General features: G+C 59.8%; 5 protein-coding genes across 8 annotated transcripts in view; 4 read left to right on the forward strand and 1 right to left on the reverse strand.

Moving 5' to 3' along the window:
- Positions 1-18994: 18994 nt before the first annotated feature.
- On the forward strand, positions 18995-45646 carry GPC1 (glypican 1). Its single transcript, XM_061122640.1, has 9 exons — positions 18995-19355; positions 38668-38826; positions 40657-41048; positions 41605-41770; positions 42462-42592; positions 42679-42798; positions 42884-43017; positions 43345-43520; positions 43955-45646. Exons 1-9 carry the CDS (start codon positions 19190-19192, stop codon positions 44188-44190), a joined length of 1680 nt encoding a protein of 559 aa, XP_060978623.1. The 5' UTR covers positions 18995-19189; the 3' UTR covers positions 44191-45646.
- Positions 45647-46221: 575 nt separating this feature from the next.
- Positions 46222-100121, reverse strand: ANKMY1 (ankyrin repeat and MYND domain containing 1). Its single transcript, XM_061122641.1, has 18 exons — positions 100038-100121; positions 99387-99537; positions 97877-98063; positions 95041-95184; positions 90738-91210; positions 88967-89183; positions 88501-88683; positions 86706-87127; positions 85202-85373; positions 84392-84532; positions 83036-83176; positions 81061-81168; positions 78824-78955; positions 76480-76593; positions 75985-76150; positions 69697-69775; positions 68767-68927; positions 46222-46721 (listed from the first exon to the last, which is right to left on the reverse strand). The coding sequence occupies exons 2-18, from the start codon at positions 99518-99520 to the stop codon at positions 46588-46590; spliced, it is 3108 nt and encodes a 1035-aa protein (XP_060978624.1). The 5' UTR covers positions 99521-99537; positions 100038-100121; the 3' UTR covers positions 46222-46587.
- Positions 100122-107234: 7113 nt separating this feature from the next.
- DUSP28 (dual specificity phosphatase 28) lies at positions 107235-110705 on the forward strand. Its single transcript, XM_061122643.1, has 2 exons — positions 107235-108034; positions 108228-110705. The coding sequence occupies exons 1-2, from the start codon at positions 107480-107482 to the stop codon at positions 108354-108356; spliced, it is 684 nt and encodes a 227-aa protein (XP_060978626.1). The 5' UTR covers positions 107235-107479; the 3' UTR covers positions 108357-110705.
- Positions 110706-113137: 2432 nt separating this feature from the next.
- RNPEPL1 (arginyl aminopeptidase like 1) lies at positions 113138-121243 on the forward strand. The gene is made up of 11 exons (XM_061122644.1): positions 113138-113689; positions 115790-115930; positions 116418-116569; positions 116910-117026; positions 117150-117385; positions 117551-117664; positions 118021-118133; positions 118442-118550; positions 119596-119826; positions 119897-120039; positions 120388-121243. Exons 1-11 carry the CDS (start codon positions 113153-113155, stop codon positions 120646-120648), a joined length of 2154 nt encoding a protein of 717 aa, XP_060978627.1. The 5' UTR covers positions 113138-113152; the 3' UTR covers positions 120649-121243.
- A 6272-nt stretch (positions 121244-127515) lies between these two features.
- The window catches only part of CAPN10 (calpain 10), a 10615-nt gene continuing 305 nt past the window's right edge, over positions 127516-137825 (forward strand). Inside the window, exons 1-11 of one of the 4 annotated variants that reach the window (XM_061122646.1) lie at positions 127516-127774; positions 129916-130047; positions 131369-131565; positions 132265-132482; positions 133363-133504; positions 133846-134012; positions 134244-134464; positions 134961-135163; positions 135246-135501; positions 136915-137114; positions 137598-137643. In XM_061122646.1, the coding sequence (XP_060978629.1) occupies positions 127649-127774; positions 129916-130047; positions 131369-131565; positions 132265-132482; positions 133363-133504; positions 133846-134012; positions 134244-134464; positions 134961-135163; positions 135246-135501; positions 136915-137114; positions 137598-137643 (1908 nt within the window). In that variant the 5' untranslated portion in view covers positions 127516-127648. Of the gene's footprint in view, positions 127775-128128; positions 128376-129052; positions 129168-129200; positions 129357-129915; positions 130048-131368; positions 131566-132264; positions 132483-133362; positions 133505-133845; positions 134013-134243; positions 134465-134960; positions 135164-135245; positions 135502-136914; positions 137115-137597; positions 137644-137825 lie in introns of those variants that run through there. The other 3 variants (XM_061122648.1, XM_061122647.1, XM_061122645.1) reach the window with 3 other exon arrangements.

Consider the following 137825-nt stretch of genomic DNA (forward strand, 5'->3'; position numbering starts at 1 on the left):
CCTGGTGGGGTGCCTTTGTTCACCTGGAGACCTTGGGCCATGCCAGATAGTGCCAACATGGTTTGGGGTGCTGCCTTGGGCTCACGTGGTATCAGTTGACCTCACAAAGGCCTGGACCCTGAGGTCAGCCACTTGGACAGTCAATCAATGAATGCCCACATAAGGGCCCCAGGAAAACCTCTGGACTCAGGCTGAGTTGACAGTCCTCCCCCACCACGTCCAGGACTCCCGGGACGGTAGGACAAGTCTTCCGCAGCAGCTCTGGGAGGTGGGCTCCAGGATTTTACCTGGCACGGGCTGGCGGAACCATCCCTGAGAGACCACTTCTGACATGAGTGGCAAGTTTGTTTTGGGAGTTGGGGGCAGTGGCTCAGTTGCTTGGGGCGAGGTCAGATTCTCTGGGTCAGTGGTAAAGAATCCACCCGAAATGCAGGAGATGCGGGCTCAATCCCTGGGTCGGGAAGATCCCCTGGAGGAAGAAACGGCGACCCACTCCAGTATTCTTGCCTGGGGAATGTCAGGGACAGAAGGGCCTGGGTGCCGGGAGGCGCACCATCCCAACTCCAGGAGAGGACCGTGGAGGCTTCCTGTCCGGTGTTTTCCTGGACTCTGACCCCAGCGTCTCCCCAGGCTGCCTTTAATCTCTGTCCTTTCCTGGGAGAAACCACAACCCTGAATGCAACAGCTTTGGTGAGTTCGGAGTCCTTCTAGTGAACCACAGTACTCCAGGGGGGCCCCAGGGACACAAACTTGCCACTCGTGTCAGAAGCAGCATCACGTGGATGGTTCCTTCAACTTGTGCCGGGTAAACCCTAGATCCCTGGGCTTCCCTGATGGCTCAGTTGGTAAAGAATCCCACCTGCAATGCAGGAGACCCCCTGCAACACAGGAGATGTGGGTTCGATCCCTGGGTCAGGCAGATCCCCTGGAGAAGGAAATGGCAGCCCAGTCCAGTATTCTTGCCTGGAGAATCCCATGGACAGAGGAGCCTGGTGGGATACAGTCCACGGGGTCACAAGAGTCAGACACGACTGAGCAACTAAACCACCACCGCCTCCCAGAGCTGCTGTGGGAGACTTGTCCTGCTGTCCCGGGGGTCCTGAACGTGGCGGGGGAGGCACTGGAGATCACCCACTTGCTCCCCTGAACACAGGCGCCTGTGTGGTGGGTGGGGTGAAGGTGGAGAGGGGTCTGTAAACACCTGAACGAGCTGGCACTGCCCCTCTGGGACTCAGGGTGTTGAGCTGGAGGATGGCATGGGGGTTGGGGGCGGGGGTCCACCCACCTAGGCCACCCCCCAGGACACTGCGGTCATACTGGGGGGCCCGGCCAAGGCTCCACCTCCGCCCCGCGGGCCATCTGCACAGACCTCAAATTTCAAACAGAATCAAAGTCGTCTTAGAGTTTGGGCAAGAAATCTTGTGATTTTTTTTTTTTTTTCAAATAGTTTGGGCTTGGCAAGTCCTGAACTAGACTTTGCCAAGAGCTCCTACCTCCTGTAATTTAAAGAAGAAAAAAAAAAAAGAAACGAAACCACTGTGCATTTCAAGGGAAACGTGGTCTGCGGGCCGGTTCTGCCACGTCATCAAAATCACGGTTTGGAGACTCGGCATTGGGTCCAAGCATGTCTCAGAGGCCTTCCCCAACTTTGGTCCTTTACTATTTTATTTTATTTTTAATCCATCACTGAGGCGTTGTCTCTGCAGGGCATTAGGAGCTGGCCAGGCTGCAGGGAGCCAAGATCCCCTCCCCGGGGTGGCCAGGCCTAAGGGCTGTTCCCCGGGAGTCAGCGGGCAGGGTCAGCGAGTCCCCCACCCTGGGCGGGGTGGGCACAGCCGGAGGCGGGGTCCTGGGTTGTGAGCAGCCGCCCCCGGTCGGCCTGTCCACTTCAGAGGTCAGAGACCCAACACACACTTTGCAGAGCCCCTCCACCTACCAGGCCAGACACACCCTGGCCGCCGCCACCCACCATGCCCACAGGGCCCCCGGGGGCTCTGCTCAACGCTCCGGGGCCGCAGGGAGGGGCCTTGCGGTCACGGCTGTGCTTCACCTGCATCTTGTCCTCTGAGGCAAACAAAGGCTAGAAGGACGGCCTCCTGGGTAAGCAGGCGCCAGGCAGAGGGGACCCCGGGGGGCTGGGACCCCGGGGTGCTGGGATGCCAGGGGCCTGGGACCCCGGAGGGCTGGGACCCTGGGGGCTGGGACCCTGGGATGCTGGGATGCCAGGGGGCTGGGACCTTGGGGGCTGGGATCCTGGAGGGCTGGGATGCCAGGGTGCTGGGACCCCTGGAGGGCTGGGACCCCGGGAGGCTGGGATCCTGGGGTGCTGGGACCCCAGAGAGCTGGGACCCCTGGTTGAACTTTATTTCAGGACGGGCAGGCAGTGTCCCAAAGATGCCTTCGCTGCCTGGGTTACCCACCCTGCACTGTGTATCCTTCACTGGCAGGTTTTCTGTGGCCCTCGGGGGAGGCGGGGTCCAGCAGGCCCCCCAATAGCTGTCAATGGGCAGGCGGGTGCCAGGCCCCAGGGAGACGCCGAGCCACACGCGCACGGGTAATGACAGGGCACCAGCCCGCTCACGGGTCCAGAGGCCAAGGGTCCCCATCTCTGAGCTGTGGTCTCTGCTCGGATAAGGGTTGCACGGTTTCATTTTCACCGTGTGGCCCGTTCTGTGGATCTGCCCAGGGCGCTGGCCTGCTGGGCACAGCAGGCCCACGAAGCCAGGCGCAGGCCGGACCCAGACCTCCTGAGGGGAGGCCTCCGCCCTCCAGCCCCTGGGCAGCACTCAGCTGGGCACTCCAGGTCCAGTATTGCAGAGAACCAACTCTAGGAAGACATGGCAGGGGAGACCGCAGGCCCCTGGGTCTCAGAGGCTGGGCACGGGAAGGTGGCGGGGGAGACTCTGCCCGCTTGGGATGCACAAGGCACTGGACCTGCAGGCTGTCCGGCGGGCTTCTGCTCAGAGACTTGCTCGTTCAGGAGCCCCCCTCCCAAGCAGGCGGGGGGCCACAGAGTCCCTCCTGCAGGCCCGCACCCATTCCCAGGCAATCCCTAGGAAGGCCACGCCAGACTTCCCGACTCAGGACGGTCCACTGTGCGCACAGGCGGTGCTGACCAGGTGCTGACCAGGGATACTGAGTGGGCCACGGGAGCCCAGGGCAGGCCGGGGGGGCCAGGGCTCTACAGGGCGCTTTCCAGACTGGGGGACACTCAGGGCCGGAAGCTGGCTGAGGCAGGCCAGGCCCGACAGACAGCATCCCTCACACCTCGGCCAAACAGCAGCCAGAGGGACACCGGGGACAGAGCCACTGATGCCCACCAGCCCCTCCCACCCCACTAGTCCCGGCAGAGTGGCCACTTACCCTCAGCCCAGCGAGGAGGGAGAATTCACCCAGACCATCAGAACTGGGAGCTTCGGGGCTGACTGCAGCAAGCCACAGTCAGGATGGGGTTGAAAACGCTTGCATATGCGTAGGGCTCAGTCCTGGGGTGGAAGGATGCTCAGTATCAGTAAATCTATAAATATAACCCACGTCGCTCAGTGAGGAGAAAAAAACGACACGATCATCTTGAAGGTTTTGAAAACATTCCAGATCCTTTCCTACTAAAAACTCTGAAAAGAGCTCTCTTAGCAAAAAAAGAATGAAGCAAACTTCCCTACCTTGATAAAGATTTCTTCTAGAAACCTTCAGCCAAAGTTGTGATTAACAGTAAAACTTTAAAAGCACCCCCCTTATAGTCGGGGGGAGGGGGCGCTTCCCTAGTGGCTCAGATGGTAAAGAATCCACCTGCAATGCAGGAGACTCGGGTTCAATCACCAGGTCAGGAAGATCCCTGGAGAAGGGAACAGGAACCCACTCCAGTATTCTTGTCTGGAGAATCCCACGGACAGAGGAGCCTGGTGGGCTACAGTCCATGGGGCCGCAAAGAGTCAGACACGACTGAACGAGTAACACTTTACAGTCAGGAGAACAGATGAAGATCTTTGCCATTTACAGTACTTTTGATAACATTTACCTTTTACCAGTATTATACTAGAGATCATAGTCAAGGCATTAACAAATATACATTTTTTAAAGAACTGAAAGGCTAAAACATTTGAAAATGAAAAGATCAAGCCATGACTAATTGAGAAATCAGAAGTGGACCAACTGAAAAGCTGTTAGAATTAATTACATAATTTATTCAAGTTGTGAGATCAAAAAGCAACATTCAATAGTCATTAACTTTCCTGTACAAGCAATGACCAATGAAAATACATATTCAAAACTACTGCTTACCAGAGTCCTCAAAAATCTAAAAAAAAAAAAAAAAAAAAAAAAAAATACATCTTCAAAAATACTGCTTACCAGAGTTCCCAAAAATCTAAAAATTAAAAAAAAAAAAATGTAAAAGGCTTAGATAGTAAAAATTATAAAACTTCACTGAAAAGCAATTTTGAAAAAACTGAATAAAGTGAGAAATTTGCAATACATAGGATTCTCAATTTTGATTTAAAAAAAAACGTTCTCTCAAGACTAACCTACAAATTCAGGGCAAGTGATGAGACTTAACAGGTTGAGCCCTAAGTTCTTACAGAGGAGAACATCTGAAAGAAGAGCCAAGAAATTTTGAATTTTGAGAAATGTGTGTCCACATTACCCCAGTGGTCAAGTGGATAAGACTCCATGCTCCCGAGGCAGGGGGCCCAGGTTCAGACCCTGCTTGAGGTACTAAGGTCTCACAGGTCGAAACGAAGACTGTATGTCACAACAAAGACCCAGCACAGCCAAAATAAATGCTAAAATACAAAAAAGATAAGTTAAAAAAAAGAAATGTGTGTCCCATGAAACTGTGATAAGGTCTTGGTCCAGATGAAAATCTGCAGAGATGGGAGGATGGGCATCTGGGAAGGCAACTGTGTGGGTCAGAAATCGTAGGGACTAATTCACACGGGGCGAGGGGTGGTAACTGTCTCCAGGACTCCAAGTGAGAGACTGGGCTTTGATCCATGGAGAGCTCCTCAAAAATCAACACAGGAAAACAGTCTGGCACCTTCTTAAACACATATACTTACAGCTCAAATTCCACTTCTAAGTGTTTACCAAGGAAAAGCAAAAAACATGATCACCAAAAGCCTCTTGCATGTTCACGGCAGCTTAATGGGCAAATGATGTAAGTGGCATCAGTAGATGAATGGGTAAACTGTGGTATGTCCACAAAGGAATACTCAGTTCAGTTCAGTTCAGTCGCTCAGTCGTGTCCGACTCTTTGCGACCCCATGAATCGCAGCACGCCAGGCCTCCCTGTCCATCACCAACTCCCGGAGTTTACTCAAACTCATGCCCATCGAGTCGGTGATGCCATCCAGCCATCTCATCCTCTGTCGTCCCCTTCTCCTCCTGCCCCCAGTCCCTCCCAGCACCAGGGTCTTTTCCAATGAGTCAGCTCTTCGCATGAGGTGGCCAAAGTGTTAGAACTTCAGCTTCAGCATCAGTCCTTCCAATGAACACCCAGGACTGATTTCCTTCAGGATGGACTGGTTGGATCTCCTTGCAGTCCAAGGGACTCTCAAGAGTCTTCTCGAACACCACAGTACAAAATCATCAATTCTTCTGTGCTCAGCTTTCTTTATAGTCCAGCTCTCACATCCATACATGACTACTGGAAAAACCATAGCCTTGACTAGATGGACCTTTGTTGGCAAAGTAATGTCTCTGCTTTTTAATATGCTATCTACCTTGGTCATAACTTTTCTTCCAAGGAGTAAGCATCTTTTAATTTCATGACTGCAGTCACCATCTGCAGTGATTTTGGAGCCCAAAAAAGTAAAGTCTAACACTGCTTCCACTGTTTCCCCATCTATTTCCCATGAAGTGATGGGACCAAATGCACTGATCTTAGTTTTCTGAATGTTGAGTTTTAAGCCAACTTTTTCACTCTCCTCTTTCACTTTCATCAACAGCCTCTTTAGTTCTTCACTTTCTGCCATAAGGGTGGTGTCATCTGCATATCTGAGGTTATTGATATTTCGCCTGGCAATCTTGACTCCAACTTGTGCTTCTTCCAGCCCAGCATTTCTCATGTTGTACTCTGCATAGAAGTTAAATAAGCAGGGTGACAATATACAGGCTTGACGTACTCCTTTTCCTATTTGGAACCAGTCTGTTGTTCCATGTCCAGTTCTAACTGTTGCTTCCTGACCTGCATATAGGTTTCTCAAGAGATGGGTCAGGTGGTCTGGTATTCCCATCTCTTTAAGAATTTTCCACAGTTTATTGTGATCCACACAGTCAAAAGCTTTGGCATAGTCAATAAAGCAGAAATAGATGTTTTTCTGAAACTCTCTTGCTTTTTTGATGATCCAGTGGATGTTGGCAATTGGATCTCTGGTTCCTCTGCCTTTTCTAAGACCAGCTTGAACATCCGGAAGTTCTCGGTTCACGTATTGCTGAAGCCTGGCTTGGAGAATTTTGAGCATCACTTTACTAGCGTGTGAGATGAGAGCAATTGTACAGTAGTTTGAGCATTCTTTCGCATTGCCTTTCTTTGGGATTGGAGTGAAAACTGACCTTTTTCCAGTCCTGTGGCCACTGCTGAGTTTTCCAAATTTTCTGGCATATTGAGTGCAGCACTTTCACAGCATCATCTTTGAGGATTTGAAATAGCTCAACTGGAATTCCATCACATCCACTAGATTTGTTCATAGTGATGCTTTCTAAGGCCCACCTGACTTCACATTCCAGGATGCCTGACTCTAGGTGAGTGATCACACCACTGTGATTATCTGGGTCGTGAAGATCTTTTTTGTACAGTTCTTCTGTGTATTCTTGCCACCTCTTCTTAATATCTCTGCTTCTGTTAGGTCCATACCATTTCTGTCCTTTATTGAACCCATCTTTGCATGAAATGTTCCCTTGGTATCTCTAATTTACTTGAAGAGATCTCTAGTCTTTCCCATTCTATTGTTTTCCTCTATTTCTTTGCATTGATCACTGAGGAAGGCTTTCTTATCTCTCCTTGCTATTCTTTGGAACTCTGCATTCAAATGGGAATATCTTCCCTTTTCTCCTTTGCTTTTCACTTCTCTTCTTTTCACAGCTATTTGTAAGGTCTCCTCAGACAACCATTTTGCCTTTTTGCATTTCTTTTCCATGGGGATGGTCTTGATTCCTGTCTCCTGTACAATGTCACGAACCTCCGTCCATAGTTATTCAGGCACTCTATCAGTTCTAGTCCCTTAAAGCTATTTCTCACTTCCACTGTATAGTCATAAGGGATTTGATTTAGGTCATACCTGAATGGTCTAGTGGTTTTCCCTACTTTCTTCAATTTAAGTCTGAATTTGGCAATAAAGGAGTTCATGATCTGAGCCACAATCAGCTCCTGGTCTTGTTCTTGCTGACTGTATAGAGTTTCTCCATCTTTGGCTGCGAAGAATATAATCAATCTGATTTCGGTGTTGACCATCTGGTGATGTCCATGTGTAGAGTCTTCTCTCGTGTTGTTGGAAGAGGGTGTTTGCTATGACCAGTGTGTTCTCTTGGCAAAACTCTATTAGCCTTTGCCCTGCTTCATTCTGTACTCCAAGGCCAAATTTGCCTGTTACTCCAGGTGTTTCTTGACTTCCTACTTTTGCATTCCAGACTCCTATAAAGAAAAGGACATCTTTTTTGGGTGTTAGTTCTAAAAGGTCTCATAGGTCTTCATAGAACCATTCAACTTCAGCTTCTTCAGCGTTACTGGTTGGGGCGTAGACTTGGATTACCGTGATATTGAATGGTTTGCCTTGGAAATGAACAGAGATCATTCTGTCATTTTTGAGATTGCATCCAAGTACTGCATTTTGGACTCTTTTGTTGACTATGATGGCTACTCCATTTCTTCTAAGGAATTCCTGCCCACAGTAGTAGATATAATGGTCATCTGAGTTAAATTCACCCACTCCAGTCCATCTTAGTCCACTGATTCCTAGAATGTCAACATTCACTCTTGCCATCTCCTGTTTGACCACTTCCAATTTGCCTTGATTCATGGACCTAACATTCCAGGCTCCTATGCAATATTGCTCTTTACAGCATCAGACCTTGCTTCTATCACCACTCACATCCACAACTGGGTATTGTTTTTGCTTTGGCTCCATCCCTTCATTCTTTCTGGAGTTATTTCTCCACTGATCTCCGGTAGCATATTGGGCACCTACCAACCTGGGGAGTTCATCTTTCAGTGTCCTATCTTTTTGCCTTTTCATACTGTTCATGGGGTTCTCAAGGCAAGAATACTGAAGTGGTTTGCCACTCCCTTCTCCAGTGGACCACATTCTGTCAGACCTCTCCACCATGACCCGTCCATCTTGGGTGGCCCCACACGGCATGGCTTACTTTCAGTGAGTTAGACACGACTGTGGTCCTGTGATCAGATTGGCTAGTTGTCTGTGATTATGGTTTCAGTCTGTCTGCCCTCTGATGCCCTCTCGCAACACCTACCGTCTTACTTGGGTTTCTCTTACCTTGGACGTGGGGTGTCTCTTCACGGCTGCTCCAGCAAAGTGCAGCCGCTGCTCCTTACCTTGGATGAGGGGTATCTCCTCACGGCCGCCCTCCTGACCTTGAACGTGGAGTAGCTCCTCTTGGCCCTCCTGCTACTCAGCAATAAAAATGAAATATTTGCCAACACATGTAATATATTGACAGACACGTTGAGGGACAGAAGCCAGACACAAAAGAATACCTGGTCAGAGATTTTACTTAATACATGCAGAAGGAAGACTAATCTATGGTGTCAGAAATTAGATCAGTGTCTGCCTGGGTTAAGTCAGGTTCGGGCAGGAGATCTGCTACAAAGAGAGAAGTCTCTGGCATGATGGGAGTTTTCTGTATCATGATCTGGGTGATATTTACATGAGTATATATACTTGTCAAACCTCAACAAATTGTAAACTTAAAATGTATAGCAATGATACCTTAATAAATGTGACTACCAAGAGAAAAACAGAAAGACCAAAAACCAAGGTGGGAGATGGCAAAGGCCTCGGCTATCGGACCCCAGGAAACTCTCAGGGTGTGAGATGAGAGCATCTTAACCTCCGGGTCCACGTGGAGCACGGACAGAATCACTCGTGAGGTTGACCCGTCGTCCGGGTTGGCACAGAACAAGGGGCTTCACTGGCCCGGCGTTCTGGAGGACCACTTGGCCAAGTTCATTTAAAACATGAAAACACACACCGTGTAACTCAGCGGATGTTTTTCTGATCATTTGTTCTACAGAACTCACCTGCTCACACAGAGTGCCTGGCAGGTTTTTAATGTAACTTTGTTTGAAATAACAAAACTCTGGGGCTTAAAATAGAAGGAAGAGGCAGCCCTTTTTCGGAAATCAGGCAACAAATGGAAAGGAACAAGGGGGAATCACCAGGACATGAAACTGAAGTGTTAATCGCTCAGTCGTGTCTGAGTCTCTGTGACCCCATGGACTGTATCCCGCCAGCCTCCTCTGTCCATGGCATTCTCCAGGCAAGAATACTGGAGTGGGTTGCCAGGCCCTCCTCCAGCAGATCTTCCCAATCCAGGGATGGAACCCAGGTCTCCTGCATTGCAGGCAGATTCTTTACCAGCTGAGCCGCCAGGGAAGGACATAGGGCCCAGCTAAAAATGCACAACAATGTGCCTAGTAGACCCAAACTACTAGGGTCTCTCGGCTGCCCAGAGACGACTCACAGAAAGTTCTAGAAGGGTATGCCTGCAGTGTTAACCTCAGTACTCTGGGTGGAGGGTGTGATTTGAGGTGTGAACAGGGGCTATTTTTTTTCACACTTCTGAATTTGGAGTTGTAGCAATCACATATACATTACTACTAGAGAAATTTTTTTAAGTTTTTAGGTTAGGAAGTTTTAAATTTTGGCAGTTGGTCATGCAAACTGGATCCTGTCTGACAGCAGCGGCCTTCAGCCTACTGGGGCCTCCGCCCACTCAGGCAGGGGCTGCAGCAAACACTCCCCCTGCCTGAGACCCTCCTGAGGGTGGTGGACCCTCCTGAGGGGGCAGGCCTGTCCACCTGTCCAAACCAGGCACCTGGAAGCCCCAGGGTCCTGGCCCACCCACTACCCTGCACATAACAGCAGTCTGAGTGACGATCGAACTCAGCCCTGGCGGGGGACACATTGCCGGGTTTCCCCTGGCTAACGGCTGCAGGGCTGGGGGGCCAGGACAGCAGGAGAGGGCTCTGTTTTCATATTGTATTTTTTACAACTGCAATTTAGTTAAAATACCCCATCTAGACAGTTTGAAGGTGCAGACGTAGAAACGGCCTTTGGGTGAGACTAGCTCCTTCTAGGAAAATCTGCAAGCAGGGTGGGAAGGAGCCTGAGGCTAGGGGTCTCTCTGAGGCAACGAGAGGGTCAGCAAGCCTGCTGGCCAGAGACCACAGCTCTGAGCCCCATTCTGAATGACTCTGAGGGGCGTGTCCCCTCCCCACCGGAAAGGCCCCCCGAGGATGAAGCAGCAGGAAGTGTGGGGGGTGCCTTCATGGTCTTCACCAGAGCACGGGGTCCACGTGCAGGGTGAATGCTCGGCTGAGGGCCAGCCTGAGGGTTCAGGGCAGAGGTGAATGCCTCCCAGGAGCTGCCGAGCTCGGCAGCCAGAGCTGGGGTCAGGGGAGGAGGGGACGGGGTGCAGCCTCGCTCACCTGCGGCCGGAGGAACAGCAGATGCGCCAGCTCCCCCTCGAGCTCCAGGCCCCCCACGGCCCACGGCCTGGCAGGGGCGTGTCAGCAGCACCTGGGGCGGCCTCTACGGCAACTTGACGTTGCGAAGACGTGGCTCTAGTTTGTTCCGAAAGTGTCGCTCCATCCCCGGGGTCTGGGAGTCTAAACACTCAGCGTTTGAGAAGCTCTCCTCTTAGGCGCTGCCCCTGCCCACCCAGACCCTCTCTCCATCCAAGGAACCTGCCTTCAGGGGCCGGGGGAGCTTCGAGGTGACAAACGCAGGTCTCCATCAGGTCTGGAGCCATGGTGGACACACACCTCCGGAGTGCTGCCCCCATCCTGGAAGACGCTGGTCTCAGGGACGTCCCGGGGGATGGCTCACACCAGGCACCCTCTCAGGCTTCAAACAAGTTAACCAGGCGTACAAAGGATGACAACCCTGGTTTGGGGAGGGAGGGGCGGGTTAAGAAAGTCCACACAACATAAATTAACCGTTTTAAAGACCCAGCGGCATCTGGGGCATTTGGAACATGGTGCAACCGCCACCTCTACCTGGTTCTAAAACTCTCTCATCGCCCCAACAAGGTCACCCCAACTGACCCTGTGAGCAGTCAGTCCACGTTTCCCCTCCCCCAGTCCCTGGCTCCCACCAACCTGTTTGCTGTCACCAGAGATTTCTCTCCTCCAGACATTTCACGTAGGAGGGGGTTCCTGTGACCGGCTTCTTTCATGGAGCCTAACGATCTTGGGGTTCAACCAGGCTGACGGCTGAGTCAGCACTTCCTTTTTATGGCCAAATACAACTCTGCTGGAAGGCCAGAGCACATTTGTTTATGCTGTCATTAGTGGGGAGACATCTGGGTTGTTCCCATCTTTTATCTCCTGTGAATAATGCTGCTGTAAGCAATCACGTGCAAGTTTTTAACCACTGTTTTCATGTCTTTGGGGTACATGTACCTAGGAGTACGCAAGCTCGGTCAAACGGTATTTCTGTTCTTCATTTTAAGGGCCCGCCAGACTGCTTTCCCAGGGGCTGCATCATCACACACATGCGTCAGCAATGCACGGCGCTTCCGACTCTCTGCATCCTGGACAACGTCAGCTACCTTCCATCTTTTTTATTATATCCACCCTGGTGGGTATGAAAAGGTACCTCATTGTGGTTTTGATTTGCATTTCCCTAATGACTTAACCACGCTGAGCCTCTTTTTATGTACTTTTTGGCTATCTACATATATACACGTGTATCAAACTTGTCTATGTATTAATTTGTTGGTATTATATACACACTAGATTTTTATCAGAGTGTGAACTGCAAACGTTCTCTTCCACCCTAGGGGCTGTCCTTTCGCTTGCTGCATAGAAGTTTCTAGTTCTGATGAAGTCCAGTGTATCCATTTTTTTCTCTCATCAAATGTGCTTTTGGTGTCCTGTCTGAGAACCTATGGCCAAATCCAAGGTCATTAAGATTGACCCGTTCTCTTCAGAGTTTTAAGGTTTAGCTCTTCCCTCTGGGCCGCTGACCAGGGGGGGGCTGGCTCTTGTGTGTGGGGAGAGGCAGGGCTCTCCCTTCGTGGCCCTGGCACCACGTGTTGAAGGGACTAGCCTTGCTCTCAGCGAACGTCCCAGCACCCCTGTGGGAACCGGCCGGCCACAGACACCCACGGGCTGACTTCTGTCTCACCGGTCTGTGTTCATGCCTGGGTCACGCTGTTTCATCACGTAGCTTTGCAGCACGTTTTCAAATTGAGAAATGTAAACCCCACCACACACAGACTCTGTTGCTCTTTTTTGGCTATTTGGCTATTTGGGGAACAGCCCTGTATTGTGCCCATTCTTCCTACAAGAAAATGGAGAAAGCAAGAGACACGTTGCCCTCCTGGAGCGGCTCAGCTGGCCACTGTCGGTGTCAGGACCAGCAAGGCTGCAGGGGACGAAGGCGCAGGCCTGGGGGCCAGGCCAGGGTCTGTGGGGCCAGGAGTCCCTTTGGGGGCTGCCTCACCCCAGCTCTGGGCTCCCGGGACTGAGGCCAAGGGCACAGCGGGCAGGCGTCCCCACTGCCCTCCCCGGATCCAGCCCTGGTCTCAGGCCTGGGGAGCACTTGGATCAGGGCTGGTGTCAGGAGCCACACACGCTGGTCTAAGTGCCCACCTGCCTCTGGGGGGGGCGGGGACACTCGACCTCCAGTGCCCCCTCCTCCCAGCAAGGGTGGACCCCCGCCCTGTCCCACTCACCCAGAACTGGCCAGGGCTGGGCACTCGGACTGAGCTTGGCCGTAGGGCTGACCCCATGGCCGGTCATGGCGCAGGCTGTGGCCCCTGGCCCCCCCCTTCCTCACCCGATTCCAGCAAGCACCCCTTTACGTGTGGGGACGTCCCGGCTGTGCTGGGGGATGGAAGAGCTGCAGCCTCCAACGAGCAGTGCCGGGGCTGGGACCCCACACCCTGGGCTGCACCCATAACAGCCCCTTCCCCCAAGACCTGCAGCGTAACCCTGACTCTGGAAGCGCCCCCCACCCTCCACGGGCCTCAGGGCCTCCTCTTCCCACCTGCAGCCCGTTCTCCTGGGCCGGGGGTCCCGGGCTCAGCATCAGATGTCCCCCCCACCCTGGAGGACTTTCCTCTTGCACATTCAGGCCCCAGCAGTCGCAGCGGCAGACCGCGGGGGGCTGGAATCTTCTTGCGGCCTCACCTGCCAGTGCCTCCCCCCAGGGTCCAGAAGACCCCTTAGTTCACACCCAGGTCTCAGCCCTCCTGCCGAGGCTGCAAGACCCTGCTCCTGGGACCTTGCAGAGCAACACCCCCCCAGCCCAAGAAGGCTCCTCCCTGGCCCTGCCCTGCCCCCCAGCCCCAGACTGGGCAGGCGGGTCTGGACCCTGATCCCACGCAGGTGGGTCCTTCTCAGTCTGCGGGCGGCCCGCCAAGGCCGCCGAGACCACAGTCACCTCCCGACTCGCCAGCCCGTGGCACCTGGCTCCCAACAGGTGGATGGATCCTCCAGGCGGGCCAACCAGGGCCCCACCCCAGCCCCCTCCCTCGCCCTCCCTGGAGAAGACAGTTGGAACCACAGCCCTGCCCCCGCGGCCCCTCTGTCAGGAGCAGCAATGGTGGGGCCAGCCAGCCAGCCAGGGTCAGTTCCGGGCACCCCTCCACAGCCACGTAGCCCGGCGGAGTCCCTGCATCCCAGGCCCAGGGCACACCTGGGTGAGCGAGCAAGGTCACCTCCGGGGGGCAAGGGGATGGCCTGTTTCAGACGCGGGTTTGTTTCTTCCTAAAAATGACGGCTGGGATCCCTGGTCTCCTCCAGCAACGTGGTGGGCCTTCTGGGCCAGCTCCTCCCCAGGGTGAGTCCTCCACCGGCTTCTCAGAGGACACTTGAACTTGGCCAAGCCCTGGAAACGGCTCTTCGTTTGGGGGATCCAGAGGGCTATGCACAGCCTTTGGGCGACGGTGATGAAGAGATGCCAGGAGACCTCACATTCAGGAGACCACCTTCACCAAGACCCTCAGGCACCACCCCTGCCTGGACACACATGCCCTGGGCCCCAAATCTCTGGAGATGGAAGCAACCTCAGACCCGCCCTGAGACTAGTGGAAGATTCCAGGGCAAGCCATGGACGTCTGGGGAAGAGAGGCGGGCCTGGTTTGGTTTAATGGGCCGGTCAGCCGCGAGGTGAGGAGCGGCTGGGAGCTCTCCGGCATCACTAGCAGGCAGCCTTTGTGGGCTTTTCATGGGAGGTGGTTGCAGAACCATCAGCCCAGCGGTGCAGACTGGAGACGGAAAATCCGAGAAGTCGGCGACGGTGCAGGATGGAAGGTGTGCAGGAGGGACAGACAGAAGCCAGGCGGGCAGGGAGGGCTGGCAGGGCCCCGGAGTGCAGCAGCTCCCTTGCCGGGCACACCAGGAGGGCCTCGCCCCAACACATCAGATACTGCCTGGGCGCCCCGGGTCCCAGCGCAGCCCTTGCTCCGGGGCCAGGCCAGGAACCGGGCGGGGAAGGAGGCACAGGGGAGGCTATGCCAGGCGGGCCCAGAGCTGAGCGTGAGGCCACCTCCTCCAAGGGGTGCACGGACCCCACACTCGCCCGCAGTTCCTGCCCCGCCCCGCCCAGGTGCCCGAGCCTCGCGAGCTTGGGAGGCCTGCCCCAGTTTCTGGCTGATCAAAGGGCCCCTGCGGAGCTGAGCGGGCTGCCAGGATGTCTGCCTTGAGGTCCAAGCCCCTGCAGGGGTTGGAGCAAGGGACAGGGGACAGGCAGGACCGCCGTTGGGGGCAACGGCACCCCCGTTTCATCTGACCTGCAAACCCTGTGCTCAGCATGGGCCTTCGCCACCCTCCCTGCTTCTGAGGGGCGTCCCCCACCCCGGTTTGGGGGAGCGATTCAGACTCAGAGCCGAGTCAGCCTTCTGGGGGTCAGGGACGAGGCCCTTTTCTGTGGGGCCTCCAAGATGCTGCTGGGAAGAGCCCAGGATGGTGCCACACCTCAGGGACTCTGCACTGGGGCGACCCTGGGGCGAGAGCCTTTATAAGGACAAGAGCCGCGTTGCCGGATGGACGCGTGAGCGACCAGGAGCGTTTGCCCACCTCCCCGTAGAGGCAAGGAGCGCAAGCAGACCAGCAGCAGCCACAAGGCCCGGGGGGCTCCCCCTTCACCCCCAGGCTCAGGTAGCCATCAGGGACACCGATGATGCCTGCCCGCAGAAGCCCCTGCTCCACCAGAGTCCCATTCCTCTCCTCCGGCCACGCCCGGGGCGCCCACTTCCTCTCTCAGGCTGCTGCCCGGGAACCCCCAGGGCCCTATGGAGGTGGGGGGACCCTGTGTCCTCCGCCGACCCCCAGGGCATCACAGCAGCTCTGGGGCCCCAGCAGGTCAGTGGCAGCCCAGCTGTCCTGGGCCCAGCGTCCCCTGACCCCGCCCCGTGGGTCTCATTAGGGACACGGTGGGCAGAGACAATCCCATGGATGGAGGCGACCGTAACTGCTGTCTACCTGGACACTTGCCTCGGGGGGTCCCGAAAGACGCCCACCAGAACACAAACCCCGTTACTCCCCAGCAGCCGCGGGGGGAGCCCCAGCCCGAGGAGTCGGGGTGGAGCCCGGCAGCCCGCAGCCTTAACAGCTGGCCCCTCACCGGCCAGAGACAGGAAGTGGGGGGCAGGGCGCTGCCCTCTGGGACTCGGGTCGCTCCTCCAGGAGACGGAAATGTGGGAGAGCACACGCCCCCTTCTGAGATGCCTCTAAATGGTCCTTTTCTTCTCAGCTCAAGCTTGGTGTCAGCAGAGGGCAAATCCAGCCTCCGTCACACACCCACTCGACGGGTACGATGCTGTTTCTCTTTATGAGCAAACCACTCACTCCTTCCTCCCTCCCTTCCCACATCTGTGCCCCACGTCTGGCGGACCGGGGCCCCAGAGCAGAAGGTGGCGGTCTTGGCCGGAGCCACAGCAGCCACCTGTGGGCTCACGAGGCCCTCCACAGGGTAACCTAGTCCTAGATCCCAAAAGCCCGGGCTGTGCGCTCTCCCAGGGGGGCGCTCAGTCTGCACGGCAGGCCCAGGGCCGTGAGAGGGGGCCGCGCACAGGCCGCTGTGTCTCGAGAGCAGTGGAGCCCCAGCAGCTGGCACTGGGGTGTTATGACCCCCAACAGGGCCTCTTCCCTCGCCCAGTAAGGTGTTGGCATCTGAAGTCTTGAGAGCACGCCCCTGGGTGGGGCAGCAAGGAGGGAGGCTCTGCGGGGCAGAGAACAGGGAGGGAAGAGAGGAAGGAACGTGGGGGTGCAGGTGGCACCTCCTTCCAGGCCCCAAGGCCTGTGACCTGCTGCCTTCAGCAGAGCCACCCCGAGCCTGACCACCCAGCAGTCAGCTGCCCCCGCGCCTGACCTCCAGCTCCTGGTCACAAGGCTCCTGGCAGGTGCTGGACCCATCTGGAGCCGGGGGGACAGTCCCGCCTGCCTCCCTGTGGGACACGGGCCAACACCGGGCCCTCCACAGCGTTCCGAGGACAGGCCCCGCACCAGATCTCCGCAGCAGCACCCGGCCTGTGTGGGCACGGCCAGACCCCCTGCCCTCAATCGTCACGAGGAGACACGGAATCCGGGCAAGCGCAGCGTCGGCAACCACACGGCCGACGAGTGTGGGGCCGGGCTTGGACTCGGGTCTGGAGCTCTCACTCCGGGATGGAACCAGGGAGCCCGCTAGTGCCGGCGACGAGACAAATCATGGGCTTTCCTCCCACCACTTTGTGTCACCTTCAATCAATGACCTGGTGATGGAGAACCGGAAAGACTGCACCCGCTGGGGAGGGGGGACCCTGGTCCTCTGCCCACACTGCACCCTGGCCGCCCCGCCATGCCCCAGGTGCATGGAGGCTGAGCACCCAGGCGGCCCCCCAGCGTGGGGCGGACCAACAGCAGCACAGCCAGAGCCCCGAGCCGCGGGAAGGGGGGCCACACCCAGCTGTCCTCACAGCTCTCCTCCAGAGGGGCACCGCGCCCCTCACTTGCCCGGCTCCCCTCCACGTCCTGGCAACGAACGTCAGAACTGCCTGGGGACAGCTCCTCACTAGGGGAAGGACCCTGGCTCTGAAGGGGAAGGAACACAGGACTGTCGGGCAGTGGTGAGGGTTCCTCTACGGGGCGGAGTCGGCACACACCTGGGAGGGGCTGGGCAGGGGCTGTGCCCACGACCACCACATCCGGGATGCCAGCCCCGTGAGAGTCGCCCACCAGGCTCTGGACCGCACTGACCCCACCCTGAGGAATCGCACGGCCTGGCCGACATTACAGGGGACAGACTCCAGCGAGGGTGGGTGACCCCATCACACCTCAGGCCAGGTTTAGCCCTCCGACTCCTGCCTGATCTGGAAGCAAAGATGGGGGGAGCCCGAAGCAGCTGTACGGGGATCCCCGAGTCACCGGCCCGACAAAGCAGCAGGTGCAGGCGGAGAGCTGGAGGCCTGCACACCGTGGGGGCCTCAACCCCGTCTCCACACGACTCGGGGGTCTCTGGGCGAGGGGCTAGGAGACCCTCTAGGGCTGCCGAGGCCACCACTCTGGGAGCCCCAGGGGATGGATGGGGTCCTCCTTCCTCCCAGGGTGGACAGACTTGCTCCTGAGAGGTGAAACCATAGGGCCCCAGGTTCAAGGTCCAGGCACATTATTGGCTCACCGTGATCTCGGGGTCCTCTCCCAAGGGTGCTGGTTTATTTGCTTTCACCCCATTTCTGCCTATCAGGCAACTAGGCTTGGGGCCTGGTGGCCTCTGGGTCCTGCCCTCACAAAGCAGGAGGGCAGGAACGCGAAGCAGGGGAGGGCAGCCGCTGGGAGGAAATGAAGCAGCCCTCCGGGTGCCAGTACCCAGCTTCTGACCTCCCTTCCCGCGGCCCCCGCCCCCTCTCCCTCCTTGGCTGACAGCACTGCGAATCCCCGGCGCGGTACCGGCCAGCCCCTCCGTCTGCGAGCGCTCCCCGCCCCCATACACCTGACCTGCTCTTGGCCCCGACCCCACCTCTTCCCCAAGAGGTCACCTGCCACCACCCGGCGGCCCCAGCCCACGGACAAGCCCCTGCCCCCTTCTCTCGCTTCTCGAGCATCCAGAGCATCACGTGGAGGGGACAAAATCCGGCCGACGATCTCCGACAACTAAGCAGTGGGTTGCCTCTGCGCGTGAAGGCGAGCGGATGCGGGCTGCTCTCTTGGCTCGTTTCCCGCCTACAGCCCCCCCACCCTCCTCCACAAAAGAATCAAGAGCGCGCTGGAGCCGCGGGTGAGGAGGCTGAAACGGGCGCGAGGCGAGCGGCCGGTGAAGGGGTGCGGGCCAGGTGCGGGCGGTGGACAGAGGGGGCCGAGGAGGCTGCGGGACCCGGCGCGCGAGGCACGCTGCCAGGGCGCAGGCCGGCAGGGCCGGCGCGGAGCCCCGGGAAGAGGGGAGGGAGGCCGGCTGGGGGCGGGGAGGCCCCTGATAGGCGCGCGGGAGGCGTGACGTCACGTCCGGCGGGGGAAGCCCTGCCTCAGCGCCCCCGCCCCCGCCCCCGCAGGTGGTGTCGCCGCCCCGGGCGCCGGGCGTGGGGGGCCCGCCCTGGGGACCCCGGACGCGGCTCCCCGCTCTCCCGCCACCCCGCTCTCCTCCTGCAGTGGGCAGACCCGCGCGAGCCGGGCAGCCCCCCGCCCCAGGCCCGGGAGCCGGAGGGGCGCCCCGTGCGCCTGGGATCGCGCCCCCGCGCCGCGCCCCGCCCCGCGCGCCCCGCCCCGCGCGCCCCTCCCCGCCCCTCTCCCCGCCGCCCAGGGGCCGGGCCCGGACTGCGCGCTCGCCTGCCGCGCTCTGGGGCCGCCCGAGCCAGCGGCAGGACCTCGCGCCCCGCACGCCCTGCGCCCCGCGCCCCGCCGGCTTTTGTTGTCTCCGCCTCCCCGGTCGCCGGCGCCTCCGGACCGCCAGCCGAGTGCGCGGGGACCTTGGCTCTGCCCTTCGCGGGCGGGGGCTGCGCGGGCCCGGCCGGGGGCGCCGCCGGCCCCGCCATGGAGCTCCGGGCCCGAGGCTGGTGGCTGCTGTACGCGGCCGCCGCGCTGGTCGCCTGCTCCCGCGGGGACCCTGCAAGCAAGAGTCGGAGCTGCGGGGAAGTGCGCCAGATCTACGGGGCCAAGGGCTTCAGCCTGAGCGATGTGCCCCAGGCGGAGATCTCGGGTGAGTGACCGGAGCGCCGCTGCGCCCCCTCCTCTCTCCCGCCCTGCGCCCCCGCGCCGCCCTCCCTCCGCCCGGGTCTCTCCACTCCGCCCGGCCTTCCCCGGTCCCCGGCGCGCACACACCGGCCCCTTCCCGGAGGAGCTGTCCTCGCCGCGCAGCCAACTGGGCGCTCCCCGGCCCGGTGCGTCCTCCAGGGCAGCCTGGGCTAAGCCGCGGAGTTGAGGCGCAGCCGACCGCGGCCGTGGGCTCGGGACTCCCCCCGGCCGTGCGGGCCTCCCCCGGAGGCCCCTGGGGTCGGGCCGGGGATTCCCGGGGGTCCCCAGCAGAGACAGCCTCGGGGCCCCGGCGAGGCAGGGAGCGAGCCGTGCGCTTGAGGAGGAGCGAGGGCCGGGCCGGACGGGCGCGACCTCGGCCAGAGGGAGCGGAACGCCGCCTCGCAGGGACTCCTGCCCGGGGAACTTGTGCTCGCCTGGCGCTCCGGGCCGCCTCAGGCGGGGAGTCCAGCTGCAGGTGGTCGGCGCCTTGGATCCCGCCCAGGGGCCGTACCGTTTCTTTGTAAGAGCAGCGCCGTCGCTGGCGGCCTGGGCCCTGCAGCTGCCCGCAGTCCTGCACACCCTCCCTGCGGACCTCGGAGGAGCTGTGGGGACCGGAGCGAGGGTAGGGGGGAGCGCGGAGCCTCCGGAGCTCGCAGACACTCCCCCCACCCCCAGGCTCCTTCCTCAAACTGCAAACGTGTCCAGAGCCACACCGGGTGTGCACGGAGGTGCAGGGTTCCCGGGACACGGCGGGGGCGGGGGGGGGGGGGGCTGCCCTGGGGAGGCCTCCCAAGCCGGGGGGCGGGGAGAGACCACACTCAAGTGGTGACACGGGGGACAGGGAAGGACCGCAGCCACAGGAATTCTGAATGAGAGGAGACAGGCCGCGTCCATGGCCGGGCCTGGCTGGGGAACGGCGAGGGGGGCGGGGGCAGCCAGGCCCTTGACCCCTGCCCCCAGGAGGGCAGAACCCACAGATCACTGCCTGGGCTTCTTGACAGCGCCCTGCCCGGGGCTCTGGAGATCCCCCCTCTCAAGTCCCCCAAGGCAGGCTTTCCTGTGCTTCTGCTGATGGAGCCCTGCCATTGATCGGCAGAGCTGCCTCCTCCCTTGGAGGGAGGGCAGTTTTGGTGGGTGCGTCTGGGCACCTGGGACCAGCACTAGACCCCCTGCACAGTCAGTTCAGGCTCTTCCCCGACCCTGCCCCATGCGGGGGCCGATGCCTGGAAATGCTTGACCTTTGGGGTGAATCCCTCCCCAAGCCCCAGGGTCTCCTAGCCCCAGTTTGGCTGGCACGCCCCCAAGTCCCCTGGACCCCATGGCCCTCCCTCAGACGTCCAGTCCGACTCGGCCTTTGTGTCCTTGGGGGCCATCCGACTCTCGATCGCATCCACAGGCCTCTGTCCCAGTTAGGCAGTGGCAGAGTTTGGGCAGCCGCCAAGGGCTGGCTTGGGAAGGCGAGGTGGGCTGGCGGCCGGGCTGTCTCCGCCTCCTTGGGCTGCAGGGTGCAGGGGCTTCGGGGCCGGGACAGGCAAAGCGCGCTGCTGTGCGTGTGATGGGGGCTTTGCAACTGGGGAGCGTTGTGCCAGCCGGAGCTCCGGGTTCCGCCCTCACGGGGCCTCCCTGCCTGGACTCCCTGTGACTCCTCCGCCCCAGCTCCCTGGGGTCCTGTGGCTGCACCCCGCCCCCCGTGAATGCCCCGCAGGGCCCCGGCACCGAGAGGAGTGCCAGCGCCACGTGGGGTGAGGGAAGCAGGGTGACCTCCCGAAGCAGTGGCCGACCCTGTACCCGCTCCTGCTCCGGCAGCTTGGCGCGGCTCCGCGGGCCGGGCGCCCCCTGGTGGCCGCGTGGTGGCACGACGCTCTCCGGGAGCCGGGCCTTCCGTGTTGAGTCTTGGGGGCCGGCGGGTGGACTCCTCTGGCCTGCGGGTCCCTGGGGGTGGGCGTCCGCGTCAGCTGGTGGTGAGGAGGCTCCGTGCTTCCCAGGACTGGAGGGGAGGGAGGGCAGCCCTGAGCCTGTGGGCGACCTTTCCAGCCTCCACCTCCCCTGGAGGCGGGGACGCCATGGGCTTAGGGAAGAGGGGCCATCAGAGCACAAGGGGCTTCTGTTGGTGACCTGTGTAGTTTTTCGGTGGACAGCCTGGCCCGGCCAGGGTGAGGAGGGCAGTCATCCCATTTTACAGGTGGGCCTTCCCCTAGCCAGAGCCCTGCGTAGAAAGTGAAAGGGAGCTGCCCCACAACCTCAATCCATCTGCACCGTCAGGGAAAAGCCCAGCCCTGGGCTGCATCTCACTCACACATACATGCACACACACATACACGCACATGCACACATATGCACATGCACACATGTGCACGCACACATATGTGCATGTATGCATGCACTGCACACATGTACATATATGTGCATGCACACAACTGCACACCCATGCACAATACATGTCTACATGTGTGTGCACACGTGTACATGTATGCGTCCACATGTGCACCCACATGTGTACAGGTGCCTGTGGTCTTTCGGCCTCCACCTAGAGGCTTGCTCCTGGGGTGCCTGCTGGCTCTCCTGACCCTTTGATGCCATGGTTCGTCATGATCTCTCTGACCCTTCACTGGGGTCCTGGGGCAGAGGCGCATCTGTCTACTCTGTCCTCTGCGGCAGCCGCAGAACCTCGCCCAGTTCCTGGCACGGGGAGTAGGTTCTCAGTCCACACCCACACACGTCCCACTTTATGCCAGCCACGGTGGGGGCCGTGGGAGACGGAGGGCCCAGGCCAAGGACCAGGGACCTGGCTGTCCGCCTTTGGGGTTGGAGGTCGGAGGGGAGCCCGGTGCTGTCAGCGGCTCCTCTGCTCCTGGACCCCAGCTGGCCAGGGGCTCCCAGCAGGAGCCACCGCTCAGGTCTCCCAGCAGAGGCCATTGCTTCTCTGTGCCGCCTGCCCAAGGCTGTCGCTCGGTCGTGGTCAGCAGGACTCTCACAGACCACCTGGTGCCCAGCCAGCCCCAGACCAGACAGTGCGCGTGCCCCACCCCGTTGAGGGGGCAGAGGCCCAGGTGCCCGCCTTGGGTCCCCAGGTGGTCCCCAGCCTCCGCCGAGCCACTGATCGGCCCCCCCACCCCGGAGCTGCTGCGGTTTCATCATCCCCAGCCTGAGGACAGGGCTGGAGGGTGGGGGCCCAGGGGAGCCGGGAGCCGACAGGGCCACCGCATGATGCAACGGCCTGGGCCCCTGCTGGAGCCCCGGACACACCGCCGTGCTCCTTGGAGGGACAGGGCGTCCTCCCTGGGCCTGGGCACAAAGGCCAGCCCTGTTGTTTCGCCCGCCTTCCGCCACCTGGGCTCTCTGGGCCCCTGTTTCTTCGCGTGTAACAACGGGCATAGTCCCGAGCCCCCCGAAAGCCACAGGAGGGGTAGCGTGCTGACCTCGTGTGCTCTGGGGGCTGCCTCCAGCCCTGGAGCCCATGCGGGCCCTTTCTGCAGTGGTGTCCAGCAGGTGGGCGCTCCATCCTGCCCCGGACTCACGGGGTCACTCCCCGCGACCGTCCGGTGGGTGCAGTGGGTGGGGGGTCTGGACCTGATTCGGGGGTCACTCCCTAGGACCATCCAGGAGGTAAGAGGGCTCTAGACCTGATTGAGGGATCACTCCCCGGGACCATCCGGCGGGTGCAGTGGGTGGGGGGTTCTGGACCTGATTCGGGGGGTCACTCCCCGGGATTGTCTGGTGGCTGTGGTGGGTGGGGGCTCTGGACCTGACTCGGGTGAGTACCCGAGGCCAAGAAGACCCACCGCTTCTCCGGCTCCACACGTGCCCACTGGGAGCTCAGGCCCAGAGCCCGGTGTGCTTGACCCCCAGGCCCGTGGCACTAACCGCTGAGCAGTGCTGGGCTCCAGGCTTCTGGACACCTCACGCCAGAAGGTGGACACCTCACGCCAGGCCTTGCTGGACAGCCAGCTGCCCTCTCCACGGCTCCCCCGGTCCCAGCCCACCTCTCAGGCTGGGTGGGAAGCCTCTGCACGGACCCCTCCCCGGGGCCTCCCTGCCCCTCCCTCACCGAGCTGACGGCGGCCCGGCCTTCCCCGCAGGCGCACCCCTGGCCAGCCCCGGCGCGTGTCCAGTGAAGGCCCGCTGCCCCTGCCCTACTCAGGAGGGCTCCTCCAGGGGCGGGACCCTTGGGGCAGACCTGGCGTGTCCCCAGCACCACAGCAGGCCGGGTCCCCCGGCAGTCACGAGGACATCCTGTCCGTGGTGGGTGACGGGAGAGCTGGCTGGCATTCTGGGTAAACGGGCCCCATGCTGGCCCTAGTTATGAACAGCGTGAGCCTGCAGTGGACAGGCCTCCTGGCAGAGGGGCTGGAGCACGCTGGCCAGGCAGCAGGTGGACCCCAGAGCCAGTGGTGGGGGGAGCACAGAGGGTGTGTGGGTGCACCGGACCTGTGCTGGGCCCCCCAGAGACACGGGCACAGATGTCGGTGGGCCGGGCCAGGCCAGGGGCACAGGCCAGGGCTGGGGGACAAGGCAAGCCAAGGGGCCCAGCCAGGGCTGGGGGACAGGGCAGGGCTGGGGGACAGGCCAGGCCAGGGGCACAGGCCAGGGCTGGGGGACAGGGCAGGCCAGGGGGACAGGCCAGGCCAGGGCTGGGGGACAGGGCAGGCCAGGGGGACAGGCCAGGCCAGGGCTGGGGGACAGGCCAGGGCTGGGGGACAGGCCAGGGCTGGGGGACGGGCCAGGCCAGGGCTGGGGGACAGGGCAGGCCAGGGGGCCAGGCCAGGGCTGGGGACAGGCCAGGCCAGGCCAGGGGGACAGGGCAGGGCTGGGGCACAGGCCAGGGGCACAGGCCAGGGCTGGGGGACAGGCCTCGCCAGGTCATGTCGGGCCTGGGCCAGGACTTGCCCCCTGCAGAGAGGCCGGCCAGCTCTCCCCGAGGCCTCGGCTTATTTCCGGAGCATTTCAGACCAGGGCTCAGGACCAGGCCCGGCCTGGCTGACATCTCCTTGCCCGGTGCCTGCCCTGACCAGGTCCAGCCACCAGGCTCGTCCTGTGGGGCCAGGCCCCTGCCCACGTTCAGGCAGGGCTCCAGCGCAGGGCCACCCACCCCGTGCCGGCTGGCGACCTTCTCATCACGAGCGCCTAGGAACAGGTCTGGGCAGGAGCCCCGAGCTGCCTGCAGCCTGTGCAGTTCGGGCGGGGCGGGGGCTGTGGTCGTCCCCCGTCTCCCCCTGTGGGGTGGGGGGCGCCAGCCTGTCCTCCCAGCGTGGCCTCTGCCCGGGGGCACAGCTGGGGCCTCCTGCTCTCCTGACTGTTCCTGCTCCAGCAGTGGGCGCCGTGGGCACCCTGGGACCGAGGGGTGCGGGCCTGCTCCGCTGGCAGGAAGCGTGGGAGCCTGGGCAGGTCGGGAAGCCCCTGCAGGGCCAGGCCAGCCTCAGCCCAGCCCGCGTCTGCCTGTGGCCTCGGTGTCAGCTCCCCCTGTCCTGACACACACGCCCCCTCCCACAGGCTGGCCCACCCGCACCATCCTCCCTAGGGGGTGTGGTGCCTGGCGTCGCGAGCATGCCGCCCCCGGGCTCTCTGCCCCCCAGGGTGCTCCCCCAGACCGGACAGCCGCAGCAGTGAGGTCTCTGGGCACCGGCTGCGTGGTGCCGGGCTGGGCTGGGCGCTGGGACCCGGACACGAAGCCGCTTCCCCAGGGCTGCCCACAGAGGTGCCCCAGGCTGGGCGGCTCCACGGGAGGGGGCTGTGGCCTTGCACTGCAGGGGCTGGAAGTCTGAGATCTACGTGGTTCCTCCCAAGGCCGTATGGGAAGACTTGTTCGGGTCTCCTCTGCTTCAGGAGCTGGTGGGCAACCTTTGGTCTGCGGGTCTCTGCCTCATCTTTACGGGGCCTGTGCTAGCCTACATCCGGATTCCACCTTATGGAAATACGGACACCAGTCCCATCAAGTTAGGAGTAGAGCAGTTGCGTCTGCAAAGAACTCACACTCAAACGAGGCCCCGTTCTCAGGTCTGAGGGCTTAGGACCGATGTGTGGACTAGAGATGGGGTTCAATCAAGTGTCCGGGGTGCTTCCCATCCAGTGAGCAGGGGTCCTGGGGTCCCAGTGTTCCGTGGGGCATGGGGGGCTCCTCGGGCCAGGGCCTCAGTGGAGCTGTGGGGCCTTGTGACAGGGTGGGGGGTCAGGCTATCCTTAGCTCGCTCCTCACCTGCACTGGCCTGCAAGCCCTGCCCCCGTGGGCCTGAACGTCCCCATGGGAGGCGGGTGGGGGGCAGGGAGCAGGGTCCTCTGCCTGTGACCTTCCCGGCGGTAACTGCTGCCCTGCTGAGGCATCTGCCTGGTGGCGGGGCCCACCCAGAACCTGGTGCGCAGTGAGGGCCCGGCGTGAACACCTCCACAGGAGTCAGGGCCCCCGGACTGGGCCCGTCGTGACTCAGCGGCGCCGCTTTGCATGGACAGGCTGGGGGTCCCTGCCGACGCGTGGGAGGCCCCGGGAGGGGACACAGCGTGCGGGGCGGGAGTGGGTGTGGGGGGCGGGAGGTTGGGTCCTGGCTCCGCGTCCTCAGGACCCGGCTGCTCTTTGTGCAGAACACTCCCTGCGTTCTGGAGGCTTGGCCGGGTGACCGGGCAGCCCCGGGGGGTCCATCACGCGCTGTGCCCCCGACCTCAGCCCCCCAGAGGCCCAGAACCCCACCTGCTGCCCCCGCCGTGGCTGGAGGAAGGGGCCCTGGGAGGCTGGCGGGGCTGGCCAGCAGGTCTGGGAGGCAGGCCCCATCCACACAGGGGGCTGTGCTGTGCCAGGCCCCAGGGCTTGCAGGTGGACCGGGTGAGCGCAGCCAGGCCTGGGGCCGAGGAGAGGATGAGGCTGGAGCCGGCCGCACAGGAGGCCCTGCGGGAGCGCTGACTCTGGGCCCTGCCTTCCGCAGCCCTGCTTCCCACCAGGTGCCCATGAGCCCGGCCAGGCCGGGTTGCGGCCCTGCCTCCTTCCTCCATGCCCTGGCCTGTGCCCGGCCCTTGCCTGCCAGCCAGCCCCGCCAGCCTTCCGGAGCTGGCAGGTCAGGGGGCTTGCGGGGCAGGCCGAGTTCCACCTGGTCCAAGCGCTCAGAGTGTCGGTGGGGAAACTGGATCCCAGCGAGGGGTCCCCACCACTCAGGGCCCTGTCCCTGGAGTGGCTGCTCCCCCATGGCCTCCCCGCCCTGGCCCCACTGTGCCCCCGGTGTCCGGTGTGGGCACCAACGGGGTGCCCCAGAAGGGAGCAGGTCAGGGGCTGGGCCATCAGGCCGGCCCCACGGGGGCACTCGGGGGGCATCTGTGTGGCTCTGTCCGTGGGCACTGGGCACGCGTTCCAGGCTGCGGGGCGTGGTCAGTCAGAGGAGGTGAGGGCAAGGTCACAGAGCCCCTGGCACCTCCCTGCAGAGACGGGCCCTGGCAGACCATGAGGACCAAGGTTCTCCAAGGCTGGGGGGCAGGTGGCCAGTCCCAGGTGGGGCCAGGAGAGGAACAGGCCAGTGAGACCCCCCACATGGACTTTGGGGGCCTCCTGAAGTCAGAGCCGGTCCTGCTGACGGTGCCCGAGGTTCGAGCCCCGCCCACCAGGAAGGCCCGGCAAGAGGCGAGGACCCTCACCCTCCCACCCACCCATCCTTCACTTCACAGCTCTGCACGCACCCAGAAGCCGCGGGCCCCTTGCACGGGGGCAAGGTCTAGTGAGAAGCTCGGCCAGGGCTGCCAGGCCCCCCCACTCCCCCAGTGCAGAGCCTGGCCACCAGTGGCTGTACCCCATGCCTCGTGTGCCCAGCTCTTGGCCCCGGGGTGCGTGTGACCGCAGTCACACCCTCAGTTAGCCCAGCGGCTGTACCCCACACCTGTGTGCCCGGCTGTTGGCCCCGGGGCGCGTGTGACCGCAGTCACACCCTCGGTTAGCCCAGCGGCTATACCCCCCGCCTGTGTGCCCGGCTGTTGGCCCCGGGGCGCGTGTGACCGCAGTCACACCCTCGGTTAGCCCAGCAGCTGTACCCCCCGCCTGTGTGCCCGGCTGTTGGCCCCGGGCGCGTGTGACCGCTGTCATACCCTCGGTTAGCCCAGCATCTGTACCCCCCACACCTGTGTGCCCGGCTGTTGGCCCCGGGGCACGTGTGACCGCAGTCACACCCTCGGTTAGCCCAGCGGCTGTACCCCCCCGCCTGTGTGCCCGGCTGTTGGCCCCGGGCGCGTGTGACCGCAGTCACACCCTCGGTTAGCCCAGCATCTGTACCCCCCACACCTGTGTGCCCGGCTGTTGGCCCCGGGGCGCGTGTGACCGCAGTCACACCCTCGGTTAGCCCAGCGGCTGTACCCCACACCTGTGTGCCCGGCTGTTGGCCCCGGGCTCGTGTGACCGCAGTCACACCCTCGGTTAGCCCAGCATCTGTACCCCCCACACCTGTGTGCCCGGCTGTTGGCCCCGGGGCACGTGTGACCGCAGTCACACCCTCGGTTAGCCCAGCGGCTGTACCCCACACCTGTGTGCCCGGCTGTTGGCCCCGGGCGCGTGTGACCGCAGTCACACCCTCGGTTAGCCCAGCGGCTGTACCCCCCACACCTGTGTGCCCGGCTGTTGGCCCCGGGGCGCGTGTGACCGCAGTCACACCCTCGGTTAGCCCAGCGGCTGTACCCCACACCTGTGTGCCCGGCTGTTGGCCCCGGGCGCGTGTGACCGCAGTCACGCCCTCGGTTAGCCCAGCAGCTGTACCCCACACCTGTGTGCCCGGCTGTTGGCCCCGGGCGCGTGTGACTGCAGTCACACCCTCGGTTAGCCCAGCGGCTGTACCCCACACCTGTGTGCCCGGCTGTTGGCCCCGGGCGCGTGTGACCGCAGTCACACCCTCGGTTAGCCCAGCGGCTGTACCCCACACCTGTGTGCCCGGCTGTTGGCCCCGGGCGCGTGTGACCGCAGTCACACCCTCGGTTAGCCCAGCGGCTGTACCCCACACCTGTGTGCCCGGCTGTTGGCCCCGGGGCGCGTGTGACCGCAGTCACACCCTCGGTTAGCCCAGCGGCTGTACCCCACACCTGTGTGCCCGGCTGTTGGCCCCGGGCGCGTGTGACCGCAGTCACACCCTCGGTTAGCCCTGCAGCTGTACCCCACACCTGTGTGCCCGGCTGTTGGCCCCGGGCGCGTGTGACCGCAGTCACACCCTCAGTTAGCCCAGCGGCCTGAGGGGTAGGCCAGCACATCTCCCTCCCACGCGGGCAGCCAGCCCTGGACAGGTGCTCCTGTGCGTCCCCCATGGGGACATTCTTCCGGCTCACTGTCAGCCCTGGAGCCTGTGGTGGCCGCCTTCCCCAGCACTGAGGACACGGTCTGAGCCTGGCGGTGGCCGGCTGGGCTGGTCCCTGGGTCTAAGCACGTCCTGGGCACCCGGGGCTGCTATGCTGGGCCACGTGCTGCGTCTGTGCGTCCTGCAGCGATGGGGCTCTGGGTGCCCGTCCAGGCTCCGGGCTGCGGGGAGTAACTCCCACCACCTGTGACCGCCCGCGGGCCCCCCGGGACAGGATGACACCACCTGCCGCAGGGTTGGCTCAGGCGTTCACACCCGCCTCCCGTTGCCGCGGAGCTCGGGACACACTGGACCCACAGACGTGTTTTAGAGTCTCTTACGACGTTTAGCCCCACCGTCCCTGGCCTCCTCCCTCGGCCTGGCAGTGGCAGCCCCCAGGGCACTCAGGAGCCATGGTAGCCTCTCAAGTGACCTAACTAACACCCAGGGACCGCCACCTCCCTGTCACCATGTATTCGGGGGCTAGGGGGACACTAGGGCGGCTGCAGGTCAGACGCACAGCTCACCATCCTCCGCCCCGGGGTAAAGTGGTGTCCCCGGCCCGGAGCAGTTCCCTGGGGTCGTGTCTGGTCGTCGTAGTGTGCAGGGGAGGGACGGGGAGACCAGGGGCCCCATGAACTGCAGGCCGCTCCTGAGCAGGTCGAGGGGTGGCTTCCAGAAACACTGGTCACTCCTCACGGGAAGCACTTGAACCACAGCTCTAGATGGGACACAGTATGCGGTCAGGGGAGTGGAGGGGAGGGGACGGCCCTCTGCTTGGGGCCAGGACAGCCTTCCGGGTTGGGGGTGGACTCAGCTCTAGAAAGATCGGCGAACTGCAGTGGACAGATTCGGGTGTGAAGGCAGGTCATTTGAGGCTAGGGTCCTTAACCAGGGTGCCCAGGGGAGGCTCAGGCTTAGAAATCCAGGAGTTCATGAACTTGACAGAAAGACAGTACATCTCCTTTTTTGCTCACCTTTAGCCAGGATTTAGCATCTCTTGTCATTATGAACAAGGCAGCGACGGCACTCTGGACTCCATGTTCGCTCACCGTGATCCGCTGGGTCCCCTGCCCCTTTGTGTCTCGAGCAGGTGTTTCCAGGTGCCGCTTCCACTCAGACAGCTTCGCGTTCCCGGTGGGTGTCAGCCAGCTCACAGGCACCACCTTGCTCGCCCATTCCTCACATTCCAGCAGCTGCGTCACCGCACCTGGGGCTTCCTTCAGGACCCCCTGCATAATCTTTTCTTTCATAAGCGTTATTCTGAGAAGGGGTCTGCGGGCTTCAGCAGACAGTCAAGGGTGCAGAGGAAAGGAGGCCTCTGTGTGGTGGGCTGGACCCTCAGCCCAGGCGGGGTGCTGGCAGGGCCCTATCTGCTCCAGGAGAGCCTTCGGGCCTGGAGGTGGGAGCCCTGGGCCCAGCAGCCAGCCAGCTGCCAGGGGTGGGGGTGTGGGGCACCCAGATCAGTCTGAGTCCTCCGGAGGGAGTGTCCTTGAGCTCCTACTGTGTGCTGGGTGCTGTCCTTGGTGCTGAAACGCAGCCACAACGCTCTCTGCAGGGTCTGGGCGGCTGTCAGAGGTCTCACGTGAGCTGTAGCTCTGCTGGCCGTGGTGACCACATGTTACTTTTGTAAGTTACAAGTGAAGAGAACGTGTTCAGGTTTAGACGGATGCATGTGGCTTACAAGAGCATCACAGGTGGTAAAGAACCTGCATGCCAATGCAGGAGACATAAGAGACGCAGGTTCGATCCCTAGGTGGGGAAGATCCCCCTGGAGAAGGGCACGGCAACCCACTCCAGTATTCTTGCCTGGAAAATTCCATGGACAGAGGAGCCTGGCAGGCTATGGTCCATGTGGTCGCAAAGAGTCGGACACGACTGAGCGCCTTAGCACGCACATGTGGTGTATCATCATACTTGCCCCCCGCCTTGACTGTAGAGCAAAGACCTCCCTCAGCCTGGGGTGGCCCAGGGCCCCATGCTGCACAACCGCTCTTGCTGAGAGCAGAGGTCTTCCCGCCCCATCCTCCCTGGGGACTTGAGATGCTCGCTCCCCTCCCAGCCCCAGGGCCCTGTGCTGCCCGTGCAGGACTCTTGCCCTGGGTGGACCACCCGCCCCCAGCGGTTTCTGGCCCAAGAGCCCAGCCCCACCCCCTCTATTATCTGGAGTTTCCAGCTGGAGGCCAAGGGTCGTGGGTGCCCTTGGTGTGCAAGGCCAGAGACGGAGGAGGACGATCCCGAGGCTGGGCACCCAGAGGGGGGACACGGAAGGCTGCTCTGAGGAGGGCGGGCGCTGCCCACAGGGCTCTGAAGGAGGCAGCCTGCTGGGCTAATGGGCAAGGCCCCTCCCCTGGCCCAGGGCCACGTCTTTTGGATCCAGTGGCCAATGTATTAGGTTTTAGCAGAAGCTAAATAAAACCTGGCTGCCTGGACCCAGCCATCCTGCCAGGGTTCAAGCCCAGCTCCAGGCTCACGCGCTGTGACCTTGAGCCATCACTGAACCTTTCTGAGCTTCAGAATGCCTCTCTGTATAATGGGGATGGAGCAGCGCCCGCCACGTGGAGTGAGACAGGGTTCTCGCGTGGCGTGCACAGCCCAGGGCGGCCAGAGTGCATGCGTGTTGTGGGGGCGTCACGTCAGGGCGGCGCCTGTTGGAGAGGCAGGCCCAGCCTGTGTCCAGAGGCGGGGAGACTGCCTCCTGGGGGGGAGGGAGGTCGGCCTCCACCAGGCAGGCCCAGGGGCCACACTGGGGGTCAGAGGGGTGCGGGCTGGAGGTGGGGGACGCCTCCGTCACCATCGCCACATCCTGGGCGGCACCATGTCAGTGTCTGTGCTCCCACTTGGCTGGTCCAGAGAAGCTGGGAATTTCAAGAAGCATTAGCTCTGGGCCTCCCAGGAGGAGCAGCCCACAGGGCCAGCCAGGAGGGCTGTTTATCACTTCACTGGACAGTGGACGCTTGGGCTGTTTTCACTGTTTGGCCTTCTGCCTAAAGCTGCTGCGCACAGGGGTGGACAAAATTGTATTCAGGTCCTTGCTGTCAGCGCTTTGGGGCCAGACACTTTTATTCTGGAAAATACTGCACTGTTGATCTGAAGTGCACATTTAACTGTGTCCTGACCATATCTGTGCCCCACCCCAAGGCTGGGCTTGGAGGCGCCCACGCGCTGGAGGGAGGGGGGGCGATGCTGCTCCTGGAGGTGCTGCCTGGGTGGCGATGCTGAGTCAGCACCGGGGGGCGGGCACCCCACCTGCTCCTGCCCGGGGCCCTCCGGGCGGGCCGGCCACGGGTGACCGGCTGGGTGGCAGAGCGTGTCGGCTCCTGCCTCAGCCTCCGCCCTCCTGCTCAGGAATTCCCCTGGGACTGGAATTGAGGGCGGCCTTGTGCTGGGAGAGGCGGGGAGGCCTGGGTCCTCCTGGATCCTATGCACTCCAGGCTGAGTGCCCTAGGCCTGTGGCTCGAACTCCCTGAGTGGCTCCGGCAGGAAGAACAGGAGGGGACAGTCGTTGAGCATGAAAGGCTCCTTGGACCTGTGTGGGCCCCCAGTGCGCGCTGCACCTTGTCAGGTGGTGGTGGGGCCCCTGGAGGAATAAGGGGGTCCTCATGGGTGGTGGAAGTGCCCCGCGGACCCCCCTCGCACCAGCAGGGAGCACCAGCTCTGGGGAGGGGTCAGTCAGGGAGGTGCTGGCTTTCCAGCAGAGGCAGAGGCCCAAGGTTGTGGGTCTGCAGCCACGTTGGTGTTTAGCCTCGTCTCCCGGAATGCTGGCATGGCCCAGAGAGTCTCTCTTTGGACACAGGTCCCTGAGCACCAGGTCCAGCTTGGGCCTGGGCAGAGAGGCCCCACCGGCAGGCCCAGCAGCTCTCCTGCTGCCAGGGAGGGTGGCCAGGCGGGAAGCCCCCACCGAGGCTGCTCACGCTCCAAGAGGTCACAGGCTGGGCAGGCGCTTTGGCCCAGAGGAACCTGGAAGGCTTCCTGGAGGAAGCGGGAGATGAGTGGGTCTTGAAAGAAAGAGTAGGGCAAAGGGAAGGGTGTGTGCAACCCGGGGGCTGTGGGAAGCAACAGGTCAGATGGGGCGCCAGCAGGGGCGGCCGTGACCTTGGACTTGGCTGCCAGGTTTCCTGGGGAGCGGCCGGGTTGGGGGGTTGGTGAGCAGCTGAACCCATTTGTCTGCTCCATCCTCATTATTGGGCGTGGCCAGGGATGACTCTCCTGCAGTGGCACCAGCGTCTGCTGTGTTCTGGCCCCACCGGGGCCTGTGTCCACCGTCTCTCTGTGATGGACAGACGGGCCAGCGTGGGGCCTTTGTGGGGAGCCTGCTGAGAGGACCCTGGGGCTGCAGCACCCCCTTCTGCTGTTCTGGGATCGCCGGGGCAGACACAGCAGAGAGGGCGGCACTGGTCCGCCTCCTGGGCTGCTCTTGGCCCAGTGGTTGGGTGGTTGGGCGAGGGAGATGCAAGAGCTGTACGGAGCCCGTGTTCCCCAGGGCCCCTGTCAGGGACAGGTCTGCAGCGTCTCGAGTGAGTGCCCTCTGCAGCCTGGCCTGGGCTCAGGATGAGGGAGCCGCACGGAGCTTGCCCTGGTGGGCGAGGCTTCCAAGGGGCACCTCACTCTCGGGCCCCGAAAGGACCACCTGCCCTGCAGCAGGGCCTGGGTCACGGGCAGAGCAGACACCCCTTCATCCCCAGTTTATCCCAAGGCCTCGGTGTGAGCCCTGGACCCTGAAGCACTGTGGGAAGGCCAGTGGGAGGGGGCTTGGCCCCTCAGCCAGAGCTGCGTCCAGGCCCACACCCAGGGGGGCCTACCGCCTCACCAAGGCAGCCCCCAAGGTCAGTGCCCACTGGCAGGGTGGCCTGCTCAGGGGTCTCTGAGCAGAAGGCAGGCCGCAGGGAGCAGCCTTGCGAGCTGCCTGGTGGAGCCCCTTGATCCGGGACCTTGGGTGCTGTGGGCTGCCTTGGACAGGCCACTTTGCTGAGAGCTGCCTGTCCAACAGGTCTCTGCGCTGCCGTGAGGTGGGCCTCGGCGGGCGGGCCCTGCAGTGGGTCTGGCTCGCGCTGTGGCAGCCAGGACCAGGGCTGGGGCTGCAGGGAGTGGCGGGGAGGGGTGAGAGCCAGCCACGGTGACCGCCTAGGTGTGTGGGAGGGGGACCCAGGAGGAGGTAGGGACTGGGCCAGGCGGGGGCCTTGTATTTCCCAGGGGAAGCAGACAGGACATTAGGATGCAGGCTAGGGGCGGGTAGAGAGTACGGATGACTGACGGTGGCTTTCGAGCGCCCAGCGTAGGGCTCTGGTCGTTGTCATAGGGAGAGGGGGCTCGCTGGCGGGGAGCTGCCGTGCTCCTTGGGGAGCGAGCTAGCGCTCCCTCGCCTCGCATCCCCGGGCAGGGAGGAGCCCCGTGGGGCAGGAGCCAGGCAGAGGCCCGGGCCGCGGGAAGCTCGGGGCAGAGTGCTGCCGCCGCGGTTTCCCGGGGGCACGGGGGCGGCGCCGCGCCGCGGGGGCTGCGGGAGGAGGCGGCCCCGCGCGGGAGCCGCGGCCCCGGACCGTGCGCGCCTGTGCTGCGCGGGGCTGCGCGGGGCGGCGGCCGCCAGCGCGTCCCGCTCTGCTGCGCTTGCCCTCGCCCGCTCCGCCGCTTCTCCCGGGCGGACCCCAGACCTCCACGCACTAGAGCCCGCAGTCGCACGCCGCCTGCCGGGACCACCGCCGCCGCCGAGAAGGGGGTTCGGGCTAAGCCCGGGGGCTGGGATCCAAGCGCGGAGACCCGCCGGCGCCCTGCACCATCTCCGTCGCCCGCGTCCCTCGGCACTTCCATCCCTAGGCGGGCGTCACCCCGAACCCTCCTCCCGACCCCTCTCGCCGCTCACCCTGTTGCCCCCATCACCACTGCCCAGACTCCACCTTCAGTCCGGCCTACCCCACCTTCGCCCCCAGCGCAAGCCCCTCGCCGTCTCCGTGTGCGCCCCATCGGCCCCGTCCTCACCGCGCCCATCCGTCCCCCACCTTCGCCCCGTTTCCACGCCCCCCTCCGCTGCCTCCTCGCCACCCCTCCCCCTCCTGCCGCAGCCCCCTCCTGCAGCAAGCCCCCCTTCCTCCCCATCAAGCCCGTTCCCCTCCCCTTCGTTCGCCGCAGCCCCCGTGCGCGCCCCGCCTGCCGCCCCCATCCAGGCCCGCCTCGCCCACTGCGGCAAGCCCCTTCCCCGCCAATCGCAGCGCCCCCGGCCCCCCTCCTGCGGCGCGGCCCCCCTCCCCTCGGCGCTGCCGCGCCCACTGCGCCAGCGCCCCCTCCTCGCTGCGCCAGGAGCGCGGCCGCCTCTCCAGACCGCACCGGCTGCGGCTCCGCGCTTGCGGCCCTCTGTCCCTGGCCGGCGGCCGCTGAAGCCCGGGCGCTCGGCCTTTGTCCCGCCGCCCGCGCTGCCGCCCCAGGGCGGCGGGGTCCTGGACCGCTGGGCGCCGGGGTGTCGCAGGCGACACCCCTGGGTTTCGGGTCCCCGCCGGTGACGGAGGCGCGGCGGTAGGGCCGGCTCGGTGATGCTGGCAGGGGGCCGGAATGGTGGAGGGATTTGGGGCCGGCGGTGAGGTGCTCCGAGGGGGCTAGGGGAGCGGGGCGGGGCGGTGGCGGGGTCTGTTGTCGCGCTAGGAACCGGGGAGGGTGGCGGTTGAAAAGCCCTGTCCGCGGTGGGCCTGTGGCTGCCCCCCGGCTGAACCCCAGCCCTCAGGGCTGACCCTGCCGCATACAGAGGCCAGGACAGACGCCTCTCGGGTGGCAGGTGGGGCGGGGTGAGGTGATGCGAAAAGGCGGCCTGGGGCTCCTGCGATGGGCGGTGCCCAGGGAACCCGGCGGCGTTTCTTGTCCGGTGCCTCCCCACCACCTGCAGGCTGGTGGACGTGCTCGGGGGTCCTGCAGCCCATCGGAGCAGGAGTGGGCACGCACAGTCGTCCAGCGAGGGCTCTGTGGCTTGGGGAAAGCCTCTGCCCACCCTCTGCCGGAGGCCCGTGGGGTCCAGGGCAGAGTGAAAGAGCTGGGTGGCCAGGGGCCCCTCCCTGCCCTTGCAGCCCCGGCCAACCCCCTGGTGTTTGGGGGCCTGGGTGCCCGGAGCTGCCCGCATAGCCGTGTTCCCCCCGGGGTGGGGGGGCGGGGGCCGGTGTCCGGGGAGGCTGGCTATCTCCGCTGAATTAGCCAGTGCATCCTGGGGGTGGCTGGGGGAGCTGGTGCCTAGCACCCGATCGTGGCTTCAGAGGCCGGTGCCTCAGGCTGTCTGTGTGCTCCTACGTGAGCCACAGAAGCTTCTGGAAAGATGGGCTTGGCCTGGCGCCATCTTCCTGCTGCAGTCTCCTTGGGAGGGCTCCCGGGCACCAGTCAGGACTGCCAGGCTGGGCCAGCACGGACGCGCGCTCTGTCCAGCCTGAGGCGAGGACCGCCACTGGCATGGGGTCTTGGGCTCCAGTGCTGGGGTCACAGAGCTGGTGGGGGTGAGGAGGGCTGGGGCTGTGGCTGTGAGCGCAGGTGGCAGGAGGCTGAGCCTCAGAGACGTTTAAGCTGTAGACTGATGGGGCCTAGCACCCAGGAGCAGGAGTCTGGGGGGGGGGGGGGCCCTGGGAGGTCTGAATATGGGGGGAGCTGGCTGCTGTCCAGCAAGAGGAGGACCTGCCCTGGGGTCAGCAAGCGAGTGTGGGTGTTTTTAACCTGGGTTCGGAAACATGGGGTGGGGTCCGGAGCTGGGGGAGCAAACCCAGCATGAAACAGCCCTCCCCCTCTCACCCAAAACCTGGATCGCGAAAGGAGGTATGGCAAAGGCTGAGGAAAGGAAGAATTCTAGAAGGATCTAGTTGGCTGTCAAGAGAGCAGCAGCTACTGAGAAAGGAGGAGCTGTTGTGGACCAGCCTGGGTGGGGGGGGGGGTCAGTGTAGGTGGGAGGGGTCAGCGGGCAGAGAGGGCAAGCTGATGCCTCTCAGTGGGGATGGGGGGGGGACAGGAGGGGGAAAGCGGTGATGAGAGGGGTGGACTGGGCACCTCTAAGGTCGACAGGAAGCCAGCCATGCCCCCACCTGGCCCGAGGAGCCCCTCCCCAGTCTCCAGGCGTTTAGCCGAGAAGAGGTGGGGTTTGGGGATGGGGGTTTGAAATGATGAGAAGAGAATTACATCCGTCCACCTTGCATATCTCCAGGGACCCGGAGCTCACGCCCCCCTCACACCGGCAGACCCCCCCAGCCCCCTGCTATTTGGCTAACATCGGGGGAGCAGGCCTGCTGTGCAGAAAGGCGCCCTGCAGTCTACCCTCTGCCCAGCAGGTGTCCCAACCCACAGGTGACCCCGGGGCGCACGGGCCACCACGTCCGCCCTGCAGCGGCTCGGGGCGCCTCGGCCCAGCCCGCCCGGGGCCCCAGGCCGGCGTCCAGGCTCTGGCTCCGTGTCTTCACTCCCGTGTGTGTCCACCGAGGGAGGGAGGGACGGGGGCTGTGCTGGGGCGGCCGGGAGAGCGCGGGCCCCCGGGCCGGCTGGACGAGGTGGCAGGGGCGGGGGGCTAGGGCGGGCAGCTCCCAGCTGCGAGCAGTGGGTGGGTGGGCCCACAGTGCCCAGGAGCCCCTCCAAACCCGCCCAGAGGGGGCTTCCTGTGTGTCCTGGATCGGGGATCGGGTTCACCAGGGACCGGGAAGGTTGGGGAGGGGGGCCAGCCAGCCCAGGATGCCTCCCCCAAAACCCACCCCATGGCGCAAGTGCTTAGGTGTGGGCAGCCTGCAGCCCCCTGCCCACCCCACACGGGGCTGGTGGTCCCAGGCAGCAGGGGAGACTCAGGCCCGTCTGGCTGGGTGCACAGCCTCCAGCACCTGGGAGACGGCCAGTCTCTGCCAGCTGGCCCCGCAGAGACCCCGGGCCTGCTGTCCTCCCCGCCCCCCCACCCCCCGCTCCCGCGGTGAAAGGTCAGGCTGAGGTCAGAGTCAGCAAAGGTCCCCCCCCCCCCCCCCCCCCGCCCCGAGAGGAGGAGGAATCGCCTCCTGGCGCCTCCTCAGGTCCCAGCCCCCCTGCCTGGTGCTGTCTGCTCACCTCCACCCCAGGCTGGCACAGGAGGGAGCCTCCTCCTGCACTGCTTAGACAGGAAGTGTGGCCTGTACAGGGTGGGCCGGGGTGAGGGGTGGGCCAGGGTGGGCTGAGGCAGCCCAGTGGGGGTGGGGCCTGAAATTGGGCAGCCTGAGCTGTTTGGCCCCTCGCTGTGTAACTTTGGAAACGAAACCTAACCTCAGCCAGCCTCAGTTTCCTGGTCTGCAAAGTGGGCTCACAGCACCCACTCAAAACCCGGACCGGCACGTTTTGAAAGGTGCGCCCTGCACAAGGGCCACAGGGCCAGCCTCAGTGTCGCCCCTGGCGCTGCTGTAAGCTGGGCCCCCAGGAGCCAGGGCTGGACAGCAGCAGGGGGCGGTGGGCGCCCTGAGGGGCGCAGGTGTGTCCTACCGATCAGGGTGGGGCTCATGGCAGGGCCCCATCGGACGTGCGTCCCGCTTGTCCTGACGAGAGGCCCCTGCCTCTGGCCAGCCCAGAACTGTGGGTGGGCAGCCCCCCTGCCTGCAGGGCCCCCCGCCCTCAGTGGGAGCTGGCGCCCCGAGCTGGTATGGGGGAGGCTGGGGCTGTCCCGCCCCTCAGCCCCTCTTGTCCCCCTGCCCGCAGCCTGGACGCAGGGGAGGGCCGTCGGCAGTCTTGGATGCCCCGCACACTCCCCATGAACCTGGAGTCTGACGGGCCCGCCCCCCACAGGCACTGCGGCCTCTGCGCTGAGTTCAGGGGTTGAGCTGAGCTGCTCGGGGCGCCTGGGACACCGCCTCACGTGGATGGGGGCAGCGAGGGGGCCTGGGGGGCGAATTCTGCTGAGGGCAGCACCGCCCACACGAGGCCCGGCCCCTTCCCGGGTCTGCCTCCCCTAGGCGGCCCCCCCACCCCTGCTGCGCCTCCTCCCGGGGCCGCCCCACCCCGACCCCTCCTCTCCCTCACGCCAGCCCCTCCCCACAGGCGAGCACCTGCGCATCTGCCCCCAGGGCTACACCTGCTGCACCAGCGAGATGGAGGAGAACCTGGCCAACCGCAGCCGCGCCGAGCTGGAGACGGCGCTCCTGGAGGGCAGCCGGGCGCTGCAGGCCACGCTGGCCGCCCAGCAGCGGGGCTTTGATGGTGAGCAGGCTTGGGGGCCGTGGACACTCACGGCGGGAGTGGGCACCTGGGGCCTCCCCCGGGGGGCGGGTCCGAGCGGGCGCGGTAGCAGGTCGCCTGCAGGCCTCTTCCTCCACCCGAGGAGCCAGCGTGTCCCATCAGCCCTTCAGAGGGGACCCTCCGCCTCCAGGTGGCCCCCCGGCACCCAGAGCTCTGCCAGCGTCTGCCAGGACCGGCCTGGGGCTGGCCACCATGCTCTGGAGCCGGGAGCTCTGCGTGAGGACTGCAGGGCGCAGCGAGCAGGGGCCCGTGGCGTGGTCCCAGCATCTCTGGGGCAGCCGTGTGTAGGCCAGTGGTTCCCTCTGGGCTTGGCCGTCACGTCTGGGCCTGGGGCGAGGAGTGGTGGGACGACTGGGTGATGTTTACAGTGGGCCCCTCAGAGGGGGCGGCGGCAGGGCCCCCCAGAAGTGACTGAGCTGCCGTCAGAGCCTGCACGTCACCCACTTGGGATGCTCACCTGTGTGAAAAGCGATTCTTCACCCAATTCCAGTCCCACCTGGGCCCCCTACCGCTCTGCATGCCACCTCCCACCCCAGCCTCACCACTGCACCTGGTCAGGTCACCTGCCGCAGGGTCCCTGGTCTTCAGCTCCCCAGGCCCTGAGCCCAGCGGGCTGCACTGGCTGTGTTCCAGGACACGGCTCTCTAGCCGCAGCCAGGGCCGTCATCTCCTGAGGATGGGGCAGGGGGCGGGGGGCCAGGCATGCGCGTGGCAGCCCCACGACCACCCTGTGTGCTGCTGGGCTGGTCGCTGAGCTGCGGACGGCCTGTCTGGAGGCCGGGCTGGGGTGGGGACCAGGCCCCCAGGGCCATGGTGGGAGTCGGGACGGGAATATGGACTGGCTGCTTCCTCCCACAGCTCCCACCCTGGGGGCTGCAGGGCTCAGCCAGGGCTGTGCCAGGGTCTCCTGCCCGAGGCCCTGGGTGGGGCGGGTGTGGGCACTGGTCCGGGGGCCCCAAGTCTGACATCCCCGCCGCCTCGGAGCAGATCCGAGCTGGCCTGGACACCCGAGGGTGGGCCTGGATAGGGAGGGGTGGCCACAGCTCGTGAGGATGCATCTGAGCAGGCGGGCAATGTGCCACAGCTCCTGGGGTCTCCCTGCTGAGAGAGGAAGATGATGTTGGGGCCCTGGTTCTCAGCACACAGGGCAAAAGCATTTCCCCCAAATCCCCGGGGTCTGCTGTCCACACTCTCCCCCGACCTCCACAGCTCTGTCTGGACTCTGGGAATGTCCTGAGGGCTGCAGGGGCCCCTCTGGAGCCCCCCAGGCTGGCCGGCTTCCAGAACCAGAAGGAGTTCCCTGTAGAGAGGCCGGAGGGCAGGAAGCCCAGGAGAGCCTCAGAGACCCGTGGGGTGGAGGGTTGGGCGGGGGGGGGGCTGGCAGCTCAAGACTGCCCTGGACGGGTGGCTGGCTGGGTGACAGGCAGGGGAAGAAGGAGAGCTGTTGGGAAAGAAAGCAGGTGAGGGGCGCCCAGGGCCTTCTCCCCCAGTGGGTCCCACTCCAACTCTGCACCCTCCTGCCCTCGGAAGCAGTCCCTTCCAGGTGCTCGCATGCAGCTCAGCTCAGAAATAGATGCTGGACACTGCAGTCCCCAGGCCAGGAGGGGGAGGGCTCAGGGCCCCGTGGGGGCAGGCATCCAGCGCCCCCACAGGTTCTGATGACTCAGAGCATCGGGGGAGTTGGGGGGGGTCGCCGGCGGAGCCCCCGGGAATGCCGGTCAGGGCTGCCACAGCATGTGGGGTGGGCAGGGGGCCCCCGAAGGCCTCACGCCCACCTCCCCGCGCACCCAGATCACTTCCAGCGCCTATTGAACGACTCAGAGCGCGTGCTGCAGGAGGCCTTCCCGGGCGCCTTCGGAGAGCTGTACACGCAAAACGCCAAGGCCTTCCGCGACCTGTACGCCGAGCTGCGCCTCTACTACGGCGGTGCCAACCTGCACCTGCAGGAGACGCTGGCCGAGTTCTGGGCGCGCCTGCTCGAGCGCCTGTTCCGGCAGCTTCACCCGCAGCTGCTGCTGCCCGAAGACTACCTGGACTGCCTGGGCAAGCAGGCCGAGCCGCTTCGGCCCTTCGGCGAGGCCCCCCGCGAGCTGCGCCTGCGCGCCACCCGCGCCTTCGTGGCGGCGCGCACCTTCGTGCAGGGCCTGGGCGTGGCCGGAGACGTGGTGCGCAAGGTGGCCAAGGTGCGTGCCGCGGCCCCGCCCCTGCCACGCCCCTGGGCACCGGGCCCAGGCCCGTCTCGGAACGGGAAGGGGAGGGGCCTGGGGCTGGACGCCCCGGGGGCTCCAGGGGTCAGGTGGACGGGACATGAGAGGGTGGCCCGCTCCCAGGCAGAGCAGCTATGTAGGGGGGCATAAACGTCAGACCTCTGCGGGCCTGGGTAGAACTTACCTCTCCGCCCCCGCCCCCGCCAGCGAGGGCCCTCAGCAAGTAACCCCAGCCTCGAGGCCCTCGTCTGCATGGCGCGCAGGGTTCCCGCTTCCCAGGGGAGGATTCATGAGCGCAGTGTTCCAGGGGGAGTCCCAGCATGGTGACCGGACTGGTTGGACTGTGCGCCCCCTGCCCCTGCCCCCGCCTGGGCCGCAGGCCTGCTTGGTCATGTGGGAAGAGACAGGGCCCCAGAAAAGGCCCCACTGCGGTGGGGCAGAGCTGGGCACCAACTCCCTCCCAGCCCTGCCCGGGGCTCCTGCCCGGGGTGCACACGCGGTGGCGCGGGCTCAGGCTGCCTTGGCCCTGCAGGTGCCCCTGAGCCCCGAGTGCTCGCGGGCCGTCATGAAGCTGGTGTACTGCGCCCACTGCCTGGGGGTGCCCGGCGCCCGGCCCTGCCCGGACTACTGCCGCAACGTGCTCAAGGGCTGCCTGGCCAACCAGGCCGACCTGGACGCCGAGTGGAGGAACCTTCTGGGTGAGCGCCCACTGCCATGACCCCCCGCAGCAGCCTGGCCTCTAGAGCGGCTGGTCCCCAAGGCCGGGGGGCAGGGTTCCCTCTGAATCTCCCAGAGAGGGCTGTCACGGCCGGCTGCCTGGGAGGGCGCCCCGGGGGTCAGGTTCCTGTCCTTGCCCAGTGAGCAAGCGCGCCAGGGCACACACGTGGGACGTGCGGCAGGGCGACCCGTGCGTGAAGTCCCGTGTGCACTGCTGGCATGGGGTGAGCCGGCTGGTGTGTGCTGACACGAGGTGGGTCACCAGACATGTACCGACACGCTTGCACTCGTGTGTGCATCTGCTCGTGTGAGGTGAGCCAACACACACCCGTATCAACACTCGTGGTGACACAGGCCAGCACACACACATGCCGAAACACATGCTAACGTTGGACGTGTGATGGCATAACGCGAACATTGTGAGACACGAGGTAACGTATGCACACAGTGGGCCAGGTGTACGTGTGTGCACTGACAGGTGTAAGCTTAGACACACGTGCTCAACCTACATGCATGCCAACACGCAGGACCTCCTGTAGGTGGGCTGGCCTGCAGTGAGCAGACATGCAGAAACGCTGTGTCGTGTGGGCTGACGTGCCTGCGCATAGCACAGCCATGAGCCAGCGTGTATCTGTACAAACCGCCCCGTGTTTCTGTTCACACCTGGGCCAGACTCCATGGTGCTCATCACGGACAAGTTCTGGGGCCCGTCGGGCGCGGAGAGTGTCATCGGCGGCGTGCACTACTGGCTGGCAGAGGCCATCAATGCCCTCCAGGACAACAGTGACACGCTCACGACCAAGGTACAGCAGGGGGAGAGCAGTGGGCAGGGGAGGGGGGCCCCCGGATGTGGCCTCGTGCCTGTCGGGACCTCTGTGTGCTCCCCCAGGTCATCCAGGGCTGCGGGAACCCCAAGGTGAACCCCCAGGGCCCCGGCTCTGAGGAGAAGCGGCCCCGGGGCAAGCTGGCGCTGCAGGAGAGGCTGCCTGCGGGCACGCTGCAGAAGCTGGTGAGCGGCCTCGCCGGGCGAGCCCCGGGGGGGCGGGCGGGGCAGGCGGGAGGGGGCGACTGGTGGCCTAACTGCTGCCCCGCAGGTCTCCGAAGCCAAGGCGCAGCTCCGAGACGCTCAGGACTTCTGGATCAGCCTCCCGGGGACGCTGTGCAGTGAGAAGCTGGCCATGAGCTCAGCCAGTGACGAACGTTGCTGGAACGGCATGGCCAAGGGCCGGTGAGTGTCCCGCCGCTCCGGCCCCTCGGCTTGTCCGTGGCCCCGGGTGCATCGTGCCCTGGGCCAGATCTGACATGGGACACCCTGCAGGACCCAGAGCCAGCACGAGGGCCAGGTCCCCACCTCACACACACACACTCAATGCTTCCACGCTCCGCTGCGGGGCCCCGTGTGGGCTCCCGGCAGCCCTTGAAGGCCTTGGGTGGGGGGTGGTCTCAGGCTTGCCACCACCCTGACTGGAGGAGGGGCCTGGATGGGTGTTGCTGGGGCCAGGCCCCTTTGTGGGGAGCAGGGCAGTGATCCAGGGCTTGTCTTTCTGGCTTCCAGGTACCTCCCGGAGGTAATGGGTGACGGCCTGGCCAATCAGATCAACAACCCCGAGGTAGAGGTGGACATCACGAAGCCCGACATGACCATCCGCCAGCAGATCATGCAGCTGAAGATCATGACCAACCGCCTGCGCGGTGCCTATAACGGAAACGATCTGGACTTCCAGGACGCCAGTAAGGGTGGGCCGGGGGTGGCTGAGTGCCCGGGGTGGGGCCCCCAGGGTCGGCGTGGCAGCAACAACCTGGACTTCCAGGACGCCAGTGGAGGGCGGGCCGGGGGGCGGCTGAGCGCCCGGGGTGGGGCCCTGGGGTGGGCGTGGGAGTGCCAGGGAGCCCCTAGCTGGGAAAGGTGTGGGGCGGGGGAGGCCCTAGATGGGAAAAGGTGGGCGGGGGGCAGCCCCTCCAGCCCCGGGCCCAGGTGGCTCTGAAGGCCCGGCTCCTGCCCAGCTGTGGTCACGGTCCCCCCGCCCTGTCTCCGGCACGGCTGTGAGCCGGCCAGGATGTCTGCCCAGCCTCGGCAGGCCCCAGGAACCGCCGTCCCTGGCACGGGAGGCCCAGGCAGAGGGTTGCGGCCCTCGGGGTCTCCCAGAGCCTCCTCTCCTTCCCAGGCGACGATGGCAGCGGCTCAGGCAGCGGTGAGGGCTGCCCGGACGAGGTGTGCGGCCGGAAGGTCGGCAGGAAGAGCGCCAGCTCGCGGACGCCACTGACGCACGCCCTCCCGGGGCTGTCTGAGCGGGAGGGCCAGCAGACGTCCGCCGCTGCCCGCCCCCCGCCCCGCGCCTGCCCCCTGCTGCTCCTGGGGCTCGCCCTGGCCCTTCTGGCAGCCGCGCCCCGGGGGCGGTAACTGCCCCGGCCCCAGGGACCGCGGCCAAGGACCGACTTTGCCAAAACCCGCAGCAGACGATATTTAACTCCCTGTGCCGGGAGGCCCCAGGGCAGGACAGGATGGGTTGCCGAGGGACCCGGCTTGTGACTGTGCTGGAGGCGGGGCGGGGGGCTTCGCCCGGCCCCCCGAGCTTTTACTTTTGTACGGGGCCCTCAGGTCAGCCGGGGACGGTGTCCCCCAAAAGCCATGCATTTCAGGGACCTCGAGGTGCCGCTGGCCGTCTCTCCCCCCAGCCCCTGCGGCACCGGGCGGGTGAGGCCGCCGCCTGGGCGGTGTCCCGCTGAGCGCGGGCTGTGCCCTCCTCCCCCGCCACCAAGCACCTGGAGCTCGGGTGTCTGAAAGCCAGGCCCAGGCCTCAGGCCCCAGGCCCAAGAACCCCCCAGAGGGGGTCAGGGTTCCCGCCAGCCAGGGCCGAGCGGGGCCTTTGGGATGATGCATGAGCCCTGACCCCACCCCCAGGACCCCTTCTGGGCCCCCCTCAGCTGCGGCGCTGGGCTGTGCTCCTGGCCGACCGCGAGGCCCGAACGCCGACTTCCGGAGACGCCAACTGTCCCCGCCCTTCCCCACCCCCACCCAGACCAGGGCCACGTCCCAGCTCAGGACGACGCGGGCCAGGGCCGCTGCCGAACCCTGGCCGCCGCCTGGCCGCGGGGACGCTGGGTGGCTGGGGAAATCTGAGCTCAGGGCCAGTGAGACCCGGCGCCCATGCCGAGGGCCTTCCTTTCCCTGACCTTGCCGGCCGCAGGCCAGGGCGCTCCAATAGTTAAGGGCTTTCCCAGCCATGCCTCCTCTACCGGCTCCTCCTGCCCTTCTCACCCAGAGCTGCCTTCTCGGCTCCTCCCCGGAAGCTTCTGAGGGTCCCAGGTGACCTTCCGCGGCCCAGGGTCTCTGCAGGCCCCTCCCCAGGCCGGGGCCCGCCCTCCTAAGCCCCGTCCACTACAGGGTCTGGGGAGGGGCCGGCTCCCTGCGGGAGAGGGCTCCGGCCGGGCAGGGTGGTCTTGAGGGTCGGGGGATGCCGAGCCACGTAGCCAGGCCAACATCCTGACCAGCCCCCGTGCCCTGAGAAGGCTGCTTCCTGCCGCTTTGCTTTTCCTCACTGGGTGGAGGGCTTCCGGCCTCTGGGACATGCGGGGTCCAGGGCCGCTCCCACAGACAGGCCAACCCTATCAGAGCCTTGTGCCAGGGTGGGGCCGGATTGGGGCTTCCCTGTCTGCGGGTGGAGGCCAGCTGGACTCTCGGCCTGGGGCAGCATCACCCGTGTGCCCAGACAACCACTCGGGCCCGCCCACCATTCATCTCTGGACGGGTCAGCCCTGCGCGGTCAGTGGCCGGGCCGGCTGCGTCTCGGGCCACACGGCATCCGCAGGTGACGTGTGTTCTTCAAGTCCTCGTATGAATAAAAGGCTGGAGACCGCGTGTTGCTGCAGTGACCCCGGCGACCCCGCCTGGCCGCAGGTGTGTGCCACGGGCATGCCCGGCACGCTGGGACCGGTGGGGAGGTGAGGGCGGGCTCGCGCACAGGTCTCTCCTGGTGATGTGGCTCACGGCTGGGGAGTGTGCGGCCTGGCCCGGGTCCTCCTGCCGTCCACCCTCCTGCTCCCCGCTCTGGACGCACACATCCGGGCACATCCAGGAAACTTCCCGTTTCCAGTTCCTGCCGAGCAGCCTCAGAGATACCTCGGAGGCCACAGCGTGAAGGGACCAGCGTCATCCGTGGCTGGGGCTGGCCATACATCCTGATGGTCCCGTTAGCCCCCAGAGCCACAAAGAGAGCCCTGCCTAGCTGGCATCTCTCACCAGAGCAGGGACCCCTGCCCAGCTGCCCTGCCCGCCCAGGCACAGTCCTGCACAACCCCTGAGTGAGGCCACCAGTCCTGCCCTTGTACCCCCACGTGCCCTGCAGCCCCAGTGGGGCGGCCTCTCCAGCATCACACCGCGTGCGGGCCCTGGACCTCAGCCAGAGGCTGTAGCAGAGGCACGAGCCACTGACAGTCACTTTATTCGGGCATCGCCGCCCACACTGGCTTGCCGTGCAAGCGTTCAACAAAGCTTCTCGGTCGTCCGGGCCCTGGAGCGCCAAGGGCCCCCGGCACAATGAGGGGCCGGGCAGCACACTCCGGGAGGAGGAGGTGGCTCCTTGGAGGGAGACCTGCAGGGCGCAGCCCAGGCTTCCCGTCGGGCCGCATGGGGTGCTCACCTGCCTGCCCCTGCTCGAGTCCTGACGGGCCTCGGTGCCCACTGGCCCAGCTTCTCCCGGAGGCCAAGGTCGCTGTGAAGGCCGTCTTCCCTTGGCAGGCCGGGAGGAAGCCTCGGGGGCTCTGAGAGCCCTGTGGAGTCCGCAGGGCGCCCAGACGCTCACTCGTGACTATAGGTGGAGTATGAGATGCAGCACCTCGACTTGCTTGAGGGCTTCAGGGCCTCAGACCCCTGGGGCTCGTTGCCAAGTTGCTTCAGGGGTTTCTTTATGAACGCCATTGGGTACATTCTCCCTGTCAGGGGAAAGGAGGGCACAGGTAAGGCAGCGTCCAGCACGGGACAGCCCCCAGCTCAGGAGGGGAGGGGGCTGTCCTTGTCCTAGAGCACTGGGCCCTCCCCGCCCTGGGTCAGGCCCGGGGCCACCCTCGAGCTCCCAAGCCCTGCCCGCTCCAGGCCAGGTGCTGGGCAGTGAGAGGCTCCCTCGTTGCCTCCTGGTCCTGTTCATTTCTCGTGGGGATCCGGAAGTCACAGACATCCTGACCCACGCTGATGGGTGCAGAGCAGCCTGCGCCTCGGAGCCGCCTGTGCGTGGCCTGGGCACGGGTACACACTTATGCACACATGCGTACACACACATACGAGTGTGTGCACATACATGCAGGAATGCATTCTCCACTCCCCTCCAGGTGACACTCGGCATTCCTTTACCTGGAGACAACCCTTCTGTCTAGAAATGATGGTTATCATCACAGCGCAGCTACTCAGGTTCTGAATGGAGAACTGACTCCCCAACCCTAAGTCCCTAGTGAACAGTGGAAGGATGTCTGTGTCCCTATGAGAAAGTGAAGACGTCGCAAGTCACGTGTCAGAGCCGTCAAAGATGGGGCACATGGGTGGGACCCCAGGGAACCCCTGCAGACACCCCCTGCAGGGCAGGGACTCCTTCCAGAGAGGAGCCAGCCCTCTAAAGTGAGACCTGTGTGTGTGCGCTTAGTCGCTCAGTCGTGTCCAACTCTTTGTGACCCCATGTACTGCATCCCACCAGGCTCCTCTGTCCATGGGAACTCCAGGCAAGAATACTGGAGTGGGTTGCCATTTCCTTCTCCAGGGCATCGTCCAAGCCAGGGATCAAACCCAGGTCTCCCACATCGCAGGCAGCTTCCTTACCAACTGAGCCAGCAGGGAGGCCAAAGTGAAACCTCCATGACCCTGTTTCCCTCCTTCCTCTATTGGCCTAAAAAATAACAAGAACCTTCCCAGTTTCTATTATACCACAAACCTATTTTTATACCCAACCTGGGAAAACAGAGAAAAACCAGCAAGAAACTTATCAAAATTCTCAAAATATGCACCAGTATCTACCTGGGGAATCAGACCGACTGGCCCAAGGTGAGAGTATCAAGAAAGAGGGGTAAGTATTCAGAAATGTCTGTTTTGAAGAAGTCATAGCAGCATGGTAACTGCTGAAATGACTGCCTTCCTGGCAGACACATCAAAATGTTGGGCAAAATCAATGTTTATTAAAATAAAGTCAATGGCCACCTGAAGTCACGGGAGAGCTAAGTCCCACACACTTAAAAAACCTGTGTGGCCGTAGTGAGTGTGTGGGTGGATATCAGATGCAGAAGTATCTCCTTCAGGGCATCACAGGTAGGGACCTGGCAGCCCTGTGCGGCCTGGACTGTGGAAGGAAGAAAAAGTTTTCCCTGTGGGCAGAGGGGCCAGGAAAGCTTTGCCGCCAGGGCTCTGAGCAGAAGAGACTTCCAGGAGGGTGGGCATCCCACTGGTCCTCAGCTGACAGTGGAGAGGAGCAGATATGAAAGAAGCCATAGGATTCGCCCAGTGTCAGGCAGAATGTGATTCACCTGGGGAGAGGGGGAATAGAAAATCCCCAGTGATAGGAGCTCAGGTTTTAAAATTCCAACACACCAGCAGAGAGAGCACCCCGAGAACATAGGTATTAGGGAAACTGGCACAGTGGATAAAGTGTGGATAAAGCTCCCACGAGGACGTGCCTTTAAAGCCGGCACAAAGTTTGCATAATTTCGTACGTAGAGACAGAGAAAGCCAAACAAACTGAGGAGACAGAGGAACATGTTCCAAATAAAAAAACAAGATGAAACCCCAGGGGGAGAAAGACCCTGAAGAAACACAGATAAGTAATCTACTGGTACTGGATAAAAAGTTCAAAGCAACAGTCCAGAGAAATACTGAGCAAACTTGGGGAAAGAATTTAGGAGTACAGTGAGAACTTCAACAAAGAATTAGAAAATACAAAAAAAAAGAACCAACCAGAGCAAAAGAAGTCACTGAAATGAAAATCACACTACAGGGAGTCAACTGCAGACGAGCTGATCCAGAGGAACACATAGTGACCTGGGAGACAGTCACGGGGATCACCCAATCAGAACAGCAGGAAGAAAACATTTCTCTTAAAACGAGGACAGTTTAAAGAACCTCAGACAACATCAAGCAAACTAACCTTCGCACTGCAGGAGCCCCAGAAGGAGGGGAGAGAAAACGGGGCAGAAAATGTATTTGATAAAATAATGGCTGAAAACATCCCTTTCCTGAAGAAGGAAGCAGATATCCAGGTAAAGGTCACAGAGGGTCCCAAACAAGATGAACAAGAGGGACACACACCGAGACATGTCATAAGTGAAATGGCAAAATGTGAAGGGAAAGAGAGGACGTTAAAGGCAGCAAGAGAAAGTCACAAATAAGGGAACCTCCACAAGGCTACCAGCTGACGTTTCATTAGAAACTCTGTAGGCCAGAAGGGAGTGGCGTGATGTATTTAAAGTGCTGAAAGGGAAAACCTACAACCAAAGATACTCTACCCAACAAGATCACCATTCAGGACTGAAGAAGAGTGCCGCAGACAAGCAAAAACTAAAAGGCTTTGTCACCACTGAACTAGCATTACAAGAAATGTTAAGAGGCCCTCTTTAATCAAAAAAAGAAAAGGCCATAAAAAGAAATAAGAAAATCTATGAAGGAAAACTATTTCACTGGAAAGGCAAATATATAGTAAAGGCAGTGGATCAACAACTTAAAATTTAAGCTAGTACAAAGGTTAAAAGACAAAAATCATAAAATTACATATAACTACAATAAGGATTTAAGAGATACACATAGAGATGTAAAATATGACATCAAAATTGTGGAGTGGGGGAGTAAAAAAAAATGTAGTTTTTTGAATGTGTTTGAATTAAAATGATTATTAGTGTAAAACAAATTAGATAAAGAGATATAGATAGACATCAGTTCAGTTCAGTTGCTCAGTCGTGTCCGACTCTTTGCGACCCCATGAATCACAGCACGCCAGGCCTCCCTGTCCATCACCAACAGACACAGTTATATAGAGACATATATATGAACCTCCCAGTAACCACAAAGCAAAACCCTACAACAGATACACACAAAAAAGAGAAAGGAAAGCAAAAATAACATTAAAGAAAGTTATCAAACCACAAGGGGAGAGAAAGACTAAAAAAAGAAAAGATCAGAGAAGAACTACAAAAACAGCTAGAAAATAAGTAACAGAATGGCAGTAAGTACATACCTGTCAAGAATCACTTCCTTTAAAAAGATATTACATAGCTGAATGTGTTTGTTTAAAAAAAAAAAAGAAACCCTATCCATATGCTGCCCATAAGAGATTCATCTCAGAACTAAAGACACACAGACTGAAAATGAAAGAATGGAAAAAGATATTCCTTGAAGACAGAAACAAAATAAAGGTGGGTTAGTAATATACATATTAGACAAAACAGAATTTAAAACAAAGTCTATAACAAAAGACAAAGAAGGCATCATATAATGATACAGTAACTATTCCAAGAACAGGATATAATGTTCATAAACATATATGCATCTGACATAGGAGCACCTAAAATATACAAAGCAGACATTAAGACAGAAAGAGAAAAGCTGAAAGTAATACCTGACATACGTCAATGAACTGTTCATCCAGATAGAAAATCAATAAGGAAACAAGGGCCTTAAATGACACACTAGGTCAAAAAGACTTGATAGATGTCTATTGAACATTCCATCCCAGAACAGCAGAATACACATTCTTTTCGAGTGCATGGGGAGCATTCTCCAGGACAGATGACATGCTAGGCCACAAAACAAGTCTCAACAGATTTATGAAGACTGAAATTGTATCAAGCATCTCTTCTGAACACAGTGGTATGAAATTAGTACTCTATCGCAGGAAGAAAGTGGGTAAAAAACATGTGGAGACTGACTGACATGCTACTGAAAAAGAGTCCATGAAGAAATCAAAGATAAAAAACACCTCAAAATGAATGAAAATAGAAACACAACTCTCCAAAATCTGTGGAATGCATCAAAGCAGTTCTAAGAGGTAAATTGATAGCAACATAGACCTTTGTTGTTGTTCAGTCATTAAGTCCTGTTCAAATCTTTGCAACCCCATGGACTGCAGCACACTAGGCTTCCTGTCCATCACAATCTCCTGAAGTTTGCCCAAACTCTTGTTCATAGAGTTGGTGATGCTATCCAACTATTTCATCCTCTGTCTCATCCCCTTCTCCTCCTGCCCTCAATCTTTCCCAGCATCAGGGTCTTTTCCAATGAGTCAGCTCTTCACATCAGGTAACCAAGTACTGGAGCTTCAGCATCAGTCCTTCCAATGAATATTCAGGGTTGATTTTCTTTAGGACTGACTGGTTGGATCTCCCTGCTGCCTCTCAGGAGTCCTTCAGCACCACAATTCAAAAGCATCAAACCTTCAGGGCTCAGCCCTCTTTATGGTCCAACTCTCACATCTGTACATGACTACTGGAAAAACCATAGTTTTGACTAGAAGGACCTTTGTTGGCAAAGTGATACCTCTGCTTTTTAACATGCTATCTAGGTTTATCATAGTTTTCCTTCCAAGGAGCACCTTTTAATTTCATGGCTGCAGTCACTGTCCACAGTGATTTTGGAGCCCAGGAAAATAAAATCTGTCACTGTTTCCACTTCTCCCCCTCATTTGCCATGAAGTAATGGGACTGGATGCCATGATCTTAGTTTTTATAATGTTGTATTTTAAGCTAGATTTTCACTCTCCTCTTTCACCCTCATCAAGAGGCTCCTAAGTCTCTTTTCATTTTCTGCCATTAGAGTGATACCATCTGCATATCTGAGGTTGCTGATATTTCTCCTGGCAATCTTGATTCCAGCTTGTGATTCATCCTGCCAGGTACTCTGCATGATGTAATTTGTATATAAGTTAAATAAGCAGGGCAACAACATACAGACTTGACATACTCCTTTCCCGATTTTGACCCGTCCATTGCTACATGTCTGGTTCTAACTGCTTCTTCTTATCCTGCAAAGAGGCTTCTCATGAGACAGGTAAAGTGGTCTGGTATTCCCATCTCTTGAAGAATTTTCCAGTTTGGTGTGATCCACACAGTCAAATGGAGCAGATGTAGATGTTTTTCTGGAATTCTTTGCTTTCTCTATGATCCAAGGAATGTTGGCAATTTGATCTCTAGTTCCTCTGCCTTTTCTATATCCAGCCTGTACATCTGGAAGTTCTCAGTTCACATACAGTTGAAGTCTAAATTGAAGGATTTTCAGCATTACCTTGCTAGCATGTGAGATGAATGCAACTGTGTGATAACTTGAACATTCTTTGGTATTGCCCTTCTTTGGGATTGGAATGAAAACTGACCTTTTCCAGTCCTGTGGCCACTGCTGAGTTTTCCAAATTTGCTGGCATATTGAGTGCAGCACTTTAATACCATCACCTTTTTGGATTTTAAATAGCTCAGCTGGAATTCCATCACCTCCTCTAGCTTTGTTTGCAGTAATGTTTCCTAAGGCCCACTTGACTTCACACTCCAGGATGTCTAGCGCTAGGTGAGTGGTTATCCAGGTCATTAAGACCTTTTTTTTATAGTTCTTCTCTGTATTGCTGTCACCTCTTCTTAATCTCTTCTGCTTCTGTTAGGTCCTTACCTTTCTCTCCTTTATTGTGCCCATCTTTGCATGAAATGTTCCCTTGATATCTATCTCCAGTTTTCTTGAAGAGATCTCTTTCTCATTCTATTGTTTTCTTCTATTTCTTTGCATTGTTCACTTACAGCTTTCTTATCTCTCCTTGCTATTCTCTGGAACTCTGCATTCAGTTAGGTATATCTTTCCCTCTCTCCTTAGGCTTTCACTTCTTTTCTTTTCTTAGCTACTTGTAAAGCCTTCTCAGACAAACACTTTGCCTTCTTGCATTTCTTTTTCTTTGGGATGGTTTTGGTCACTGCCTCCTATACAATGTTATGAACCTTTGTCCGTAGTCCCTCAGGCATTCTGTCTACCACATCTAATCCCTCGAATCTATTTGTCACCTCCAGTGTATAATCATAAGAGATTTGATTTAGGTCGTATCTGAATGGCGTAGTGGTGTTCCCTACTTTCTTCAACTTAAGCCTGAATTCTGCAATAGTTCAGTTCAGTTCAGTCGCCCAGTCATGTCTGACTCTTTGCGACCCTGTGGACCGCAGCACACCAGGCCTCCGTGTCCATCACCAACTCCCGAGTCTACCCAAACCCATGTCCATTGAGTCGGCGATGCCATCCAACCATCGCATTCTCTGCCGTCCCCTTCTCCTCTTGCCCTCAATCTTTCCCAGCATCAGGGTCTTTTCCAGTGAGTCAGCTCTTCGCATCAGGTGGCCCAAGTACTGGAGTTTCAGCTTCAGCATCAGTCCTCCCAATGAACACCCAGGACTGATCTCCTTTAGGATGGACTGGTTGGACCTCCTTGCAGTTCAAGGGACTCTCAAGAGTCTTCTCCAACACCACAGTTCAAAAGCATCAATTCTTTGGCATTCAGCTTTTTTTGTTTGTTTGTTTAAATTAATTAATTTATTTTACTTTACAACATTGTATTGGTTTTGCCATACATTGACTTGACTCTGCCACGGGTGTACATGTGTTTCCCATCCAGAACCCCCTTCCCACCTCCCTCCCCATCCCATCCCTCTGGGTCATCCCAGTGCACTAGCCCCAAGCACCCTGTATCATGCATCAAACCTGGACTGGCGATTCGTTTCACATATGATAATTTACATGTTACAATGCCATTCTCTCATCCCACCCTTGCTGTCTCCCACAGAGTCCAAAAGACTGTTCAATACGTCTGTGTCTCTCTTGCTGTCTCACATACAGGGTTATTGTTACCATCTTTCTAAATATATGGAATCTAGAAAAATGGTAAGGTTCAGCTTTCTTTATAGTCCAACTCTCACATCCATACATGATCACTGGAAAAACCATAGCCTTGACGAGATGGACCTTTGTTGACAGAGTGATGTCTCTGCTTTTTAATATGCTGTATAGGTTTGTCATAACTTTCCTTCCAAGGAGAAAGTGTCTTTTAATTTCATGGCTGCAGTCACCATCTGCAGTGATTTCGGAGCCCAAGGAAATAAATTCAGCCACTGTTCCCACTGTTTCCCCATCTATTTGCCATGAAGTGATGGGACCAGATGCCATGATCTTTGTTTTCTGAATGTTGAGCTTTAAGCCAACTTTTTCACTCTCCTCTTACACTTTCATCAACAGGCTCTTTCTCCTTCACTTTCTGCCATAAGGGTGGTGTCATCCGCATATCTGAGGTTATTGATATTTCTCCCAGCAATCTTGATTCCAGCTTGTGCTTCTTCCAGCCCAGCATTTCTCATGATGTACTCTGCAATAAGGACTTCATAATCTGAGGCAGAGTCAGCTCCAGTTGGTTCTACCCAAAGAAACAAATAAACCAAAAAAACTTCCCAAATAAACTACCTAACTTTCCACTTAAAAGATTAGAAAAAGAAGACCAAAGTCCAAACTTAACAGAAGGAAGGAAATAATAAAGATCAGAGTGGAAATAAATAAAATAGAGACCAAAAAGTATTAGAAAAGGTCAATAAAAATAATAGCTGTTTTTTTGAAAAGATAAAATTGATAAACCTGTAGCCAGAGTTATCAAGGGAAAAAGGAGTGGCCCAAATTTTAAAACTTAGAAGTGAAAGAGAAGTTACAACCAATATCTCAAAAATACACACCATCATATGGAAATACTATGAACAGTTATATGCCAACAAATTGCACAACTTAGAAGAAATGGGTAAGTTCCTGGAAACACAATCTTCCATTCTGAATCAGGAAGAAATAGAAAATCTGACCAGACTGACTACTAGTAATGAAACTGAATCAGTAATTTAAAAACTCCCAATAAATAAAATTCAAGGGCTAAATTACTTCACAGGTGAATTCTCTCAAACATTTTATAAAGTGGTAACACCTGTCCTTCTCAAACTATTACAAGGGAACACTTCCAAACTCATTCTGAGGCCAGCCTCACTCTGATATCAAAACCAGACAAACTCACTATAAAAAGAGAAAATCACCAACTAATATCCCTGATGAACAAAGATGCAAATAGTCTCAACAAAATATTGTCAAATTGAATTCAACAATAAATTAATATGATCACACATCATTATCAAGTGGGATTTATTCCAGGGATGCAAAACGGTTCAATATAAGCAAATCAATCAACATGAAACACCACATTAGCAAAACAAAGGATAAAAATCATGTGATCATCTCAATAAATAACTAACAAAAAAAGCATTTGACAAAATTCAATACCCATTTGTGATTTAAAAAAAAAACAAACTCTCAACAAAATTGCTATAGAGGGAATGTACCTCAACATAATAAAGACCATTTGAGACAAACTCACAGCCAACATCATAGTCAATGGTGAAAATCTAAAAGCTTTTCTTTTAAGATTAGGAACAAGACAAGGATGCCTACTCTCATCATTTCTATTTAACACAGTATTGGAAGACACAGCATTCAGACAACAAAAGGCATCCAAACTGGAGGAAAGAAGGAAAACTGTCACTATTTACAGATGACTTGATACTATATAGAGAAAACCCTAAAGATTCCACCAACAAACCATTAGAAATATTATAATAAATAAATTCAGTAAATTTGCAGCATACAAAATTAATATTCAGAATTCTGTTGCTTTTCCATACACTAATAATGAATTATCAGAAAGAGAAAATAAGAAAACAATCTCATTTACAATCAAGTCAGATAAAATAAAGCTCCTAGGAATAAATGTAACCAAGAAAGTAAAACACCTATACTGTGAAAACTGTAAGACACTGAAGAAGGGCGTTGAAGACTATACATACAAATGGAAAGCTATCACTTGCACATGGATTAGTACAGTTAATACTGTTAAAATAACCATACAACCCAAAGCAATCTACAGATTCAATGCAAACTCTATCAAATACTAACGACATTTTTTTTCACTGAAACAGATAAAATGATTCCAGAATGTGTATGGAACCATAAAAGACTTCAAATAGCCAAAGCAATCTTGAAAAAGAACAAAGAAGGCATCATATGTCTTGATTTCTAACTCTATTACAAAGCTATAATTATCAAAACAGAGTGGTACTGGCAGAAAAACAGACACATAGATAGTGGAACAGAAAAAGGAGCCCAGAAATAAGCCCACTCACACATGGTCAATTAATCTACCACAAGGAAGAAAAAAATATGATGGGGGAAAGACAGACTCTTCAATAAGTGGTGTTGGGAAAACTGGGCAGCTACAGGTAAAATCATCAAACTGGACCACCATGTCACACTGTATACAAAAAGAAATTCAAAATGGAGTAAAGACTTGAAAGTTAAGACCTGAAACCATACAACTCCGAGAAGAAAACACAAGCAGTGTTGTCTCTGATATCATCATCCTTAACACTATTTTTATGAATCTGTCTCTTCAGGCAAAGGCTTTTAAAAAAGCAAAAATAATCAAATGGGACTACATCAAGCTAAAAAGCTTTTGCACAGTGAAGGAAACAATCATCAAGATGAAAAGGCCACCTACTGAACAGGAGAAGATATTTGTAAATGATATGTCTGGTAAGGCGTTACTACCCAAAACATATAAACAACTTATACAAGTCAATATGTTTTTAAATGCCCAATCTGATTTAAAAATGGGCAGAGCACCTGAATAAGCATGTTTCCAAAGCAGACAGACAGATGGCCAACATACACATGAAAAGATGCTCAACATCACTAACCATCAGGGAAATTCAAATCAAAAACTCCTGAGATACTACTTCACACCTGTCAAAATGGCCATCATCAAAAAGACAATAAATATGCATTGGAGAAAACGGAACCCTCAGGCACTGTTGGTGGGAATAGAAATTGGTGCAGCCACTATGGAAAACAGCATGGAGTTCCCTTCAAAAATTAAAAACAGAACTATCATACAATCTATCAATCCCACTTAGGTATTTAGAATCCAAAGAAAAGGAAACCACTAATTTGAAAAGACATATGCACCCCAATGACAAATCTAGGTAGCATATTAAAAAGCAGAGACATTACTTTGCCAACAAAGGTCCGTCTAGTCAAGGCTATGGTTTTTCCAGTGGTCATGTGTGGATGTGAGAGTTGGACTGTGACGAAAGCTGAGCACCGAAAAATTGATGCTTTTGAACTGTTGCGTTGGAGAAGACTCTTGAGAGTCCCTTGGACTGCAAGGAGATCCAACCAGTCCATCCTGAAGGAGATCAGTCCTGGGTGTTCATTGGAAGGACTGATGCTGAAGCTGAAACTCCAATACTTTGGCCACCTCATGGGAAGAGCTGACTCATTGGAAAAGACCCTGATGCTGGGAGGGACTGGGGGCAGGAGGAGAAGGGGACGACAGAGGATGAGATGGCTGGATGGCATCACCAATTCGATGGATGAGTAACTCCAATTTTGAGTAAACTCCAGGAGTTTGTGATGGACAGGGAGGCCTGGCATGCTATGACTCATGGGGTCGCAAAGAGTTGGACACGACTGAGCGACTGAACTGAACTGAACTGATGCACCCCAAAAATGCTGGGAAAGATTGAAGGCAAAAGGAGAAGAGGGTGGCAGAGGACGAGATGGTGAGATGGCATCACCAACTCGATGGACATGAGTTTGAGCAAACTCCAGGAGCTGGTGATGGACAGGGAAGCCTGGCGTGCTGAAGTCCACAGGGTTGCAAAGAACTGGACACACTTAGCAACTCAACAATGACAAAACACCCCAATATTCACAGAAGCAATGTTTACAACAGCCAAGACACGGAGGCAATCTAAGTACCCACCGACAGATGAAGGTAAAGAGACCGTGGTCTATTCACACAGTGGAATACTGCTGCTGCTGTTCAGCGGCCGCGTCGTGCCCAGTGCTCTGTGAGCCCATGGACCGCAGTGCCCCACACTTCCAGCGGGGGGGCTTTGTGGCCGGGAAGGACACCTGAAGCTCCAGGACACACAAACCTGTTTTCTGCATCCTTCCGGAGACTCACCCTGCCCCCACCCCACCTCTGCAGAACACAGAATGCTGGCTTCTGGGCAGAATCCTGACACCCACAAATTCCGGGCCCTTTATGTCAACCACCAACATTCCAAGCCCAATGCCACTGCGCTTGCCCATCCCAAGCTGCCTCCCAGGCTGCGCCCCACCTCCAGCTCCCCGGCCGTCTCCTCCGGAGGTTCCCCCGACCTTATCTGGCCCAGGCTCCAGCCTCCATCCCCAGCACCGCCCCTCCCCTCATGCTGAGGACATGGGCTCCCCGTGTAGCGTCCCCGTGGCCCGCACCCAGCCCCGGACTCCCCTGCTTGAAGAGGGGCCCATCAACCCCTGCCCGCTCCCGCCTTGCTCCACCTCCCGGAGCTCGCCTGCTCTGGGGCACGCCCACCTCGGGCACCGCCGGCCACCGGCCTGCTCGCTGGCCCCTCCGCCTGCACCCCCGTCTGGCCCCCTTACTCCTCCACCGTCCTCATGACCGAGTCTGGACTCTGAAGGTCCCCGCGGCCCCGCGCTCTGCAGTCACCCACGATTACCCTGGGACACTGCGCCCTCCGCGGTCCTGCCTTCCGTCTGCCCCCCCACCCCCAGCTGCCCTCGGGGCGGGTCTGGGGCAGGGGGCAGGGCTTCTCTTCTCAGCCTGAAGGATGAAGGACGGCGGGGCAGGAGTCCAGGTGGGTGGCCGAGAGAAGCCTGGAGGGCAGGGAGCTGGGAGTGAGGGTCCTGGAGGGCGGGGTGAGCGGGGCATCGGGCACAGACTCGAGTTGGGGGGGGGGGAGGGGGCGGGGGGGACGGGAAGGGGCGAAGCGGAGGGCGCCTCGGACCACTCACTCCCCGCAGACTGACTCCTCAGCAGCTGCCTGGAGAGGCGGCCCGGGGAACTCGGCTCTCCACCCACTTGTCATGATCCTCTACACACTCACAGGCGCACATGGACACACACACTCACACACGCATCCGCCTCAGTTGAACAGGTCAGGAGAAACCCCAACCCGCCACGCCCTGTCTCCCCTTCCTGCGTCTGTGGGCGGCCCCCTCCCCTCCCCTCCCCTCCCCCTCCTTCTCCTCCCCGTCCCCTCCCCTCCCCCTCCCTTCCCCCTCCCCTCCCCACTTTTCTCCGCAGCCCCGCCTCCCAGATGCTCCCACACACTGACCACTTCTGCACTGAACTCTGACCCCTGCAACCCCCCTGGCCAAACCTTGACCCCCATCAGTCACTTTGACCCCTGCTTATCACTGCCATGTGGTCCCCACTGCCTCTTGGTGGGCTGGTCTCCCCTCTCCCAAACGCTCAGCCAATCACCCGATGGACCAGACCAGGCCGGCTCAGCCCAGCCCCGGCAGGCAGCCAGAGCACTGCCGCCCTGAGCACCGCCCCGCTGGGACCAGGCTTGTTCCCCACCCACCTGCCTCCAGCAGGTGACGGACCACCCCCAGGACGATGGGCGGGCCCACGAGGGAGGGTCTGCAGGCTCCTCGGGCCCAGGCCATGGGGGGACAGGTGGGGCCGCCCTGGCCTGCCGGGAGCCCTCCCGCTGCAGCTGGGCCTGACTGACGCAGCTCCAAGTTCTCAGAGAGCTAAGGGGCCACGTGGCCCGCCCAGCAGCCAGAGAAGGGAGGCAGGAGGTGGGCGCCTCCTCTCACTCAGAGGGCAGAAGCGGGAGGAGGGCCTCAGTAACACCACAGAACTTTCTGGAAACGAATCTTGGCTTTGCAGGAGCCCCAGGGATGACTGACATCCACTTTGCTCCACCCACACTGGCAGTGCTAGGCCCCTACCCTGTCTGACTCTGTCCATGGGAGGGAGGAGCCCAGCCTGAGCCATCCCCGCGTCTGAAATCCCAGCCGGCTGCCCGAGGCACTTGGGACCTGAGGGGGAGGCCGTCCACTTGGCTGCAACCCTGCTCCAGCCAGAGTCTCTGCGGACCGCAACGTGGGAGGGGAACGGCCGGCAGGGAGGACCCTGGGCCTAGAGCTGGGCACGGACGCGGGCTGACAGTGCACAGGCTCCCATCACCACGGTGACCCCCACGGCGAGGTGGGAGGCGCGGAAGTTCCGGGAGAGAGAGGGAGGTGAGCGCAGCACTGGCCTGTGGCCCCAGTGAAAACACACAGGGGCCGGCAGCCGCTCAGGAGCAAGATAACGGAGCAGGGTACAGCCCACGGGGAGGGGAGACGCGAGCCGGGACGGCTGACTTCAGTGCGGCAACCACACGAAGGAAGGCCGTGCGCCCCGCTGTTAAACCGGAGGCCGAGAGCGCCCCGGGAAGTCACAGACGGCGCGGCATCCACCGCGGCCTCGGCCTGCGAGCCCAGGAAGGGACGGACCTGGCGTCGCTGGCCGCAGAGCCCACAGCCGGCCGCAGAGAGCTGGGGACAAGCGGCGGCCACGCTGCCTGCACGCCTCGGAGAGGCGCTGAGGCTCGCCGCACCAGCTGCGGGTCGGCCGCGGTGGAGGCATCCACCACTGCCCTGGTGGAGGCTGGCAGCGGGGGCCTTCTCCACACCAGGCCTCTGCCTCCTGGAACATGGGCCCCGCAGGGCGGGCACTGGTGTCCTTCTCCTCTGCAGGGTCCCGGGTGCCCGGAGCACAACGCGTGGCGGGGAGGCGCTCAGGGCACAGGTTCACTACAGAGGAGTGGGCATGGCCTCGGGGCGGCAGGGAGCGGAGGGGACGCCGGCCGTGGCAGCACCGGGGAGCCTACGATGAAGGCAGAGCTGAGCAGCTGAAGGCTGGGTGTGGCGTGTGAAAGCCGATGACGGGGATTCCCATGTAACAGAAATGATCAACAACGGCAACACATGGCTGACTGGAAAACAACACGTGAAAGATGCCAACTGTCTCCCAAACTAAACACTGAAAATAATTAGAGCGTCCTGACAAGACATTCTTGAACCTGACACCTGCCTGACCCATCGACTGAGTATGGACAACACTGCGTCTCACAGGATGGGAGCTCTGGTGCGCTAATCCCGAGCAGTGAGCTCCAGCCAGGCGGGTCTCCTGCCCTGCACCAAAATGAACTCTAGGCTGACTATACAGTTACAGGTTCAGTTCAGTTCAGTGGCTCAGTTGTGTCCGATTCCTTGAGACCCCACGGACTGCAGCACGCCAGGCCTCCCTGTCCATCACAAACTCCCGAGTCTACCCAAACCCATGTCCACTGAGTCAGTGATGCCATCCAACCATCTCATCCTCTGTCGTCCCCTTCTCCTCCTGCCCTCAATCTTTCCCAGCATCTGAGCCTTTTCCAGTGAGTCAGCTCTTCTCATCAGGTGGCCCAAGTACTGGAGTTTCAGCTTCAGCATCAGTCCTTCCAATGAACACCCAGGACTGATCTCCTTTAGGATGGACTGGTTGGATCTCCTTGCAGTCCAAGGGACTCTCAAGAGTCTTCTCCAACACCACAGTTCAAAAGTATCAATTCTTTGGCGCTTAACTTTCTTTATAGTCCCAACTCTCACATCCATACGTGACTACTGGAAAAACCATAGCTTTGACTAGAAAGACCTTTGTTAACAAAGTAATGTCTCTGCTTTTTAATATGCTGTTTAGGTTCGTCATAACTTTTCTTCCAAAGGGCAAGCGTCTTTCAATTTCCTGGCTGCATTCACCATCTGCAGTGATTCTGGAGCCCAAAAAAACAAAGTCTCTCCCTGTTTCCACGGCTTGCCCATCTATTTGCCATGAAGTGATGGGACTGAATGCTGTGATCTTAGTTTTCTGAATCTTGAGCTTTAAGCCAACTTTTTCACTTTCCTCTTTCACTTCCATCAAGGACAACTTCAGTTCTTCACTTTCTGCCGTAAGTGTGGTGTCATTTGCATATTTGAGGTTATTGATATTTCTCCTGGCAATCTTGATTCCAGCCTGTGCTTCATCCAGCCCAGCGTTTCTCATGATGTACTCTGCACAAAAGTTAAATAAGCAGGGTGACAATATACAGCCTTGACATACTCCATGGAATCAGTCTGTTGTTCCATGTCCAGTTCTAACTGTTGCTTCTTGACCTGCATACAGATTTCTCAAGACACAGTTCAGGTGGTCTGGTATTCCCATCTCTTTAAGAACTTTCCACAGTTTGTTGTGATCCACACAAAGGCTTTGGTATAGTCAATAAAGCAGAAATAGATGTTTTTCTGGAACTCTCTTGCTTTTCTGATGATCCAGCAGATGGCAATTTGACCTCTGGTTCCACTGCCTTTTCTATATCCAGCTTGACCATCAGGAATTTCACGGTTCACGCACATACTGTTGAAGCCTGGCTTGGAGAATTTTGAGCATTACTTTACTAGCATGTGAGATGGGTGCAATTGTGCAGTAGTTTGAGCATTCTTTGGCATTGCCTTTCTTTAGGATTGGCATGAAAACTGACCTTTTCCAGTCCTGTGGCCACTGCTGACTTTTCCAAATTTGCTGGCATATTGAGTGCTGCACTTTCACAGCATCATCTTCCAGGATTTGAAATAGCTCAACTGGAATTCCATCACCTCCACTAGCTTTGTTTGTAGTGATGCTTCCTAAGGCCTACTTGACTTCGCATTCCAGGATGTCTGACTCTAGGTGAGTGATCACACCATTGTGGTTATCTGGATCGTGAAGATCTTTTTTGTATAGTTCTTCTGTGTATTCTTGCCACCTTTTCTTAATATCTTCTGCTTCTGTTAGGTCCTTATCATATTTGTCCTTTATTATGCCCATCTTTGCATGAAAAGTTCCCTTGGTATCTCTAATTTTCTTGAAGAGATCTCTAGTCTTTCCTATTCTATTGTTTTCCTCTATTTCTTTGCATTGATCACTGAGGAAGGCTTTCTTTTTCTTTTTTTTTTTGTTTTTGAGGAAGGCTTTCTTATCTCTCCTTGCTATTCTTTGGAACTCTGCATTCAAATGGGTATACCTTTCCTTTTCTCCTTTGTCTTTTATTTCTCTTCTTTTCATAGCTATTTGTAAGGCCTCCTCAAACAACCATTTTTGCCTTTTTGCATTTCTTTTTCTTAGAGATGGTCTTGATCCCTGCCTCCTGTACAATGTCATGAACCTCCATCCATAGTTATTCAGGCACTCTGTCTATTAGATCTAATCTCTTGAATCTATTTGTCACTTCCACTGTATAATCGTAAAGGATTTGATTTAGGTCATACCTGAATGGTCTAGTGGTTTTTCCCACTTTCTTCAATTTAAGTCCTAATTTGGCAATAAGGAGTTAATGATCTGAGCACAGTCAGTTCCTGGTCTTGTTTTTGCTGACTGTATAGAGCTTCTTCACCTTTGGCTGCAAAGAATATAATCAATCTGATTTCAGTGTTGGCCATCTAGTGATGTCCATGTGTAGAGTCTTCTCTTGTGTTGTTGGAAGATGGTGTTTGCTATGACCAGTGCATTCTCTTGGCAAAACTCTATTAGCCTTTGCCCTGCTTCATTCTGTACTCCAAGGCCAAATTTGCCTGTTACTCCAGGTGTTTCTTGACTTCCTACTTTTGCATTCCAGTCCCCTATGATGAAAAGGACATCTTTTTGGGGTGTTAGTTCTAGAAGCTCTTGTAGGTCTTCACAGAGCCATTCAACTTCAGCTTCTTCAGCATTACTGGTCGGGGCATAGGCTTGGATTACCGTGATATTGAATGGTTTGCCTTGGAAATGAACAGAGATCATTCTGTCATTTTTGAGATTGCATCCAAGTACTGCATTTTGGACTCTTTTGTTGACTATGATGGCTACTCCATTTCTTCTAAGGGATTCTTGCCCACAGTAGTAGATATAATGGTCATCTGAGTTAAATTCACCCATTCCAGTCCATCTTAGTCCACTGATTCCTAGAATGTCAACATTCACTCTTGCCATCTCCTGTTTGACCACTTCCAATTTGCCTTGATTCATGAACCTAACATTCCAGGTCCCAATGTAGTATTGCTCTTTACAGCATCAGATTTTACTTCCATCACCAGTCACATCCACAACTGGGTTGTTTTTGCTTTGGCCCCTACTCTTCATCCTCTCTGGAGTTATTTCTCCACTGATCTCACAGGTGCTGGAGCAACTGTGAGGAGATATGCCACATCCAAGGGCAAAGGAGAAGCCACAGAGATGGTAGGAGGGGTGAAATCACGTTTGGAATCATCCTCATACCCGCCAGAGACACCCGGAGGGCTCACACATACCTTGTGCGCACGAGGACCCAGAGACCCCAGAGACCGAGACAGACTGTGTCTGAGTGTCCCCTGCGGAGGTATGGGTCAGCAGTGGCCTGCCGCAGGGGCAGGGGCTCTGGGTGCAGCAGACCTGGGTGTGGCATAAGCCCTCTTGGAGGAGGTCGCCGTTAACCCACCATAGAGCCACCAGAACTTACACAGGACTGGGAAAGGAGACTCCAGGAGGGCACAAACAGAACCCTGTGCACCAGGACGCAGGAGAAAGGAGCAGGGGCCCCACAGGAGACTGACCCAGACTTGCCCGTGTGTGTCCAGGAATCTCCGGCAGAGGCGTGGGCCGGCTGTGGCCTGCTGCAGGGTCGGGGGCACTGGGTGTGGTAGTGTGTGCATGGGACCTTTGAAGGAGGTCGCCATTATCTTCATTACCCCCATAGTTTGGCCTCAGGTCAAACAACAGTGAGGGAACACAGCCTGGCCCATCAACAGAAAATTGGATTAAAGGTTTACTGAGCACGGCCCCGCCCATCAGAACAAGACCCAGTTTCCCCCTCAGTCAGTCTCTCCCATCAAGAAGCTTCCATAAGCCTCTTATCCTTCTCCATCAGAGGGCAGACAGACTGAAAACCATAATCACAGAAAACTAACCAATCTGATCACATGGACCACAGCCTTGTCTAACTCAATGAAACTATAAGCCATGCTGTATAGGGTCACCCAAGACGGACGGGTCATGGTGGAGAGTTCTGACAAAACGTGGTCCACTTGAGAAGGGAATGGCAAACCACTTCCGTATTCCTGCCTAGAGAACTCCATGAACAGTATGAAAAGGCAAAAAGATAGGACACTGAAAGATGAACTTGGTCAGTAGGTGCCTGATATGCTACTGGAAAAGAGTGGAGAGAAATAACTCCAGAAAGAATGAAGTTACAGGTAAGCAGGTGAAAACCACAGTGCAAGAAAATCGTTTGTAGAATCTGGGCCCAGCCTCGTACAGTCTCATCCAGGGTTGCTTCCTAAGCCCCTAGCAAACTGGCCCCTGAAGGACAGGACAGACAGAGTGGACAACAGAGTAGACATTTCCACGTGGCCAAGTTCAACCGGGAGAAGGCCCTTCCCATGGGAGCTGGAGACGGGGTGAGGTGTGCTTTAGGGAGTCCTCACAAGTCAGGGAGAGCAAACCTCCCCAGGAAACGCGGGCAAGAGGAAAGACAAGTGCGGAATCGACATGTGGAAGTGAGCTGTGAGCTGAGGGGTGCGGCACCCCGGGGACTGGACAGGCGACACCGCCAGAGCCCGGGGTTGGCGGGGCAGGGGAGGGACACGAACCAGGACTTCCAGAGGGCGAGCCAGGGACGCAGAACAAAGGTGTGAAGAGCTCAGCCCGTGAGTTCAGACAAAGCGGAAGTGGGCCACCAGCCTGTGTGCCGCGGCCTTGCACGTGTGGACGGTGAACCTACATGCCCGTCAAAGCGGCATCAGGCAGACACGCTGGGGTTCCGGCGTGGGAGTGACAGGACCACACAGGGCGCTAGGAAGGCAGGTGAAGGTTCAAAGCGAACCTTTCTGTTTTAATGGATGGATGGAGGGATGGAGTGCATGGAAAAGCACGTGCGTGCACAGGGTGCTGGAGGACATACGTGCACGTGTGCAGAGATTAAACATGTTCAGGGTCATTATCCTTGAGTACACTGGGATACTTTATGCTGATTTCATCTTGCACAACCAGAATAAAGACTATTTTCATTTGGGGAAAATGATGTTGCAGATAAACAGCACAGAAAGATGTTCACGGCCTAGATTACAACATGACCATGCTCCCACTTTAGATATGCGTGTGCGTGGTGTGTGCACACGTTACGTATGATGTCTTCTGTTCAGTCGCTAAGTCGTGTCAGACTCTTTGAGAACCCGTGGACTGCAGCACGCCAGGCCTCCCTGTCCTTCATCTCCCAGAACTTGCTCAAACTCATGTCCATTGAGTTTGTGATGCCATCCAACCATCTCATCCTCTGTCGCCCCCTTCTCCTGCCCTCAGTCTTTCCCAGCATCAGGGTCTTTTCTAAGGAGTCAGTTCTTCACATCAGGTGGCCCAAAGTATTGGAGCTTCAGCATCAGTCCTTCCAATGAACACCCAGGGCTGATCTCCTTTAGGATGGACTGGTTGGATCTCCTTGCAGTCCAAGGGACTCTCAAGAGTCTTTCCAACACCACAGTTCAAAAGCATCAATTCTTCGGTGCTCAGCTTTCTTTATAGTCCAACTCTCACATCCATACATGACCACTGGGAAAACCATAGCTTTGACTGTACAGACCTTTGTCAGCAAAGTGATGTGTCTGCTTTTTAATATGTTGTCTAGGTTTGTCATAGCTTTTCTTCCAAGCATCTTTTAACTTCATGGCTGCAGTCACCATCCACTGTAACTTTGGAGCCCAAAAAATAAAGTCTGTCACTGTCTCCACTGGTGTCTATATAGACTCACATGAAATTGGAAGCACAGACACCAAAGTGTCAGCCGTGGTAATTCCCAGGTGCCGGGATAATTGTCATTTCCCGTTTCTTACTTTTGTGTATACGTGTTCTCTAACTTTTGTACAAAGAACAAGTGTGACTTGTAAGAAGTCATCGTTAGGAGAGTTTCCTTCTGGCAGAGGTAGTGGGAGGCACCCCCATCCTCCCCACCCAGGAAGGTGCTCCACAGCCCCGTTACGTGTCCCAGGCTGGCTCACAGCCAGACTGGCTGAGGCAGGTCCAAAGCCCACCCCCAGCCTCCACGGGGAGCCCCTCTGCAAAGCTAGCCCAGCTCCAGGGCAACGACCAGGTCCTCTCCTCTGCTCAGGTGCCATGCTCAGCCCTGCTTCCGGGAGCAGGCAGGGTGGCCCCCAGCAAACTTCCTCAGGGAAGGAGGGAGCCCCACTAGGGAGCCTGGTCCTCAACAAGAGACTGGAAATCAGGCAAAATCAGCATGGCTGCAGACACCACCTTGACCAGCGAAAAGCCTGCTGGGTTGGGGTCCTCCCCTTGCTGGGCTCCAAACCCCCATTTCCTCTGCCACCTGCCCACTACCCCCCCCCCACCATTCTGCTCTCAGCAGCAAGCCCCTCCCTGGAGCACCCACTACCTTCCTGCTGGAAAATGGGGTCCCCGGACCTCACGACTCACCACCCCTCCTCCCGCCCCTCCATGGGGGCAGATGGACCACCCGGGGACCCCCCTTCCTGGCTCACGGTCACCCTCTAGTTTCCCCTCCGTCTCAATTGGGGGTGATTCCCACATCCACCAGCACCCCCCCCCCCCCAGAACAGCCCTGGCAAAGCAGACACTCAGGAAATGCACGTGGAAGAAACGGACGCCCTGGACACTAGTGGACACCCCGGAGCCTATGGGCAGGGACGGGAGGTGCCACCCCACCCCTTGTGAGCGTGATGAGCCCAGACACCCCACCTCCCGGCGGTACCTCCAGAGCACGCTCCAGTCCTGGTGCGCACCCACCACCCTCCTCTCCCGACAGACGGCCAAGGCCAGGGGGCCAGCAAGACCACCGGCCAGACACAGAGCCCCTGGCCGAGGTAGGGGTGCCTGTGTGCATGCCGTCGATTCAGTCGTGTCCGAGTCCTTGGGATCCCAGGGACTGTAGCCCTCCAGGCTCCTCTGTCCATGGGGTTCTCCGGGCAAGAATGCTGGAGTGGGTTGCCATGCCCTCCTCCAGGGGATCTTCCTGACCCAGGGATCCAGCCTGCGTCTCTTACGTGTCTTTTACGGGTTCTTTTACCACCAGCACCACCTGGGAAGCCGGGTCGGGGTGGAGCGGGTTGAAACCCCTCCAGGGAGGCCGCTTTATTTCGGGGTCAGGGGCGACACTGCTGTGTATCACGCTGTGGGAGCAGACCCCTGGCCCTAGAGTCCTCGGGGCCAGCAGCCCAGAGGCGGCCCCACAGGCAGGTGCCAGCAGCGGGGGACCGGCAGCCCAGCCCGCCTGGCCGTGGAGCCCAGCGCTGCTTCTTCACTGAGATCCGTCCACCCTCCAGGACTCCTCCTCCTGCTGTTCCCCTGGACAAGAAACTGGCAGGGAGTGGGGAGCCTGGAGGTGAGGGGCTGGGCCGTCCCCGAGGAGCCCACGTGCCCACGTAGGCCGCGGGCTGCTGTTGGAAGCGCCGCCCAGAGCAGTCTCTGCTCTTGGGGCCCCCCACTTCCCACCGCAGCAGGGGCGCCCAGGGCCCAGGGCCCGACGTGGGGTGAGGGCTGCACAGGCACGCTCTGCTCAGAGCTCACACGTGTGTGGGATACACCGCGAGAACCAGGTGTCAGGGTAACTGCTCCTCAGAGACGACCCAGGCCCCTGTCCTGCAGCCCCCGAGGTGAGGGTGCTGTGGCCAGATCCAGGGTGCACCCCACAGGGACCTGTTACTAAAAGACCCATTTCACAGAGCGGGAGATGGAGGTGATGCTGTGGATCAGAGCTCCAGGGGCACAGGCCCAAGGGCAGGGGTCTGTCCGGCCTCTCCCCTGGAGCCAGGGACAGATTCTGAGAAAGAACAGGACACCCCTGCATCCCCCCCGACCCCAACAGGGCCCAGGCCGCCTGGCTGTGTCCCAGAGGACAGTTCTGCCAACCAGCGGCCTTGCCGGAGCTCCAGGGCCAGCGAGAGTCTCCCTGCATGCCTCTCTGTCCCCACACAGGCCCCCTCCCCGGGACTGCTGCACAGGGGCTTGGACTGGGGAGGTTTTGGGGCGTGGCCGGGCTCGCCCTCCCGGCCGCCCGCAGCAGCCCAGCCACCGCCTGGACTCACCGATGGCCACCAGGGCGTTGCAGTCCTTCTTGTGGAAGTCGGCCCAGGACTTGGTCTTGCAGTACTTGCTGCAGGTTAGGATCCCATAGCAGCGGGTGCAGGGTGCCAGGCGCACCCCGATGGAGCGGCCGCACTGGTAGCAGAACTTGAAGAAGGGAATCCTGCAAGGGAGCAGGCAGGCAGTCAGGGGACACCCGGCACGTGTGCCTGAGGCCCTGGGCACCGGGACCCGCCATGTCCCGTGCTCAGAGCGGCCAGCTCGCGAGTGCTGGTCTAAGTGTGTCCAGCCCGGTGCTACTAGGAACAGGAAACAAGCCCCCACCCTGTGCTGGCCAACCCGACCGGGCATGAAGTGACAATCCCCAACTCGGGGACCCTCACGTCATCACCATGGCGAGGGGGTGGGAGGAGTCTGCGGCGGGGGAGCCAGTTCTGGGCAGGCCTGCCGTGGGGCCGGGGGGCAGTGATCTGGGTAGGTGCCCTTCCCCCGCCTGCCCACCCACCCCCATCAGGGTTTCCTGGGCAGAAACTGTCCAGGATGCCCACGGGGATAACACAGCGCCAGGCATGCAAAGACTGTCCAACAGCAGGGACAGGGCAGAGCTGAGACCCGAGGGGGCCAGCAGTGGAGGGGCGAGGAGGGTGTGGGGTGCAGGGCAGCACCTCCACCTTGACGAGGGTGGGGGGCCGTCTCCGAGCAGCAGAGCTGGGCTCACCCCTGTTTGGCCACTGCCCCTGCCAGGGGCCATGGAACCCACCCAGAGCCACCCAGGCCACTCCATGAGTGAGCCTGCAACCCCCTTGCCCCCATCCTGGCTTGAGCCACGGCCCACAGCAGAGCTGGGCCTCTCAGGAGCGACCCTGCCCGGGCCAGGTAGGTCACGGCAGGCTCAGCAGCGCCACCCAGCCGGGCACCACCCAGCCACTTACTGCTCCTGCCCCAGCAAGTCCTGCCCCTTGGGCATGCCGGTGCCCTTCCGCTTCAGCCGGAGGCAGGGGGCCAGCTCCGCTGTAGCGAGAGAGATCCGCGTTAGCCTCCATGCCCCCTGGTCGTGTGCGATGCCCACGTGTGGAGGGCGGCACTGCGCTGCCCGCCTCCACCGCCTGGTGAGCCCCTTCCTGGCCCTGCGAGGCTGGCGGGGCGGGCGGCGTAGCCCTTGAGCAGCCCCCAGCAGATCCGAGGGCACAGAGCACGGTGCGTACCTCTGCTCCTGGACCCACGCCCTGAGGTCTGCAAGCCTCCTGGCCGTCGGCCCAGCTCCGCGTTCCCAACTCTGCCTTTAATGGCCACAGGGCGGCACCAGGTTCCCTCTGGCCGTGGCCAGCTCACATGCCCCTCTGGTCTGGAGACTCTTGGCTTTGCTCTCTGGCCACTGGCAGCAGGAGGCCCAGAGGGCTGGAGGACAGGACAGCAGCGAATCCCACCCACAGTAATCACCTGATGCTCAACCACACCCCTCTGCTTTCCTGTCCTTAGACAACACATCAGTCCTCTCAAAAAAGGCCACCCATCCTCCACTCCCCCGGCACCCCTTAAGACACAGGAACCCCACAAAGAAACACTTGCTGGCCAGGAGAGTAGAGAATGTGGGAGACCCTCCTTCCCCACTCTCCATGACCCCCAGCCCCCAGGACCACTCCCCATGCTGTTGTGGGGTCCAGAAGCAGCTCTGTGAGTGACAGTGGGCAGGGCCAAAGTGCCCTCCCAAACCACCTGGTGCCAGAGTGATGCTTCTGGGGGAGCTGGCGATAAACCAGGTTGTAACTTTAACTCTCCTTTCCAATTCAGATGCCTTTCATTTATTTTTCTTGTCTAATTGCATAGCTTACAACTCCAGTACAATGTTACACAGAACACGTTTCTGTCTTCTTCCTGACCTTGGGGTGAGAATGAACCCAGCCTTTCATCATTGACTTGATGTTAGCTGTGGGGGTTTTCTTGCAGGTGCCCTTTATCAGGTTCAAGAAATGCCCTTCTGTTCTTTGTTGTGTTTCATCATGAAAGGATGTTGGACTTTCTACATCAAAAATTTTTTAACATCAATTGAATTTTTTCTTTCATTTTAATAGCGTAGTATATTACATTGACAGTTTTGTTGTTGTTAAACCATCCTTGCATTTCTGGAGCAGACCCCACTCGGTCATGGTAGATAGCTCTTTGGCACGAGGCTGAGTTTGGTTTGCTACTGTGTGTGTATTTTCAGCCACACTGTGCAGCATGTGGGATCCCAGTTGCCCAGCCAGGGATGGGACTCACGCCCCCGCATTGTAAGCACAGAGTGTTGGCCACTAGACTGTCAGGGAAGTCTCAGTTTGTTAGTATTTTGTTGAATATTTTTGCATTTATATTCATAAAGGATATTGGTCTTTAGTTTTCTTATAATGCTGGTGTCTGGCTTTGGAATCAGTAATGAGGCTTCATAAAATAAGTTAGGAAGTGTTCCTTTCTCTTTAATTTTTCAAAGAATTAGGAAAGGATTTGTGCTCATTCCATGTTAAATGTTTGGTATAACTTACCAATGGAGCCGTCTGTACCTGGGTTTGTTTGGGAGGGTTTTGTTACTCTTTGTTGGGAGGCTTTTTGTTACTTACTCAATCTTTCTAATTGTTATAAATCTGGGCAGGTTTTTTTTATCCCCTCTCTAATCGGTTGCGGTAGATGCTATGTTCTCAGCAATTTGTCCATTTCATCTTGGTGCTCCAACTCCTTGTCATAAAGTTGTCCATAGTATTCTCTCATAATTCTTTTCACTCCTAAATGTTTGGTAATAATGTTTACTCTTTTAATTCTGATTTTAGTAATTTGAGTCTTCACTTTTTCCTGGTCAATCTGGCCAAATGTGTCAGTTTTCCTGATTTTTTTCAGTGAACCACTCCCGAGGTTTACTGATTTTCTCTATTATTTTCCTATCCTCTATTTCACTAATATTCTCTCTAACAGACACACATACATTTATGTAGCTGGCAAACCAGCTTACTCTAGGTTTAGTGCGCTCTTCCTCTGCCGGCGTTTTTAAGGAGCAGGGCTGGGCTGGTGACTGAGACTGCCTTCTTCTTAATGAAGGCGCTCACAGCTGCGCGTCCCTGTGGTCGCCGCTTTAGCGGGTTCCGGTATATCGTCTTCTTCCACGTTCACATCACAGCACTTTCTAATCGCTTCTTTCATTTCTTCTTTGACCCCCTGGTTACTTAGAAGTGTATTGTTTTATGTGATATCTCCAAATGTCTTCCTATTATACTCATTTCTAATTCCATTCCGTTGTGGCCAGGGTACATAATTTGCATTCTTTCTATCCCTATAAATGTGTTAAGAGTTTGGGGGGGGGGGGGGTCTTATGACTGAGCACATGGTCTGTCCTAGGCAGTGTCCCACGTGCACTTGAGAAGAATATACCTTCTGTTGTTTGGTGGGCACAGCGTTCAATAAATGCATTAGGTCTTGGAGTCCAGTGTGTCTGTGTGTGTGTTCAGTCACACAGTTGTGTCCGGCTCTTTGTGACCCCACAGACTGTAGCATGCCAGCATTCCCTATCCTCTGTAGTCTAACAGTGTTCTTAAATCTTCTTTTCTCTATAATTTCGTGCCTAAATTTTCTACAAATTATTGTAGAACATTTGGAATTGACATCTCCAACTATTTTATTATTGAATTATTTATTTTGCATTTCATGTGTGTTTTTTCTGCTTTGTTTATTTGGGTGTCTGCTGTTAGGTGCATATAGGTTTATAATTACTTTACCTCCCTGATTAATTGACTCTTTCATCATTTAAAAATGTCCCTCTTTATTGTCAGTAATATTTTTGCTTTAAAGTCCATTTTTTGGTAATATAAGTATAGCCATTGCAGCTTTCTTGTGGTTGTTATTTTCATGATGTAAGATTTTTTTTATCATTTTACTTCCAATCTATTTGTATCACTGAGTCTAAAATATGTCTCCTGTGGGAAACATGTAAATGGGCTTTTCTTATTTTTATTCAATCTGATGGTTTCTGCCTCTTGCCTGGATTATTTAGTGCACTCATACTTAATGTTATTACTGACATAGCTGGGTTTACATTTGCCATTTTACATTTTGTTTTCTATGTGTCTCATATTTTTGTTCTTCTACTCCTCCTTTATTTACTTTTTTGCATTAAGTGAATACTTTTAAATGTAATGTTTAATTTAATTATTTTAAACTATACTTTCGTTATTTCCTTGAAAGTGAAAGTGAAAGTCACTCAGTCGTGTCCAACGCTTTGTGACCCCATGGGCCATACAGTCCATGAAATTCTCCAGGCCAGAACACTGGAGTGGGTAGCTGTTCCCTTCTCCAGCGGCTCTTCCCAACCCAGGGATCGAACCCAGGTCTCCTGCATTGTAGGTGGATTCTTTACCAGCTGAGCCACCAAGATTATAATAAATAAAATCCATACATATATGCTTATAGTAATTTTTCTATAAATTGCTTATATATAAATCATGCAAATTTCTTTTTAAATCTAAGGAAACATGCATTTCTTTTTTATTGTTACAATTAGCTTTGCCAGTGCTCTTTATTCACATGGAGGACTTGATTTCTGGAGTCACGTGCTTCAGTTCTTCCTGTAAAGCAGGACTACGAGGGACAAATTCTCACGGGTTCCATCTTCGGGAATGCCTTTCTGTCACCTTCATCCAGCCCCGCTGGATCTAGGATTCTCAGCTGAAGCTTACTGCTTTGAGCACTTGACTATGACATCCCACTGCTTTCTGGCCTCCGTGGCTTCTGATGAGGGGCCAACTGCTGACTTCACTGGGGTCCCCTTGTGATGAATCATTCGGTTCTCAGCATTTCAACTATGGTGTGTCTGTTTGCAGCTGTCTGTGTTTATCCTTTTGGGAGTTCATTAAGCTTTCTGGATATACAGGTTGATGATTTTCACCAAATTCTGGATGTTTTCATCATGGTATCTTCCACTACATTTCCTGCTCCCCTCTCTCCATCACGCACACGTCAGTGTGCTCAGGGGTGCCCACTTTTCAGTGGGGACCTGTTCATTTCCCATCATCGCTGTCCCCCTCTAGAGCTGAATGTCGTTATTTGTGTGTTGGGTGGTGTGTAAGTGAGAGGGCAGGAGAGGCTTGTGCTTGAGTCGGGGGCGGGGGGGGTGTTATGGACATACCTGTGTCCTTCCAAGATTAATTTGCTGAGAGCCTAACCCCAATGCCACAGGACTTGGAGGGGGGCTTTGGGGTGATGGGGGCGGAGCCCTCTGGTGGGATTAGCACCCTGTAAAAGGAGGAAGTGCACGCGCTCTCTCGCGTGAGAACAGGACAGGCAGACGGCGTTGAGGAGCCAGGAAGCGGCCCCCCAGAGCCAGCCACAGCGGCTCCCGGAGCTCGGTCTCCACCCTCCTGAACCAAGCAAACACCTGCTTGTTGTCTAAGCATCCCCCGCCCCACCGACCTGAGCTGACGTCCTGAGGTCGCGTGTGGGCATGCAGGTACGAGGAGGTCGGCGGCCACGAGCCGGTGTGAGGGTGAGTGGACGTGCGTGGCTGTGCGTGGGCTGGTGAGCGTGGGGGTGGGGAGGGTTATGATGGATGGTGTGTGTGTGTGTGTGTGTGAGACAGTGTGCAAGGGGGTTCTGTGGGGAAGGATGGGATGAGCGTGCATGTGGGGAGGAATGAGTGGGCATGCGGGGAGGGGGTGAGGGGGGTGGTCCCTGGGGGCTTGTGTGGGGGCTGGCCTGGGGTGGCAGGTGTGTGAGGACAGGGGTGTGAGGGGTGGTGGAGGTGAGCAGTTGGTAGGGATGTGTGTGAGCGGGTAGGTGGGCATCTGGTTAGGAACTATTTGTGAGGTGGGGTGTGGGGGTCTTATGATGTGTGTGCAGGGAGCTTGGACATTGGGGTGTATGTGTGCAGCGGAGGTGGGGTGAGGACCTGAGGGTGCGCAGGTCTGTGGGTGGATTTGGCAGGTTTATGTTAGTGTGTGGGTGTGTGTGCAGCAGTGAGGAGCGTTGTGTATGAAAGGTGGGTGTCTCGGGGCTGCAGGATGGGTCCAGGCGTTGCGGGACAGGGTGCAGATGGGCACGCGGTGTGTGGAACGGTGGGTGGGGGCAGGCTGGGGGGTTGTGTGTGTGTGTACATGTGCAGGTGGGGGAGGTGGGGAGGCTGGTCCGTGTGTGTACACGTGTGGGTGGTGGGGAGGGCAGGGGTGCTGCCGGTGGGGGGGGTTACGGGGCAGGGTACATGTAAGGGAGTCGGGCAGGGCGGAGGGGGCGGGGTGGACGCGGGGTGTCGGGGAGGGGACAAGCGGGGCATAGCCCTCAGACAGCAGCCCGACTCCTGCTGCCGTGGGGCCCTGTGTCAGGGCTGAGCTCAAGGGCGGAAGGGCATCGGGGTCTCTCAGCAGCCCCCTGTGCCACCTCTGTCTCCCTGTCACCCACTGTGCGGGTTCCGAGCAGCAGACGGGAGCAGAGGTGTGGCTGAGGGGGCCACCGGTCCCGGGCCCCCACACAAGCAGCTGTCAGCGCACGCCCCACCCCACCCCCGTCTCCTGGAGGCACAGCCCCTCCCCTGGGCCTGTGGGCTTCCCCGGGAGCCCACTTTCTTTCGCCCCCTGCGCAGACTGTCAGCCAGGAGACAAGCTCCCCGTCTGTGCGCCGCGGGGCTCTGGTCCCCTCGCCCGCGCCCGAGGACCAGCCAGGCTCTCACCCGAGCCTGCAGCTCAGGCTGGCTCTGCCGTGGGGCCAGACCACGCCGGGCCCTCGGGGGTGCGTGAGCCAGGCCTCCCCCCCAGCTCAGGCCGGCTGCCAGCTCCACCCCCGGGGCGCAGCTCACCAAGCAGCCGCAGGGCAGGCTCCCTCCCCCCACCCCCGGTGCAGGCACGTCGCCCTCATCAGGGGTCACGTCCCCCACTGTGGCAGCGGGGCAGGCAGGGGGCGGGGCCGGCAGGGCACTGGACGCAGGTGATGCTCCCAGACCTGGGATGGGACCCCCCCCCCCAATTTCTCTTCCCAGGCCCTCCCCACACAGCCTCCTGGAGCCAGACCCTCGGGGGACGCAGCCCCTAGCACGGGGCACCCATCCTCTTCCACGATGCATGAAGCCTGTCACACACACTCAGGCCAAGGGGGCCTCCGGGTCAGCTCTGAGCTGCCTGAAGAGCCCGCTGCAGCCGCCCACCCCGCTGGCTGCCCACCACGCCCACGCACCCACCCACGCACCCACCCGGCCGAGCACCCACCACGCCCACCTCGCTTGCTCAGATGCAACACCTTCAGGTCCCACTGGCCCTCCTTGGCGAAGACGGCCTGCCGCAGCTGGAGGCCCATGTATTCCAGGAGCTTCTTCCGGGCCAGAAATGTCTCCCGCTCTGCAGGCATCAGCATGTGGAAGGGGCAGTGGGCTATCTTCCGGTCCTGCAACCCAGCACCAGTCACCACCTCTGAGCACGGGGCACCGGGCCCCGAGTGCACCAGGGGGAGCAGGTCCAGCAGCCCTGGGCCACCGCCAACAGCTTGGGGTACACTGTGGTCGTGGCGATGAGTGTGAGGACAGACCAGGATAACGCTCAGAGAGCTGGTGCACAGGCAGTCAAGCTGGCAGTGCTTGGGGGGCCTGAATTTTCCCTTCTAGGAGGCGGGGGGAGGACTTTGGTCAGAGGCATGAGGGACCTTTGGCCCGCCTTGCCCAAGAGATGCTAAAAGTCCCAGCTCCACCCCCATCGCCAATGAGAGACTCAACCCACCTGGTAGAATCTGAAGTACCCATAGTCCACCGCTGTGCCCACAGCTGTTTTGTCCCCCTGTGAAAGTGTCACAGGGCTCAGGATGTCAGCCCCGTAATTAATGAGCCGGTCAATCTGTGGAGAACAGAGCCCACATCAAAGGTTCGAATTTGCCCCAGCCACCAAGGGGCGGGGCGTGGACCAGGGGGCCCTCTCCCCCAGCAGGAGAGCAGGGTCGGGCTCCTGCCCCCTGAGTGACCCAGCTGGGCCATCCTCCCAGGTGTGCGGAGTGTCAGCAAGACAAACAGACAGACGGACAAGACATTAGGGTGGTGTGTCCTCAGGGTGACCCTCAGAGCAAGGTTGAGTCTAGGGGCTGGCCGGCTCCTCGGGCGGCCCTCCCTCACCCAACCGGACCCCAGGGCACCCTGCTGAGGTCTGGTCCCACTCCACTAGAATGTAAGTGGTAGGAGGGCAAACCCCAAGCTGGTCTGTCTGAGACACACTGGGACCTGGGACCCTTGCTGCAGTGCTTGCACCTGGACAAATGTCTCCTTCGGAAACAAAATACAAAGAAACCAAATAGACTAAAAATAGCTGGGGGCAGGTGCAGTTGAGGCAGACTATGGACAAGATACTTAAAGACCAGAAACTTGCAGCTGCCACTTCTGAAGAGCCAGGAGCAAAAGCAGGGTATGTGCACGCACCCTGCACTCAACACCACCGAAGGGCGGGCAGACCACCTAAGCCTCCAGACTGACCCTTGGACACACCCCTCCACTCACCCCATATAAGGAACAAGCTCACCCCGCCTCGGGGAATGAGCAAGGGTGCCTGTGACTTGTTCTCAAGTTCTGTAGGTTAAAGAGGCTAAGAGCCCTAGTCCGTACCGTGTTCACCATCCATACGACAACCCGAGGGCGCTCAGTAAGACCACAGGTGCTGTGAGACCAGCTATGTGAGTGTGTGTGTGTGCTTGCACATGTATTCAGAGGCCTGTGGATGTGCGCATGCATGTGTGTGGTTTCAAAGAGCAGCTATGTGAGTGTGTGGTTGCATGAACACGTATGCACAGGTGTGTGGACATGTGTGTGCATGCATGTGTGTGTGGTTGCAGACAGCAGCTATGTGAGTGTGTGGGGATGGGTGCTTGTACACGTATGCACAGGCATGTGGACATGTGTGTGCATGCATGTGTGTGGTTGCAGAGAGCAGCTGTGTGAGTGTGTGGTTGCGTGCACATGTATGCACTGGTATGTGGACATGTGTGTGCATGCATGTGTGGTTACAGAGAGCAGCTATGTGTATGTGGGTACTTGCACACATATGCACAGGCGTGTGGACATGTGGGCATGTGTGTGCATGCATGTGTGTGTGGCTGCAAAGAGCAGCTATGTGCATGAGGGGGGTGCTTGCACATGTATACACAGGCATGTGATGTGCCTATGCATGCACATGTGTGTGCATTTGGACCCCTGACACACCCCGAAGCAAGGTCCTCCCCTCCTGACGCAGCACCAACTGCATTCATAGCAAACAGCATCCGTCAGAGGCGCCCACCCCGACCACGACAAGGAAGGATGCCGTGCTACACAGAGGTTCTTTGGTTTCACAGTTCCATCGAGAAATGCTGACAAAACCACAAACCACAAGGCTGGATGTGACAGACAAGAATCAGGCTGTCATCTACAGGAAGTTCAGAATGCACACTTGCCGAGCAGGTGTCAGCAGGCTCGTTATTTGGGGAGACACAAGGCGGCCTCAATGACTGTCACCAGCCTCTCATCACTCAACCTTCCTTCCTCACAAACAAAAACCCTAGGTTCTGGGGGCACTGCCAGTGAAGTTTTGCTTCCAGCAGAGAGTGCACCCCCACCCAGGACACAGCTCCCCCATCCCCCACCCCCCACCCAGCTCCCCATTCCCCATACCCCCCAGGACATAGCTCCCCATCCCCCACCCAGGGCACAGCTCCCCATCCCCCACCCAGGGCACAGCTCCCCATCCCCCCCCCCCAGGATACAGCTTCTGGATCCCTGGTAATCTGGTTCTGTCACTGAAAACTCTAGACTCCTGCAGCCAGACCAAAGCCAAGCCCAATGTCTCTCAAGACAAACTAGGGACTCTTGTCTGGCCTTTTGAGTGGGTTTGCCACTAATATATTTTAGGTCTATAAACTATAAAAGGCAAGAATTGTTTGTACTTTCTCAAGTGTTTGGAACATCAAGTCTTGAACACAGAGCAAGAGCCCATGAAGTGCCATGAAGCAGCTTGCTGCAAGCAAGGGCCAGACAGAGGGTCCAGGGCAGACCCCAGACCTGCCCGCCAGGGCCTCCCCTTTCCACCCTCCCCGCCCCCAGCTCACCAGGGCCAGCCTGCTCTCCAGGCTCCTCTGGCTCTCATAGATGATGTCACAGGCGACACACAGGGCGCTGCCCAAGCCTTTGGTCAGGAGCATGTTGGGGTCAGCTCCGCAGGACAGCAGCTCCTTCACAATCTGGGCACAGACAGGCCTGTCAGAACCCGCCGCGCCCCTCCCCGAAGAGCGGAGGAAGCACCTGGAGCCAGGCCACGCGGGGCGACTTCCCTGCTTCCCACCCCCAGGGGCCGCGGCTCAGATGGTGAGGCTGGGGGTGCACACGGCGGCTCCCTAGGGAGGACTCCCACTCCCCCGGGCGGCCCAGGTCCAGCACTTCCTCAGAACAACGTCCAGTTGCTCAGAAGTGGTCCCGGCGCCTCTCTGCTTTCCACCTGGGGACGCAGGGGATCCTGCCGGGCCTCTCACCCCACAGGGTCAGGCGCACGTCCTGCTGGTCCGTGTCCCTGGGACCAGCCTGCCTCTACCCAGGGCAGCCGGTCACCGTGATCACCTGACCACGTGCAGAGGACGGGGCTCCCTTGCTCCCTGCTGCTCCTCCCTCACCCATCGTCACTTTCTTCACGAGCTTAGGGCCTGACACTGTCACACACCGGACTGTGGTCCATCTGCCCCAACTAGAATGTAGGATCCTTGACACTTCTGTTCTGTTCAACACCTGATGCCTGGAATGGTGCCTACCTGGTACATAGAACATCCTCAAAAAATAACAGCTAAATGAAAGGATGACTAGGTGGGTGGATTATAGATGGATAGATAGATAAAAGGAATATCAACAACCTCAGTTATGCAGACAATACTACCCTAATGGCAGAAAACAAAGAGGAACTAAAGAGCCTCTTGATGAGGGTGAAAGAGGAGAGTGAAAAAGCTGGCTTAAAACTCAACATTCAAAAAATGAAGATTATGGCATTCGGTCCCATCACTTTGTGGCAAATAGATGGGGAAAAAATGGAAACAGTGGCAGATTTTATTTTCTTGGGCTCCAAAATCATTATGGATGGTCACTGCAGCCATGAAATTAAGACACTTGCTGCTTGGAAGAAAAGCTATGACAAACCTATACTGTGTATTAAAAAGCAGAGACATGACTTCGCCAACAAAGGTCCATACAAAGTAATGGTTTTCCTAGTAGGAGTCATGTATGGATGTGAGAGTTGAACTATAAAGAAAACTGAGCACCAAAGAATTGATGCTTTTGAACTGTGGTGTTGGAGAAGACTCATGAGAGTCCCTTGGACAGCAAGGAGATCCAACTAATCCATCCTAAAGGAGATCATTCCTGAATATTTACTGAAAGGGCTGATGTTGAAGCTGAAACTCCAATACTTTGGCCACCTGACGCAAAGAACTGACTCATTTGAAAAGACTGTGATGCTGGGAAAGATTGAGGGCAGGAGGAGAAGGGGACGACAGAGGATGAGATGGTTGGATGGCATCACTGACTCAATGGATATGAGTTTGAGTAAACTCCAGGAGTTGGTGATGGACAGGGAGGCCTGGCGTGCTGCAGTCCATGGGGTCACAAAGAATTGGATATGACTTAGTGACCAAACAACAAGACAGAAGGAGGGATGGATGATGAAGAATGGATGGGTGGAGGGGTGGGTGGGCGGGTGGATGTGTAGGTGGATAAATGAATGGAAGGAAGGAAAAGTGCAGGACTGGGAGGATGGATGGATGGATGGATGACTGGGAGGATGAATGGATGACTGGGAGAATGGACGGATGGATGACTGGGAGGATGAGTGGATGACTGGGAGGATGGATGGATGGATGACTGGGAGGATGAGTGGATGACTGGGAGGATGGATGGATGGATGGATGACTGAGTGGATGAGTGGATGACTGGGAGGATGGATGGATAGATGACTGGGAGGATGGATGAGTGGATGACTGAGTGGATGAGTGGATGACTGGGTGGATGGGAGGGTGGAAGAATAAACACGGTCCTTGGCAGCCACAGAAGGTGGGAACCACCCATGGTGCCCTCCCAGTGCTCTGAGGCTTAGTCAGCACCTCCCGAGTAAACCCTCACCCTCATGTTCACTCCCTCCCTCCACCCTTCTCTCTGTGGGGCACTCCGTCCTCATGGGAGGGGACCCTCCGGGCATCACACCATGCTGTCCCTAGGGCACCTCGAGGACAGCAAATCCCAGAGACTGCGTTGGAGCGGGGGCACGAGACAGCCACGCAGGTATGCCGGCAGGGTGGGACTTGCTCACCAGGTCGTTGCCGCTGGCGATGGACAGGGAGAGCGGGGAGTGGCCACTCCACAGCAAGTTGGGGCTGGCTCCGTGGGCCAGCAGGAGCCGGACGACGTCCCTGGCGCACTGGGCGGGGAGAGAGGCGGGAGGACGGCAGGTTACAGGGGCGCCTCCACTCCAGGGGAGACACACAGTGTGAGGCCATCCCGGCCACTGACTGCTCCTCCCTCACACTAGGGCCCTGCCTGGCACACACAAGCGCCCTGAACGCCGGGTAGTGAATGGTGGGTGGATCTTCAAGCCGAGAAGAGGTTTTCCAAACATCGATCATTTCAGATGGAAAACAAGGATGTTGGTGACGAGTAAGTTGATTTGAAGGAAAGAGGAGAGTCAGGGCCGCTCTACTGCAGCTGTTGCAGACTCGAATAGAGCTGTTGCCGCTATATCGAGACTACTGCAGCTGGGCCGGGCACACGGCAGGTGGGGCAGAGGGCGAGCCCTTCACCGGGACACACCAGGCAAAAGAAACACAGGGGCACTTTCAGCCCTTTGCCCCCAAGGAAGCTCTCAGTGTCCCCCTCCTCTCTGGGAAGTGGCCGCGGGGAGTTGACCCATGCTCCCCTCACCACAAGGAGCGGTCTGCTACTCTGCGGACATGCAGACCCCAGGGGCCGGCTGGGCAACCCTGCAAGACCACCCCCTTTGCCAGCCTCACTGGCCAGGCCAAGGGGAGCCCACAGAAGTGTGCTGAGGGGTTCCTGGGAATCTTCCCCTCTTCTCACTCTCCCTGCTGGAATGCAGGCGTGGTGGCTGGATGGCTGCAGCCCTCACGTCTTAGCACTGGACTTTACACTGGTGATCTGTCCTTGATCTGATGAGAACGTGGCCTATGGTGCCTCCTGACTTTGTTTCCCCTTAACTTTTCCAAATCCGAAATCAGTACAAAGGACAAAGGCGTGTGAGCTAGAAAGAGCTGTGCTCCAAGCCCAGGCCTCCAATTTACTGACCAGGGGCCTTGGGCAGCCCCGCCTTCCCGGAGCCTTGCTGTCCCCGGCCTCAGCCTGGGCTCGCCGCCCCGCTCTGGTGGGGCAGTGACACAGCCCGAGGATGCATTGACAAGACGGGGGTGTTCTGGAGCGGGTGGTCCCTTGCCAGCATTGCGTGGGCGCCCACCCCCACGCAGGCCCTGACGGCCCCCATCAGGGCGGCACGTGTGATCCTCATCCCGGGCACTGACAAAGACGTCCTGCCGCAGGCCCATGATGCTGCTGCTGTTTCATTTCACAGGCAAGTAAATGGAGGCTGTGTATCAAGCACTCAGGGGCTCGCTGGCCCGCCTCCCCAGCTCCCCTTGCACCCATCCTCCAAGGGGTTCCTGCACCCGCCGCGGGCGAACTGATCCCAAAGCGGACAGGAGGCAGTGGCACCAGATGGGGTCACCGTCCGGGGAGCAATGGGCTGGCTGCACAGACGTGTGTGACTGCCACCCGCAGTAACACAGTGACTTCACGAGGCAACCCAGGCCCCCACCCCCAGGTGCACAGGCCTGTGTGTGGACGCGTGTCCCCAGCACGTGCTCTGAAATAACACGTCCGTGCACACGAGTTCCATGATGCTTCCTATTCTATCTCAACACAGTGTGTCCCAGCTCACTGCCGACCTGACCCAGTCCCTCGAGTACGGGGCCCACTCAGGGAGCATGACCTGTAGCTGGAGGACCCTGGTCTGGACCACGGCAGCCAGGGGCAGGCACGCCCAGGTCTGCTCGCATGGCCACGGGACCTGAGGCCTGGCTCAGCCCACCAGGCCTGCAGGCTCACCGCCCTGCACATGCACGTGTACACACATACATGTGTACACACATACACACCGACCTACAAGCTCACACACACGCCTGCACACAGACGCACGCACACACTCACGGACAGGCACTCACGGGTACGCTTCAAGGCGCCTGTGCACACCCCCCGGCCCACCCGGAAGGCCCCCTCACCCTGTGGTTGTCCTCCCGCTCACAGGCCACGTGCAGGGCCGTCCTGCCCCCCTCGTCGGGGACTGACGTGCACCTGCTGTAGTAGATGCTGGGTGGGCCCGCTTCACTGTTGAGCTTCAGGCTGGAAGGCAGCAGGTCCAGCTGTGGGCAGACAGACGGATCGAGGGTGGCTCCAAGCCCGTCCCCCCAGAGCAGAGACCCGCCACATGCCGCCCGGCCCTGCACCCCCTGCAGGCACCAGCTCACACCCAGGGCCCCCCCAGGGCCGCGCCGCCCCCCAGCCCACAGGCCTGCAGCGGTGCCCTGTGAACTACCCTGACTCCTCGAGCCCGCCCTCCCCTCCCCACCCCAGGCCCTCGGGCGCTGGGGGCTGGATGAGGCTTGGGTGGCCGCAAGGATGAGACAGCAGAGCTGCTGTGCTCCAGGGGCTCGGCCTGGAGGAGGAGAGCTGGGAGGGCTGCATGGCAGAGGGGGCCTCGGCATGGCCTTGCAGGGGGCGGGGGCGCTGCATGTGCCAAGATGCAAGCTCTGCCTCGCCAGCCCTGCACCCCAGAACCCCTGCCCGGCAGGCTCCAAGCCCAACCTCTGGCCCCCAGGCCCTTCTGCAGCATCACCACCCCACCCGGCAGCCTGCCCTGCCCCCTGAGGGTCCACTCCCCTCCCTGTCACGTGTTGGAGCAGGTTGGCAGGGGGCACCGGGCCCTGAGCCCTGGTCTGAGGACACGAGGCTCCCTGAGGGTGGGGCAGACCTGGAGGCTGCCTGAGGAGGCCCACAGCCCGACTCCCCCAACCTCGGCAAGGGCAGAGCCCGTGGCCCGACTCCCCCCGCACATCAGGAGCTCAGAGCCCGCGGGGCTCGGGGCCGGCCTTCTCAGATGGCGGCAGCCTAGAAGCGGCCCAGGGGACGGAGGGGGCGGCTGGGAGGCAAGCGGGGTGGGAGGACCCGGCCAGGGAGTGCGGCCCTGGGCAGATGCGTCTCCAGGCAGAGGGGCACCCCCCAAGTGAAGTGAGACAGAGCATCCTACAGAATGCCCTCCCGAGGGCCGGGCTACCCCAGCGAGGACCCCCGGGCTTTGTGAGCTGCCTGAAAAAGCAGGTTCTCACTCACATTCATCAAGTGCGCATGCCTCTCCCACACCACAGGCCTGTGTGCGGAGTGTTCACACTCGGGGCCCAAGTCACACTGCCTCCCTTTGCTCCGGACAGGCTCCAGCTCGCACAGACGACCACGGGTGTGTCCAGGCACACGCTGCCCGGATCCAGGCTGGCCTGCGGCTCGCAGAGCGTCTGGCACCCTCCTTAGGGACCTCACACTGCCTGCAGAGGGACCCCACCCTCCACGGCGCAGATGCCCACCTTAGCCTGCTTGTACACATCGTCCTGGTCGGCCGCCCTGGCATCCACGTCAGTGATGGCGTGGAGCAGCAGCTCCGTTATCTTGACGCCCTCCTCCCCAGGGAGGGCAGCTGCGATGTGGAGAGGGGTCAGGGCCCCCAGCTGCAGGGGAAACATAGGCGGGTGAGGGTGCAGCGCTGGCTCCCGAGGAGCGACAGCCGTCAGCTCGAGGGTGGGGCTCTGTGTGAACAAGGCCCGTGGGGCCCCGGTCCAGGGCGAGAGCATGGCCGCCTGCCCCCCGTCTGCCTCGGGTTCCCAAGGCACCACATACTTGTCATCAGGGACATTCGGGACAAGAGGCCCGCCCACAATGGACCACAAACACACCACACAAGCCCAGCCATCTGCTCTGATTCCTAAGAGGCTTTCGTCTGCCAGGGTGACAGACAGGAACACAGGCCCTGATGGACCAGCTTCCTATTAGACAAAATGCCTCTGCTCTCCTCCAGGAGGTTTCAAAGATGGAGTCCAATCAGTGAGCACAAGTTCCTGTGAAATCCTCCTGGGTCTGACGCCTGAAATCCCGCTTCCCTGCACCCTTGCACTTACACCCAAGAAAAAAGAGGAAATAAACAACCCGGCTCAGGGGCCCAGAAGGTGAGCAAGTAGCCTGAGCAAGACTGGCAGCCTTTTCAAAAGCCAACACCCTCTGAGTATAAGAGGCCGAAGTGACTGACAAGCATCAACACAACCAGGGAGGAAAGCAGACGCTGCGGGAGACCGTCAGTCGGCCCGTGGCCCCCACCGCCGCAGGCCCCCGGGGCGGCCCACCTCGGGCGGGAACTGGATGTCCGTCCTGGCCCGGTTCTCCAGCAGCAGCCTCACCCCGTCCACATCCCCGGCCTTGACGGCGAAGAAGAGGACCTGCATGGGCACGCGGCTCAGGTTGGGGTCGGCGCCGCGGCACAGCAGGAGTTTGATGGTCGCCCACCTGTGCCTGTCTCTGGAAGGAGCAGGGAGACTGTCACGGGCTGGCGGAGGGGCACGCGTGGCCCGTAGCCCGGACATGCCCCGGGCCGGAAGGAGCCCCCGCCGGGGGTGCTGGCGAGGCCTGACGCGGAGTGCCCTGTCCCCGGGGTCCTGCCTCGCCAAGACTGCAGCCCTTCTCTGCACCAGGGCAGCCCAAGTCCAGCTGCGGCCCTGCCCAGCTTCAGCCTGGTGCTCACTTAGCCTCCCTGAGGTCACCTGTGATGCGGGGTGGGGTTGGGGGCCAGGAGGCCTCCCGGGGCGGCCATGAGGGGACGATGTACATTGCCTGGTACCCATGGGGTCCAAGGTTGTACACACACAGCAGATGTGCACATACATGTGTAAACACACACACACACCTACACACAGAGACACAGCATAGCACGTACTCACACACGCATAGCACACCGCATGTACACACATGTAACACACATACACATGCAGGCACGCATGGCGCGTACATGCAACCACACATGTAACAGTGCACACACACCTACCACACACACTCACACTGGCACACACGTCTCTCACAAGCCGCTCAGAGCAGCACACCCAGCCTCTTGTGGGGACGCCGTGAGGGCTGGGCCTGCGGGGGCTGGGTGGGTGGGGGGAAGGGAGAAAGTGGGGGTGCAGAGCGGGGTGTGCGAGAGGCCGAGTGCGGCAGGTGGAGGCCCGACCGGCCCACTGACCCGCGGCAGAGCAGAGGGAGGGAAGAGGCTGGGTCAGTCCAGGGCGGCAGCGCTCAGACGGCCTGCCCTCCGACCCTCCGCACTTGTACGATCCTTCCAGGCTCCCAAAGAGCTTTGTTTACCTGGGTTCTAGCCATCCTTGTCTACTGTCTTACAAATTAAGACTGAGAATGTGTTCAAATATTTAGTAATACACTCAAAAAGTAACACTAACCATTGCATATTCGCACAGATAACCAGTTTTTATGAAAAACTTGGCCACCTCAGAGCCCTCACCGCGAGGGGCCACTGGCCCTGAAGATATTCTGTGTGCTTGGGACTTGGTGGAGGGGCAGCCCTGCTTCCGTGAGAGCCTCCCCGGGCGTGGTGCGCGCGCGCACGCATCCACAGTGAGTGACCGTGTGCGGGCGGGTGTGCACAAGAGCATGCGTGTGTCCCCTGGTGACTGAGGGTGAGTGCTCGCCTGTGCGTTTCCGGTGCCAGCGCCCCATCCCACGCTCCGCCCCAGGGAGAGCACAGAGCAGCCGCTGGGAGCCACCCCCGGCATGCAGAACCGCCCTCCAGCGGGAGCGGGGCTCGCGGCTCCCGCTGAGGCGCGCCCTGGGCCCGCCACCTACTGGGCCATGCTCAGTGCCATCCTCCTCATGGTGCCCCGGTCGGCGGGCCCGGCGCCCGGGGTCTGCAGCAGGCTGTGCCCCCGCGCGCCGCACTCCAGCAGCTGCGGCGGCAGGTCGATGCGGAAATGGTGCATGGCCCGGCCGGACTCGAAGTCCGAGTCGTTGCTGCAGGCCGAGCTCCGGCCCAGCGTCCCCGACGCCATGGCCCGAGAGCGCTCGGAGTCGCTGGCGCTGCTCCTCCCTGACGTGGAGCCCCGCTCCTGAGCCCCGCGGCGGCCCTCCTCGATGTTCGGCCTGGCGGAGGACTGCTTCCGCTCCGGGCCGCCCGGTGCCATGACCGGCTCCTCCAGAACCACCGGCTCCACGGGTGATTCCGAGATCGACAAGGAACGCTGGGTCGTGGTTACGGGCTTCGAAACTTCCTTTGGAAAGGACCGAGAAAGCGTCCTTAGGACAAAGCGGCGAGTGCTGACCAGTAAGCCGCCTCTGTCTGCAGGGCCAGCCCGGGCCCCCCAGGCACCTGGGCCCCCCAGGCCCCGGGACCCTCCGCGCACGGGTGCCATGCAGGCTTCCGGTGCAGACCCCCGCATCGTAGGCGAGGCGACCGGAGAATCAATGCCAAATGTCTCCCCACGGGCCGCTGTACTGATTACACACCAGAACGGGGAATTCTGGATACACGGGTTAAACAAATGGCATTATTACAATGAATTCCACCTGTCCTGACTTTTTCTAATGTGAGCCCCGGAAACGTCCGAATCCAGCGGGTGCCGGCGTCGCGCTCTGTGGCTTGGCGCGCCCTCCACCTGCCGTCACAGCCTCAGTTCTCAGCAGTGGCCCAGGGACAGAGGGCAGCAGCGCCAGATATGCAGGGTCTCAGGTCCCACCGCGGACCATCCCCAGGCAGAAAGGCTGGGGCCGGGCCCAGCCCTCTGTTTTTGGTGTTTTTGTTTTTTTCCATTTATTTTTATTAGTTGGAGGCTAATTACTTTACAATGGGCCCAGCCCTCTGTCACTAACTGCTTCTGTGAAGGGCCCGGCAGCTCCACCCTGAGTACCCGCCCAGAACCAAGGAAGCAGGCATCCCGCAAGGCTCAGGGGCCTCCAGCAGTGCCGGTCAGCAGAGGCTTCGGTGGGCCCTGTGTGTGGTCCACGGCACCCTCTGTCCTGAGGCCCCAGCGGCTGCGCATGGCCTCCTAAGGGACACATCCTCTGTGCCATAGCAATAAGCTCAGGGCACCCAGTGACCATGACGATTTCCTCCCATTTTGCTGCCTGCCCACCTCAATTCATCCCACTTGAGCCTGGTCTGCACAAGAAGGCCAGGGAGCTGGGGGACAGGAGTGGGAAACCGGCGGACTGGGGGACAGGTAGACAAGTGAGCAATGAGTGGTACTGGACCAGTGGACAGTTGGACAAGGGAGAGTTGGATGGATGGATGGGGGATGGGGATGGGAGAGGGGGGCTGAGGAGGGGGTGATGATGGCAGGGGATGGGGAGTGGGGGGCTGAGGACAGGGGCTGGGGGCCTGAGGATGGGGTGGATGGACAGCAGGGGATCAGGGAGGGACTGGGGCCTGAGGATGGGGGGATGGATGGCAGGGGATGGGGGAGGGACTGGGGCCTGAGGATGGGGGGATAGATGGCAGGGGATCGGGGAGGGGCTGGGGCCTGAGGATGGAGGAGGGGGACAGCTGGATGCGTGGACAGCTGGACAGGGGACTGGTACCCAGGGATGGGGGCTGGGGTGGGCTGGCGCAGACCCTGAGCCAGGGCGCAGGTTCCCCTGGGCTGACCTGGGGCTCGGGCACCGTCCTCTCGGCGATGTTGGGCTTGAAGGACGCGGTTGGGTAGTGGAGGAGGAAGCACATGTTCAGCGGGGTGAGGCCCTCGTCCGTGCACTTGTTCACGTTGGCCCCGTTGTCAAGCAGGAGGTTGACAATGTCAATGTGACAGTGAACCTGCAGGGAGGGGCCAGCCTGGCGAGGACAGCGGGCACTCTCAGCAGGGGCCAGGACCCCTGTGAGGCCCCACGCCCCAGCCAGCTCAGAGGTGGCCCCCACTCGCGGCTGCCCCAGGAGGAGGCACCCCGCCCCCCTCCCTGTCCGACCCTGCACGCCCATCCCACAGTGGGGCGTCACAGGGGGGAGGGGGAGGGCAGGCCCCGCCTACGAGGGGCCATCGCCCAGGGCCCTCTGGGTCAGCGGTCCTGTGAGTGACCCTGCCGCCCACACAAGCACCCTGCAGGGTTGGGGCGCTCACAGCAGCGGCGGCGAGCACCGTGTAGCCCTTGGCATCGGCCACGTCGGGGCTGGCAAGGTTGTCCCTCAGGATCCCGTAAATCCAGTCGTAATTCCCTTCCTGGGCCTTCAGGATCATCTCCTTGGAGAGCCGCTCCTTGGGCCCATGGCGCGCAAAGCCACTCCGCCGCCCCTCCAGGATGGCATCCATGTTCCAGCTGCTGTGAGCCCTCTTGTTCCTGGTGGTCAGGGAGCCTCGGTGGGGCGAGCCTGACTCTGGACACCAAGCCCTGCCACCAAAGGGGCCCTCCCTCCCGTCCACACTTCCTCTTTTGTGCCTCTGCCCCAGACCACCCCCCTTCTCCGCCATCACAGTCTGCTCCTAGGGCACCCTAAGCCCTAGGCCTGCACAGCTCACCCGCCGCTGGGGGACATGCTGCCCACAGGTGAAGATGCTATGGCTAAGCAAGCATCTTTCCTCAGCGGGAAGAGCTGTATCACTTAAAAAAAAAAAAATTATAGGCTCAGCTGATCTTTGCATGATGGGTAGATGGATGGGTGATAGATGGGTAGATGGATAGGTGAATGGATGAGTGAATAGATGGATGGATGGGTAGATAGGTGGATGGATGGATGTGTGGGTGGGTGGGTAGGTGCATGAGTAAATGGGTGGATGGATATGATAGGTGGATAGATAGATGAGTGGGTGGATGGATGGACTAATGGATGGATAAGTGGATGGATGGGTGGGTGGATGGATATGATAAGTGGGTGGATGGACGGATGGGTAGATGGGTGGATATGATAAGTGGGTGGATGGATAGATGGATGAATGGATGGGTAGATGGATGGATAGGTGGATGGATATGATAAGTGGGTGGAAGGATGGATGGGTAGATGGATGGATATGATAAGTGGGTGGATGGATGGATGGATGGATAGATAGGTGGATGGATATGATTAAGTGGGTGGATGGATGGCTGAATGGACAGAAGGATGGATAGGTGGATGGATATGATAAGTGGGTGGATGAATGGATGGATGGGTGGATGGATAGGTGGGTGGATATGATAAGTGCGTGGATGGATGGATGGGTGGATGGATAGGTGGGTGGATGTGATAAGTGGGTGGATAGATGGATGGATGGATGGATAGGTGGATGGGTATGATAAGTGGGTGGATGGATGGATGAATGGATGGATGGATAGGTGAATGGTTATGATAAGTGGGTAGATGGATGGATGGGTGGATGAATAGGTGAATGGATGGGTGGATGGGTAGATGATGTATGCATGAGTAGCATTTGTGTTCACAAAACATGCATTCCAAAATAGTTTACAGATATTTGAGGACAAAGTGTAGGAAAGGGGTTTAAATATTCTTGAAAACTTTAACTTAAAAAATAAGTCTTCCTCAAGTGGCTGCTGACTTCCCCAGGGCCATTGGGGCAGGCGGCGGTGATCTTTGTAGACCAGCAGAGCGCTCCATCTTTCCCCTGCCATCTGTGGAGAAGCCAGAGGCCAAGCCACCGCCCAGCCTCTTCCTGCCCTGCTCCCCCACAGCCCTCAGCACTTGGACAGTGTGTTCCAGCTCCAGGCACAAGCTCCCCCCGCCCTTCGCCACTGGGCTGCATCGGTCAGTCAAACAAGACAAGCCTGACAGCCAGCCAGGACAGCCAAGTTGCGGGGCCAGCCGCCAGAGGCCTTCAGGACCCCCGGCCTGAGTGTGCCCCCATCAGAGGGCAGGAAGGCCATCGAGCTCTGGGGCTGAAGAGAGAGGACGGGCCAGTTTACCTGAACTTGTAAGCCTGCTTCTGGATTCTGACCATCAGAGGGGTCTCGTTTCTGATAAACCAGGGCTCTCCATCATCAACAAACGGAGGGATGTCATTCAGAAAGATGCGGGCATCCAAGTCCTTGCGGAAGGAGGAGGTCATGGGCAGGTGGCTATTGTCAGTCGAGTAGATATAGATTTCCGGAGGCAGAGTGAGGTCGTCATTCAAGAGAAACCGCTTATAGTCGTAGAAGAACGGGTCCCGCCCCTCCTCTAGGCCCCAGTCCATCTTCTCCTCATCCGCGAGGGTGACCTTGGCGGGCGTGTGCGTCAGGAAGCCTGAGAACTCAGGGTAGCTGTGGACGGAGAGGCTGCCGGGGATCTCCACGCACAGCTTGATGAGGTGGTCACGGAACCACAGCCCCACATCCTGGCTGCCGTCCCGATAGGTCTCAACGCCTGGTCCAAATCGCTCATCTGCCTTGTACAGCCCCTGCAGGACGGCACAACGGGGCAGAACAGGTGGCTGGGCAGGGCCTGTGCTCTGCGGCCAGTTTCTTAAATCAGAGGAAGAAAGCATTGTCCTAAGAAATATGTTCCTTCAATCGACAGTTTACTGAGGCTTTGGATGCTCCAGGCCCAAAGCACGGGCATTGGGACAGATGCGTTGTGGGCAGAGGGGCTGCGGGCCCGGGGGCCTTGCGCAGGGAAGCCGGGGATGCTGTGTGCCCCCTGCTCTTCTAACATGGTGAGCCCGGCCCAGGCAGCCACCAGGCTGGGAAGGAGCACGCAGGCAGAGGTGCCGGGCGCCGAGTCAGACACACCCCAGCAGGCGTGAACCGAGGAGGAGGAGTGGTCAGCCTGGCTTGCCTCTAGGCCAGCAGAGCACAGCCACCGCCGGGCTGCTCTGACGATCCTCTGACGCCGGGCGTTGGTGCCCGGTGATGGGTGTGAGGAGCAGGGGGAGCCGGGAGGGTCTCAGTGAGACACCGGGCATCAGTGCCTCCCAACAGCAAGGGACCTGGGACAAGGGTTCTGGCGCGGGGACCACAGAGACCCGGCTTCCTGGGAAGGACGCGCTGCATCTTCCCTGAGATGGTGTCGAAGGATGATGCCTGGAGGTCGCTGGGCAGGCAGAAGTACCGCCCAGCAAAAGCACAGAGGCCTGAAACCCTGGGGACACACACGTCACTCCCCACCCCCTCTCATCTGAGAGCCCCATTCTCGGGAGCTCCCCATTGTCCAGTGTGCCCATGGAGCACCTCTGGCTGCAAGCCTGGGGCTGAGCACTGTGGATGGACAGCCCGGCCCACAAGAAGCTGGCCGGCCAGACCAGGGGGCAGCAGATGAAATGAGGGAGGGAAACGTGTGAGGACCACTGCACGGCACACAGGCTTGGGCTGGGGCCACAGGTGTTTCCAGGAGAAGCTGTGGATGGGCCAGTGACAGGGCGGGACGCGCCATGAGACTCTGAAAGTGGCGGGGTTGGGGGATGGTCCCCCAGGAGCTGTGAGCCTGGGCAGAGAGGCAGGCGTCCTGGGGCAGAAAAGCAGCTGCCCCAGGAGTCCACTTCTAAGAATCTGTCACAGGAAGTAATCCCAGCTCATCAAAGCTGTAATATGTTCACAGCCTTATGTGAACAGCAGATGATGATCCAGGAACCTTGATGGTTCAATAAAGAGGGGCTGTCCACCGGCACTGGCTTTGAAAATTCTGTTCTTAATATGCATTCAATTTTGACCAAACAATCCCGCTTCTAGGAATGCATGCCACAGATCATAGGTGAAAACATGGAATCCGCAGTGAGGAAGGCTGCCTGGTGACGCAGGCCTTCCGGAGCTGCTGGGAGGGGGCAGGGCTGCTGGGACCAGGTGTAACCACAGATGGAGGACAGGGAGGACAGGGTGCCCTCGGGGGAGGAACGTGTGTGCCTGTCTGCCCATCGTTTGTAAATGCAAAGCTAGAACTACAAAGATGATCACCAAGGACCAGGGAGGCTCGAGAAGGAAGAGAAGGGACTCCTGTGGGGGGGACCGTGTTTGATGGATTTGACTTGGGAAAAGCATCAGGTTTTTGCATAATCACAAAATGAAATCAAAACAAGCTTTTAAAAATAGAATGCCAAAAATATGAAAGCAAAATAAAGCAAGTGACTGCAGCTCTGTACCTACGTGGAGGAGGGGGGTGGGGGTGGAGGTGCCCACACCTAGAGGAATTATTTCCTGTGACTGGACCCAGCCTCTCCGGTGGGGCCACCCCGGGGACAGGACGACAGCAAAGGAACCTGAGACTGTTTTTAATCATTAGAGTGGTGCTGATGAGGCTCTGCCCTTTTCTGAAACTGTTATACACAAGTTCAGAGATAAAGCAAGTAGGAAATCTTGTTAGAAACCAAGATTGTTAAGACTAAGAGATAGGCAAACACAGCACCACAGCTGTTGAGTGCCAAGCCCGCACCCCTACATTGGAGCTGGAGATATCAGTATGAACTGATGATGCATTTTCTCACTTAAAAAAGTGTACTTTCAAACAAAAAAGGAAGCAGAGACATGGGTACAGAGAACAATCTAGTGGTCACCAGTGGGGAGAGGGGGAGGGCCCAAAAAAGGGTTGTTGTGGGATTACATGAAATCACAAAATCAAGACTGTGAAACGGTGGGAGGAAATTGTAAAGATCCATAGTAAAGCACTGTGGTGTTGGAGAAGACGCCAGAGAGTCCCTTGGACTGCAAGGAGATCAAACCAGTTAATCCCACAGGAAATCAACCCTGAATGTTGATGCTGATGCTGAGCTGAAGCTCCAATACTTTGGCCACCTGATACAAAGAGTCGACTCATTGGGAAAGACCCTGATGCTGGGAAAGACTGAAGGCAGGAGGAGAAGGGGGCAGCAGACGATGAGATGGTCGGGTGGCATCACCGAATCAATGGACATGAATTTGAGCAAGCTCCCGGAGATGGTGAAGGACAGGGAAGCCTGGCGTGCTGCAGTCCATGGGGTCACAAAGAGTTGGACACAACTTAGCGACTGAACAACAATAGGGTTTTAAAAAATCATTCGGTTTTAAAATGTTTTTTTAAAAAAAGAAAAAAATGTCATATAAATAATCCATGAAAAAAAAAAAAAAGTTTTGAAAGGTGTTCTCTAGATCTGTTATTGAAAAGACCTAAAAATAAAAACTAACCCGTGCAGTGGTGATGAGCAGCCAGACCGTGGCTTCTAAATTCCGCATCCCACTAAAGCAGCCAGACCCCACCGAAAGCAGGGCAGGAAGCGTCTGAGTGAGGCTGGAGCTCCTTGCAGGCGGAACCAGGCCGCTGACGCTTGCGCCCACCCGTCAGTCCTGACATCACGCAACAAAAGACAGCCAGGCAGCTGTCTCCAGACACGACTTCTGATGAAGAGGCAAAGGCTGGGCAGGAGGGGAGTCCCTCCAGCAGATGGAGCTGGAACACCTGGACGTCCCCACGTGGCACAGGAGGGAGCCTCACTTCGCGTGACACACCAACAGTAACGCACACACAGACAGGCACGTAAGAGTCAAAACCATAAGCACAGAGGAAAACGCAGACGTTGAGCTCATGACCTGGCAAAATTATCGGCAAAGACGCAACGGCCGGGCACTGGGGGCAGGAGACCCGCTCCAGAGGGACTGGGGGCGTGCTCCGGGGCTGACGGGACTATTCTGACCCTTGACCATGGGAGTCACCACACAGCACCGTGCTTGTCAAAACTTTCAGAAGTGAAAGTCGCTCAGTCGTGTCCGGCTCTTTGCGACCCCATGGACTATACAGTCCATGGAATTCTCCAGCCAGAATACTGGAGTGGGTAGCCCATCCCTTCTCCGGGGGATCTTCCCAACCCAGGGATGGAACCCAGGTCTCCCGCATTGTAGGCGGATTTTTCACCAGCTAAGCTATGAGGGAAGCCCCAAAACTTTCAGCACTACCCACTAAAGCGGGCGAGTGTTACTGTAATGAATAAGGCCGGGGTGGGGGAGGAATCTGTATTTGCAAAGCCAGGAATGTTCTCCCAGAAAAAGGGAACTTTCAGAACAGCACGTGCGCCAGGAGCCAGTCTATGTGTAGAAAGATAAATGTTTTTGCTGAGCTTACTGCTTCATCTACAGGACACACAGCAACTTGCTGGTAACCCCGGGCCCGTCCTGGGGGACAGAACAATGCCCAGCTCTCGTGTCCTCACTGTGTGTTCATTTTCTTCTCATGCGCCATATTACTGGCACGATCACGATCGCTTAGACTAGGAAAGCCGCTTCTCGTCAGCACACGCAGGACCCAGGAGTGCCCAGGCCGGCCCCTCACCTGGAAGAGCCTCTCCTTCAGGCACATGGCGCCATAGCCCTCCCGGGCGCTGAGGTAGAACGTGCCAGTGAAGCTGGCACCGTCCGGCCACATGTAGGTGCCCAGGCCATGCCGGTGGTCCCGGTAGAACTGCCCGTGGTAGGACTGTGAACAGAGAGCAGGTGGCCGGTCTGTCCGAGGAGTCGCCCCTTACCGCCCCAGAACCTTCCAGAATGCCCTCCCGGCTGAGCCTCTGGGCCTGGGCCACGTGGACCGGGACTGTGGGGCTGCCCTGGGCTCACGAGGGGCGGTCACCGACTCATGCGGAGTGGGCGCCAGGCACACTTGGCCCCCCGGTGGCCATGCTGCCCCGTCTTGGCTCAGGCGTCTGCACTGCCCGGGCTGGGGCACGACCTGTCTCCACGCGTGAGCCCTGGCCCCAGCTGGCCCAGGGAGTGGGGGGCCGCCAGCCCTGGGGTCACCAACCTGACCCTGACTTAAGACCCCTGGCTTCTGAGGCCACGCACATGGGCTGCTCTGTGCTCTGGTCCCGAGCCCCCGGGGCGGGGGCGGGGGGGTCTGATGGAGACACCCCTCCACTGGGACCCCAGGAGGGAGAAAGAACGCAATGTCCATCCCAAGCACTTCTCAGCCGCTAGACCTGACTCTCACGTGTCAGACTGCCGCCTTCCACACCAGAAGCAGGCGGACCAGGTGCTCAAGTCGCTGGTGGTCGTACTCACAGACCCCTCGCCACCCCCCGCACCAGCAGGCCAGTGACTGCCGCCTGCCCAGTGCCCCCTGTCGTCCTCTGGCAAAGGAGACAAGTCCCCACGGGTAGGTGGTGCCCTGACCCCAGCCTCCCTGGCACGAGTGGCCAAGCAGAGGACTCCCACCCCCGGCCCAGCCCTAATTCGCAATTGGCCACAGGACCCATCCCCGAGTCACACCAGTGTCCATGGGGCCTCTTCTCTCTCGCAGGAGGCTGGGACCCCAACACCATCCCCTCTGCTGGATGTCAGGTCAACCTTGGCCGGCCCCAGGGTGGTGGGAAGAAGCATCCTGATGGAGTCACGGGAGCCCCTGGATCCAGCCAAGCCTGGGGCCCCAGGACCCTGGTGACGGGCTTTCCAGGCACCACAGCCAAGAGAGATGTTTTCCGGCTCATCGTTTCACTCCTAGAGTGGCCAGAGCAGGGACACGGAGAGCAGAGAGGCACCAGGCAGGAGACAGCCCATCGTCTGCCCACATCATTTCACTGGAATGATCTGGGGGGCGTACAGTTTACCCAACTGAAAGAAGTCCTGAGTGGCAGACCATCTGTGTAGGCCTGTAGGGAGAACCTAAGCCCTGCTCTTCAGCTTGCCCATAGAAGACGGGGTTTCTGTCCACCCCAGGAGGGCCCTCCCGATCCGTGCTACACACAGACCAGGAGCCTCATCTAACCAGCCCGATGGGTGTGCTGGGGCCCGCTCTTCAAAGACGCTTCCCTCGGCCCCCACACCCTCTCGCCTTCCTACTCCCTCTGGTTCCAGAGCCACCATGGCGGCAGGAGCGTCTCCTCGGAGGACCCAGAGGTCCCCCCAGGTAGTACCGAAGCGGATGCTCCGCTTGCCACCGTCTCCCTGCGCGGGGACATCTGGGGCAGCAGGCCCAGTTGGCGGGCCCCCACCCTCCACAACCGGGAGCTGGGGCTGTCTGACCACTGGACCCCACAGTGTTGGGGCAAAGAGAAGCCAACCGAGGACTAAAGCAGCAGAGGCTGAACAAAAGCAGTGCTGCGTCATCGACGGCACGGACCCTCACACGCCGTGGCAGAAGCTCAGGTCCCAGCCTCTGTCCTCTGCTCTGGGCGTGCAGTCCAGGTGGGACTGGGCTGGGAGCCCTGAAGCTCCACCTGCGCCTGCAGCTGCTCCTGCCGCCCCGCCCTGCCCCCACCACTCCCCAGGCTCCAGCCCAAGACCCCTGCGCACCTCCTCCCCTCTCGTCCCTGAGCCGGGAAAGCTAAGCGCAGGAGGTCAGGGACTGGGTGAGGTACCCAGGCTGGGGCACCAAAACCAAGCAAACAGGGCCCCTGCGTGGAGAAGCGGGACAGAGCCGGGACCCCTCGCAGCCCCAGGGAGCCTGTGCCAGCCAGTGCCCGTCTCTCAGCAGGGCTTCGGGGCCAGGGGTCCTGCCTTCTGGGTCCCCTGGGCTCCCCCAGATGCTTTTGTAGCCCCCCAGATGCAGCCCTGCATTGCCTCCAGACAGTTTTTATGACTTGTAAGGAAAGACCAGGGCAAGCAGCGCGGAACCGCCAGCAGTGCAATTGCGTCTGGCGGGGAGGGACCCGCACACCGTGGGGAGCCTTGGGAGCCCAGCCCACCGAGGGAGGCGCACTAAGCCCGCAGGCCGGGCACACCCCAGCTTGGCCACATGCGGCTGCTTCTCCCCCCGGGGACACCAGGTGGCGCCAACAGCTCCTGCCACGGCCCCTCAGTGTCCCTATGGTCCCCAAACTCTGCCTACCGCGGGCGCACAGAAGCACGCGTTCACTGTGTCTTTAAGAAGATCCATTTCTTCTGCTTGAGCTTAAATACAAGACAGTGTCACCAGTATAAATAAACAATTCACTGCAGTAGTTCACAATTGAAAAAAACAAATTTGCCTAGATTAAGAATTTATCTTCTGGAGTCACCCTTTCCCAAGCTGAAGCCTGGGAACACCAGGTGAACCTCGGACGTGATCTCAGGAGTCTCCCTGGGTGCTGCTCACACAGGGACGTTCGCCTAGCCTCCTTCCGGATCCACAAGCTCACAGCACACGCCTCTTGAGAGAGGCGGGCCAGGGCTGGCCGAGAGGGAGGACTGGCCATTACCTCGCCCGTGGGCCAGGAGAACTCTCCGTATCCCAGCTTCATGTCCAGCCCGAACTCCCCTTGGTAGACGCAGCCGTCCTGCCACTCCTGCATGCCCCGGACCAGCTGGATGTAGGCCCCCTTCAGGTCCTGCTCCTTGAGCGGGCCCTCGGCCTCCTCTTCCTCCTCTGGGGCCTCCGGGAGGAGCCTAGGGAGAGGAAGGGGGCGGGGAGGGGAGCCCGATGCCGAACGAAGGTCTTGAGGGCCACCAAGTCCCGAGAACCGCACACCGTCGTGCTTCGACCGACAACCCCCAAGGCTGAGCGGGCAGCTGTCCCTGCTCTCCAGGGAGGGGAACTGAGGCACCGGGGCACAGAGCATGCTCAGGGTCATGCAGGAAGTGGAGAGGGCAGTAAGTGTGCGGCTGTCTGACAAGGCTGAGGGCTGCTGTGCCCTCTGCCGCCCAGGGCAGCCCCACTGCCCGCGATCCGATGGCTGCCCCACCCCAGCTGTGCCCTGGGGAGGGGGGAGCTTGTCTGGAACCAATGGCTGTGCACTGGGGGGCTGGGTGGGGGCCTTGTCTGGAACCCGACAGCTGCCCCACTCCAGCTGTGCCCTGGGGGTGGGGGGCTCATCTGGGGGCCTCTCTACTTGGCTTGACATTCCATCTGGACAAGGACAGCGAGCTTCAGGCCTGAGGGGATCCAAGAGCAGCTTGAGAAACAGCAAGCCAATCACCAAGATGGACATGGGAGGATGCTGGCAGGGGTGGGCGCAGAGCAAGGGGCAGAGCATGCACCAGGGCAGGTTGCCTCTTTGTTGCTCTTACTGTCTCAAAGTACACATCCTGACTTAAAGTGGGCCCGAGCCTAGACCATCACACACACCCCCACCTGTCTCCCAACTCTAAAGGGCTCTCTGGGGTGCTGCAGTGGGGCATCTCTGTGCTGGCTGGCGTGCACACACATGGGAGCCCTCAGGCTCTGAGCCCCTCCACCAGCTGGCCCTCAGATGCCAGCTGTGAGCCACAGACACTTTAACAAAGCACCTGCCCGACAGCAAAGGGCTGCAGCTGCTGTGAACATGTGGTTATTTGTCTAAATAACCACATGGAAGGATAGAGACCCTCATGCAACAATGATAAAGTCTGGGGGCTCAGAACTGGTTTGTTTCCCTTTTTCTTACCTGTAGCTGTGGGTTGAATTGTGTTCCTTCCCATGCACCCCGCACCCCAAATTCATATGTCAGAATTCTAACTCCCAGGGCCTGGCTGTGTGACTGTGTTTGGAGTCAGAATCTTCACAGACGCTGTCTCCAAATAATCACTTTATGTAAATAATCAAGTTAGAGGTCATGAGAGTGGGCTCTAGCCCAGTGTGACTGAGGTCCTTATATCAATAAAAGGGGAAGTCTGGACGCAGGGAAATTCACGGAGAGAAGACGAAGTGAAGACTCAGAGAGAGGACAGCCGTCTACAAGCCAAGGAGAGGGGCCAGCCCGATTCCACACTCTCGCGGGAGGGCTCCCACACCTTTTGGCGCCGAGCATGGAGCTCTTTAGGGTCCCGGCAGCCGCAGGCACGCTGCCGCCCTCCTCCACTTGGTTTTCAGAATTGCCAACCTCTGGGACCTTGTCATGTGGGACCAAGGAAGAACGATATTCCATGACTCTCCTCTTTGAACCTGGAAGCAAAGTCAGGGAATCACATTCTCCCTCGGGGTTCCTGGCGGGCGCTCAGACCACCGACAGCACTGCGCGCCTCAGAGAAACAAGGACCCCTACCCTAACACGGCGGACGCCCGGATCCTGTTGGAACGCCACCCCCGCCCCGCCCCGTCCCAGGGAAACCCCCTCCAACGCCCGAGGGTGTCCCTGAAACCAAGGAAGACAGCCTGGGCCACCCTCCCGCGACCTTAAATTAGGGCCACGTTTTGGGCCACAGACAGCGGGCCCCTCCTCCCCCCGAGGGCTTCGGGAGACGCGGCGGCGAGGACACGGTCCCCACGCAAGCCCGCACAGAAAACAGCCTCTCACGCACGTAGGGCCCCAAACCTCCTCTCCGCCCCTCCCAGGGAGAACGGCGGTCCGGGCCCAGGGGGCGTGGGGCCCACGCGCCGGCTCCCCGCCGCCACCTCCGCGGACCTCGGGGATGCCCCCGCTCATCCCCCTAACAGGGCCGCACCGAAGCTCAGAGAGTTCTCACCGACCGCACAGGGTCCGCGCAGGGATGTGGCCAACGCAGCGCAGCCGCGCCGGCCAGCCTGCACTCTGCACCGCTCAGGGTGCAGAAGAGTCAGGTTTCCCTGGAGACCGGACCACCGCCCACGTGCCCGGGTTCCGCCAATCCCCGCGCCAGGCCACGCCACGCCCCAGGGCCACACCCCCTGGCTCCTGGCCATGCCACGCCCCTCCAGGGCCACACCCCCTGGCGTCCCGGCGGGGCAGGGCTCCACGCTGTGACCTCACAGAGACCCCGCCCCAGCGCCCGCTCCCGCTCCCCGTCGAGACCCTCAGCCCAGGCTTGCTGAGCCCGGGTCGGCCGTCTCCACTAGGACACCCATCTCGAGGTCAAGAGGGGCACGGTGGGTCGGCCTCTGGATCAAGCCTCCCTGACTCCAGAGCCAATTGGTGGCTCTGTTAGTGTTTATGGAAGGCACCGAGCTCACAGCCTGGTGGGGGGACAAGATCGGGGGCAGCCGGGGTCACGGGGGAGCCTTTACGGGGAGAAGGTGCCTAGGTATAGTTTCGCGGGATGAGTAGGAGCTCTCAGAACAGAAGCGAGCACATTTCAAGGAACTGGACTAGAAGCAGCCGGGAACAGCGCGAGGGCTTTCCGCGGCTTCCTGGACAGAGGAGGGGTCTCTGGAGGTGCAGACCACCCCTTCTTAGGACAGTGGAAAGGGATGACAACAGCTGATGCCCTGGCCGCCCCCGCGAGCTGCAGTGGCCCGAAGGCGGCTGTACCCGGACCCCAGGGTTCGGGGGTCGCTCCCCCCACCCTGCAGTCTGTCTCCCAATTCATCTCTTCTCCCCTCGGCCCCTCAGCACCACCTGGGCTCCTAGAGCCCTTCTCTACCTCTTAATCCTTCCCCTCACGTCCCCTCTTTGCCCTGCTCCAGCTATCACTTGTGAAGCTGAGCAGAGACAAACAGAGCCACCTTTAAAATTTGTTTCTGAAAAGAGAAAGAAAAAGTCACCTAAAACTTCCTGTCAGAGTTCCAAAGAATAGCAAGGAGAGATAAGAAAGCCTTCCTCAGTGATCAATGCAAAGAAATAGAGGAAAACAATAGACTGGGAAAGACTAGAGATATCTTCAAGAAAATTAGAGATACCAAGGGAACATTTCATGCAAAGATGGGCTCAATAAAGGACAGAAACGGTAGGGACCTAACAGAAATAGAAGATATTAAGAAGAGGTGGCAAGAATACACAGAAGAACTGTACAAAAAAGATCTTCACGACCCAGATAACCACGATGGTGTGATCACTCACCTAGAGCCAGACATCCTGGGATGCGAAGTCAAGTGGGCCTTAGAAAGCATCATTACAAACAAAGCTAGTGGAGGTGACGGAATTCCAGTTGAGCTATTTCAAATCCTGGAAGATGATGCTGTAAAGTGCTGCACTCAATATGCCAGCAAATTTGGAAAACTCAGCAGTGGCCACAGGACAGGAAAAGGTCAGTTTTCATTCCAATCCCAAAGAAAGGCAATGCCAAAGAATGTTCAAACTACCACACAATTGCACTCATCTCACACAGTAGCAAAGTAATGCTCAAAATTCTCCAAGCCAGGCTTCAGCAATATGTAAACCGTGAACTTCCAGATGTTCAAGCTGGTTTTAGAAGAGGCAGAGAAACAAGAGATCATTGCCAACATTCACTGGATCATCAAAAAAGCAAGAGTTCCAGAAAAACATCTGTTTCTGCTTTATTGACTATGCCAAAGCTTTTGACTGTGTGGATCACAATAAACTGTGGAAAATTCTCAAAGAGATGGGAATACCAGACCACCTGACCTGCTTCTGAGAAACCTGTATGCAGGTCAGGAAGCAACAGTCAGAACTGGACATGGAACAACAGACTGGTTCCAAATAGGAAAAGGAGTACGTCAAGGCTGTGTATTGTCACCCTGCTTATTTAACTTATATGCAGAGTACATCATGAGAAACACTGGGCTGGAGGAAGCACAAGCTGGAATCAAGATTGCCGGGAGAAATATCAATAACCTCAGATATGCAGGTGACACCACCCTTATGGCAGAAAGTGAAGAAGAACTAAAGAGCCTCTTGATGAAAGTGAAAGAGCAGAGTGAAAAAGTTGGCTTAAAGCTCAACATTCAGAAAACTAGATCATGGCATCTGGTCCCATCACTTCATGGCAAATGGATGGGAAAACTGTGGCTGACTTTATTTTTCTGGCCTCCAAAATCACTACAGATGGTGACTGCAGCCAGGAAATTAAAAGACGCTTACTCCTTGGAAGGAAAGTTATGACCAACTTAGACAGCATGTTAAAAAGCAGAGACACTACCTTGTCCACAAAGGTCTGTCTAGTAAAGGCTACGGTTTTTCCAGTGGTCATGTATGGATGTTAGAATTGGACTATAAAGCTGAACGCCGAAGAATTGATGCTTTTGAACTGTGGTGTTGGAGAAGACTCTAGAGAGTCCCTTGGACTGCAAGGAGATCCAACCAGTCCATCCTAAAGGAGATCAGTCCTGAGTGTTCATTGGAAGGACTGATTTTGAAGCTACAACTCCCATACTTTGGCCACCTGATCCGAAGAGCTGACTCATTTGAAAAAAACCCTGATGCTGGAAAAGATTGAGAGCAGGAGGAGAAGGGGACGACAGAGGATGAGATGGTTGGATGGCATCACCGACTCAATGGACATGGGTTTGGGTGAACTCCGGGAGTTGGTGATGGACAGGGAGGCCTGGCATGCTGTGGTTCATGGGGTCGCAAGAGATGGACACGACTGAGCGGCTGAACTGAACTGAACTGTTGTGGGTTGAGCAGTGGTCCCCCCGCCCCCCGGCCCCACAAATGATAAACTGAAGTCCTAACCCCTGAGAATGAGCCTTATTTGGAAATAGTGTCTTTACAGATGTAATTGAGTGAAGACCAAACAACTGGTGTCCTTACAAGGACAGGGGGATTTGCAGACAAAACACAGAAAAATATATTTCTGTTTTTGAAGCCTACTGGTTGGTTGTGATGCTTTGTTACATTCAGCTCAGTTCAGTTCAGGTGCTCAGTTGTGTCTGACTCTTTGTGACCCTATGGACTGCAGCACGCCAGCCTTCCCTGTCCTTCACCATCTCCTGGAGCTTGCTGAAACTCATGTCCATCGAATTGGTGATGCCATGCAACCATCTCATCCTCAGTCGTCCCCTTCTCCTCCTGCCTTCAATCTTTCCCGGCATTAGGGTCTCTTCCAATGAGTCAGTTCTTCACATCAGGTGGCCAAAGTATTGGGAGTTTCAGCTTCACCATCAGTCCTTCCAATGAATATTCAGGACTGATCTCCTTTAGGATGGACTTGTTTGATCTTCTTGCAGTCCAAGGAACTCTCAAGATTCTTCTCCAACACCACTTCAAAAGCAGTTCTTTGTTACATTGATTCTAGGAAACTCACATGCTGTGCTGTACTCTGTTGGTCCCAACTCTTTGAGACCCCACAGACTGTAGTCTGCCAGGCTCCCTGTCCATGGGATTGCCCAGGCAAGAATACTGGAGGGGGTTGCCATCCCCTCCTCCAGGGGATCTTCCCTGTCCAGGGATGGAACCAGCATCTCCTGCACCTCCTGCGTTGCAGGCAGATTCTTCACCACTGAGCCACTGGGGAAGCCCCAGGCAACTCACATGAAAGACTTTATAAACAACAGGTAACAGTATTTTTTAGCAAACCTTACAATTTCAGAAGACTGACAAAGCAATTCTAAATACTAACATGTGGCCACAAAGGAAAAGGTGTTCTGGGAGCTTCTAGAAACTGGAAAAAACAATATAAAACGCTGAAATGTTGTTTATGTTCATAAGAATATGTGCACTGGTATTTTTAAAAAAACAAAGATTAAAAAGCCTTATTTCCATAAATTGATACAAATCCTACAATGATACTAAAGAATATATCCAAAAAGAAAATTTTCATAGGAACAATACGTTAATATTCATTGACAATATTCAAGAATAATAGTTTTTAAAGTTTTTGGTGAATTGGTAAACTTGATAAAAATTCAGCAAACTGACCTTTAGGACGACTGGCTTTCAGCATGTTAGTTGCTCATGTTACCAGTCACAGTGTTTGCAAACCTGAAAATGCTGGCTGAACCTATCATAGTTATGAAATTCAGTGAAGTATGACTAATGACATGTGGATGGGGAAGCAGAGTTATGTTTCTATTAAAATTCAGCTGAAGGCTTGGAAAAGTCAACAAAAGTCACTTTATAAAACTGCAATCAAATTAGATGCATGTGAGACAACTGTAAAGGATTTACGGGGGAAAAAATCTTTTAAAAAATTCCAAAAGGATTCTTTCGGCAGATTGTTTCTCAAGTGCTTTTAAGTTCACAGGAAGAAAGGAAGGGAAACTGGAAGGCACAGCCCGGAGCCAAGTGCGCTATGAGCAAAGCCTCTGCTGACCCAGAGAGAAAAGCTTTAAGTGGCTTTTCTTTTTTTTAAGTGGCTTTTTATATTGACCAAATCATGCTTAGATTTTTGTCTTGTATCAGAATCACTGGAGCGCATGGTAACACGTAGCTTCCTGCGTCTCACTCCTAGAGCTTCTGGTTCAGCAGGTCCGGACTAGATAGACCCTGAGAATGTGCATTCCTACCATGTTCCCAGATGCTGCTGAAATTTAGACCACACTTTGAGAACCACTGGGCCAAGGCCTAGTGGGCAGCTGGTTTCAACTGAAAAAAATGCCCAACCTGAGAACCTTGAGTTACGTTTTCAGTTCAGTTCAGTCGCTCAGTCGTGTCCAACTCTTTGCGACCCCATGGACTGCAGCACACCAGGCCTCCCTGTCCATCACCAACTCCCGGAGTTTACCCAAACGCATGTCCATTGAGTTGGTGATACCATCCAACTGTCTCATCCTCTGACGTCCTCCTCTCCTCCTGCCTTCAATCTTCCCCAGCATCAGGGTCTTTTCCAATGAGTTAGTTCTTCACATCAGGTGGCCAAAGTGTTGGAGTTTCAGCTTCAGCATCAGTCTTTCCAATGAATACTCAGGACTGATTTCCTTTACAACCCACTAATGGATCCTGCCGACCTGCTGAATCAGGACCAACATTCAGAAACTCAATGCTTTAAAAAGTGTATTCTGGCTGCAGTGAGAAAGGCTAGAAGGCTCCCTGCACGAGTATGGTGTCAAGTCCAGAAGAGTGTCCTGTAAACAAACATAGCAATCAAGGGAGAGAATGGACTTGAGATACTCAGCATGAATTGTTACCCATTCATTAACTCAAGGTGGTGAAAGGAGTGTGAGGTTATCAGTTAAATGGCCTTGGAACAGAAAACTCATCTCAGACATCCAACAACAAAGGATGACTGGCTGGCTCAGGAAACCAGAGTCCAGAAGCTGGAGGCTCTTCAGGTTTGGTTTGCTTCAGTACCCAAGTGTCATTGAGGATGGTTTCTTCCATGTGGTTTCATCCAAGGCTGGTTTCCCTTTGTGGTCACAAGGACAGGACAGGTTTCCAAGCCCCTCTCCCATCTTTGGTTCATGAAAAAAAGTGAAGTCGCTCAGTTGTGTCCGACTCTTTGTGACCCCATGGACGGTAGCATACCAGGCTCCTCCATCCATGGGATTTTCAAGACAAGAGTACTGGAATGGGTTGCCATTTCCTTCTCCAGGGGATCTTCCCAACCCAGGGATCAAACCCGGGTCTCCCAGTTGTAGGCAGACGCTTTTACTGCCTGAGTCACCAGGGAAGTCCTCCTTGGTTCCTATGACAGCCCAAACCCTGTCCTAAAGCAATCATGGGGATAGATGTCACTGACTGGAGTGTCATCAGAAGCCTGATTCTGGAGCTGGGCGACCAGTACTCCCACCTAGCTGGATGGCTCCTGTGAACTCTGGGGAAATGGGAGATGAGAATCCCATTCAGGAAAAGTCAGAATCCCTCCTTAGGGCACAGAAAGGGACATGGATGCTGGGAAGTAGGTGATGTCTGGACCTACAGCCAGTGAAGACCTGGTTACAGACCAACATTTCAATCTTCAGCTCAAGAGAGAGCACCAGGTAGCAAAAAATATCTGACAGTTACCAAGCTTGGTAGCTTTGGCTGGAATGGAGAGAATTGAGGTCACCCAGAAAGACTGCAGAGGTTCATTTTACGAGTAGTGTGTGTTCATATGTGTGTGTGGGGGGGGGGGGGTAGGGATGTACTAGAGCAGTGGTCTCCAACCTTTTCGGCACCAGGGACAAGTTTCATGGAAGATAAGTTTTCCATGGGCTGGGGTTGGGGGTTTGTTTGGGATGATTCAAGCACATTACATTTCTTGTGCCCTTTATTTCTAACCTAATGCTGCCACTGAGCTGATAGGAGGTACTGGCCCATAGGCCAGAGGTTGGGGATCCCTACACTGGAGAAAAATTTCTGGTCCAACAGATTGAAAATCAGAAATGTTTCAATATTATTAGAATAGAATTGAAACACCAATAACTAGATGCATACACAACTGCAAGACAGCTAATTTTCAGTGAAACCGGCCCCTGAAAGACACTGGACATCAGAAAAATTTGTTGAAGACGTCTTCTTAAGTGGAAACTTTAAGTGGAAACTTAAAGAAACTCTTTAAAGCTACAGTAATAACCCAAAAAAGAGGAAAAATCACAGAAATACTTGTCTATGAAAAATGGAAATGCTAAAGGTAAATAGCTTTATTTTATATATCCATGTTTTACAATAAAATAAAATGCAGAAATGACACAGAGTGATTTATTAGGAAGCAGAGAACATAAAGGAATAAACATAAAGCTGTACTAAGGGGAAGGACTGATGCTGAAGCTGAAACTCCAATACTTTGGCCACCTGATGCAAAGAACTGACTCGTCTGAAAAGACCCTGATGCTGGGAAAGATTGAAGGCAGGAGAAGGGGACGACAGAGGATGGGGTGGTTGGATGGTATCACTGACTGGATGGACATGAGTTTGAGTAGGTCCAGGAGTTGGTGATGGACAGGGAGGCCTGGCGTGCTGCAGTCCATGGGGTCGCAAAGAGTTGGACACGACTGAGCGACTGAACCGAAGGGGCATCTCACCAGGTAAATGCGCTTGTAAGAGAAGTAATGACTGGTCAGTGCCCAGATGAGACTCTGCGATAGGGCCCTGGCTCAGCGCGTCAGCCACAACCTGAGAAGCCGGCCGCCCGCTGCCCGACCCAGCTGGAACCCTCACGGTGCAACAGGACCGCGAGGGCGAAGCTCTCAGACCTCGCGCCTCTCAGCCAGCCCGGGTCTGGCCTCCAGCACAGGTGAGGGCTTATTCAAGCCAGGAACCTGAACCCGCCCACATGTCTGCGGCCAATCAGACTCTCCCGATGACCACGCTAACGGCCGCACCCCCACCGCCAGCCAATCAGAGGAGGCCTCGCCCGCTCAGACCTGGCCAATGAGGCGGCGGCCAGGGCCTTTTGGGCGTGGCCGCTCCCGCACACCCACCCCGGGGGCCTGCCCCGGGATGGGGAGGGGCGGCCTGAGGGACCCGGGGGCGTCGGCCGGCCACCCGACTGCCCAAAGTAAGACTCCCGGGCCGGGCGCCCGGGAGCCGGCCATGGACCCGGCACAGGCCGGACGGCGCGCGGACGCCACGGCGTCCCCGCCGCCTTTCGTGCGCGTCGCCCCCTCGCTCTTCCTCGGGAACTCGCGCGCCGCGGCCGCGTCGGAGCGGCTGGCGCGCGCGGGCGTCACCCTGTGCGTCAACGTCTCGCGCCAGCAGCCCGGCCCGGGCGCGCCCGGCGTCGCCGAGCTGCGCGTGCCCGTGTTCGACGACCCGGCGGAGGACCTGCTAGCGCACCTGGAGCCCACCTGCGCCGCCATGGAAGCCGCGGTGCGCGCCGGGGGCGCCTGCCTCGTCTACTGCAAGAACGGCCGCAGCCGCTCGGCCGCCGTCTGCACCGCCTACCTGATGCGTCACCGCGGCCTCAGCCTGGAGCGGGCCTTCCGGGTAGGGCGGGACTTCCGGCGGGGAGCGGCAGGACCTTCCGGGAGCGGCGGGCTCCACCGCCTGGGGAGACACTTCCGGGCGGGGCGGGGCGCGCCCATGGGGGCGGGGCCTCCGGGCGTTGGTGGGGGCGGGGCGTCTGTGGACCTCGCGGGGAGTGCTGCGCGGGGGTCTAGCCGCAGCCTCTTCTTTGCAGACAGTGAAGAGCGCCCGCCCAGTTGCCGAGCCCAACCCGGGCTTCTGGTCCCAGCTCCAGAAGTACGAGGAGGCCCTGCAGTCGCGGTCCCTCCTGCCCAGGGAGCCCTCGGGCCCGAGTGAGCCCTGAGCATTCAGCCCTGGAGGACGACCAACCAACCCCAAAGTAGGACGCTCGGGGGTCTCCTGCATCCTCGAGGTGGGAAGATGTAGTGCATGCACTGACGGGAGGCTGGGCCGTCCTCTCCTGCCTCACGTCCCACGGAGTTTTTATTTTCTGCAGCTTCCCAAAGCTCTCTGTCCCCGCTTGATGGTAGTGTAGGGGTATGTCCGCAGAGAACTGGGGAACCGTTCCTCCCCTGGTCCTCAGGTTTACTAGACAGGGCTTGATCAGGAACATCAAAACCACTCGGGGAAACTGAGCCAGAAAGACATTTACTACGGAGAGGTGGAGGGCGGGGAGCCAAGGTCAGGAGATGGGGAAACCACAGGAGTCACGAGGGCCTGCCACCCTGCCCCTGGCTTCCTTCCACATTCGAGCCTGCCACCAGCTCAGGCCACCGTGGCTTTCCGAAACAGACTCGGAGCTGCTGTGCCACACAGGTGCGGGTTCGAGGCTCTGTGACAGACTCAGCTTGGGCTCCCTTGGGGCTCTCGGTGCTCACACCCACTTCCTACCTTACTGACCTTCCAGTTTTGGCCAAGGTCAGGCCCAGACCACACTGACCACCCATGTGTCTGAGTGCACTGATTACTCTGGTTCAGAGGCACCTCATCTGGGCATCCTACAGCCTGAAGACTATACTAGAAAATTAATCACCCTCAACACTCCCTAAATAAGATAAAGGGGAGAGAGTAAAGGAAAAAAGGGATAATACATGAATTGCAGATGATGTAGTCCCCGGTTAACACAAGTGTACAGATAACAAAATAATGGATAAAATACCGCAGTTGGTGTTTATCATTTCCCTTGACCCTCAGCCACTGCCTCAGGTCCTGGTCCTCCCAGTGGGGTGTGTGGCGCCTTCATCTCGAAGGGCCGAGTGGTCCCGCCTACACTGTGCTGTGCCCTCCATGGTCTCCTGCACAACCCGGGAGTCCTGAGCGGCGTGAGCGCAGTACCCCAAGTCCCAGCACAGCAAAGCCCTGCTGCCCCTTCAGAGTCAAGGTCGGGGAGTTTCCTGGAGGTCTAGTGGTTAGGATTCGGCGTTTTCACTGCTGAGGCCTGGGGTCAGTCCCTGGTTGGGGAACTAGGATCCTGCAAGCTGCACAGCAACCCCCCCCTCAAAAAAAGTGTCAGTCATTGAGCAGAGCAACTCTGATGTGTGCCTTGAGGACCCCCACTGGCTAAGCGGGGTCTCAGCCTCCGTCCAGGTGTGTCCCAGACGGAAGCATCCTACCTGCAGATGAAAACCTCTGACCAAGCAGGGCCCAAAGGGTGAAGCTTGGGAGCCTGCACTGTGAGCGAGGCCCTGGGGCGGCTGTGAAGGGGCCTCGTCCTCCCCAGCCTTCCTGCTCCTGCTCTGCCAGCGCGATGGCCCCTGGCTCAGAGCATGCCCCACCCCCTGCAGGTCAGCAGTGGCGCCCATCTCTAAGAGCCATAGCCCTCGTCATAACCCGACTTCTGCCCCCTTTATGGAGGGCTCGCCAGCTGCCGCCCAGTCCCCGCAGGCCCCTCACAGCTCATGTTGCTTTCCCATCTACCTGTAAACAAGCGCCTGCCGTTGTCTCCGCGTGGCAGGTGAGGCCGCTGCGGCTCCATCTGTGCCCTCAGGCGAGCTGAGTGGTTTGCCCAGCTGGGAGGTCTACAGCCAGGACCTGAGCCCAGATCTTTTCCCTGTGTGCTCGTGGTACCCTTGCTGCACACCCCCTGACCTGCTGACGTGGCCTTGGGTGACACGGGTGCAGGGGTGTCAGAGCCCGGGTCAGGCTTTGGTCTCCCAGCTCCAGTCGGAGAACCGTCCACGTCTGCCTGCCGCTAGAGGCCAGGCATGCCTCGGACCTCTGTCCCAGGGACAGTACAGCCCCCACCTGACCCCCACGGGCCTCCTGGAAGCCCTCCCACTGCCGTGTCCACCCGCTAACAGATGAGGCCAGGGACCCGCTCCCCTCCCAGTGCCCGCACACTTTAACAGGGGCACCCAGTCTGTGTCCATCGGGAGAAGGCTGGGTGCAGGCGCTTCCGCCCACCAAGCCAGTCAGGATTGGACCATCCACAGGCTGGTGTATGGGGCTTCCCTGGCGGTCCAGTGGTTAAGACTGCACCTTGCAATGCAAGGGACACTGGTCCAGGATGATCCCACATCCCGCGGGGCAGCAAAGCCCGTGCGCCACAGAACTGCGGAGGCCTGCGCTTTACAGCCTCTTCTCCACAAGAGAAGCTACTGCAGTGAGAAGCCCACACACCGCAAGAAGAGCAGCCCCCGCCAGCACGACTCAGCAGCAGCAAAGGCCCACCACGGTCAAAAAAAATAAAATAATTTTTAAAAAAAGCTGGTGTATGAAAATTCCTATGGGAGAAACCCCAGCCTCCAGCAGTCCCAACCTCCCGGCTCCTCTCCCCCAGGTGGACTGGGGGAGGAGGGTACATTGCACCCTGGACCTCTGTCAGCAAAGCAGCGCCCCCGACCCCCAACACCGAAGGCACCGTCCTCCGCTGGACAGGGACGAGGTGGAGAATGGAGACGACCGCTGGGCCCTTCACAGTTCACAAGTGCCTTGGTGGGCTGCCTTTAGTGCTGCGAAACATGTTTGCTCCTTCAGACTGACTGGTGTTGGTTCCTTATAAAAACGTGGGGTGGAAGGCACGGCCCAGGGAGGAGCTAACAGCTCCTCCGGACCTACACGACTGCACCTACCCCACCGGTCCTGTGTGTGAGACAGGCCACCGGGAGGTGCCCAGGGCCCTCCAGGAGAGAAAGGACGAGACCCAACCCCTGCTCTTGAAGGCCAGGGCAGCAGGAGGGCAAGAAGCCCCCTGAGGTTAACTTGGCCTGTGCAGGGGGCTGGCAGATGTGCCTGCAGGGGCTTAGGGCAGGCCGGTGTGGGTGCCCGCACACAGTCCTTGATGGTCTTCCAGCTCCAGCCCCATTGGCTGGGAGAATTTTAAGGATGGCTCCAAAAGGCTGCTCACGCTGGGAGTGCCATCTAAAACACTCTGCCCTTGGCCTCTGGGCAGGCGCTGGGCCCCCTAAAGGCACTGAGGACTGATCAGACCCAGTTCTCCCCCATCTTGAGTCTCGGATGCAGGGCTGAACCCCTTCCTCTAAGTGGCTGGTGAGTTTGGGGTGGGGGCCCCGACAGGAGCTTGTGTCCCCGAGGCTAAAATGACACACAGGGCAAGTTGAAGAGATGCCTCAGTGCGGGTGCTGACTCCGTGAACATGGGTCCTCAGCTCGGCCGTCCCACCCTGCCCGCCCCCCAGCCCCCAGTGGGGAAGGCAGGCAGGATCACAAGAGTGACAGATGGAGACACTGAGTCCAAAGCGATTAAACACCCCTCAGGGATGCCATCGAGGTCGAGTGAAGCGTGCATCAGGCCCCAGCTGTGCCACAGACACGGAGCAGGGAGAGCGGTGGGTAGGACTCCAGGCCAAAAGGTCCCGTCTCCCTGAGGACCTCAATTCTCCCACGATGATGAGAGCAACACCTTGGCGGCCCCTCTCGTTCGTGGCTTTGAACCAGCATTTGACCAATGCTGGTCTCTGAGCATCCTCACTGGTCTCCAGCCACCCCTCAGGCCCAAGTGTCTGGACGGGCCTGGGCGAGAGTGGAGTGACAGGCTGGCCAGGTCTCGTGACTGCCCAGCATTCACCACCTAAACAATCATCCTCCAGGGCCTGGACAGCCCTGAAGGCAGCAGAGTCCAACAGGACTTTCTCTGATGATGAAATACCTGCTCTGTCCAGTATGGTGCTACTAGCCTGTTGCATGCATGCTTGCTCAGTCGTGTCCAATTCTTTGCAACACCATGGACTGTAGTCCACCTGGCTCCTCTGTCCATGGGATTCTCCAGGACCTGAACCCTGAAATAGGTTGTCATTCCCTTCTCCCGGGGAACTTTCCGACCCAGGGATCAAACCTGCATCTCCTGTACTGGGGGGCAGATTCTTTACCACTGAGCCACCAAGGAAGCCCCACTAGCCTGACATGACCCTCCAAACACACATGGAGACCCTGAAATAGGGCTAGTGCAACGGAGAACCTGAACTTCTAATTCTATTTAATTTCAATCTAAGAAGCCTCATACATCTGAGGGTACAGTCTCAAGGTTCCAGAGCCACCACCATGCCCCACATGGCACATAACACAGACCACTGGTCTCACAGGGGAACGGGTCAGGGTGACGGGAATCACTGCATTTTTCTCCAGGCCCGAGGTTCTGGAACGGACGAGTAACACTTCCCTGACCCAGGTGTCCCAGCAGTGGGTGCCCGAGGAACCTCCAGCGCGCCCGGGTCCCCACGCCTTCCCCTTCCTCCAGCCCAGTGCCGGCGCCACCTGCACACAGCGGCCGCGCCGGCCCCACGCATCGCACCTGGTTCACGGTCGCAGCCCAGCGCACAGCGCCCCCGGGCCCACGCACAGCGCCCCCGGGCCCACACAGGCTTACGGCCCCCAGCCGCGCTGTCAGCCCTCCGGCTCCTCGGTTTCCCCACTCACTGAGCCGCGGGCGCCCCGGCCCCCCGCGCACGGCGCCCCCGGCCCCGCGTCCCCAGCGGCCCGGTCTCCCCGCGCACAGCGCCCCCGGCGGCGGCGGCCGAGCGGAGCCGGAGCGGGGCGGCGCACGGCGCGGGGCCGGGCCGGGCGGCTCCCGGCGCGACTTCCTGTTGTGCCCGCGCCCCGCCGCCCGGCGCCCGGCGCCCCTCGCCCGCTCCCCGCGGCCCCGGGCGGCCGCCGCCCATGGATTTCACCTAGCGCGGTGGCCATGGCGGCGCAGTGCTGCTGCCGCAAGGCGCCCGGCGCCGAGGCCGCGCCGGCCCGCCCGCCGCCCGAGCCGCCGCCCGCCCTGGACGTGGCCTCGGCCTCCAGCGCGCAGCTCTTCCGCCTCCGCCACCTGCAGCTCGGCCTGGAGCTGCGGCCCGAGGCGCGCGAGCTGGCCGGCTGCCTGGTGCTCGAGCTGTGCGCGCGGCGCCCCGCGCCCCGCGCGCTCGTGCTCGACGCGCACCCGGCCCTGCGCCTGCACTCGGCCGCTTTCCGCCGCGCCCCCGCCGCCGCCGCCGCCGCCGCCGAGCCGCCCTGCGCCTTCGCCTTTGCTGCCCCCGGGCCGGGACCCGCACCGCCGCCGCCGCTGCCCGCCTTCTGCGAGGCGCCCGGCGCGGAGCCCGCCTGCTGCCCGCTGGCCTTCAGGGTGGACCCGTTCACCGACTATGGCTCCTCGCTCACCGTCACGCTGCCCCCTGAGCTGCAGGCGCACCAGCCCTTCCAGGTCATCCTGCGCTACACCTCGACCGACGCCCCCGCCGTGAGTCCTGCTGCCGGGCTAGGGGGGCGTTCTTGGGGGCGCTGCGCCTGCGACACCTGCAGAGGGTGGCCAGCCCGGCTCTCCTCGAGCCGGCCACGGAGTCCTGTCCAGGCGCCGGCGGGGCTTCCCAGCTGGTGCCAGAGGAGCCCTTAGGAGTCCTGGACCGAGCGAGCCGCCGGGTGCTGGTCCCAGGGCCCAGGGACAGAGCCCTGCGTGCTGCCAGGGACGCCTCTCCCTTCAGCTGTGCAGGGACAGGTCCCTGCCTGGGGACAGGGGCAGCTTCTGGTGAGCGCATGCCAAGCCATGCATCTGCCAGAGCCTGGCACTGCGACCAAGGGCCTCCGTGTGACCCGGGCTTCAGAGGACTGTTCCCTGGGGGTGGCAAGAGAGACAGACTTGCTGGCGTGGGAGACCGAGAGGCCTGGATCGGCTCTGATGCTTCAGGCCGCCTGGGGGCTGGCGGGCACTCCAGCAGGTTGGCCCCACGTCCCCAACACAGACACACACAGGCTCTGAGGGGCTTTGGACACGGAGCACCGGCTGCCCAGAAACTCGGCAGGAAAACTGGGCAGCTCAGACAGCACCCTTCCACCGCATGGGGGCGTTCATGATGGAGCATGGGGGTTCCTGGGTCCCTGTGTGGACAGCACATTTGTGACTGTAACCCACAACACACAACATTCAAGTAGCTCTGAGAGGCCCCAGGAGGTTCCATCCGTCACCGCTGTGGCATGTGAATAGACGGTGACGGAAAGGCATCAGGCCAGGAGCCATCAAGGAGAAATCAGGAAGAGCCTAGGCCAGACACACACCTGGGGGCTTTCTGCACGACTCCCAGGAGCCCCCAGCTGCCACCTCACCCGTTTGTGAGCTTCTGCAGGTGTGCCGGCCTGGCCCTGCCCTGCTGGTCTGGCTTCTGTCCTGCCTGCCTGGCCCCTGCTGCCTGCCTGCCTGGCCCCTGCTGCCTGCCGGCCTGGCCCCTGCTGCCTGCCGTCCTGGCCCCTGCTGCCTGCCGGCCTGGCCCCTGCCCTGCCAGTCTGGCCCCTGCTGCCTGCCAGGGGCCTTCTGGGGCTCTGACAGCTGGCGCGCATGGCTCCCACCACAGCCGTGAAAACAGAGGATATGGTTCTCCCTGACCTTGGAGCCCACGTGTCTGGTCCACCTAAGACCAGCAGAGTGGTTGGAGAGTGGTGGGACCAGGGCCCACAACAGGCTACCCTGCTGGCCTGACTCTGTCCCCAGCAGCCCAACCACGGGGACCTGTCCCCAGCATGAGCCAGGGACCACTTATCCCAGGACCTGGGGTGGGGGTGGGGGGTGAAATGCAGGTTCCTAGGTTCCACTCCTAGGTGGCCAGACCCAGGAGCTTGCATTTTTGAACAGTCTCCCCAGAGAGGCTTTCTGAACATCTGGGTCAGCCCTAGGGGTCAGCAGAAAAGGAAGATACCGCCGCAGGCTCTGCACGGGCAGAGAACGGAGACATAGAAGCCAAAAAGAAGTTTTGTAGAAGTCCATGAAGGCTGACAGTGGCCTGGCTGGTCTGCAGGAGCTGGATAGGCAGCCCTGCAGGCCTGGAGGACATCCGCTAGGATCTGGGGTCCCCACCTCTGGGGTCTCGGCATGGACAGCCCCCAGCGGCGGTCCTGGTCTGGGGCCCCCAGTGGCAAGCAGCTGTGGCTGCCGTCCTGGGGCCTGTTGCTTGCAGGGGGCTGGGGGCCCTCCGTCACGGCCCTGGGGGGACCTGTGTGCACTTGGTCACTGAAGACCCGTCCAGTTGGCCTCAGTGACCACGTTGTCCCGGCAGAGGGGACGTGGGAGACAGATTTGGGACCCCACAGAGTGGGTGCAGCTGGGTTGGGGAGACCCCCAGCCTCCAGACGCCCTTCCTGGAGACATCATGATGCTTGGTGGCGTTGAGAAGGAGAGTGCTGAGTTGGCCTGGGCAGGCTGGGGGCGGTGGTGTGCCGGAGCACCTAAGGGACGGCTCCCTGGCGGGGCGGGGCCATCTGCCTGCAGCTGTGGTCTCCAGGAGGGCTCAGTCTGCTGTCCTGGGGAGGGCACCCCGGCCAGAGCTGACCCCTTGCCCACCACCCACTGCAGATCTGGTGGCTGGACCCAGAGCTGACCTACGGCAGCGCCAAGCCCTTCGTATTCACCCAGGGCCACTCCGTCTGCAACCGGTCCTTCTTCCCGTGCTTCGACACGCCTGCCGTCAAGTGCACCTACTCAGCCGTGGTCAAGGTCAGTGCCGGCAGCTGGCCCTGCTCCTGACCTTTACCTTCCTGGGCCTGCTCCCCAGCTGCCACCCAGGCGGCCCTCTGAGAAGGAGCACACCCTGCCCGCCGTGCGGGAGGGGCAGCCTGCCCACGTCAGGGTCCTCGACAACCTGAGACCCGGGACGCCAATGCGGGGAGGGGGCAGGCAGAGTGGCCGGGTCCCAGCGCTCCTGGCAGCCCCCTGGCCCCACGTACACTCCTAACTTGGATGAGAGGTGTGTGGGCCAGGAGCTGGGGGTGCCCCGAGCAGCGTGGGGGGTCCCTGACGGGGAACGGGAGGCTCCCTAGCGGTGTGGCTGCCTGACCCAGGTGGTGTGGCCTCTCCCACGGACATGGGGCTTGCCAACCGGGCCATGGGGTCCCCACCGGGGACACGGGGTGGCCCCCATGGGGGCGTGGGGCTCCCTGTGGGGGACACGCTGTCCTGATGGGCGGGGCCTCCTGGGACGCAGGCCCCATCGGGGGTGCAGGTCCTGATGAGCGCCACGCAGAGTACCTACGTGGAGGAGGAGGGCGTCTACCGCTTCCACATGGAGCACCCCGTGCCTGCCTACCTCGTGGCCCTCGTGGCTGGGGACCTCCAGCCCGCAGACATCGGGCCCAGGTAGGCCCGCCTCTTGCTTGCTGCCCGGGGTCCAGGCTCAGGAGATGCTGCCGGGGCCCGGCGTGCAGCCTGCCTCTGCGGCCGCCCTGTGTGATCCTGCGCGGTGGGGCCAGCCCTGCCCCTGCCTGCCTGTCACTGCCCGGGGGCCGTCCTCCCCCGGCTGCACTTGCCCCGCTGTCAGAAGGGCCTGCGGGGTGGGCGGCAGGCGCCGACTGGACGGTTGGCTGGCCCGCACTGGGCGTAGGCAGGCAGTCTTCATGCCCAGAAGCAAAGGGAAGGCCCAGTGGGAGGCTGGGGCTGGGGGCAGGCTGGCCCCCGCCCACCGTGTCCCCCGTGACAGGAGCCGCGTGTGGGCCGAGCCGTGCCTCCTGCCCACGGCCACCAGCAAGCTGTCGGGCGCGGTGGAGCAGTGGCTGAGCGCGGCCGAGCGGCTCTACGGGCCCTACCTGTGGGGCAGGTACGTGTGAGAGCCCGGCTGGCCGCGAGAGGGGTCCGAGGGCATGCGCACCACCCCCCCAGCCTGCCGAGAAGCGGCAGGAGGCGAGGCTCACCTGCGGCCCCCACCTCTGGCTCCCCACAGGTATGACATCGTCTTCCTGCCCCCGTCCTTTCCCATCGTGGCCATGGAGAACCCCTGCCTCACCTTCATCATCTCCTCCATCCTGGAGAGCGACGAGTTCCTGGTCATCGATGTCATCCACGAGGTGGCCCACAGCTGGTTCGGGAACGCCGTCACCAACGCCACGTGGGAGGAGATGTGGCTGAGCGAGGGCCTGGCCACCTACGCCCAGCGGCGGATCACCACCGAGACCCACGGTGCGCCAGGCGGGGCGGGATGGTGGTGCCCCGGGTCAGGGAGGAACCGTGCACGGGGCTGGTCCCCAGCTGCGGCCGCCCTGCCGCGCGCGTGTGTCTGTGTGTGTCCCCCGCGGGTGGAGGCGGGGAGCAGCCTGGGCAGCGGCCTTGCCCCTGCCCGTCCAGGTGCGGCCTTCACCTGTTTGGAGACAGCCTTCCGCCTGGACGCCCTGCACAGGCAGATGAAGCTTCTCGGAGAGGACAGCCCGGTCAGCAAGCTGCAGGTCAAGCTGGAGCCAGGTACCCACCCGGCCCTGCGCGTGTCACCCGCAGACATCGGGCCCCACCCCAGCCCAGCCAGGCGGGGCCTGTGTCCCCATGAGGCTTCTCTGCAGAGGCCGGGGCTGGGGGGCTTCCCCCCTCAGCCTGCGCTGCCTCTCGAGGGCACTGAGCACCCGTCTCCCCAGTGTCTGGACCCGAGGCCTCCACCAGGGTCCCCCAGCAGGGCAGGCCCCCCCCACGCTCCGGGGCATCTGGACGTGAGCAGCGGGGCCCTCAGTGGCCCCTGCCCTGCAGCGCCCCACCGCCGTCCCGCCCCCACCCCTGGGGACCCGCGCGGCTCAGGGCGCCTCCCAGAGCCACAGTTTCCCTCACAGGCGTGAACCCCAGCCACCTGATGAACCTGTTCACCTACGAGAAGGGCTACTGCTTCGTGTACTACCTGTCCCAGCTCTGTGGGGACCCCCAGCGCTTTGACGACTTCCTCCGAGTGAGCAGCCCACTCCCTGGGCCCCTGGCCCGCTCCTGGCTCCCGGGGGTTGGGGTCGGGGTGGAGTAGTGGAGGCCGTGAGCGGGGCTCTCATCGGGCTCCTGGCCCTCCCACCTCTCAGCTTCAGCCGCTTGGCAGGCCCCTGTGGCAGCCGTGGGCGCCCCCATGCCCGCCCTGGCCCTGCCTCCCCCTGCTCAGAGCCCTGGGCGCAGGGCCCTTTCCCGCGGTGTGTGCTGGGCCCGGCTCGCGGGGAGGGGGACAGTGGCGCACCCAGCCCCCAGGCTTGCTGAGTCCGCTCCGCCCAGCAGGCCTACGTGGACAAGTACAAGTTCACCAGCGTGGTGGCCCAGGACCTGCTGGACTCTTTCCTGACCTTCTTCCCGGAGCTGAAGGAGCAGAGTGTGGACTGCCGGGCAGGTGAGGCCCCCCGCACCGGCTGTGTGTCCACACTGGCCCGCCCTTGGCCTGTCAGGGGGCAGGGGTGTAACAGTGGGCCTGGGGGCTCTGGCCGGCCAGCAGCCACTTTCACTCGTTGGTGTAGAACTCAGGCTGGACCATGTGGAAGGAACAGAGAGGAGAGTGCGATTCCCAGCCCGGAGGGGCCCCAGGCGGCTTCCTGGAGGAGGTAGCAGTTAGGCTAGGTGGCTCAGTGGGTAAAGAATGCCTGCAACGTGGAAGACACAGGAGACTCCGGGTCAGGAAGATCCCCTGGAGGAGGGCCCCACTCCAGTGTTCTTGCCTGGAGAACTCCATGGACAGAGGAGCCTGGCGGGCTACAGTCCATGGGGTTGCACAGGGTCAGACACGACAGAGCGATTGAGCACGCATACATGCAGAGCTGAGTAGGCAGTTTCAGAAAGAGCCTTGGAAACTGCACAGCGGGCCTGGGGCAGGATCCAGGAGCAGAGGGAAGTTTGCCTCAGAGCAGGCTGAAGACAGCCAGCCTGTTCGCGAGGGTGTCCCTGGTCCAAGAGCTTAGGCCAAAGCAGAGAATGGTCTGCTGTCTCAGGGAGATTCAGGATTTGAGGTAGCGCAGTGAGGTGTGGGCCGGGGACCCTGTGTTGGGGAAGGTTTGGGAAGTGCTCCAAGGGTCTGGGGGGTAGGAATGGCAGGACTTGCCCCCATAGCTGCCCAGGCTCCAGTCTCTAAAGCAGGAATGGCCTTCTCCCAGGGCAGTGCTCCCCACCCCACCCCTCCGCCTGTGGGCTCACGGCACCTCACTGTTTCTGCCCAGGAGACGCAAGCAGGCAGGGAGTCCCTGGTCCCCAGCTCCAGCCCTCTGTGCCCCCTTCCCAGAAGCCGCCTGTGGCTTGCAGGGTCTTCAGCCAACTGCGGCATCCCCAGGCCACCCCTGCCCTTGGGGCTCCCAGACCCTGGCAGGGTCTCCCCCAGGCACACCCTCGGGGTCTGCAGTCTCCCAGGCAGGCCTGCTTGGGAACCCAGGAGGGTGTCTGTGCTGTAGGGCTGGAGTTCGAGCGCTGGCTGAATGCCACGGGCCCCCCGCTGGCCGAGCCGGACCTGTCTCAGGGATCCAGCCTGACCCGGCCCGTGGAGGCCTTATTCCAGCTGTGGACCGCCGAGCCCCTGGACCAGGCAGCCGCCTCCGCCAGCGCCATCGACATCTCCAAGTGGAGGACCTTCCAGACGGCGCTCTTCCTGGACCGGCTGCTGGACGGGTCCCCGCTGCCCCAGGGTGAGTCCCGCAGCTGCCAGGGTGGGAGGGGCGGGGGGTCACCGGCCCTGACCTGCCATGGCCCCAACAGAGGTGGTGATGAGCCTGTCCAAGTGCTACTCCTCACTGCTGGACTCCATGAACGCCGAGATCCGCATCCGCTGGCTGCAGATCGTGGTCCGCAACGACTACTACCCAGATCTCCACAGGGTCCGGCGCTTCTTGGAGAGCCAGGTGCGGCCGCACAGGCCTGCCCTCCCCCCCACCCGGCCACTCAAGCTGGTGACCCCTGCCCTCCCCCCCACCCAGCCACTCAGACTGGGCAGCCCAGAGAATGGGGTGGGGCCCAGACCTCAGCAGACCTCAGGCAGGCACCGGCCAAGCCAGGAGCAGAGTCCGGGGGCCTCGCCGCAGGGCGTGCACGCCAGGGGCATCTTAGTTCCTTAAGGCCTAAGGGTCGCTGGGTCCCCAGGCCTGAGCCCTGGCAGAGCCCCTGCAGCCCGGGCGCCCTGGGGCGGGGAGGGGAGGATGTGGGGGGCTGGGGGAGGACCAGGGCGCCCTGTGACCCGCAGCCGCCCGCAGATGTCGCGCATGTACACCATCCCGCTATACGAGGACCTGTGCACCGGCGCCCTCAAGTCCTTCGCCCTGGAGGTCTTCTACCAGACGCAGGGCCGGCTGCACCCCAACCTGCGGCGGACCATCCAGCAGATCCTATCGCAGGGCCTGGGCCCTGGCGTGGAGCCGGGCGGGGCTGCGGCGGACTCGGAGCCGGGCCTGCTGCTCGGGGATGAGGCCCCGGGCGGCGCCATCTCTCTCAGGGACGTCAACGTGTCTGCATAGCGCTGCGCCTCCCAGACACCACGATTGTGCCTTCTGGGCCCTGGGCCCAGCCGGGGGGCTCTGCTGGGCCCCCCCAGGGCCGACCGAGGCCCGTGGACCCGTCTTTCCCCTACCCCCCCAAGCGCTCTTGCACTGCAGGCCCTCCTGTCTCAACACTGACTGCCAGGCACCGCCCTGGGTCCACGGCGACCACCACACTGTGCCTTCTGCCCGCCGGGAGGGCCCGGCTGCTGCGCCCGTCCCGCACACCTGCATCCACGGAGCCCTGGGCCCCCGCCCCCCGCCCCCAGGGCCGGCAGCCCTAGGGCCGAGGATGCAGACATGCCCACACCCTCCCCGCGGGGGACGGGGCACCGGACAGACGGTGGATGTCCCTGGGGAGGGGGGCCCCGGAAAGCCTTAGCTCCTCAGGGAACTCAGGGTCCCAGGCCCCGGGGCCAGGGCAGCAATAACACGCAGGAAGGCAGGCGGCACTGGTGCTGTTTCTAGGCCCACCCTGCTGGAAGAGGCCCGGGAAGCCCGGGGTCCACGCTGGGCCCCCTGAGGGACCTCCACTCGGGGTCACCGCGATTGTCCCATTAAACCTCCACTCGCAGACTGCTCCCCGGCCTGTCTGTCCCGCCTCTTGTCCTGCGCAGCTGCCCAGCAGCCGAGGAGCCGCTCACAGCCCTATCCTCTGACCCAGGCTTCCAGCCAGAGGCGGGGAAGGAGGGGGCTGCCCAAGGCTGGGGCTCTTGCCTGCATCTGGTCCCTCCTGACCACCCCGCTCTGCACCCCGGGCTCTGAGCACCAGCCTCCCCAGGACCCCCAAACACCGAAGCCGGGGGCACTTGCCGGCACCCCCGCTGTGGGCCTTTCTCCCAAACTGGAGTAAAGGGCTAGGTGAGCAGCGGGCATGTGACCTGGGAGGACTGAGCGCAGGGGCTGCGGCCCTTGCTGGCCCAGGGGAAGGTGGGGCTGGACGCCCCTGGGGGCACAGCCAAGCCGTGGGCGCCGGGAGCAATGCACCACGATGACCAGGGGCAATGTCCAGGCCCCCTCCTCCTGGCCGCCCAAGGGGCTGGGTTCCTGGGGCCGCGCCTCTGCTGTGGGTCTACTCAGCGCTGCAGGGTCTCCCCCAGGATCACACGCTCGGATCCCAGAGTGACCTGCCAGCTGGCCCACTGGCGAGACCCGGTCGCAAGTGCCCCAGTGACTGTCCTCCCTGCTACACCCCCCACCCCCCGGGAGCTGACCCGACCCCACCCAGTCGTGGCCCAGGCTCTCGGGGGCTGTCCTAGCACCAGGGCCAGGTGTGGCTCCTCTGAGCCCAGACACTTGGAGCGGGAGGGCCAGTCACCTGCTGTGGTGAACAGGAAGCCCTGTGGGGGAGAAGCAGGGGCCCAGGAGCGCTCCCTGCAGCAGAGCTGGAGCCCATGGGCCCGGGTCCCTGAGTCCTGGGCTCTCTGCAGCCCTCAGCTGTCCCCTGGGAAGGGCCTGTCCTCCCATCTTCTGGCCAAGCCCTCTGTGGGGCTGACCTGCTTCCTTAGCCTCCTCCCTGCCACGGCTGTTCTCAGATCTCCAATCACACTCTTTAGTCCTAGGCTCCTGGTTTCTTTGGCACTTCAGCCCTCAAAAGCTCTGTGGTTCCCTGAGGTCCCGATCCCAGCTCAGCGGGCAGTGGCCACGCTTTGCCCCGCATGGCCCTGCCTGACATTGGGAGGCTCAGAAGAAAGCCCACGGCCTCGCGGGGGTGACCCCCACACCTCAGCGGCATCGTCGCCACAGTCCGTCCTGGCTCAGACCTGCCCTTCGGGACGTTCCAGCCTTTCTCCATTCCTTTTACCCCCCGCTGTGCAAACCTGGGAATGTTTTTCTCAGCCCATCTTCTCCCACGTGGTATCTTGCCAAACACAGCCTGTGACCAACGCACGCTGCCAAGGTTTCCCAACCCCTTCCACCGGACCTGCGAGTTATTCTGGACGTCATCTGCCCCATGAGTCATCACAGTTGAGTCTTACCAGATGTTTCGAGGCTGCATACCACGGCCTCCAGTGGTGGGCCCTGCCAGCGCCCCACCCCCACCCAGCCGCAGGCCTGTGTCCTGTGTCCTGACAGGGCCACTCGTCCCTTCTGGGGCTGACGTCTGTGCCCCGGCAACAGGCGAAAACACTCTTAAGACACCAGTGTTTTAAGCAGTGAAGGTTTATTTCCCGCTTGTGGCCTGTGCCCACTTCAGGCCAGGTGGGGGGTGGGCTTCCCGTCACTGGCTCCTCAGGGCCCCTGGCAGATGGAGAAGAGCACCTCGGCAGAGGTGAGGGGGGCGTGGGGGGCTCGGGCCGGCAATCGGATGCACCGGGGCCACGTGCCACATCTGTCCACGGCATTCACGCTGGCCCTGCACGCCTACTCCCACCCGGCGCATGGAGGTGGGGGGTTTCTGCCAGCGGCAGTAATGACCACCATAGGGGCTGGGGGCACGGTGCTGGGAGACAGAATTTGGGGGCAGAGAAGGGAGCAGTCAGGCGGGGAAGTGGAGCCCAGGGGGTGGCCGTGAGCATGGGACCTGCTGGGGTCAGGAGGTGGGCCGGTGTGTGGAGGGCCCACGCGGCCTGGAGCCTGTAGCCCAGGGACGGCATCCTCGCCAGGCCTCCTCTTCGGGGTCCACCCTTGCCCTGGGAGACCGTCTGCCCTCCCCCGTCTCACTGGGCCTTCCTGGTGGCAGTCCCCTCAGGCCAGGTGCCTCGGGTGGAATGTCAGATGTAAAAGGCCCACCCAATCGAGCACCCGCCCAGGAGTGTATAAACCACATGCACCAGGGCCAACACTCACCAAACTGATCCCCAAGGAAGCAGAGCCAACACAGCAACCAGAGGAGGACTTTACAACCTAGTGTTAACATCTCAGCCACGTGCATGGAGGAGGGGGTGTTGAAATAAACCAGGAACAGGTACTTGTGAAATGACCGGGACTTGGGCCAAAGAACCTCTCAAAGACCTGGAAGTTTTTTAAAGGGACAATTCTTTAAAAATGAAAAGTAGAAAGAATGGTCACAAAGAAGATGGGTCACGGACTGGAATAGCAGACAAAGAGCATTCTTAGCATCAGCAAACGGACCCATGAAGTGAAAGTACGCAGGAAAAGAAGTGGGACTCACCCCAGACCTGGGGTCATGACCTGCCCCCACAGAGACACGCAAACTGATAGAGGTATCCCCGCCCTGCACGCACCGGGACGCCACCCTCCTTTCCTTAGCCATCGCCCCCCGGCCACCTGAGGCCACCTCACCCTGGGGCAGCCTCTCTAACCCAGCTGGTGGGTGTGCTCCCTGACACGGGCTGTTGTTTCACCAAGAGCAATCATGTCAGCTGCTAAGGTTTTTTTTCCCCCACTTTCTCTCTAAATAATCCCTGACCAGACACTGGGAGGATGAAGGCCAAGGCAGGGCAATCACAGGGCATGGCAAGGCTGCCCCCGGGGCCAGCCCCGCGTCTGAGAGGGGCTCTGACAGGCACAGGAGGGGTGCTGAGAGGATGGCCGCCCACTGGCCAGGCCTGGATAAACCTCCCTTGTTCAAAAACGCATGAGCAAGCGGCGACGCACAGACTCCACGACCTGAAGTGAATGTGACGGCTCGCCCACACTGCAGAAAACATCCAACTTTGGAAAAATGGTCATCCCAGGGGAGGGAAGTCAACAAAGGAAATTATCTGTATTGTGTTAGTAATAAAATTAAAGGACACATGACCATTCTGGAGCAACAGGCAGAAATTCGTCTAAGAACATCTATTATTTGTAACGAGGTTACAAAACCCCAAAGTGGATCTAAACCACCACCCTGCAAGCATCCATTCCTCTCAGTGAGCAGAGTGACCTGGGCCTGCCTGGGCTCAGAACACTGGCTCTGTCCCCCCTACAGCTATGGGGTCCTGGGCTGCTGCCTCCTCCTAGTGAAGTCCAGTTTCCTCGTCGTAAGACGGGACAGTGACACCTACCGCTGAGGTGCGTGAGGACCACGCAGACTCCATGCCTCATTGCTGTGAAAGGAGCCTGACCCTCCGGCCCTCAGGACGGACCCCTCCTCACCTCTGTGAACTGACGGGGCCACAGGAGAGACACAGGGGCCTTTGTTCTGGCCCTCCTGGGACCGTTCCTCAGTTGGACCCTCCAGATGGGCAGGGGAGAGACTCAAGCTTCCAGAACCCCTCCCCCCCAACCAGCTAACACCACCCCACGGGGAGCAGTCCACGTCCCCAGTGCTCATGACTGCTCCCCACAGCCTAGGGCCATGACCCCCGCCAACTGGCCCCCTGGGCCTGGGCCCAGGGTTGTTTCTCACAAGCCTCAGCCCAGCCTGGGCCCTTGCACCACGGGGTTTGCAGTTGCAGACGGGCCCGGAGCGCAGCCCGGACACCCGCCCAGCGGGGCACAGCCTCTGGTGATCCTGCTTAGGTGACTTGTGGCCCTGCTGCGGTAGACGTGGTAGAGGCTGGTCCTGTGGGCCCAGGCCTTTCTCAGGTGGGGGACCTCTCACCTGTCCCGTCCCCTCAGGAGGAGAGTCCCAGACGGAAAGCCCTGCCCAGAGGGACAGGCACCCCGCCGCTCGCAGGCCCAGGACACTGGGGCAGATTCTCTGGCTGCCTCTGGTGGGGACATGCCTGAAACTGCCCTGCAATTCAGATGCACCAGGGAAATTGAGAACATGTCTAACCCAAGTCCGCCTCGAGGCGTTTTTCCCAAACACTGTCCTGCTGTGCGTCCAGCAAAGCTTCCTCACCTGAGGGGCCCAAGGCCGGTCCTTCCAGCTCCATGGGGCCTCCCGCTATCTCATTTGTGCCTGTCAAACATCGCCATGACGTGGAGCTGGCATTCCCACCTCAGTGAGGACCCTGAGGTCAGACTAAGTAATGGCCCATCTCAGGGCCTGCGGTTGTGGAGACTAGGGTCAAGAATCAGCCACCCCCAAAATAGTGCCTCATCTCCACAGTCCAGGCTGCTTCCAACTCCTCCTTCTACCCACGGGCCAGAGGCTCCACTCTGCGCAAGGCAGCGGTGCTGGGGTGGGCCTAGGAGGGAGAAGAGAATACTAATTGCCCAGTGGGCCATCTCCGCACCCAGGGATGGGGAATGGGACCCTGAAGGGCTCACGGGGTAAGTGTGGCCAACAGGAGAGCTGCCTTCAGCCATCTCAGTGCTGATCACAAACTTGTGCCTACGGTCGTGGGCTGCTCCCTGGCCCAAATCAACTGTCTCCTGGCCCCTTCTCTGGGCATGAGCCCAGCCCTGGACACTGACGTGCCCACAGGAAACCGCCTGCTCTCCAGAGCTTGCAAGCCGGGGTTAAGAGGCCCAGCAGAGGCTCTCCCACTTGGGAGTCCAATTCTTGGGCTGGCCCCAGATCATCTGCTAACCACCCCTATGTGCTACCTGGAGCAGACCAGTTGCCCAACACCCCAGGGCAGCGAAATCCGTCCCCTACTCCTTTAGGACACCCACATGAGGCAGCTCCTGGGCCATTCCTGACTCCCTCCAGCAACGGTGCAGCGTCCAGCCTGCCATAAACTCCTGTTAGTCAGTGCTGCAGGGTAAATCGTCATGAAGTAAGCTTTGCAGGGGGGAGATGTCAGATGATGCTGAGGTTCCAGAAGCTCAGCAGAGATGAGGACCCCAGACCCCCAAACAAGAGGCTGGGGCCCGGTGGGGTCAAGGTAGCCCAGGTCACAGCACCACTAGCAGCTGCTTCTCATGCAGGAGCCACAGGGGCCTCAGAAGGAGGAGCTGCAGCTGTCACAGCCTCACACTGGAGGCTCTGGAGCAAGGTCGGCGGGCGCTCTTGGGTCAGGCTCAGCGCCTCATCAGCAGGAGGGCCTGTGGGGATCTGATCTGACCACCCTGCGTATGTGGGGGCTGGGCAAAGACGGCCTGGGGACGCAAAATCTGAACTCCAGGTGGTGGCAGAGAGCTGCCCTCGAGGATTGTGCCCTCCCCACCTGCCCCCGCGCGGCCCTCTGTGAAGGGTCCAGCCGCAGCGAAGCAGGCCCGGAGAGGCAGCCGGAGAACAAGCGTCAGGGTGGCTGTCTGCCCTCCTTCCCGGGGAACGGCAGGTTCCTGAACAGATCCCGAAGTCGGCCTCGTCACCAACCCGTAACGCTGAGCGGCCATGAGCTGCAACCGCAAGCCCAGCGTGTCACTGTCCAGCACGCTAGGACCATCTAGATGGCCGGCCGTCTGGGGACCAGCACTGCGTTCCAGCCTCATCGCCTGCCGACTCACGGTCCAGGGCGTCTAACCGTAGCCGGCCTCCCAGGCCTGGGACGGCCGTCCCGGGGTTGCCACACTTCCCCGGACCCCAGCACACAGCCGCAGCAGCGGCGGACAGCGGACGGCCCACAGCCGGCCTTCCCGAGGGCGTCCCGTTGGCTCCCAGACACCCCTGCGGCGGGGCCGGGAGAAGTGCATTGTGGGAGGCAGCGCGGCATGCTGGGACCTGTAGTCCGCGGCTCGACGTCGTCCAAGGCGGCCTCTCCGGTCCCTTCAGCCTCAGGAGGCCGTCCCCACACCCCGAACCACACCGGTCCGAGGAGGCGCCGGCGACAGCCTCCCAGGCGTGAGTCTCGGCTGAGACACCATCAAGCGCCCCCCCGCCCCCCAGCCCTGGAAGGAGAGGCACAACCGACACGGCCTCACGGCTCGGTGACGCAACTTCCGGCGCCCGGAGGGAGGGGGGACCATCATGCCACGTGACCAGGAGCACCGCGCCTGGTTGGTTGCTGGGACGACGGTTACCGGGGCGACGGGGCGGGCGCGCACCCGGGCCTTCGGGCGCTGTGGGTGCCGCGGGGCTGGGGGGCCGGGGGGCCGGGGGGCCGGGGGGTCGGAGGGCCGAGCTGGGCCGGGCTAGGGGACGCGGGCAAGTGGGACAGCGCGCGGCCGGTTCGCCCTTCCCTCCGGGTTCGCGCGCCCGCCCTGCTGCGCTCGGCACCGGGTCGCGGGCTGCAGATGGGCGCCCGGGGTGCCCAAGATGCGGGCGCCGGCCAAGGAGCTCTTCCGCGACGCCGCCTTCCCGGCCTCGGACTCCTCGCTCTTCTCCAGCTTCTCCACGCCGCTGGCCCAGTTCCGGGAGGAGATCACCTGGAGGCGGCCCCAGGTGGGGCGGGCGGGGGCGGAGGGGGGGCGCTCGGGGGTCTCGCGCCGCGTCTCCAGGCCGGCTTCCGGCTGTCCCCAGGAGAAGGCTCCCCGGCCCACCCCCACAGCCCGCTCCGAGTGTGCCGGACCCGAGTTCACAGCCCCCACCTGCGAGCGCTCCCTTCTGTAGGGGATTCACGGCCCCGCGAGCGTGGCGCTTCAGCACACGGCAAACTCAGCCCAACTTGGGTCTGCTGTGAAGGGCTTCTAGTCTGCAGGGCTCTTCTGACCACAAGCGGTCTTGCTCTGTTTTTCCTGCTCCTCTGAAAGGGCCCGGCTGAGCCTGCAAAGCCACGGCCGTTTTGTTCTGCACGCTGGTGTGGTGAACGTCATGCCCTTTCAGGTGTAAACATCTCAAGGTGGCAGTTTAGAGGCACGCTCTCTCCCAGTGCTGTGATGATAGCTTTAGAAACGGCATATCCGCTGAATAAGGCTGTCCATGGAGCAACCTTATTCTCCCCGAGCGCATGCAGCCGTCTTGGAGACCTCGGCATGCACCCGCCCTGGAAGAGAGCCAGAACTAGCTTTCCTTGGACAGCACCGAGGGCCTGTTTGTCATGGAGGTGCCAAGGGGCAAAGAGCCTGATTGGCTGGGCCAGTGGACTCTAGGTGCAATGAGAGGCCATCAGGGTATTTTTAGTAGAGGAGTGATTTGGTTGGATTTATGTTTTAAGAAGCTCACTCTTCAGCCAGGTGTGCAATGGGCAAGAGTGCAGGGGGCCACTGCAGTGGTCCTGGAGAAAGAGGCAGGGGCTCGCATTAGTGTGACAGCCCTCAGGCTGGGGCTGTGGCATGGGTGATTAAGGGAGATGTCCAAGGCAGGATTCATAGGTCTTAGTGACCACCTGGAAGTAGAGGGTGAGGATGAAGGGGGGATCAAGAACTTCTAGATTTCTAGCCTGAGCACCTGGGGGGATAGGGGTCCTGGTTGATGTGCTGCAGAAACGGGAGGTGGGCTGGAAGTGTAGGCTTGGGTTTTGCTCTCACAGGTTCAAGCAGAGCTGACGGTAGGCAAGTGGGTGTGAGAGCCAGGAGCTCAGGAGGAGCGGGGCTAGACGATGCTCCTGGGAACAGGGACCGAACAGATGGCTTACTGTCTGGAGTCTGGGAGGACATCTCGGAGAAAGTAGGGGCAGAGAAGAAGAGACAGCTTGGAACCAAGCCTTAAGGAACCGCAGGTGCCTTGACAAGCAGACCTGAGAAGCAGCAGGCAGTGAGGGGAGAGGACAGCCGGAGCACGTGGAGTCGTGGATGCCAGGAGGGGGGCTGTTGGGCACAGGGGAGCTGCCGTTCTGATGCCGCTGTGTCAGGAAAGAGGCGCACAGAGGATGCCCGTGGGAGGTGACGACACGGAGGTGACACTGATGCAAAGCGGCTTTGGGGCTGCAGACCTGCTCGGAAGCATGGGGGTGATGCAAGAAACAGGAGGGAGGAAGTGGGGGAGCAGCTCTCGGAGGAGATGGTCGGTGAAGCGCCGGGAGGGGAAGCAGTGCCCAGGGACAGTATCTCAGAGGCGGCAGGCCTCCTCTCCCAGGCCCGTGCTGGTGGGATCCTGCCTGCAGGGCTGGGGGAGGGGGGCCGTGGATGCACTCAGGCACTGAGAGCAGCAGGGGTCGGGTCAGGGGGCTTCTGGTGGAGCCCCGGGCAAGGCCGCCACTCAGAGGGACCTGGGTGTTTTGAGGAGAGCAGGAGGAAGGTCGACTCATCTGGGGTGTGGAGAACTGAGCCTTGTAGAGAAGCAGTACGGAAGACCCCCTTGATACCTGCCTTTGTGAATTTAAAGGGAAACCGTTTTCTAGACCAACATTTCATTGTTGCACAGAGGTGGTGGGATTCGTCCAGAGTTGGGGGAGCGGTGCGGTTTGCCAATCAAGGAAGGTGGGCGGAGACAGGGAGCCCAGAAGCCAAGCTGGACGGGCTGATGTGCAACCTGGAGGGGCTGACCGGTACTGGCCGCAAGAGGCCAGCCGTTTCCCTTGCCCTCTTGGGCAGCATGGGTGACCGGACAAGCCCCTCCCCTGACCCTGTCACACGGGGCCTCTGCTTGTGGTTTCATGGCCAGCCCGAGCACAGTGTCACTCCGGACGATTTTCTTTATTTCAGGAAATCTGCGCCACGCCCCGGCTGTTTGCAGGTAGCCCGCAGGAAGGGCAGGTGAAGCAAGGGCTGCTGGGAGACTGTTGGTTCCTGTGTGCGTGTGCCGCCCTGCAGAAGAGCCGCCACCTCCTGGACCAGGTGTCTGCCTGCCGCCCGCGGCCGCCTCCCCTCCTCTCTCTTCCTGTCTGACCGCGTAGGAAGGAAGCGGGGTTGGGCAGGGGGGCCTCCGCCATCGGGCCCAGCGGCCCCCTCTCCGTCAGGGACGGGCAGGGTGCTTTCCGCTGCACCTGCTCCACCACCTCCCAAGCCCTGGGTCAGCCGTGTATTTGTGACATGTATACGCACACACACACATATATATGTTTTAACTTGACAGCGCTGGGTTTAGTTGGAGCAAGTGGGATCTAGTTCCTTGACCAGGGATCAAACCCAAGCCCCCTGCGTCGGGAGCGCAAAGTCTTAGCCCCCGACCACCAGGGAAGTCCCAGGCAGGCAAAAGACAAACATGCCGGCCCAAAGAAGGAGAGGGTCAGTTGAGGGATCCTGTGCGGGTTTGGAGTAAATTTTCTGGCTAGTGGGGGTGGTGGTTCTCTTTTCTTATAGGTTTTGAATATAAATTGGAGAAAGAAATACCAGTCCACTCCAGTATTCTTGCCTAGAGAATCCCGTGGACAGAGGAGCCTGGCAGGCTACAGGCCATGGGCTTGCAAGAATGAGACACGATTAAGCACCTAAACCACCAGCGTAAATTGGCAAAGGTGGTTAGAACTGTTTCAGATATAGGCGGACCCCACAGGAATAGGAGGCCCTTGAGACTCCCCCAGGAGCACTTGCGGCCTGGCTGAGTGTGACTGGTGAAAGCAGCAGTGTTGACCGCTTTCCAAGCGGCTCCCATGTCCCCAGTGCTGGGCCAAGCCCACCACAGTTGCCGGCTTTCATTCTCACAGGCCTTGGTGGCCTGGATCCCCTCTTACAAACGAGGCACTGAAACTGTGGTCATGTCCCAGGTGACAAGGGCAGAGCCGGGACCCAACGGGGCCGTGTGGGTGCAGACCCCGTCCTGTCTCAGCCCTGGGCCGGAATCGCGGCCCCAGCCGTGAACATGAGCTGGGTGCTGGCGGAGCTGAGTGCCCAGGCTCCAGCCGGGGTAGGTGCCTCCTCCGCCATGCAAGACTCTGAAGTCACGCTTGTCGTGGATTCAGGGCCCGCGCTCCCTGGGGACGAGCTCATGATGGCTGGCTAGAGCCTCGGAGGCGACGGTCGCTCAGAGTGGCCCTGGCACCTTTCACTGGAAGGTCTGTGACCTTCTGTCCCCAAGTGGTGTTCACGCAAGCCGGACAGCCAGGCGCATGCCGGGGGGTGCAGCATCCGGCGTAGTCACGCTCTGGCTGGGGCGCGGGACGTGCCGCCTGGGCCTTCTCTCACTGTCTCCTTTTGCCTCCCCTCCCACGCGCGCTAGGTCTTCCCTCCGGGACAGCCGAACTGGCTCGACCAGACGTACCGGGGCTCCTTCACCTGTCGAGTCTGGCAGTTTGGACACTGGGTGGAGGTGACCATAGATGACCGTCTGCCTTGTCTTGCAGGGAGACTCTGCTTCTCCCGGTGCCAGAGAGAGGATGTGTTCTGGCTCCCCTTACTGGAGAAGGTCTATGCCAAGTACGCCGGCTGGCGTGGAGGGGCTGGGCGGGCAGGCGGGGGTCCCGGGCTGCAGCGCCCTTGTGGGCCCTGAGGGCCTCCAGGGTGGGATGGCCTGTCCAGAGACCAAAGTGCTGAGGCTTGGCCCATAGGCTGCTGTCGCCTCGGTCCGCGCCCCCTTCCCTGCCCTCACGTCACGGTCAGGCACAGGGGCATTGCCTCTAGAGAGAGGGTGCATGTCGTCCTCTATCTTTCCTCAAACCCAAGCAAGAGAAGCCTCTCCGTCCACCTGGTTCTCACCCTGGGGACAGGCGGCCTCTCTGCAGGTGGCTTGGAAGGAGTGAGGTGTCCAAGGTGTCAGACTTGTCTGTTGTGGTCCTGAGACCATGGACGCCCTTCCTGGACGCTGGTGGTCGTGCTGAAGGAGGCTGGGTCGGGAGGTGAACCTTCATGGCAGGAGTGAGCCCCTCCATCAACCTCACATCGGGCCCAGGGCCTTGATCGTGAGAGGCGGAGGGGTGGGTGCTCACGGCCACTGTGCCCACTCCTGCTGGTGCCCGTTGTGGGCCTTCTGCCTGGAGGCGAGCTTGTGCGTGGACGTGGTGGGGACAGGGCGGGGTGGAAAGAGAGGTGATCGAGGTGGGTCAGAGCCAGACCATGGGGGGACAGGAGGGCTGAGGGCCCAGTGCCGGGCCTCACGCCACCTGGCTGTCTCCCTAGGGTCCACGGCTCCTATGAACAGCTGTGGGCGGGGCAGGTGGCAGACGCCCTGGTGGACCTCACTGGCGGCCTGGCCGAAAGGTGGAACCTGAGGGACGTGGCCGGAACCAGCGGCCAGCAGGACAGGCCCCGTGGCGCGGAACGCAGGACTTGCCGGCATCTGCTCAGCTTGAAGGATCGCTGTCTGCTGAGCTGCTCGGTGCTCAGCCCCAGGACAGGTAGGGGGAGCGGGCGGCGGCTTCGCGGGCGGCATGCCTGAGCCCTCGCTGCCTCCTGCCGGAGCTTTGTACTCAGATCCTGTTGAGACTGAGTCGAGAGAGGACCTTTGTCCTCAGAGCTGGTGTCCTGGGTGTGACCTTCCCTTCTGACCGGACTTCTCCGGAGGGCACTGTCCCACCTTCCCTTGACCAGGACTGGCCTCCAGGGCGAGAGGGGTGTCTGCACTGGGGTCCCCGAACGCAGAGTGGTGGCATCATCTCTGGCCCGGCTAGTGACCGGGCAAAACCAGCACTTAGGTTTCCACGTTAGTGATATGCGTGCTCACGAAGCAAGTCTGTTGAAAGACAAAGTCACCCAAACATGACTACTCTGACTTGTTACTGCCCTTTCTCAGTTTTCTTCGCGAGACGCGTGTGTTCTGTGTTACGTGTCACTTTCTGTGTGCTGCGTGAACTTTGTCAGGGTCCTGCTTTATCCCCGTATCTGCCATGTTTTTCTGAATCCATCCCTTAGTGTCTGATATTTAAGGGCTTTCCAGTTTCATGCTGTTATAGATGACATCACGGTGAGCATCTTTGTGCACAATTGCTTTCATATTTAAGATTATTTTTGTAATGGGACTTTTGTCCAAAGTGTCATCTGGGCGAGGACCGAGGCCCAAAGAAGGCAACGGTTTGCAGGCCTGGTGGCCGCTAAGCCCAAATCCAAGGCCAGGCGCTCCCAGTGGCCCCACGCTGGACCAGGTCACACCCCACTGACTGGCCCACTGTGGTCAGGATTCAGTGCCCTGGCAGTGCAGCTGGCGGGCTGTGTGACCCAGGCAAGGAGGCGGGCCTGTGTCCGCTCGGCGTGTGGACTTTACGGCTGTTCCTCCCCCAGGGACCCGGGAGCTGGGCGAGTTTCACGCTTTTATCGTGTCGGATCTGCGAGAGCTCCAGGATCGGGCGGGCCGGAGCGTCCTGCTGCTGCGCATTCAGAACCCCTGGGGCCGGCGGTGCTGGCAGGGGCCCTGGAGGGAGGGGTGAGTGCGGGCCGGCGCTCTGGGTCTCCGTCTGCAGGTGGTGGGCGGCGGTAAGGGGGCCGCCGTGGCCAAGAGCCCTCTCGACCGTGCGCGTGCCTGCTGCCTGTGGCTTGGACCATGGTCAGGACAGTGTTTGGTCTCTGGCAAGGCCCACTTGGCACCTGCTCTGTGCAGGGCCCCAGACGGCCGTGGGAGGCTGGCTTCGTGCTGGGCCCCGAGACCCCAGCGACGCTGAGAGGCAGGGCCTGTCCTGAGGGCACCCACGGACGGAGGATGCCCCCTGGGCTGCAGGTGGGCACTTGCTCCCGGGCCTCCGCTCCGCTGAAGGGGGTTCCTTGCAGGGGTGAAGGGTGGAGCCAGGTGGAGCCGGCGGTCCAGGCGGAGCTGCTGTCTCAGCTGCAGGATGGGGAGTTCTGGGTGGAGGAGGACGAGTTTCTGCGGGAGTTTGACGAGGTCACCATCGGCTTCCCCAGCACGGAGGCCGGCCACCTGCAGAGCCTGCACTCAGGTGAGGGAGGCCCGGACAGACCGCCCGCCCTCTGAAGTGGGGCGGGCCACCCGGCGCCCCTCTCACCACCCGGCTTCTCTTGAGGGCGGAGCGCTGGTCCCATCCCTGCTGCCCAGGGGGACAGGTGGCCGGGTGGGATGTCCTCATGGTGCAGGGCTCCTGACGCCAAGTTGGGGCTGGGGGCGTGAGGGGAACCCCGTCCCCGCGGCTGAGCGGTGCATTCCTGCCCAGGAAAGGTGCTATGCCACACTCAGGAGCTGCCCGGGGCCTGGGTCAAGGGCCAGTCGGCGGGAGGCTGTCGGAACAACAGCGGCTTCCCCAGCAACCCCAAGTTCTGGCTGCGGGTCTGCGAGCCCAGCGAGGTGTACGTGGGTGTCCTGCAGAGGCCCCGGGTGCGCGCAGCCGGCCGCCCGGGCAGAGACTACCAGGCCGTGGGCCTGCACCTCTGGAAGGTAGCCCGCCTGGGCCTGGCGCCCCACCCCATGGGACGTGGAGGCCTGAGCCCCCGGAGCCCCCCGCCTGCCCTTTCCACCCCCACCCCATCAGATCTGAGTCCACAGGACTCGCCTCCCTCCCCCCAGCCTGGGTGTGTCTTCTGGCCAAAGGCAAACAGCACTGAAGCAGCCTGGCGGGGCTGCGAGGGCTCCAGGGGGTGGTCCCGGCCAATGTCCGCTCCCTCAGCCCCTTCCCTCCAATGCGGATGGGAGGTCCCAGTGTCTTGGGTCACAGCGTCGCTGGCAAGCCTGGCAGGCCCAGGTGGCGTCAGCCACGTGTCTTTACCGGCATGTGTGTCTCACGTGGGACGCAGCCGCTGACCCCGGGGCTGAGGGCAAGGCGCAGGTTCTCAGGGAGGGCCCGAAGGCCTGGGTGCTCCAAAGGGGAGGCCTCTGCTGGGGGCGGAGCAGGGGCCTCCCAGTTCTGACAGGCGCTCTGGGGCCTCCCCTGCAGGTGGAGAAGCGGCGGGTCAACCTGCCCAGGGCCCTGTCGGCGCCGCCGGTGGCGGGCACCGCGTGCCACGCCTATGACCGCGAGGTGCACCTGCGCTGTGAGCTCGGCCCGGGCTTCTACCTGGCCGTGCCCAGCACCTTCCTGAAGGACGTGCCAGGGCAGTTCCTGCTCCGGGTCTTCTCCACCGGGAGAGTCGCGCTCAGGTGAGGGCGGGGCAGGGGGCGTGGCCGGGCGGCTCCCGCGGGCGCCGGCTCGCTCACCAGCGCCTCCTGCCTGTCTCCGCAGCGCCGTCCAGCCGGCCGCCCCGGGCCCCGCCCCCCGGAAGGTCCCGCCGGCGGGCGAGTGGGAGACCGTGCGGCTGCGGGGCTCCTGGAGAGTCGGCCGGACCGCGGGGGGCAGCCGCAACTTCGCCTCCTACCCCAGCAATCCCCGCTTCCCCCTGTCGGTGCCGCAGGGCGCGGGTCCGCGCTGCGTGCGCATTTCCCTCCGCCAGCACTGCGGCGACCGCCAGTGCCTCCCCATCGGCTTCCACGTCTTCCAGGCAGGCACCGGGCGGGTGGGGTCTGCCTGCGTCATTCAGCCCCTGCGAGACTCCTGTCCCGCTGTCCTATAGTCTGTAGCCCACGGGGGTCGCAGGGTCACCGGTCAGCTCAGGCAGCCCTGGCCGCTCACCTGGGCTCAGAGCAGCTGGACGCCTGGGTCCTGTGTGAGGTGTGAAAGTGGCTCAGTTGTGACCAACTCTTTACGACCTGGATTCTCACGGCCAGAACACTGGAGTGGGTACCTTTCCCTTCTCCAGGGGATCTTCCCAAGCCAGGGATGGAACCTAGGTCTCCCGCATTGCAGGCGGATTCTTTACCAGCTGAGCCCCCAGGGACGCCCCCTGGAGTCCTGAGCTGCCCTCAGAACGGCGCCTCCAGCCAGGAGCCCCCACAGGGCGCGGTGGGCACAGGGTCGAGCAGGCGACTCCCTGAAGCCACGGGAATCCCCGGCCCCTCTCCAGTGCCTGGACCAGTGGGGGCTTGGGCTTGTGGGGACAGGGAGGGGGGCGGCCCACACCGCCTCAGCAGGACAGACGGATGCGCCACCTACCCAGTGAGGGCTTCTAGATCAGAAAGGGGACATAGAGTGGGGCCCCGAGGCGCTCAGGGCCCAGTAGCTCAAGGCAGGCCGAGTCCCAGACAGGAGAGAAGGGACGCTCTCGGGAGAGAGTGCCATTTCCCCAACCCCACGCAGCCGGGAACTGGGGCCCCACAGAGGAGAGATTGCTCCTGGGTCCTGGGGGCCACCGAGGGTCGGGTGGCAGGCGGCCGCGAGAAGGCCAGGGAGTCACAGCGCCACCAAGAGTGCGTTCCCAGCTTCAGTCCGCCCTTCTGAAATGCAGGCAGGACGTGCTTTGCAGACCTGCGGTTGGAGTGTGGGGGGAAGTGCAGTGCCAGAGGTCGCAAACTCCCCACCCCTTATGGGGGCCCCACTTGAGGATGGGGCTGGGCAGGGCCTGGTGTCCCGAGGAGGGTGTGGTCCAGAAGGTGGGCCAGAGCCGTGCCGTCGTGGGGCCTGGGTGGGGGCGGCTCTTCCCTGTGCCCTTGGGGTCCCGACAGCCGTGGGCACCATGCTGTGGCCATGCTCCACCCAGGCCACCCAGGGCAGGTCCCCAGGGGCTGCGAGAGAAGGGCCAGTGCACAGACAGTGAGGTGCCCGCCTGGGGGGGCCGGCACGGCGGCGCTTCTGCAGGTCCCCGGGCACGGGGCCACGTGGGTGGTGGGGTCCAGTGAGGGGCCTGGCATGTGACGAGGGCCAGGCAGACTGCCAGCTGCCCCCAGCCAGGGCGGCCTCGCCGGGAAGGAAGCCAGGTCGAGGTTGCAGGAAGGGACTGGCCCTTGCAGTCCTGGCGGCCGCAGCCGGTTTGGTCACCCACAGGCGGGTCCCCCGTCTGAGCCCCGGCCTCCCCCAGGTTCCGGCGGACGGCAGGGGCCAGGATGCGCCCTCCCTGCTGCTGCAGGAGCCTCTGCTGAGCTGCGTGCCGCACTGCTACGCCCAGGAGGTGAGCCGGCTCTGCCACCTGCCCGCCGGTGCCTACCACATCGTGCCCTCCACCTACCTGCCGGACACAGAGGGCGCCTTCACAGTGACCGTGGAGACCAGAATCGACAGGTGGGCACCGGGGCTCTGCACGTGCCCTGTGCATGTGCGTGTCCCCAGCACCCCCGCCCCTGGTTCCCCCCCAGTCACCCACACATCCCGACTCAGACCTGTCCCGCAGAGCACAAGGCCTGTGGAGGAGAGCTGACGGCCCTGAAGCTCACTGCCCCCCACGCCCCACCTGCCCCGATGTGCGGGAGGCCCAGGGTGAGGGGCCTGGAGCTCACTGCCCCTGCCGCCGGGGTGCGGGGAGGCCCAGGGTGACGGGCCTGGAGCTCACTGCCCCCGCCCCCGGGGTGCGGGAGGCCCAGGGTGACGGGCCTGGAGCTCACTGCCCCCACCCCCGGGGTGCGGGGAGGCCCAGGTGACAGGCCTGGAGCTCACTGCCCCCCACCCCTGGGATGCGGGGAGGCCTGGGGTGACAAGCCTGGAGCTCACTGCCCCCCGCCCCCGGGGTGCGGGAGGCCCAGATGACAGTGGCGTTCTCTCCTGTAGGCGCTCCATTCACAGCCAGGAGATGCTGGGGCAGCCACTCCAGGAGGTGCGTGTGGGGCCCACAGGGGAGGGCCCTCCCAGTGCCCTGGGGTCTTAGCTGCTCCCAACCCTTCCCTGCAGCCACCCCAGGCAGAGATTCTCAGGGTGGAGACAGCCCCGGGACAGGCGAGGAGGGTGGTCTTCACCTGCCAGCCGGGACAGCGCCTCCCAGCCCTTGCCCCTCCTCCT

The sequence above is a fragment of the Dama dama genome, chromosome 20 (assembly GCF_033118175.1).
Source record: "Dama dama isolate Ldn47 chromosome 20, ASM3311817v1, whole genome shotgun sequence".
NCBI lineage: Eukaryota > Metazoa > Chordata > Mammalia > Artiodactyla > Cervidae > Dama > Dama dama.

Coding starts and splice junctions, on each gene's coding strand:
- RNPEPL1 (XM_061122644.1), top strand. CDS start 113,153: ATGGCGGCGCAGTGCTGCTGCCGCAAGGCGCCCGGCGCCGAGGCCGCG. Junction 118,134..118,441: donor GCTTTGACGACTTCCTCCGA/GTGAGCAGCCCA, acceptor TCCGCCCAGCAG/GCCTACGTGGACAAGTACAA. Junction 120,040..120,387: donor GGCGCTTCTTGGAGAGCCAG/GTGCGGCCGCAC, acceptor AGCCGCCCGCAG/ATGTCGCGCATGTACACCAT.
- GPC1 (XM_061122640.1), top strand. CDS start 19,190: ATGGAGCTCCGGGCCCGAGGCTGGTGGCTGCTGTACGCGGCCGCCGCG. Junction 41,771..42,461: donor CGAGTGGAGGAACCTTCTGG/GTGAGCGCCCAC, acceptor CACCTGGGCCAG/ACTCCATGGTGCTCATCACG. Junction 42,593..42,678: donor GTGACACGCTCACGACCAAG/GTACAGCAGGGG, acceptor GTGCTCCCCCAG/GTCATCCAGGGCTGCGGGAA.
- ANKMY1 (XM_061122641.1), bottom strand. CDS start 99,520: ATGGAATATCGTTCTTCCTTGGTCCCACATGACAAGGTCCCAGAGGTT. Junction 87,128..88,500: donor GGACGGTGCCCGAGCCCCAG/GTCAGCCCAGGG, acceptor TCCTTTCCAAAG/GAAGTTTCGAAGCCCGTAAC. Junction 78,956..81,060: donor TCGCCAGCGGCAACGACCTG/GTGAGCAAGTCC, acceptor GTCTGTGCCCAG/ATTGTGAAGGAGCTGCTGTC.
- DUSP28 (XM_061122643.1), top strand. CDS start 107,480: ATGAGGCGGCGGCCAGGGCCTTTTGGGCGTGGCCGCTCCCGCACACCC. Junction 108,035..108,227: donor GCCTGGAGCGGGCCTTCCGG/GTAGGGCGGGAC, acceptor TCTTCTTTGCAG/ACAGTGAAGAGCGCCCGCCC.